The 139,972-nt window shown below is 40.1% G+C and overlaps 10 protein-coding genes and 1 non-coding gene across 17 annotated transcripts; 3 read left to right on the top strand and 8 right to left on the bottom strand.

Moving 5' to 3' along the window:
* Window positions 1-23,842: 23,842 nt before the first annotated feature.
* On the bottom strand, window positions 23,843-27,150 carry LOC104420550 (purple acid phosphatase 2). Its single transcript, XM_010032372.2, has 8 exons — window positions 26,986-27,150; window positions 26,535-26,735; window positions 26,328-26,439; window positions 25,882-26,111; window positions 25,205-25,343; window positions 24,565-24,785; window positions 24,126-24,247; window positions 23,843-24,035 (listed from the first exon to the last, which is right to left on the bottom strand). The coding sequence occupies exons 1-8, from the start codon at window positions 27,040-27,042 to the stop codon at window positions 23,843-23,845; spliced, it is 1,275 nt and encodes a 424-aa protein (XP_010030674.2). The 5' UTR covers window positions 27,043-27,150.
* Window positions 27,151-38,084: 10,934 nt separating this feature from the next.
* LOC120285876 (purple acid phosphatase 2-like) lies at window positions 38,085-41,566 on the bottom strand. Its single transcript, XM_010030326.3, has 8 exons — window positions 41,185-41,566; window positions 40,745-40,945; window positions 40,545-40,656; window positions 40,100-40,329; window positions 39,470-39,608; window positions 38,808-39,028; window positions 38,457-38,578; window positions 38,085-38,363 (listed from the first exon to the last, which is right to left on the bottom strand). Exons 1-8 carry the CDS (start codon window positions 41,461-41,463, stop codon window positions 38,171-38,173), a joined length of 1,497 nt encoding a protein of 498 aa, XP_010028628.2. The 5' UTR covers window positions 41,464-41,566; the 3' UTR covers window positions 38,085-38,170.
* Window positions 41,567-60,892: 19,326 nt separating this feature from the next.
* On the bottom strand, window positions 60,893-65,079 carry LOC104418865 (purple acid phosphatase 2). Its single transcript, XM_010030327.3, has 8 exons — window positions 64,653-65,079; window positions 64,214-64,414; window positions 64,007-64,118; window positions 63,563-63,792; window positions 62,933-63,071; window positions 62,262-62,482; window positions 61,428-61,549; window positions 60,893-61,333 (listed from the first exon to the last, which is right to left on the bottom strand). Exons 1-8 carry the CDS (start codon window positions 64,851-64,853, stop codon window positions 61,141-61,143), a joined length of 1,419 nt encoding a protein of 472 aa, XP_010028629.2. The 5' UTR covers window positions 64,854-65,079; the 3' UTR covers window positions 60,893-61,140.
* A 10,377-nt stretch (window positions 65,080-75,456) lies between these two features.
* LOC104418867 (cysteine protease RD19A) lies at window positions 75,457-79,789 on the top strand. Its single transcript, XM_010030329.3, has 4 exons — window positions 75,457-75,968; window positions 76,250-76,369; window positions 78,795-79,041; window positions 79,180-79,789. Exons 1-4 carry the CDS (start codon window positions 75,510-75,512, stop codon window positions 79,464-79,466), a joined length of 1,113 nt encoding a protein of 370 aa, XP_010028631.2. The 5' UTR covers window positions 75,457-75,509; the 3' UTR covers window positions 79,467-79,789.
* A 1,396-nt stretch (window positions 79,790-81,185) lies between these two features.
* LOC104418866 (V-type proton ATPase subunit a2) lies at window positions 81,186-89,381 on the bottom strand. Its single transcript, XM_010030328.3, is given in 19 exon segments — window positions 81,186-81,680; window positions 82,064-82,123; window positions 82,265-82,461; window positions 82,551-82,634; window positions 82,733-82,916; window positions 83,057-83,263; window positions 83,365-83,525; window positions 84,321-84,474; window positions 84,686-84,834; window positions 84,929-85,036; window positions 85,266-85,373; window positions 85,682-85,819; window positions 86,634-86,807; window positions 86,897-87,007; window positions 87,386-87,493; window positions 87,570-87,614; window positions 87,616-87,693; window positions 87,970-88,014; window positions 88,994-89,381. Coding segments are annotated over 19 exon segments (2,475 nt in total). The 5' UTR covers window positions 89,150-89,381; the 3' UTR covers window positions 81,186-81,472.
* Window positions 89,382-94,704: 5,323 nt separating this feature from the next.
* On the bottom strand, window positions 94,705-96,819 carry LOC104418869 (protein SHI RELATED SEQUENCE 3). 2 transcript variants are annotated; one of them, XM_010030332.3, is made up of 2 exons: window positions 95,572-96,819; window positions 94,705-95,337 (listed from the first exon to the last, which is right to left on the bottom strand). In XM_010030332.3, the coding sequence occupies exons 1-2, from the start codon at window positions 95,864-95,866 to the stop codon at window positions 95,000-95,002; spliced, it is 633 nt and encodes a 210-aa protein (XP_010028634.1). In that variant the 5' UTR covers window positions 95,867-96,819; the 3' UTR covers window positions 94,705-94,999. The 2 variants fall into 2 exon arrangements, with proteins under 2 accessions (XP_010028634.1, XP_010028633.1); XM_010030331.3 differs by having other exon boundaries at window positions 94,705-95,367; window positions 95,572-96,815.
* Window positions 96,820-105,215: 8,396 nt separating this feature from the next.
* LOC104420551 (B-box zinc finger protein 20-like) lies at window positions 105,216-106,561 on the top strand. Its single transcript, XM_010032373.3, has 2 exons — window positions 105,216-105,432; window positions 105,940-106,561. The coding sequence occupies exons 1-2, from the start codon at window positions 105,247-105,249 to the stop codon at window positions 106,339-106,341; spliced, it is 588 nt and encodes a 195-aa protein (XP_010030675.1). The 5' UTR covers window positions 105,216-105,246; the 3' UTR covers window positions 106,342-106,561.
* A 780-nt stretch (window positions 106,562-107,341) lies between these two features.
* LOC104418870 (kinesin-like protein KIN-7D, mitochondrial) lies at window positions 107,342-117,250 on the bottom strand. Of its 2 annotated transcripts, none has more exons than XR_720751.3 (25): window positions 116,544-117,250; window positions 116,323-116,420; window positions 116,039-116,128; window positions 115,839-115,891; window positions 114,959-115,024; window positions 114,474-114,527; window positions 114,306-114,365; window positions 113,822-113,900; window positions 113,656-113,723; window positions 113,055-113,111; window positions 112,862-112,966; window positions 112,493-112,597; window positions 112,151-112,258; window positions 111,923-112,054; window positions 111,658-111,840; window positions 111,151-111,366; window positions 110,678-110,818; window positions 110,064-110,183; window positions 109,915-109,965; window positions 109,698-109,745; window positions 109,442-109,597; window positions 108,474-109,234; window positions 108,184-108,313; window positions 107,986-108,096; window positions 107,342-107,762 (listed from the first exon to the last, which is right to left on the bottom strand). XR_720751.3 is itself a non-coding variant. In XM_010030333.3 (25 exons), exons 1-24 carry the CDS (start codon window positions 116,885-116,887, stop codon window positions 108,011-108,013), a joined length of 3,267 nt encoding a protein of 1,088 aa, XP_010028635.1. In that variant the 5' UTR covers window positions 116,888-117,247; the 3' UTR covers window positions 107,342-107,762; window positions 107,986-108,010. The 2 variants fall into 2 exon arrangements, 1 of the variants encoding a protein (XP_010028635.1); XM_010030333.3 differs by having other exon boundaries at window positions 108,518-109,234; window positions 116,544-117,247.
* A 9,422-nt stretch (window positions 117,251-126,672) lies between these two features.
* On the top strand, window positions 126,673-130,829 carry LOC104418871 (D-ribulose kinase). Of its 4 annotated transcripts, none has more exons than XM_039301438.1 (9): window positions 126,673-126,777; window positions 127,485-127,714; window positions 128,347-128,495; window positions 128,577-128,829; window positions 128,924-129,056; window positions 129,272-129,360; window positions 129,471-129,748; window positions 129,973-130,042; window positions 130,113-130,829. In XM_039301438.1, the coding sequence occupies exons 2-9, from the start codon at window positions 127,562-127,564 to the stop codon at window positions 130,311-130,313; spliced, it is 1,326 nt and encodes a 441-aa protein (XP_039157372.1). In that variant the 5' UTR covers window positions 126,673-126,777; window positions 127,485-127,561; the 3' UTR covers window positions 130,314-130,829. The 4 variants fall into 4 exon arrangements, with proteins under 4 accessions (XP_039157372.1, XP_039157370.1, XP_010028637.2 ...); XM_039301436.1 differs by lacking the exon at window positions 126,673-126,777 and adding an exon at window positions 126,970-127,103; XM_010030335.3 differs by lacking the exon at window positions 126,673-126,777 and adding an exon at window positions 126,970-127,103 and having other exon boundaries at window positions 128,347-128,486.
* Window positions 130,830-131,915: 1,086 nt separating this feature from the next.
* TRNAP-CGG lies at window positions 131,916-131,987 on the bottom strand. Its single transcript has one exon. It is a non-coding gene; the product is annotated as a tRNA-Pro (tRNA).
* A 1,229-nt stretch (window positions 131,988-133,216) lies between these two features.
* LOC104418873 (protein DETOXIFICATION 46, chloroplastic) lies at window positions 133,217-139,813 on the bottom strand. 2 transcript variants are annotated; one of them, XM_010030340.3, is made up of 14 exons: window positions 139,379-139,813; window positions 139,120-139,214; window positions 137,521-137,629; window positions 137,299-137,354; window positions 136,724-136,779; window positions 136,183-136,321; window positions 135,956-136,093; window positions 135,808-135,876; window positions 135,596-135,706; window positions 135,305-135,433; window positions 134,515-134,592; window positions 133,904-133,975; window positions 133,759-133,821; window positions 133,217-133,684 (listed from the first exon to the last, which is right to left on the bottom strand). In XM_010030340.3, exons 1-14 carry the CDS (start codon window positions 139,497-139,499, stop codon window positions 133,598-133,600), a joined length of 1,323 nt encoding a protein of 440 aa, XP_010028642.3. In that variant the 5' UTR covers window positions 139,500-139,813; the 3' UTR covers window positions 133,217-133,597. The 2 variants fall into 2 exon arrangements, with proteins under 2 accessions (XP_010028642.3, XP_039158054.1); XM_039302120.1 differs by lacking the exon at window positions 139,379-139,813 and adding an exon at window positions 137,703-137,759.
* Window positions 139,814-139,972: the final 159 nt, after the last annotated feature.

The following is a 139,972-nucleotide window of genomic DNA, read 5'->3' on the forward strand; positions in this document are numbered from 1 at the left end:
GTCCCCTGTATATTTCTTGTAACATCACAAACTCTGATATTGTAAAGCGTCCATATGTTCTGTGAAGTTACACTAGGTGACGGTTTAAGTTCTACTACCAACGTCTCGCCTTATATAAACCTCCAGAATTAATTTATTTCTTCCTTCAGTAGATGAACAATGCAATATGATCACAAGGAACTTGAATAGAAGTTCTTAGCTACCAAAAGCAGCAAAGGATTGTTTGATCTAACAATCCGTATCAAAGCAAATTACCAATTAATCAGATAGTAGACTTTTTGCTGTAATGAATCAAGACGGAAGTTGATGGATTAAGGCTTATGTGACTCCGAATGCAAATAGATAATTCTTAGTGGAAACATAATTCTAGCACTCACAATTTCAGGAGCGAAGTCAAGTTCGTGATTTCCTGCTGTCAATATCCAGGGTTGATAAGCTACACTTCTTTCAACAAACCTTCCCCATGTATCCCACCTCACATTGTCGTGGTCCAGATAATTTTCCGCGTACGACAAGTCTCCAACATACAATAGTCTGTCCTTTCTGTGGATTCTGTTCGTAATGGGTGAGCGTTCGGTTTGAATCAGAAGCCTGACCAAGATCCCCTACAATGTTCATTGGCGTGCTGAGCATAGAAAGGAGTAGAACCACGGATGCATGTAAATTAACTGCAACTAAATTTGCTGCAACTCACTGATGAACTTAATTATCAAAACTAAATGATTCTGCAAAGACCTATAGAACATACACAGGAATGAGCTTTTGAAGTTACTCTGAGTCATTGACTATGCATGCATGATAATATGATTTACTTACCTATGAGACTGAAAGTGTATGGAACATCAGGGCCAACCTCTGGAGGAGCAATGAACCAAAACTGTCGGACCGTGTGTCCAATTCCAACCTCATAATAGTATTTGGTGTTGTACTGGCAGTAAACGAAACAAACATTAGCTACATTTACCAAATTTAACGGCCCAAGCACCAAAAGATTAAAATTTCTGGAGGAATCAAGAGATTTACCATCGAGTTGTTGAGGGTTCAATGTTGGATGTAACCAGAAGTGTAATTGTAGAACTGATAACGATAAACTTTGCCCTTTGCCGTTTTCTTGTGCTCGCTGTTCTTGCTCCAGTAGAGCACTTCACTGGACCCAGTTTCATCCGGGGTCACCCATGACACGATCACTCCTTTTCCCACATGATCTCCTTGTGTTATATGTACCTATAGACTCACGCCAAACCCAAAACCAAATTAGAAACCACAGAATATGTAAGGAAATTAACAGCAGTAACCTCTAACATTACATCGCATATGATGGCTTTTTAATTAGTGATGGGCCTAAGTTGGCCCGTCCGCCCATGCTGGGCCAAAAAGGCCCGGCCCACGGGAATAGGGCCCGTGGAGGGGGAAGGTATAAAAGGGAGGAGAGAGAGAGAGAAGACACCTTTTGGAATTAGAACGTACGTACGTTCTCTCCCTCGCTCTCTCTCCAACAAAAGAAAAAGGATAGTAAGCACAAGGCCACTGTTTTCTCCCCTTCAAGCGTCATCGGATCGAACAAGGGATAAATTCTCTTCCTCTCTTCGGCATTGGTGTCTAATCTGTGGCTAACAAGGTACGCTTGACTCCGTGGTGTGCTTTACGATCGGTGATACGTGTTTTCCTGGGGTTCGTCTTCTGCATTGATTTAAGGGTTTGATTTAGTGTCGAATCCGGTTTTCGGGGATCCGTTATTCTCAACATTGGTATCAGAGCCCTAGTTCACATTTTCCCGATCGATTTGATGTTTTTTGATTGATTTTTCGCAAAAAATTTTCGGCCGTACGGATCGGGGCGAGAAATCCCGACACCCGAGCGTTGTTCGGCCATTTTTCTGAGTTTTCGTAAGTCGAAATCGTTTTATGAACACATGGGGAGAAAGGCGACATCGAGACGAGTCCGGCGACATGTCGCACGCCGCCGTACGACACCGCACGCTCCCACACGCGCGGCCAGAAGCTGCTGCGCGTGGGCGCGACGCGCCCGAAGCGCTAGCTATGGCCAGCGTGTGCGCCACACGCGCCGGTGACGAACCGGCACGTGCGCGCCGGCGACCGGCGAAACGACACGTGCCGGTCGGCGAACCGACGCGTGCTGACATCACCCGATGACGTCATCGTGACGTCACCCAACGGTCGATAACCGTCGGGATGACGTCATTGATGACGTCAGCGCCGACGACGGTTGGCCGGCGGCGACCCGACCCGACGGCGACCGACCCGACCCGATCAGCCTGGCGCATGCCGCGCACGTGCGGCTGACGTCTGCGTGACGTTAGCATGCTCACGCGCGAGGCACGTTCCGGCCAGCGCATGCGCGCGGCCCGTGCGGTTGGTTCGTCCGACCGGCCCGACCGGTCCTTCGACCCGCGCGCCCGTTGACCGACAGTTGACCCGTTGATCGACCGTTGACGCGTTGACTTTGACCGTTGACCGTTGACCCGAAAAAAAAAAAGAAAAAAAAAAAAGGAATTTGTTTCTTTTTTTTCAATTATGTCTGTGTGGGTTGTAGGTAATCCATTTTTATTCTGCATTTGTTGCATGAATCATGGAAATTTATGTATTTTCCATTTTGTTCATTATGGATTATAAGTGATCCATTTTAGTTCGCATTTGTTGCGGGAACTATGATGCGTTATGCACGGATACCTGCAATCCCAAGAACGAACGAAGGAAGAGCTAGACTGAAAAGGCTGATGAAAGAGTTAGCTGATTATCGGTGGCTTGATGGTGATTTAGTATCACACATGGTCAAGATCAATCATATGATACATGAAATCATCTAGAATGGTTATCTTATGCCGGACTTTGAGAAGGTGCCGGCTTTGATGAACACTCTTCCACCTGAATGGCAAGCAGTGTTAGATCGGCTATGGGAGGTCAACGTGGTCCCGGATTACAGGGGGCTAATGGAAGCTTTTGTAAGAGAGTACTATAGGATTGAATTGGCCAAAACTTCAACCCTTAGATTGAACACCACATGGAGCAGAGTGAATGCGCCTTGGTGGCGACATGAGCTCTCCAAAATTTTTCCATGGTTGTCAAATATACCTTCAGTTTTCTCAGATGTTTTGACTGATAGATTAGAAGGGACATTCCTTAATTATTTCTTAGATTAGTTTGGGATGTTATTGAGTGTGAATATCTTTTTTCTATGTTGATATTTTTCTTTGTATATATTGCTTAGTGTAATGTATAGTTGTATTATGTGAAAGCACTGTTATTTTATTGAATGTTAGATAATATTTGCTTTCATTCACTGCGATTGCTTTGTGGGTAGTTAGCTGTGGGTAGTTATAGAAGTTTTTGTAACTTCATAGAATTGATTTTGCATATGACAATCATATTAATGATAGTTTTAAGTTAGGATTTTTGGAGGATGATTGGAAACATAGTGACCTTTTGATTTTGAAGCCTTACTTGAAATTATTCATTAATATGATGGGTCTATGTAAAAGTGGATGCATAAATGATAGGCATTAATTATTCGTGCATATATGTCTGATGTGTTCAGATCGATGGTTTCAGCAACTAAGAATGTAATTGCTGATATGAACGGCAACAATTGTGAAATATTGAATATGAAGATTCAATATGTTCTGAAAAAGCAAGAAGCACTAGAAGCTCTTGACCATGTTATGGAAGATCTTATAAATGATGTGCGCCACTTTGAGCTAGCTGAGGACCGACTAACAACATTTGAGCAGAAAATAGATATTTGCAATGCTGGTTCTAGCTCAGAAAGGGCTTTGTGCTCTAAGCGCAAGCGTATTGATTCGTTCAATATGTGGGAATGCAAAGGATCAAGTCCTTATTGCAAGAAATCAAGAGTTAACCAACACAAGAGAGGAAAATGTCCTCAAGTAAAGAAAATGTCAAGGGTGAGGTGTTACAATTGTGACAAGAGAGGTCACTATGCTCGCAACTGTTGTGAGCCAAAAAAAAGAAGATAAACACCTCTTGCACATTTGAGAACTTTGCTTATGTGTCGAGTTCTGCATTATTGGCTGAATCCAATCCTTTGTGGACTGTAGATTCAGGAACGACAGACCATGTAAGGAAGGATAGAGGATCCTTCGTGAAATTCCGACGATACCAATTGGAACTATGTGGATCTATGTGGGAAATAATTTCATAGTTGAAGTTAAAGGGATTGGCATCTGCCAATTGAATATGCGTGGTGGACGCACCTTGTTCCTACATGATGTCCTATATGCTCCAGAGATTCATCGAAATTTAAGTGTCTGTTTTGATGTTGGTTAATCTTGATTTTAGTATAAACTTCCATAATAAATGTGTAGATTTGTATTTGGATACAAACTACTATGATTTTGGTCACTTTCTGAATGGTTTTATTGTACTAAATGTTGACTGTGGTGATGTCAATATGTTATTCCCTTGTTTCACGTCTTCTACTTTATATGATAATGATGTGAATATGGTGGCATGCTAGACTTGGTCATATGGGCCAACAACATATGAAAAGACTAGCCAAAGAGGGCTTGTTGGGCAATATTGAAAAAGTCGATTTGCTCATATGTAAGCATTGTCTAGAAGGGAAAACGACAAGGAAACCATTTGAAAAAGATAAAAGAGCTGAATTTCCTCTGCATTTAATCCATTCTGACGTCTGTGGTTCAATGAATGTGAGAGGAAGGCATGGGGCTGTTTATTTCATCACTTTTATAGATGATTATACTCGATTCGGATATGTCTATTTGATTTCTTATAAATCTGAAACATTATGTTGTTTCAAAAGGTTTATGAACTTGGTTGAAAATCAATTAGACAAGAAAATAAAAGTATTTAGATTCGATCGAGGTCGAGAATATTTATCTGATGAGTTCAGAAAATTATTTGATGAAAAAGGAATAGAAAGACAGTTATCTATTCTATATACTCCTCAACAAAATGGTGTTGCAGAGAGAAGAAATAGAACCCTACTGGAAATGGTTAGGTCCATGATGGCGCATGCTAACTTACATATCACTTTTTTGGAGTGATGTATTGTTAACTGCTGCCTATATACTTAATCGGGTGCCTTCCAAATCAGTTAGTTCCACTCCATATGAGTTATGGACAGGTAGAAAACCGGACTTAGGTTTTCTTAAGTCATGGGGTTGTGCTGCCTATAATGAATCCTCTCACAAATTTGGGAAATATGGTCCCAAATGAAAGAAGAGTATTTTCATGAGATACTCCGAACACTCGAAAGGGTATGTGTTCGTAGGTGAGTAGGAAAGTGGGAGTATAACTGAATTTGAATCACGTTTGAATCACGAGATGTCACATTCTTAATGGATGGATTTCTTAAGAAGGGCGAAATAGGAGAAGATTATTCCCTATTTGAAACATTGGATAAAGATAATGATATTAATGGAGTTCGTCCAAGTGGGAGTAATATGAGAAGTGATGAATTGAATTCAACTCATTCTCAATTACAACCACATGATGAGATGATATCGTCATTATCTAATCCGAGTGGGAGCATAATTGGGAACGATGTGCTAAGTGTACAATCTCCCATACGGCGAATAAGTTGCCAAAGTATTCCCCGTCGACGTTTTGATATTGAAGGGGAAACTTTTATGGTTGCTCCACAAGATGAGGATGAGTCAAGAAATATTAATGAGGCTCTGAATTGCCCTAGTAAGGAAAAATTGATTTATGCAATGAAAGAGGAGATGGAGTCAATGAAATCAAACCAAGTTTGGGAACTGGTTGATCTTCCAAAAAGGACGCAGAGCTATTGGGAACAAGTGGGTTCTCAAAATAAAGCAAAAGGTTGATGGCTCGATAGAAAGGCATAAGGCTCGCCTTGTGGCGAAGGGGTTTAATCAATAAAAATGAATTGATTATGAAGATACGTTTTCTCCTATAGTGAGATTTACCTCGATTTGCATTATTCTGGCAAAAGTGGTTAGTATGGATCTTGAGTTACATCAAATGGATGTAAAGACTGCTTCCCTTAATGGAGAATTAGAGAAGTAATGTATATGGAACAATCTGTTGGTTTCATAGTGAAAGGCCAAGAAGAAAATGTATGTCGACTTTGGGGGTCAATATATGGCCTTAAGTAGTCGTCAAGACAATGGTATATATGTTTTTTTCATAATGCCATAATGGCATATGACTTTACAATGATTAATGAGAATCATTGTGTATATATCAAAATATCCAAGGATCAATTTGTGATTATATCATTATATGTTGATGATATACTAATTGCCGGAAGTAATATGGAGTTTGTCAATACTGTCAAAAGTTGGTTGTCTTCCAATTTTGAATTGAAGGATATGTGATTGTAAACCCATAGACACTCATATTGCAAAAGGTGAAGGATTGAGCCATAAACTGTGTCCAAGGACTCCACAAGAAAATGAACAAACGAAATATGTTCCTTATGCTAGTGCTGTTAGAAGCTTGATGTACGCTATGATGTGTACAAGACCTGACATATGTTATGGAGTTGGAATGGTGAGTAGATACTAATCCAATCAAGGTCAAGCACGTTGGAAAGCCGTTAAAAGAATACTATGGTATCTAAAGGGAACTACTGATTATATGCTGAGTTATTAAGGAAAAGATCTGCGACTCAAAGGCTATTTTGATACTGATTGGGAAAGAGATTTAGATGAAAGAAAATCTATCTCTGGGTTTGTTTTCTTACCGAATAATGGCACCATATGTTGGAGCAGTAAGAAACAAAAGTGTATAGCCTTGTTCATGATGTAAGTTGAGTTCGTGGCATTATCAGCAGCAGTATAAGAAGGTGTTTGGCTTAAGAGATTTTTTGGATCATTTAGGTGTTATTGGAAGTGCTGCAGATTCATTGTTGGTTAACTGTGATAGCCAAGCAGCAAAAGTGTACACCAAAGATCCAAAATATCATGGCAAGACCAAACCTATAGATACAAGTATAATTTCATCAAAGATATGGTTGCACGAAAAGATGTGAACTTATAGTACATACTACGCATAGAATGGTAGCAGATCCTATGACAAAGCCAATACCTAGAGATGTGTTTTGTGGCCATATGAAATCTCTAGGACTGCGTAGAGGCTAATGTACTGAATATTATAATTTTCCCTAAGTGTTCACATATGATGAATTTATGTTTTTTCATCATTAATGCCTATGAATCTTTGTTTGATCTTTATGCATCTTAATGCTCAGTGCATTACTTTAAGTTAGGAAAGTATGTCGGACAGATATGAGATTAGCCCACTCACACGGGTAATCGCCTCTATTTACTGTGTGATAAATAGAGATGAGACTGTTTTTAAGCTTATTATCTAGGTGATAATCGAGAGCTCAAGCTTAAAACACGTATGTCGCCTTAACTGGGTGTTAAGATGAAGACATAATACTTACTATGTCCGAGAGTAAAATACCCCACATATTTTACTTTATCTGTCTATGATGCCAGATGTGAGTTCTGATGAATTTAGTGAATGAGTAGATACGTGAACTCAAGTTAGACATTGGGTATGTCTGAACTATCATCTGTACGGTATTGAAAGGTGTAGACATACGCTCCATGGGAAAGGAGTTGATACCGTAATACATATTTCATACTACGTATGCATGAGACGACCAATAAGAGTGGCAAAAGTTTGATCTCAACCTTTTTTATGTCGTGTGAGACTCTTGAAGAAAAGAGTTCATCAATTTTTTAGTCCCCTCATGACTCTTACTTATCCTCAAGATTTCTATTTAGTGTTTGCTATCTTAGGATGTTGCCAATGGTCATGTGTTGATTCGATCTAATGAGGTATTTCTAGAAAAGCAAGCTGAACTGAAATTGAGAGTTTGAAGGAAAGAGGAAGATCGAATTTGGAGAATCATATTGTAGTTTTTGTATTCACCGGTTAACCAATTATGACTGTCTTTGTGATAATCATAATTGTGAATACAATATATATATCATTGTATATATATATATATATCATTGTTTAAATCAAGAGAGATATAAATGTGATCGATCGATCTAGGGTACTGCATACTAAATCTACTCAAAGTGTGACGCCCAATTATGAGCTGCTACATATTCCTAACAGATGTATAGCAACGAGCTCTCAAAGTATGCTGGTCGCACGGATTATTCACCGGTATGAATGTTGAAGAGAGGTAAAGAGAATTCTGTTTGGCCCACCATGTGCGAGTGGGAGATGATGGCTTTTTAATTAGTGATGGGCCTAAGTTGGCCCGTCCGCTCATGCTTTGGCCAAAAGGCCCGGCCCAAGGGAATAGGGCCCGTGGAGGGGGAAGGTATAAAAGGGAGGAAAGAGAGAGAGAAGACACCTTTTGGAATTAGAACGTACGTACGTTCTCTCCCTCGCTCTCTCTCCAACAAAAGAAAAAGGACAGTAAGCACAAGGCCACTGTTTTCTCCCCTTCAAGCGTCATCGGATCGAACAAGGGATAAATTATCTTCCTCTCTTCGGCATTGGTGTCTAATATGTGGCTAACAAGATACGCTCGACTCCATGGTGTGCTTTACGATCGGTGATACGTGTTTTCCTGGGGTTAGTCTTCCGCATTGATTTAAGGGTTTGATTTAGTGTCGAATCCGGTTTTCGGGGATCCGTTATTCTCAACAGCATCGATACAAAACTGAGTTGATTCAAGCTCGTCCCAGAAGTCAACCATTAGACGAGTCACAAAAATACAAAAGGAAAAGCTTGTGCTATACTAAGAGAAATGTTGAGGAAAAATCAATAGATAGGAAAAATAATCATTCAAGATGTTAAAAACCAGAGGAGATGCAGATGTGTGCAGATATGCACAAGAGTAGTGCTAAAATAGAGGAGAACAGAGGAGATATCACAAAAACAGAGGAACCGTCTGTTTTACACCCATACATACATATAAAAAACTAACGCCTTAGCCTTTATATAGGCTTTACAAAAACAAGTAACCACCACAACCCACTAACTTCACACGTACAACAATCAATCCACATAATAGACTATTAACACATAAAAACAAACCAAAAACATTGACTTATTCAACATTCCCTCCCTTAAACTGATGTTGCAAACAATCAGTTTAAAGGACCTTCTTTCAATTTGGAATATCCAACAAACGAACACCAAGGAGCTTTCTCAGCTTCTGAAACATGGACAACTTTAGGGGCTTGGTGAATATATCAGCCACTTGATCTTCACTTCTACAGAAAACTAGCTCAACTACTTCATCCTTTGTAAGATCTCTTAAGAAGTGGTACTTTACATCTATATGCTTGCTCCTCCCATGTAGAACTGGATTTTTGGACAGCTTGATAGCTGAGCTGTTGTCACAATAGATTATAGTTGCTTTTTGCTGTTTGAACTGAAGCTCTTCAAGAATCTTCCGTAACCATATGGCTTGACAAGTGCATGAAGTTGCAGCAACAAATTCTGCTTCAGTTGTTGATAAAGTAACAATTGATTGCTTCTTTGAAGACCATGAAACCGCCCACCAACCAAGCATGAATACATACCCTGAAGTACTTCTTCTATCATCAACATCTCCAGCATAATCGCTATTTGTAAACCCAAACAAATCTGACTTTTCTCCCTTTTTATAGAACAGCCCAAAATTTTTAGTTCCTTGCAAATAGCGAAAAATCATTTTTGCAACTTGTAAATGTAACTCAGTTGGGTGCTCCATATACCTGCTTATAAGGCTCACAGCATGCATGATATTTGGTCTTGTCCCCGTCAAATACATTAGGCTTCCAACAATCTGCTTGTAGAGAGTGCTATCCACCTTGCTTCCATAAGGATCTTTCAAAAGCTTCAATCCAACTTCAGTTGGAGTAGTCACGGGGTTACAATTATTCATTTGAAACCTGTCCAAAATCTCTTGAACATACTTCTTTTGAGACATAAAGATTCCAGCTGCAGATTGAATAACTTCTATGCCCAGAAAATAATGCATCAATCCAAGATCAGTCATCTCAAATTCATCCATCATAGACTCCTTGAATTTATCAAACATGGCACTATCACTCCCAGTAAAAATAAGATCATCCACATATAAGCATACAAGAAGCAACTTTCCACCATCACCAATTTTAATAAAAAGTGTATGCACATATGGACATTTTCTAAAACCTTTCTTCAAGAAATAGACATCAATGCGACTATACCAAGCTCGGGGAGCTTGTTTTAACCCATATAGTGCCTTTTTTAATTTATAAACTTTATGTTCACTACCGAGCTTCACATAACCAGAAGGTTGATCAACAAATACCTTTTCTTGAAGATCACCATGCAAGAATGCTGACTTCACATCCAATTGGAAGATAGGCCATGAATTCTGCTCTGCTAATGCAATTACCAATCTAATTGTGTCAAGTCTTGCTACAGGTGCAAATACTTCTTTGTAATCCACTCCAAATTCCTGCTTGTAGCCTTTCGCCACCAAGCGCGCCTTATACTTATCAACTTCACCATTATTGTTCAATTTTGTCTTGTACACCCACTTGACTCCGATTGTTTTGTCCTTTTGGAAGATCCGTTAACTCCCAAGTGTTATTCCTCTCAATAGCTGCAATTTCTTCATTCATTGCTATCCTCCAATTTTCTTTTTGTATTGCTTCATCAAAAGTTGTTGGATCACAATCTGAAAACAAAGCAAAATGGATAAGTGGATCTTCATATTGATCAACTCCTGTTACTTCATAATCACTCATCCATGCAGGCCTCCGTCGAACACGATGAGGCCGATCTTCAGGTTCCACAGTTGCTGCTGTACTTTGGACACTGCCTGTGGCGATTTGGGTTGTTGTGGATTGCTCCACCAGCCCATTTTCATCTTCAAAATTCGTTGGAATTTGTTCACCCCACGGCCAAGTTTGTTCTTCATCAAATATCACATCACGGCTGATAATGATTTTCTTGGTCATAGGATTATAAAGTTTATAGGCTTTCGATTGATCACTAATGCCAAGAAAAACACATTTGACTCCCCTGTCATCTAGCTTCTTCCTCTTTTGGTCAGGAACATGGGCGTAGGCAATACACCCAAAAATCCTGAAGTGATCTACCGGTCTTTGGCCGCTCCATGCTTCTTCCGGTGTCATATTTTGAACAGCTAGAGTGGGACTTCTATTTAAAATATGAATGCTCCAATTGACTGCTTCAGGCCAGAAAATTTTGGAATTCCACTTCCCCTCAAGAGACTTCGCACCATATTCAGAATGGTACGATTCTTCCTCTCACATATGCCATTTTGCCGTGGTGTATAGGCTGCTGTAAGTTGTCTCTTGATCCCATGCTTCATACAAAAATCTGTAAACTCAAGCGAGTTGTACTCTCCACCACGATCCGTGTGAAGGACCTTTATTTGATTTCCTCCATCCTTTTCAACAAGTGCTTTGAAGTTCTTGAAAGCCGCAAAAGCTTCATATTTTTCTTGCAAAAAATACACCTAAATTTTCCGGCTAAAATCATCGATGAAGGTAATGATATACCATTTACCTCCATTGGAAATTGGAGATATTGGTCCGCAAATATTTGAATGAACTAACGCCAACGGACTTTTTGCTCTCCACGATTTTCTTTGTGGAAATTGAGCACGATGTTGCTTGCTAACAACACAATCTTCACAAATTTCCAAAGGAGCATAGATTTGAGGAAGACCCTCCACCATCTCTTTTTTATATAGTGTTCGCAACCCACCGAAATTAAGATGCCCATAGCGAAAATGCCATAACCAGGCTTACTCCTTCAATCTTGCAGAGAAACATGAATTTGTAGTGTTGTGGAGATACAATGGAAACATCCGATTGCCCGTCATTTTGACTTCAGCAATTAAACCCAACTTCTCATCTTGGATTCTACAAATCCCACCTTTAATAGAGATTTCATATCCCTTCTCTTGCAGCTGACCAGCACTTAACAGATTAGTCTTCAATTCAGGGACATACAATACATTTGAGATAGTTTGTACCGAAGTCCCTTTTGGATGAATTGCCACTGTTCCTTTCCCCATCACCGACACAATGGAATCATCACCAAACTTTACGGTGTTGTTGTACGTTTCGTCTAAATCAAAAAACATTTTCTTGTCTCCACACATGTGATTGCTACAACCAGTGTCGAGATACCACATGTTTGGTTGAGTTTCTTCCTTCTCATGGCACACCATCAAAAGAGATACTTCTTCTTCTTTTTTTAGCAAAGTTAGTTCTTTCAACTCTTTGTTTATTCAAATTAGTTCGACATTCAGATTTGTAATGCCCATACTTGTGGCATCTAAAACACTCCACTTTGGATTTGTCTGTTGACCTTGGCCTAAAATCAATTGAATGTCGTCCTCCACGACCTCTTCCTCTCCCTTGGAAATCACGATAGGAATAGCTTTCAGACTTTTGATCAAAGCTGAAGCCACTGCGATCGTTGTTCTCCCTTCCTCAGCCTCTTCCTTTGTTCACCCTTGTTGCTGATGAAGAATGATCTCTAGTTGAGACCTTCAAAGCTTGCTCTTCCGTCTCTTGTTGTAGGAGTTTTTGTTCATGAACTAACAAGGATCCTTGCAACTAATCAATGGAAAGTTCTTCAATGTCCTTGGCTTCTTCTATGGAACAAACAATAAAGTTGAACTTTGGTGTCAACGATCGAAGAATCTTTTCAACGATGATGACATCCTCCGTCTTGTCATCATGAATCCGCATCTTATTAACTATTGCCATTGTCCGAGAGAAAAAATCTGTGATTGTCTCTCCCGACTTCATTCGTAGCATTTCAAACTCCGAACGAAGCGTTTGAAGCTGCTGCCTCTTTGCTCTTGCTGAGCCTTGATACTTTTTCTTCATGGAATCCCATATTTCCTTAGAGGTATCCTTGCAAAGAATTGTCTCCAAAATGGATCTGTCAATTGCTTGGAAAAGATAATTTTTGGCCTTGAGATCCTTCAATTTTAACGCATCCAAAGCCGTTCTTTGCGCTGCCGTTAACACAACTCCTTCATCGGAGTTCGGCAACTCCCGAAGAAACAACATCCCAATACTCCTTGGACTTGAGAAAATTCTCCATTAGCATGCTCCAATGATCATAATGACCATCAAAGTGTGGAATAGCAAGTTGTACAAATGTTTCTGAGGCCATTACTGCTGCTGCAAAATAGAACCACCACAAAAGCAACCTGCTGCAATACTCTCCCTTGACTGCTGCAAACGAAAGCACTCGCTGCAATAAAAAACTTTCTTTTGGTTCTCACCTTTTTACAGCACTCAAACACACACTTTTCTTCCTAACCTCCGCTCTGATACCAATGTTAAAAACCAGAGGAGATGCAGATGTGCATATATGCACAAGAGCAGCGCTAAAACAGAGGAGAACATAGGAGATATCACAAAAACAGAGGAACAGTCTATTTTACACCCACACATACATATAAAAAACGTGACGCCTTAGCCTTTATACAGGCTTTACAAAAACAAGTAACCACCATAGCCCACTAACTTCACACGTACAACAACCAATCCACATAATAGACTATTAACACATAAAAACAAACCAGAAACATTGACTTATTCAACACAAGATATAACAAAGTCTTGATGATAATACTATATAGAAATTCTAATATTTTTCTAGGATCTCTCAAAAAGAAATAATTGAAAACTATGGTCGTATATTTTTTTTGAAAGAAAACAAAACTAGAAGTTGAAAGTATTGAATCGTCTATATATATATTTAACGCATTCAACTTTCAAATAATATTAAGAAGTTATCTCTGAAGAGACACAATCTTCTAAAGATTCAGGAGTTATGTCCGAATAGACACAACATTCCAAAGGTTGTAAGAGCGCCTAATAACTATTAGACAAATATAAATAATAAAAAAATAACCATAACTCCTTGTACTATTTCAATAGGACACAATGTTATTTTACAATTATAAATTCGAATTTAATTGAATAAAAAAATAATGAAAGTTAATTAATGTCAAATCTTTTTCATGTGTGCACTCACATCTTTTTGATATGGGACAAGGTATCCCATAATTTGTTTTAACTACCAACAAGAAAACATATAAGTTCAGTTGAGACCTGTTGAGGGGCATTACAGCCAGGAGGCACTCGGAAATCATCGCTATCCAAGGCATGTCCGCACTTTCGTCCGCAGCTTTCTCCACTTTACGGACGAAAGTGCTGGTCTTCCCTCCGTTGCACAAATCAGCCCCATCCAAAACCAAAACAAAAACAAGAACAGCTCCAACCACAGCAACTGAACAACAAGAAGAAGATCCCATAACAACCATCTTGGTCTTTATCTGGGATAAGGAAGAGCCTACGTGACAGACCCCCCACGAATTCTCACATCAATCGCACTACCCCTTATATAGGTGAATGTAATACAGAGGAACACGCCCTTCGGGATATAAAATTGCATAAAACACGGGGAATATCCACGGGAATGTCAACTCTTTTGAGCGCTTCAGTTGAAAAGAGGCTTAGCTTTTTTTTAAGGGAATAGCAAATGATTCGGTCTACTTATTTCCTTCCCTTCTTGATGCGGATGATCTTGAATATGCAGTTCACGATAAGACAATGGGGGATTTCCTTATGATAACGGCGAAAGAGCACATTCATTTGACTCTTCCTCTGACAACGACTGCAGTTTCATTCGCGTGCAACTGGTTTGACCAACGATGGATGCAGCACGGCCGCTGCCAAGTTCTGGAAAGAAGTAGAATATTGATAAATGATTTTGAAACTCGAAGAGTGGCGACGTTATTTGGGGGTGACGTTAAGGAATGTGGGATTAGGACTTTGTCCGAAGGAGAATGATTTGGGTCAGTGATCATAGCTTTGATGTGACATAACTGCTTTAGTTGACAATAACACAAAGCATATCCTTTCCGAAAGGAAATTGCTCCAAAAGTCCGAAGGCTCATGTATCTTCTTACATCACGAGGAACTTACGACATGGTTCTTGATCAGATAAAACTTCTTATTAAGCCAAGGGGCAAAATGTTTGTCTTACATGCATTCATTGCACCATGTCCATGTTCTTGTTCTCTACTCAGACAAGTAGCTCATAGGCTCCTCAATTCATATTTAAATGACAAGGTGAAGATTATATGATATGTTTAAAATCTTCCTTATTTATGTTCTTATTTGTGCTTTCATTTTTTTATTATTATTGAATCTTGTTATTTTACACATCGAAATGTTTTGTGTACTCATCTTCTTATTCAATATATGTATTATGTAACAACTTTTTTTTTTTTTGGTAAGGTAAGTATTATAATGATTATAACCAACAAATGTACAAAAATGACAAGACACCAAAAGCTTACACTCATAGAGACCAACATGTTAGTACGAGTGGAAGGGTGCCCAAAAAAGGAGAAAAAACCTCCTCAAAGCTTACAGCAAAGAAAGCGGCAGCAAGGCAAACCGCAGAGACAAGGAAAGAGACAACAGCCCCGAGGGCTAGCAACAAGCCACTACAAGTGACAAGCAAAAACGACAACCAAAGACCAAGATCAAAAGACCGCAGCAACCGAAGAAACCTCCTAGGAACGAGCAGAAAAACCCTCCTACTCTCAGAGAATAAAGAACAGCAAAGTCACTCAAAGATTGAAGGGTGTAATCCCCAGCTTTGTTGTAACCTTCTGTTTCTAGGAGTGTCTGGCACATGATGGAAGGTTAGCGCTTTATCCTTAATGGCTTTATGAAGATAATTCTTCAATGCTGGAAGATAAAGAGATTGGTTGCGGAAGATAATGTTATTCGTTTCTTTCTAGATGATATAACAAACGGCCCCAAAGGAAAAACGAGCCAAGGATTGGTAAAAGCCGTCATCAGCAAAATGATTCATGGTTTTCCAACCACAGTTTGTTTTGCCAAGCAAGGTTGCATTTAGCCACCCAATAACGAGCAAGGCTTCTAGTAATTTGGCAAGCAAAAAACAAGTGGTTAATGGAATCCGGTCGAAGAGAGCAAAATGCACATACCGCATGCTGGATTCCGCCATATGCTAATAAAGAGACTTGGGTAGGCAGGCGGTTCCAAGTAATAAGCCACATAAGAGTTTGATAACGAGGGGGCAAGGATGAGCTCCAAATAAAAGAAGACCAAGGCACCACCCGACCCTTTGGACGGATCAAATTCCAAGCCGACGCAGTAGAGAACTTGCCTAAGGGATGGCCCAACCACTGGAGGCGATCAGAATCAAATGCCGGGTGGGGGGTGGGTTCAAATTTGCCAAGGAAATACAACAGAAGAAACGGGGCTAAGAAGAGTGAGACCAACTTGAACGAGGTAGACCAGAATGATAAATTTTAGCACCAAAAAGAATGGATTCCCAAGGGTCAAACCAATAGGAAACTGACCATTCCCAATCTTCCAACGAAAATGTTGCCGAAATTTATCTCTGAGGAGGAGCAATTTCTTCCAAGCCCACGAGCATATGGGGCCTTTAAAAATTCAAATGAATCCATTTACACCACAACGACTCTTTATCCGTAAAGAGGTTCCATAAATGTTTGAGCATGGAAGCCATATTTCTTTCTCATAAGGTTCGAATCTCAATCCCTATCCCACCTTCATTATGTAACAACTTTAGGTGCTATTGTTTTCTTTAAATTGGGGGATAAAGCTGCATGATGGAATTTGAATCCACTTCAAATAAAAGCTCCACGTAAACTCTAGTTGATAATTTGATTAGTGTGATCTTTCTATATATATATATATATTTGGGTGATAAAATGTCAATACCATCATCTAGAGTAATATAATAAATATAACATCAGTTAGGACAAGAGGCTGGCCTAACGTGCGAAAGTGAGAAAGCGCAACGCTAAGAATCCAATTAACAATAAAAGACCATCTAGCACCTGTTCAATTTGAATCCAGTAGGAGCAGGGATAGGCCCAAGGGACCATTTTTCTTTTAGTAAGGTCAAAAGCCACCAACAGAAGGTCCCCCAAGATTTATTCATCACTAGGAGTGAGCATAGTCTGAATGTGTGATTCCCACCTTAGAACTGAAACTACTCACTAAGTAACAATTTTGGAAAATTGGAACTAGGGACTGTCCATTGGTTCCAAGGATTCATCCGAGAATCAGACAATTAGTCCGGTCTAGTTCCCAGGTTGATCCAATGAACTAGTCCCCAATCCCAACAAATTGTATTCATCAATTAATGTCATGGTAAGTATGATTTTTATGTAGAGCACCAAAGCTTGTTTGGCCTTAAATTCGGGTTGAATTGCAGGCTATTGATTTTAATTAAGGATTGAAAACTATAAGATGGAATGAATAGACAATGCTCATTAGCTAGGGATTTAATATCTTCGAAAGTCATGGGGTTCTTAGGGTTTCCCGACATTGGGAACATGTGAAGAATTAAACTCTACATTAAAATCCTAACCTATAGAAGTTAAAACAATAATCACTTGATCCTTCTTTTTTCAACGTCAACCTAAATTAATCACGGCAATGGTTAAAGAAAGACTTAATTTTGCTCTTAAAACAAGCAATTGGCTCTTAATTTTGTATCATGATGACAAAGCTTATGGACATCTCCAATGGACATCTTCAGTCAATCCTCTCATTCCTCTTCATTTGTTTATTTTGTTTGGGTTGAGGAAGCAAGTAAATTGATTATTAGAATGGAACAAAAAATAGGGGGTTTAATCTTATTACACATTCGAGAGACAAAATTAATCGATAATGTCAATAACTACAAAAAATACACATGTACATATATATTGGTCGAAAAATTACAAAATAATTAAGTAATTGAGCTATAATTTTTTTAAAAAATATATATTAATCCAGTCCGAGTGGGCACGCGGGTGGCTCCGTGCCTAGAATTGGGAACTAGCAATTTTAATAAATTAGAACTGGAAACTAGACTAGTCCCCATGGTAGCCGTCGGTTTTGGGCTTGTCTGATCCTATTCCAAGCGATTCTCGATTCCTTTGTAAACCTCTATTCATCACCGTTCTCATGTCGATCGATATCAAATCATGTGAATCTTATTGACCCAGTCCACTACTAGCTGTTCTAATTCGCATGAGAATCAAAAGTTATTTTCAACTCGTACCATAATTAGAGCACAATTAGAATGTTTGAATGATAAGTAATTTAAGATTGGTTCAAACGTTATTTCTAACTTGTACTAGAATTGGAGCGAAATTAGAATATCCGCATGATAAGCAATTCAAGATTGATTTAAACGTTATCTCTACTAGTGGTACCATTTCTGTTGTTATATTTATTACTTGAGATTCTTCTTGAGTGCGTGTGCATTTATACTCATCACTTATTGTAATAGACACAATTTAGAAATCAAAATATACAATTCTTCTTTGTTCCCTTGTTTTCTTCATCCCTATTTTTCTCTTGGTATTAGAGTATGAAAAGGGAAAGCCCATCGACCCAAATAAGAGTAACTCGAATTCCTTCTCTTCCAAACAAACTACCGATCAACAACACTAGCCTCTCACTACAGATACCACCACATCGACAACTCCTACAGCTACATCTTAGGTTTATTCCACCTCATCAACTTGTAGGGACATTGACCTAGTCTTTGTTAGCTGTTCAGCTCGCACCAGAATCATAGCACAATTAGAATATCCGCATGATAAATAAGCCGAGATTGATTCAAATATTATCTTCACCGATGTTACCATTTCTATTGTCAATATTTGTTACTTGAAATTCTTTCTAAGTATATATAAGTCATCATTCATTGTAATAGAGACACAATTCATAAATCAAAATATAAAATTTTCCTCCATTCTCCATGCATCCCTATTTTTACCTACACTTTTGACACAACATGTCCAATATCTTTAATAAAAAAAGTACTATTTATACTTGTGGGACGATGTTAGCGTCCATAAATTTCCTATGAAAATTTGCGATTCTACATGGGAGGCTGATGTGGATGATAATTTGCAACATTCATAAACTGCGGTGGTTAAGATGATTTATTTGTTAATTTTATATCATTGACATCATGACGATCATTAGTGTGTGATGCTTGTGTCCTTATTTCTCCAAGAAAGAAAGAGGGTGCGAGAAAAATGATTCCGGTCGGGAACACAAACTTTCAAAATGTCAAAAAATAATGTGAAAAGGAAGATCCACTAGATTCTGTACAATCATGATGCACTTCGAATTGTTCACTAATTTATTCAATTTAACTTCACTAATTTATTCAATTTTACTTTATCACATCAATATATTGTTTCCATTCTCTATCGAGAAAGTATGCAAAACAGTAGTAACTCCTCACTCTTGTCCTAACAATAGAAACCAAACGCAGAGGACGTTATGTGTCACGACCCGAACCCCGGGCACATGCACATCCCTCAATGGTCGATTTTAAATTTGCAACATCCCAGGAATTGTTGCCGACCCATTCATTTATTTTGCACATGCGGAAACGTAAACAATCTCCATACAACAAAACAGTGGAATAGAAACGTAGGATATTATTTTTCACAAACCACAACTACAACATTATCATATCTATGTAAATAGACCAGTTTAACACCCCCAAGGTTTGATACAAAAGTGAAGCTATTCGATTAACCACTAACTAAGCTTTTATTTATAAAACTGGGGTTTACTATTACAATACCATACTTCTCAATATCTCGGGGGTGAGCTGTCACCCTACATCCAGTCTTGACGGAAAACCCGTCATCACTTGGAAGGAGATAGCGAGAGTCCTATTCCTCCTTTACTGCGACCGACTGTACACGATCCGGCCTTCCTCCATTTAAGAACCTGAAAAATGTTAGCCCTCTAAGGGGTGAGATCACATCTCAGCGAGTAAATCTCCTAATTCCAGATTATGTGAAGGGTACATCCAGCATGCAATCTAATCACATTTCTTACCACTCTTTTAACACCAGCAAATTCCTGCATATTAGCATCAAATAAAATATTCCTAATAGTGTCAAGTTCACACATCACAGGAATACTTTAACATAAGCATATGCAAGGTGTGAATATCCATATAAGCATACAGGCCATAGTCAATGTAACAGATAACATTCTTCCAGCAAAACCGGGCATCTCATATGTCATAAATGATGTCAATGCTCATATAACAGTCTTCCGGCATAACCGGGCATCGCCTCACACCATTGAGCGCGGCAACGTCTACATCTAGACGGCATTCCAATTAAGGAGCATCGGTCCGGCCTCCACTTTGCGACCGGCATCCGTTGACGTGGGGCATTCCCGAAGGAGCATCGCCCGACCTCAAAGGCTCGTAGCGGAATCTCATGTTGTGAATGCATATGATCAATTTCACATTTCAATAATCAATTATATACAGCATCCACAGCATCAATTGAGCACTTTCATAGCAAGAATTCTTCAAAACAAGTATATATTCTTATTCATCCAAATTGACAGAGAACTGCCCAATAACGCTCTCCCAATTTCGAAGTCAGAAAGTCATCCATACGATCTCGAAAAATTATCAAATTCGGATACGTGCTAGAAAACATATAAAAAAACATTTTTCATGAAGACACCGAGATCCAGATCCCTCTGGATTCGGCCTAGAAATTGTTTCTATCCAGCACAAAAATCGGTCCAGTTCCAGAGAGCCAAACCTATCGAAATCAGTTCGTTTTTGGGTCGATCTGCTTTGTTTGACTTGAAATTTAAGTATGTTAAACTAAAAGTTATAACAAACAACTTTCGTGAAGGAACCAATTGGAAATTCGACCTCTAAAGGTCATTAACAGCCCTCAGAATTATAATAGGTCACGGATTACAAAACTGTCCGATTACTGTTCCGAGGATGACGTCATTAAAATCGTCATCTTTTTAATTTCTAAAAATTAAGAGAAAAATATATGTTATTATTTAAGATGTTCACAACGTTTTTTCAGAACAAAATCCTTTCAAAATCGCAACACAAAGTTGTCTACAAAATTAGCAAAACATACACGTTCTAGAAACTGTTTTAGTAATCAACTACTGTTCTAGTCCGAATCTTCCACCACGACTTTTGTTTTGCTCTCTAAGCCTTATCTAAGCTTTTCTATGTCTATCATAACGTCCCTAACCAACATCTATCCATATATAACGCCATCTACATATTTTTAACTTGTACAAATTCCTAATAGAGGTACTCAACCCTTAGTCCAAATTTAGAAGACAACTCACCTAAACACAGCTAACGGCGGCTCTCGTTGGTGGTTGAACAGCAACACAGAGACCAGCCTTGATCCTCTTGGTGATGGTGTTGAGCCGAAGCCGCAGAAGATTGTGAAGTGGTATGATGGCAACGGCAACACACAAACTTATAAATTTTTCGGTAGAGAAAACTAAGTATGGAGTTTGGTCGTTCAAGAGGGAGCAGAAATGAAAGTTTAACGTTCAAGGAAAGAGAAAGCAACGGTTTGTACGTTGAAAAAGACAAGGAAGAAGAATAAACTAAGAGGAAGAAAGGGAAAGATGGAAACTGCCGTGTAAAATACAGCAGGCAGACTTACAGCAAACAGACTTCTATGCGTAAGAAAAAGGATGGGGAAGGAGAGTGGAAATTGATGGGAAGTTTCATTGAAGTTTCCTTCAGCCTTTTTGCCTAATTTTCCATGGAAACTTTGGCCACCCATCACCCTCATAGGCCCCACCAAGTTTCCAACATTGTTTCTTCTAGAGGAGATGAAAGAAAAGGTTGGAAATCTACGTAAACGGCTGAATCCGAATTTTGAAGTGATTCTCATAGCCTTATCCCATGGAGAATGAGTTCCTTTCCTTATCAAGTGATCCCCTATCTTTTCCAAGTCAATCTCCATTAAATACCAAGGAAATTGAGGTGAAGTTGTAGGAGAGAGGAATTCCTACGAATTTCTTTTTCTTTGAGAAGACTTCTCTTATTTATTTAATTACCAATCTAACATCCCATTCAATAGGGTCAAGTCCTTTAGTAACCAATCATAATACCTCTTAAATTGCTTCACATTAGAGGTCTTAAAATCCTACTTAAAATGTGGCAATTCCCTTGCTCTTCTAATTTGCTGATCTTGCATATTTCGTGAACAATTCCCATCATCCATAAATTTTGAGAAGACGCAACAATGCCCTTGGGATGAATTGTGACACGTGACAATTCTTAATTTCTGTAATCGACATCATTTCCTCGGTTAATTTCAGTCAAAATGTGATTTTTAGCACAACTTAAACTATCGGTTAGTTTTTGGGAACTTTTGGTGCACTGACCCGTGGTCGATTATTCTCGAGCCACGATATATATTTTCGACGCATTGCAACTTTCGATTGTCGTGAAAAATCTCGAGGTTTCAATTACGAGCACAGGGTACCAAAACAACAGAAAAATCGGTTTAGTGCCGATCGACGAGAAGTTTGTAAATTAGTTGGAATCACCCAAGCCTAATTTTATTTCTATCGAATCGACCTATTTCCGATTTCTAATAGATTTTCGACTGTGCCGAACTGATCCTTGTAGACTAACACGGTCAAGCAGTCGATTCCTGGTCGAATTTTCAAGTCTGTTGCATCAAAATTCTTTAATAACTTTCCCGATTAGTCAAGTTATCTCATGAGTGATCAGCTCAGAGAATAGTGCTATAGGCACGTCGACGAAAAGCCCGAATTATTTAATTGAAAACATAAGTGAAAAATCAGACTGTCACATTGCTTGTTAGGTGTCTTAGAAAGAGATTAATCCATGATAATTCTGAATCCATGAGAGAATTGGCCAAACTAATAAAGAAGAGATCTTGAATTCCTCCTCTGATTACGCTTGAGCCCATTTTTGCTCATAAATAGACACCCTGAATGGTCCGATTGATACGAGACTAACACAAGCCATAAGCCAATATTAAGCTAAGTATCAAGTGTCCTATATGCAATATCGTTGCGATCACTACCCTTTTTGCATGACTAGAAAAGACAATTATCCAATTCATATATGCACAAAAAAACACTCCACATGCCTACTTTGTTTTATTCCATACAATTATATTATCTAGTAATAAAATTCACTTGATATGATCAATTAATTAAATTTTCGATAAGACAATGGTATGCGCCGATCAAAATCCTCACGACACAATAAAGTAAAGATCGAGCACTCGCTGATAGACTCCGGACGAGGACTTGCACCAAACGAATGAAGTGGAATTGTCATTGACGATCGTGTGAATGCCTTGAGAGTCGACTGACCCATAACTCTCCAAGCCATCATCGGCGCTCGTAGTAGTCCCCGTCGGTTCTACTTTTTGCGAAAAATAAATAATTTAAAAAATATTTTTCTCCATTTGATATCTTCAATTTTAGTTTTCTTAATCTGAGGTTCTCAATTTGATCTGAAAGTATACACTCCTGCTAAGGACTACCTCACGTCTTTTTCGTTCAGTGAATCATCGGATATCTATTTACATGGCCCGTTCATTCAAAGGAATTTACCCTAAGAATTATTGCATGTTAAATTAAAATTTTTTATTATGATTGTGACCTGAAAAGTTTGTCCTCCCCATGTATCTTTTCAGATATGACAAAAACTCATGAACGCAACATGTTTTACCGAAATTTCTTGTAATTGTATTGAGAAATCAAAATTATAATTCATCCGCAAAAGTTTTACGGTCATGTTCATTAGGAACTTCAGCAAACAAGAATATGTAGTCTACCGAAATTCAAGAATGAATCTTTTATACCAAAAAAAAAAAAAATTCAGCTACAAAAACGTAGTGCAATAAACTTGAACAAGCCTAAATGCAGAACTTTCAATTGCTTGGAAATGCATCGAGGAAATCCGAAGAGAAAACTTGTCCTGTCCGATGATGGCCATCAAATGCTTGTGGAATCATTAGCCGGATGCCAGAATCTATTGAAGAACCACATTGAATCGGCTTCCACTGCATATCCATCTTGATTTCTGTGCCAATTATAATATGCGTGTGTTCGGTTCTTGATATCAAAAATCGCATGCCCAAAGCTGGCTTCACGGTAGGCCGAGTAATTTGGCTGGGGTTCGGTCATGCTGCATAACAAAAACAGATATTTACACGATCCAACGGCTACCCAGAAAAGTCATGAATCAGTTAGTATTTTGTGAGGTAATTCGTCTTACTTGGTGGCCAAACCTTCAAGATTGCCTCCATCACCAATTGTTATGTACACTGGAGCTGATAGATCATGAACAGGGACGCACAAGCCGTTCACAATGTTGTATTCAACGTTGGATACACGTTCCTGTGACATTCATCAATCAGCCAGGGAGTTCTTATGTTCAAACTAGACAAACAAACAAACAAACAGAATTTCTAATTTCCTGCTCATCCCCACAATAATTCGTACATGGAAAATATAAATTGTGTATTTTTATTTTGTTGGACAGAAATCTCTATCGCTGTCAGCGTGTTAATTTTGTCTCCTCAGAAAACATTGAAGTTGATAGTTTGATTGGACTAACTAATCAGAGTTGACTTTATGCATCTTCGTATGGCAAGGCTATAACCAAATAGAGCTGATAGTTTAGATAATAAGGAAAAGGAAACAGTTCGACTTACAGATCGTTCATAGGCATGGACGTGACCTGACAACACCACATCTACTTTGTATTTTACAAACCAGGGTTCGAACATCACTCTCATGGTTTCTCCTTCCATGTAGTGATAGTTGTTGCTATTGTACAACGGAGAGTGCAACATAACAATCAGCCATGGTGTCTCGGACCTGTTAACTTTCGGTAGCTCTTCTTCAAGCCATTTGTACTGGGGAGTATATTTACCTTAGAAGCGAACAGAGGCAAAAGGAAATAAGCAGAAGTGAGCCGCGACATTCAATAAATATTGGCATTCTGAGATGCATGCCTCTATTGTTCTTCTTGGTATAACCGTATCATAATTACTTCATATCAAAATGATGTTAAGGCGTAACAGACTTTCATTTCCATGACTAAATATTTGAGTTCATTGATGAATGTATGCTCCCACTTCTATGTGCAGTCTATTCTTGAAAGAATGGATCTGCTTTCATCCGTAGATATCAGAATAATATTGCATATTGATTCTTCATCTATTTGACCTTGCAGATAAATGAATGTTGTTATTGTGTCCAGTAAATTATCTCATAAACATGAGAGGTTCCGAAGAGTAGCATCTCATTCTCATCTATGTTGACAGGATAGTCAAGGATGTAAGATCATACCGTATGCAGAGTATGATGATAAGACTATGACGTAAGCCGAAGCTCTCTTGATCGAGTACCAAAACGGTGCAGTGCTGTTTGATGCTCTATAAGGAACGTGGTATCTGTTCGTAAAAGGCTTGAAGGGTTTATTTTCTCCCTGCAGAAAAAAATAGAACGAACCACATCATCAGTCGTGTCCTTTATATGAACTCATACATTCTGAAACTTCCATGATAAGAAGATGATGGTCTAGGTAATGAATGGGAAGTGGTGGTGATAGAATCAAAGGGTGAGGACTTCGTCCCCTGCATATTTCCCGTAACATCCTAACAACTGATATTGGAAAGAGTCCTATGTTTTATCGAAACTAGACTGCCTGACGGTCTAAGTTCTATCATCGTCTTGCCTTACATAAACCACAAGAATTGAATTTTTTACTTCCTTCAGTTGCCCAACTTGCCAATGAAGAGAAATAATGCAATGTGATGACATGGAACTTCGATAGGAGTTCTTAGCTACCAAAAGCAGCGAAGGATTGTTTGATCTAACAACCAGTATCAAAGCAAATTACCAATTGATCGGTTAGTAGAGAATTTATGCTGTAATGAATCATCGCAGAAATGAAGGGATTAAGGCTTGGTGACTCTGAATGTGAAATAGACATGTCCTGGGAGAAGTACAATGCTAGCACTCACAATTTCGGGAGCAAAGTCGAGTTCGTGATTTCCTGTTGTCCATATCCAGGGTTGATAAGCTACACTTCTTTCGACAAACCTTGCCCATGCATCCCACCTCGTGTTGTCGTGGTTGGGATAATTATCAGCGTACGACAAGTCTCCAACAAACAATACAGCCTGTCCTTTCTGGGGATTATTTTCGTAATGGATGAGTGTTCGGTTTGAATCATAACTCTGACCAAGATCACCTGCAATGCAATGTTCATCGGTATGCTAAGCATAGAAAGGAGTAGGACCCCAGATGCATGTAAAATAACTGCACAACTTAATTTGCTGCAACTTGCTAATGAACTTGATTATCAAAACCAAATTATTCTGCAAATTTTATGGTCTATAGACAGGAAGGGGCTTTGAAGTTTCCCTGAGTTAATGACTACGCATGCATGAACACATGATTTAATTACCTATGAGACCAAAAGTGTATGGAACATCAGGGCCAACCTCCGGAGGAGTCATGAACCAGAACTGTCGGACTGTATGTCCAATTCCAACCTCATAATAGTATTTGGTGTTGTACTGCCAGCAGACGAAACAAACATCAGCGACGTTTACCGAATTTTACACGCCAAGCACCAAAAAGTTAATATTTCAGGAGGAATTGAAAGCTTTACCATCAAATTGTTGAGGGTGCAATGGTGGATGTAACCAGAAGTGTAATTGTAGTACTTGTAACGATTAACTTTGCCCTTTTTAGTTTTCTTGTGCTCACTGTTTTCACTCCAGTAGCGCACTACACTGGACCCAGGTTCATCAGGAGTCACCCATGACACGATCACCCCTTTTCCCTCATGATCTCCTTGTGTTATGTGTACCTATAGACTCGCGCACCAACAAACCAAATCAGAAACCACAAAGAAAAGAACAAAATCAACAACAGTAACCTCTAACATTAATCACATCATATTCGAAACCGAATTAGCCGATTCAAGCTGGTCCTAGCGTGTCTCAACATGTTGATGTCAACCTCTTCACGAGTCAAAAAGGGTTTTAAAGCCAAAAGGAACAGAAAGAAAAGCTTGCGCTATACTTAGGCAAGAGCGGGAACACAAGCTAAGTTGAGACCTGTTGGGGTGCATTATAGCCAGGAGGCACTCGGAAAACATCGCTATCAATTGGCATGTCCACAGCTTTCTCCTCTTTGCGCACGAAGGTGCTGGTCTTCCCTCCATTGCACACGTCAGCCCCATTTAAAACCAGGACGAGCACAAGAACAGCCCCAACAACAGCTACCGAACAAGAAGAAGAAGATCCCAGAACAGCCATCTCGGTCTTATTCTGGGATACGAAGAGCACAAGAGCCTAAGCGCCACACTCCCCACGAAATCTCACGTCAATCGCACTACCCCTTTTATAGGTGAATGTAGTACCGAGAAACGCGCCCCATCAAAATAGAAAGGAGGAGGGATTTTGCATAGAACTCGGGGAATATCCACGGCACTATGCGCATATACACTATACAGGGTAAATGTTAACTCTTCCGAACGCTAAAATTAGAATGTCGCAGCTCCTCACATATGAAAAGAGGCTTAGCTTTTTTCGAGGGAATACTGAAATATCTGTCTATTTCTTTCTTTCCCTACTTGATGAGGATGCTCCTAGGTATGCAGTTGACGTTGAAACCATGGGGAGATTTCGTAACAATAACGACAGAAAAAGCGCATCATTTGCCTCTTCTTCGGACAAGGAGAAGGAAGGCCATAATGTTCTCGGACAATTGGGCGTCGCCACTACCAGTTTCTTTCGCGTGCAACTGGCTTGGACCATCGATAGATGAGGCAAAGAATTGGCCGCCGCCAAGTTCTGTAAAGAAATTGTAGGAAAGAAGTCGGCAGAAGACGACTTACCTCTTTCTGATGCGCAAACAACAATTTATCCCAGAACAAACGTTGAATTGCAGATGAATACAAACAAAAATACTTCATGTTGGTCTGAATGTAATCACGAGGAAAACATCTTATTTCCATAGCGTAAATGCCAATTGTTCTTATAAAGAAGAAATGGAACGCCTTCTTTTCCTTTTGATGGAAATAGGACAAGAAAATGAGAACTTTTTGTATGTTCTGCCTGTTAAAGCATATAAGTCAAAGTTGAAGATAAATGTTGCTGGTCAAGAGCTAAGCTCGGGTGGAAACTGTGAAAATGAAGTAAAGGAATTCAAGTTGAAGCCAAAGTTAGATATTGACATTCGGGAGTTAAGTTCTGGTGCAAACAGGGGAAGTAAAGCGAGGCAGACTGCTGATTTGGGAAATGCAGTAACAAATGTTGGTGCTAATGATTCAATCAAGGCTGGAAACGACAAATTCAACTCTACTTGTGAGGATAAAGAAAAGCAGAACAAAGAAAGCATGATTTACATCAACAACACGTGCTCATTAAATAACAGATATTCAGTTTTAAGTCAAAACTGAATACCTTCCTTGTTCTGTTATTTTCCCTTGTTCTGTTTTTGACTTCTGTTAATTCAGTTGAACAAGTTTGTTGTTCGCTCACATATAAATACTGAATTGTACGAAGAACTGATAGAAAATACACTTTGTAAATTCCTCTCTCTCTCTCTCTCTCTCTCTCTCTGTGAAAGACTGAAAACAGAAGCTCAAGAGCATTTGTTCGATTCATCATCATTGTCAACTCGTTTCTTCATCTTTTCTGTTTTTCTTTCCTGTTCTTGGCTTCTTCACACTGCCAACCCTTTTAACAGTTGTCTTTAGGTGACTCACACCATTTTAAATGGTGTCTTTCTATTGTAGCATATCAAGACGAAACATTTTCATCTAACCCCATCATGGATGTGCTAATTATGTACAACAGAAATAAAGAACAGCGAGAAATGACTGAAATTCGAAAAAGTGACGACGTGATTTGGTGGTGACATTATGGAATACGGGATTAGGACATGTTTCTCAATCAGTTAAAACCTCTCGTTATGCCAACGGGACAAATGTTTGCTTTACATGCATTAACTGCAGCATGTGTCTATGTTCTATTTCTCTACTCAGACAAGTAGCTTACGAGCTCCTCAATTTTTATTTAATGACAAGGTGAAGACTATATGATATTATTAAAAATTCCCTATATTAGTTCCTATGTGTGCTTTCATGTTTCTTATCAAATCCTATTATTTTATGCGCTTGAAATGTTGTACATACTCATCTTATCATCCAATATATATCGCAATTTTAAGTACTATTGTTCGTTTATTTAGTCAGAAGATGAACTTATGTAAATAAATTTTAAATCCACTTTAAATAAAAAGTCACGTAAACTTTAGCAGATAAATTCCTTACCCAAAAAAAATTTTCCTTAACCAAAAACTTTAGCAGATAAATTGTTTAATGTGAATTTTATATTTCAGTAAAAATTTTGTGAATAAATGTCAATACCATCATCTAGGGTAATATAATAAATACGATAATAGTTTCTACTTGGACAAGAGGCCTGCCAAATGTCGGGAAGGGAGACGAGCGACACGATGGAGAAGCGCCTGTCCCATTCCAATCCAGTCGGTGCACGGGATATCCGCCCGACGGACCAATTTTCTTTTATTAAAGTAAAGCCACCAACGGAAGCTCCCCTCAACATATTGTCACCACCATTTTCTTGTCAATCAGTATGAAATCATGTGAACCCACCTTTTAAATCCCCACTCAGCTATAATTACCAAATGCAAACCACGACAATTTCTCATCCGTGACCATTGTAACCCGGCCCTTAAAATGTTTTAAAGTGGCATAACCTTTTATACTTAAGACAGGTCTAACACGACCTTTTAAACGTTTTAGAAAAATGCAAAACTTTATATTTGTGGAATGATTTTGGAAACCGTTAAATCTTCTGTTAGAATTCGCCATCTGCAGTCCTACGTGGAGGGCGACGGGGATGACAATTTGTGACATGTAATCGTGCCGTGTCATAACTTGTGATTGATTAAAATAATTAAATAACTAATTTATTCAATGCTGAGTATGACGAGAAGACAATGATATATGCCGAAGCTCTCTTTATCAAGTACCAAAAAGGCGCGGTGCTGTTTGATGCTCTATAAGGGACGTGGTATCTGAGCGTAAAGGGCTTGAAGGGTTTATTTTTGCCCTGCAGAAGAAAAGAATGTACAAACTTTCAAAATGTCGAATAATGAAGAAAAGGAAGATCCACTGCATTCTGTATAATGATGATGCACTTCGAACTAGTCACTAATTTTCAATCTAACTTAATCACATTGATATATTGCTTCCACTCTCTATTAAGAAAGTATGCACGACAACAGTAACTCCTCAGTCCTAACGGTATAAACCAACCCCAGAGGAAGTTATGATTGCTTGTTAGGTATCTTAGAAAGAGATTATTCCATGATGATTCAGAATCGATGAGCAAACAAATCAAGAAGAGATTTCTAATTCCACTGATTACGCTTGAGCCCATTTTTGCTTATAAACAGACATCCCAGATAATCACATTGATACAAGATGAACACACAAGTCATAAGCCAGTATCAAGCTAAGTATCGAGTTACAAATACGCAAGAAAGTCGCGATCACTACCCTTTTTGCATGACTAGAAAAGACAATAGTCCATTACATATATACACCTAAAATACTCGACATGCTTCTTTTGTTTTATATAATAAATTATCTTATTTAGTGATAAAAATTCACGTGACACGAACATTTGTTTAAATTTTATGCATATTGACGGAAATCTTCACAAGACAACAAAAACCGAGCATTCGCTGGTAGACTGTGGACGAGGACTTATGATCATCCACGACCAGCCACGAGGAGTCTTGGCACCAAATGAATGGAGTAGAGTTGTCAATGACAATCGTGTGAGTGCCTTGAGAGTTGACCGACCGAAAACTCTCCAAGCCGTCATCAGTGCTCGGAGTAGTCCCCAACTTTCCACTCGGGTCCGCCGTCGATTGAAAACTGATTAAATTGCTGCGGCGGTATTATCACATACGCAGGTTCGTGCAATATTCGGCCGACAGTTAAGAAGGCAGACTCTAACGCTGCCTAAAGCATGGAGACAATGGCATTCCTTAATGCTCCGTTCGTTTCGTGAAAAATAACTTTCAATAAAATATTTTCCGAAATTTCCGATGTTCGGGTGGGCAGAAAATACACTGTCAAAGAAAACATTTTCGATTAACGGAAAAATCCCCTCTTGACATTATGGAAAATGATTTCCTCTTTTGAAAGGAAATCATTTTCCCGGCCTCTTGCGCTATCTCTCGCGTTGCTTTTTCCTTCCTCATTTCTAAACTCTCTCACAAAATCTTAGGGTTTTTGATCTCCTCCTCCTCCTTCGACGCCGAAGATGGGCGAAGCATCCCTCATTCTCCGCCCTCCCCGGCTGCTCCTGCCCGCCTGCTCCGGCCGGGGCGCCGCCGCCGCCGCCGCCGCGCTCCGCTTCCCCGGCGGCTCGAAGCCGCTTGGGAGGATCCAGCTCAAGAGGGAGCACCGCGGCGGCACCAGGAGGCTCGCGGGGAGCTCGCCGTCCAGGCCGCTCGTCGTGCGGTGCGAGACTTCCGATGGACGGGTGATTGCCCCCAATTCCTTTCCTTGGGATTTCTTTTAGCACTCCACGTGCTTGCTCGTGTGTTCGTTCGTTGCTCTGTTTTGGGGATTTGGTTATGCTTGTTTGGGGTGATGCGATGAGGTCACGGATCTAGCGGCGGAGCTTGCAGCTCGTTGGATCTAGTGGCAGAGCTCGGGTTCCCGATCCAAGCGAGCTCAAGCTCTATCGCCAAATCCAGCGAGCTCGGGTGAGATCGGCCAAGCCTCGAGCTCGCCGGATCTGGCCACGGGGTCTTGGTCGGCCACCGGGCAACCGGCCATCGTCGGCGGGAAGGAGGTGGCGGCAGCGAAGGAGGAGGAAGAAGGAGGAGGAAGGAGGCGACGGCGGAGGAAGGAGGAGGAAGAAGGAGGAAAAGAAATAATACATAATAAATAATAAATAATAAAAATTTCGATTTTTAAAATATAAATAATTAAAAAATCATTTTAAAAAAAATATAAATAAATAAAATAATTTTTTTGGTCAATTAAAAATATTAAAATTCAATTTTTATAATTTTTCCCAAACAATTAAATGAGCTAACGAATGGTAAAAATATTTTTCACTCAAATTTTAGATTTTGGCCGAACACCAAAAAATAAAGTCATTTTCCTGGAAAATGACTTCCGAAAATATTTTCCGAAACATGATATTTTTCGCGAAACGAACGGACCTATCTTTTCTAAAATTAGAAAAAGAAAGTGGTCCGCAATTTATGCTACTTTAAACAATCCACGAAAATTCTTACATGAAAATAGAATACGCGGTAAATTGAATCTGAGTCGGTGAACATGATGGGATCGAATTCATTTTATTCGTACATGTATTAGCGGTCCTTTTTCATACCTAAAAATCAGAATTGGCCGTACGTGTCCAGACCCGACTGTATAGTGATACTTTGTATCAGGCTGCAATCGTGTAGATGGATTAAAAAGAAGCTGGCCGCCAAAGCTGGTGTCGCTTCACTACATGCTTCAAACGAAAGTGGCGGAAAAGTGACAAGCTCTAATTAAGCAAAACCCAAAAGAAGCTATTATTCACCTTTAATCTTTTATAGAGTAGTGTCGAATGTAAACAAAAGTGTAGTTGCAGTACTTGCATTAAGTGAGGAAAAAAGTACCAAAAAAGTTTTAAATGTGTTGCATTATTATAAGTTCAGTTTTAAATCTTTTAATTGATCCAATTTAATTTTAAATATTTTCGCATTAGTACCAACTCAATCCATCGGCCAATTTAGGCTGAAAATCACTAATGTGAAAATGTTGTTTTACATGGCACAAAGTGTTCACATGGACATTTTTAAATAATTTTTTAGAATTTTTTTCTTTCCCTTCTCTATCTACCAATGATCAGAGAGAGCTATTGCCTCACCTAGCTAAGGGTCGACCTCACTTGCCACAAGCCAAGGTCGGCCTTGCTAGGCCGCACCAAGGCGAGGGCGAGCGCCAAGGAGATCCCCTCACTAGATATGGCGAGGCCTCACCTAGTTTCGCGATGGGAGGATGCATTGTTGAAGTAGAAGTACATGCCCTCTTCAATGTTCTCACTCTCGTCGTCCATGAGCTCGACTTTCACAAAATCAAACCTCGATCAGTCATTGTATCTTCTCTTACAACAGCTCCCATAATCGAAATCTGTGTCGATCTCTAATTTGTATCGCTTTAATGATGAACTCCTTCCGACGTCTTTCCAATTCACGGAGTTTGATCTCGCATATTGGAGCTCGATTTTGTGTGGAACTAAAGAGATGTCTAATGAGCCTAATAACATCCCAGCACCTCCCACTTTGACCCTTGCTCAAGCAAGGGTCATCCTTGCCAAATCTAGCGAAAGGGCCTTGTGTCGTTGGCCATCAACAAAAAGAGAGGGAAAGAAAAAGGAAAAAAAAAAGGGAATTGAAAAAATTATTTTAAAAAAGAAGAAGAGAGAAATGATTGTGGGACGGTCTTTAATGTATTGTAAAATTAACAGTTAATTATGGATCACAAAAAATCAAATAAAAAATAATTATTAATTGTTGTAGGACTCATTTTTTCAAGAATTTGTGGCTCACAATAAATTATTATTCTCGCAGTACTCAAGGACTGTTATACTAGCAAAGTCCATAAAAAAATGTCCATATTAGCATCAGCAATGCCACATAGGACTACCCGTATCTAAAGCAATTCCTGATCTAAATTGGTCGATAAATTAAATTGATATTAATGTAAAAGGGTTTTTGAGCCAATTAAAAAGTTCATAATTAAATTGGTGTCAATGCAATATGTTTAAGAGTTTTTATGGTACTTTTTCGTGACAACAGTGTCCCCCGATTGCTCCTCCTTTTGGGTTTTTTCGCTCCAGTACTGCGCACAATTGGAGACGGGTTCATCAGGGTCATCCATGACAGAATCACTGCCTTGCCGACACGATCTCCTTGCGTTATGTGAACCTGAAACACATTGCTCGAGGCGAGGTTTAATAACCGATCCTGCAGAACGCGAACCAATTTTCTTTTGTAAAGAGGAAAAGCAGAAAATTGAAACCACCTGTTGCGGCGCAATATATCCGGGAGGTGCAGCAAAGACATCACTGTCGAAAGGCATATCTAGAGATGGCCAATCTTTCCTAACAAAAGGACTCGCGGTTCCTCCATCGCAGAACACAGCCAGGACATATTCAAGAACAAGCACGAACGAGTGCGGACCCATCACTTCTCAGCCTGTGATTTTTAATTAGCTCTCGGTCAAGACTCAAGTGCTCTCATTTATGTGGTAGGTTCACCTCGATTTTGGGGGAATATTCTGACCTTCCCAGGAATTTCAGGGATTATTTAGCTCACCTGAATTTGATCGCTCAGAATCCGGATCGCATGCAAGCAGTGAACTTAACAGGAAATAATTTTTTTTTTTATTGGATCAATCCAAATTTTTCACGTCTTCAATTTGATCTGAAATTACAGGCTCCTGCTCAAATTACCTCACTTGTTTTTGGTTCAATGAATCATCAGATATCTGTTTTTACTGTCTAGGAAAGCATGTCTTTGTCCATTAGAAGGACTTTACTCTAAGAATTATTACATGTTAATCCAGAAAATTGCATTATGATTATGTCCAGAAAAGTATGTCATTCACGTGTATCCTTTTAGATATGACAGCACTCATCACCGCAACATAGGAATTGTGTAGAGAAATCAAAATTTTTATTTATCGTGGCAAGTCTTATAGACATGTTTATTAGGAATTTCAGCAATCAAAATATGTATATATCGAAATTCCAATATGAATATTTCGTTCAAAAGAAAAGAAAGCAACTCTAATACTAAAACATAGTACAATAAACTCAAACAAGCCCAATTGCCGAACTTTTATTTGCTTGCGAATGTATTAAGGAAATTCAAAGAGAACTTTTCCTGTCCTATGACAATCGTTAAATGCTTGTCGAATCGTCAACTGGATGCCAGAATCTATTAAAGAACCATAGAGAATCAGCTTCCACTGCATATCCATCCTCATTTCTGTGCCAACTATAATAGCATGCGTTCGGTTCTTAATATCGAATATCGCATGGCCAAAGCTGGCTTCGCGGTAGGCTGAGTATTTTGGTTGGGGCTCTGTCATTCTGCGTATGAAATCAGATATTTTCACGATCCAATGGCAAACCAGAAGAGTCATAAATAAGTTAGGCAGTGTTTTGTGAGGTAGATCATCTTACTCGGTGGTCAAACCTTCAAGATTGCCTCCATCGCCAATCGTTATGTACACTGGAGCTGATTGATCATGAACAGGGACACACAAGCCGTTCACAATGTTGTATGCAATGTTGGATACACGTTCCTGTGACACTCATCAATCAGCCAGTGAGTTCTTATATTCAAATTAGACAGACAAATAAACAGATTTATGGTTTCCTACTCATCCTCGCAACACCTCGTACATGGAAAAAATAAATTGTGTATATCGATCTCCTTGGACCAAAAACGCTATTGCTGTCAACATGCTAATTTCCATCTCTTCGGAGAACACTGAAATTGATAATTTGATTGGACCAACTCATCAGACTTGGCCTTATGCTAATTTCCCGGAAAACATCGCTGTCTAGAGGCATGTCCACAGTTTTCTCCACCTTACGGACGAAAGTGCTGGTCTTCCCTCCATTGCACAAATCAGCCCTATTCAAAACCAGAACAAGAACAAGAGCAGCCCCAACGACAGCAACTGAATGACAAGAAGAAGAAGATCCCAGAACAGCCATCTTGGTAAATGCGATACCGAGGAATACGCCCCTTCAAGATAGAAAGGAGGGATTTGCATAAAACTAGGGAAATATCCACGGGACCATACACGCATGAACAGGGTAAATGTTAAACTCTTTTGAACGCTAAAAAATAAGAATTTCGCAGCTCCTCACATATGAAAGGAGGCTTAGCTTTCTTTGAGGGAACACGCAAATATCTCTGTCCATTTCTTTCCGTACGCAGTTGACGTTGAAATCGTGGGAGGTTTCGTAATAGTACCGAGTGACTCTTCTTCTGATAAGGACAGGAAGGCAATAATGTTTTGGGCAGCAATTGGGTGTCGCCACTACGGGTGCAACTGGTTTGGACCATCGATAGATGAGGCGAAGAATGGGCCACTGCCAAGAGTGGCGACGTGATTCGGTAGCGGTGACGTTATGGATTCTGGTATTAGGACTTCGTCTGAAGAAGAAAGAGCTGGGTCTGTGATCTTAGCTTTGAAAGCATGTATTCTTCCATCACGAGGATCTTACAACCTGTTTCTTGATCAGATAGAACTTTCTTATTACGCGAAAGGGCAAAGTGTTCGTTTTACATGCATTCATTGCATGATATCAGCTTAGACAAGAGGCCTACATGACACTTTCAATAAAACTTCAGGCAAAATTTGGCAAAAAAGTTCGATTAATTCCAATGTTTATTGTTTTTCTTTTTTCTTTTTATATATTATTATCATTCTTTGTGAAAATTTATCCTCGTGGATTTTGGCCAAACAAATCGAGAAGAGATTTCCAATTCCTCCTTTGATTACACTTGAGCCCATCCTCACTCCTAAACAGACACCCTAAATGATCATATAGATTCAAGATGGACGTACAAGTCATAAGCCAATAACAAGCTAAGAATCGGGTTTCATACGCAATATTGTCGCGATCACTATTCTTTCTGCATGGTTAGAAAAGATAATAATCCAATATATTGTATGCACGCAAAAACACTCAACGTGCCTACTCTGTTTTATTTCATAAATTATGTTACCTAGTGATAAAAATTCATGTGATATGAATAGTCAGTCAAATCTTTATGCGCACCGACTAAAATCGTCACAAGACAACAAAGTAAAGACCGGGAACTCGCTGGTAGACTGTGGACGAGGACTTATGATCATCCATGGTGTGAATGCCTTGAGAGTTGACTGACCGAAAACTCTCCAAGTCATCATCAGTGCTCGTAGGAGTCCCCAACTTTCCACTCGTGTCCGCCGTTCATTGATTAACTGACTAAATTTCTGCAGCGGTATTTAGTACATTGGTAGGTTCGTGCAATGCTCGGCCAACTGACTGTTCAGAAGGCAAATTCTAACGTTGATTAAAGCATGGACCCGACCGCGTTCCTTGACTTTTCTCGAACGAGGAGAAGAAGGTGGTCCACAATTTACGACTACTTTAAACAATCAACGTCGTCCGGAAAAACTTATACTTTGGACATGAAAATAATATATTTTTCAATATTTGATTGAAACTTGAAAATGAACTATAAAATATTTTTCATTCTTTGGTAAATTGAATCGTGTTCCACCAGTTCCTTCTCAGGTGAAAACGATTTTCTAAAAATGATGAGTTGTGTAGTTTACAAAAATGAATTAACGAAAAACATCTTTACATTTCACGAAAATGTTTGAACATAATTTATTCTCAATAATTTTCTAAAATATTTTTAGTTTACAAAAATGAATTAACGACTAATTATTTCAATAATGAAAATATTTTTTACTGACTAATTATTTCAAGAGGTACAAATTATCATTTTCAAGAAAAAAATTTCGGGACCATTCATTTTTCCATGAAATAAACAAAGTAGAAACCATATTGTATTCAAAGAGTGGTGCATTTGTTTTGTGGAAAATAAACAAAATACTCTTATCCTTATCCTAGAGCTTGCCCTGATTTTGTCTTCAATTTAGTTTTTTTAAACCAAGATTCTCGATTTGATCCGAAACTACATGCTGCTGCTTGGGACTACCTAACATGTTTTTCGTTCAGTCAATCATCGGATATTAGATTACATGGTCTAGTAAAGCATATCTCTACCTATTCGAAGGAATTACTCTTAAGAATTATCGCATGTTAATTTAAAGAACTGTATTTTGATTATGACCTGAAAAGTATGTCATTCACACGTATCTTTTTAGATGTGACAAACGCTCATACTCGCAACAAAGTAATTGTATTGAGAAATCAAAATTATTATTTATCAGCAAAAGTTTTACAGACATATTTTTTAGGAACTTCAGCAATCAAAAATATGCAGTCTACTAAAATTCCAGTATGGATCTTTCATTTAAAAAAAAAAAAAAAAATCTCTGTTACAAAAACATAGTACAATAAACTTAAGCAACCCTAATTGATAAACTTTTATTTGCTTGGAAATGCATTGAGGAAATCCAAAGGGAAAACTTGTCCAGTTCTGTGATAACTACTAAATGCTTGTGGAATCGTCAACCGGATGCCAGAATCTATTGAAGAACCACATAGAGTCGGCTTCCACTGCATATCCATCCTGATTTCTGTGCCAATTATAGTATGCATGCGTTCGGTTTTTAATGTCGAACATTGCATGGCCAAAGCTGGCTTCGCGGTAGGCAGAGTATTTTGGCTGGGGTTCTGTCATGCTGCATATAAAATCAGATATTTAGATGATCCAATGGCAACACAAAATAGTCATGAATAAGTTAGGCAGTGTTTTCTGAGGTAATTCATCTTACTTGGTGGCCAAACCTTCAAGATTGCCTCCATCACCAATCGTTATGTACACTGGAGCTGATTGATCATGAACAGGGATGCACAAGCCGTTCACAATGTTGTATGCGATGTTGGATACACGTTCCTGTGATACTCATCAATTAGCCAGCAAGTTCTTACATTCAAACTAGACAAACAAATAAACGGATTTCTAATTTCCCGCTCATCCTCACAACACTTCGTACATGTAAAAATTGACAGTTTGATTGGACTAACTCATCAGAGTTGGCTTCATGCATCTTTCTAGGGAAAGCCTATAGTTGAAATAAAGCTGATAAACTAGATGATGAGGAAAAGGAAATATTTCGACTTACAGATCGTTCATATGCATGGACATGACCTGCAAACACCACATCTACTTTGTATTTCACAAACCACGGCTCGAACATCACTCTCATGGTTTCTCCTTCCATGTAGTGATAGTTGTAGCTATTGTACCAGGGAGAATGCATCATAACAATCAGCCATGGTGTCTCGGTCCTGTCAACTTTTTTTAGCTCTTCTTCAAGCCATTTGTACTGGGGAGTATATTTACCTTAGGAGCGAACAGAGGTAAAAGGAATTAAGCAAAAGTGAGCTACGACATTCAATAGGAATTGGCATTCAGAGAGACATGCTTCTATTGTACATCTTGATATAACCGTACATGTTATAATGACATCGAATCAAAACCATTTTAGCGCCTAACAAACTTTCATTTCCATTACTGGATGTTTTGAGTTAAACGATGAATATTTGCTCCCAACGTCTATCTGCAGTCTATTAAATTAATAAAAATCTTGAAAAAATGGATCTGCTGTCATCCACAGATGTGAAAGTAAAGTTTCATATTGACTCTCCACCTAATTTCGACCTTGCAGATAAATGAACATTATTATTATATCCCAAAATTATCTCATAAACATGGGAGGTGCCGTAGAGTAGCATCTTATTCTCATCTATGTTGGCAGCATAGTCAAGGATGTAGGAATCATACCATATGCAGAGTATGACGATAAGACTATGATGTATGCTGAAGCTCTCTTTATCGAGTACCAAAAAGGTGCGGTGCTGTTTGATTTTCTATAAGGGACATGGTATCTGTTCGTATAGGGCTTGAAGGGTTTATTTTCTCCCTGCAGAAAAAAAAAATGTACAACATGATCAGTCACGTCATTATATGAACTCATACATCCTGATACTTCAGGATACGGATGAAAGGGCGAGGACTTCATCCCCTGCATATTTCCTGTAACATCATAAACACTGATATTGTAAAGCATTCATATGTATTGTGAAATTACACTGGGTGACAGTCTAAGTTCTACTGTCCGCTTGCCTTAATAAACCTCAAGAAATGAATTCATTGCTTCCTTCAGTTCCCAAACTTCCCAGTGAAGATGAACAATGCAATATGATGACTTGGAACTTGGATAGAAGTTCTTAGCTACCAAAAGCAGGGGAGGATTGTTTGATATAATGACCAGTATTAAAGTAAATTACCAATTAATTGGATTGTAGAGACTTTTTGCTGTAATGAATTATCACAGAACTGATGGATTAAGGCTTATGTGACTCTGAATGTGAAATAGATATGTCTTGGTGGAAGAATAATGCTAGCACTCACAAGTTCAGGAGCCAAGTCGAGTTCATGATTTCCTGCTGTCCATATCCAGGGTTGATAAGCTACACTTCTTTCGACAAACCTTCCCCACGTATCCCACCTCACATTGTCGTGGTTGGAATAATTATCTGCATACGACAAGTCTCCAACAAACAATACAGTCTGTCCTTTCTGTGGATTATGTTCGTAATGGGTGAGGGTCACGTTTGAATCAAAACTCTGACCAAGATCCCCTGCAACATTCATCAGCATGCTGAGCATGGAAAGAAGTGTAGAACCACGGATGCATGTAAATTAACTGCTGAACTAAATTTGCTGCAACTCGCTGATGGACTTGACTATCAAAACTAAATGATTCTGCAAAGACCCATATTACATGGGCAGGGATAAGCTTTTGGAGTTACTCTGAGTCATTGACTATCTACGCATGATAATGTGATTTACTTACCTATGAGACCGAAAGTGTATGGAACATCAGGGCCAACCTCCGGAGGAGTAATGAACCAGAACTGTCGGACCGTGTGTCCAATTCCAACCTCATAATAGTATTTGGTGTTGTACTGCCAGTAAACGAAACAAACATCAGCTACATTTACCAAATTTTACGGATCAAGCACCAAAAAATTTAAAATTTCTGGTGGAATATACCATCAAGTTGTTGAGGGTGCAATGGTGGATGTAACCAGAAGTATAATTGTAGAACTTATAACGATTGACTTTGCCCTTTGCCTTTTTCTTGTGCTCGCTGTTTTCGCTCCAGTAAAGCACTACACTAGAGCCAGGTTCATCTGGAGTCACCCATGACATGATCATTCCTTTTCCCACATGATCTCCTTGTGTTATATGTACCTAAAGACTCACGCCAATCCCGAAACCCAGATCAGAAACCACAAAGAATAGAACGAAATTAACAACAGTATCCTCTAACATTAAATCACATTGAATACGAAAATGAGTTAACTTGATTCAAGCTTGTCCCAGCATCTCTCTACATGTAGATGTCAACCATTTCACGAGTCACAAAAGAACAGAAGGAAAAGCTTGTGCTATACTAAGAGAAAGAGCAAGAACACAAGCTCAGTTGAGACCTGTTGAGGGGCATTATAGCCAGGAGGCACTCGGAAAACATCACTATCCAGAGGCATGTCCACAGTTTTCTCCACTTTACGGACGAAAGTGCTGGTCTTCCCACCATTGCACAAATCAGCCCCATTCAAAACCAGAGCAAGAACAAGAACGGCCCCAGCTACAGCAACGGAACAAGAAGAAGAAGAAGAAGAAGATCCCAGGACAGCCATCTTGGTCTTACTCTGGGATAAGGAAGAGCACAAGAACCTACGTGACAGAACCCCCACAAAGTCTAACATCAATCGCACTACCCCTTATATAGGTGAATGTAATACCGAGGAACACGCCCCTTCGAGATAGAAAGGAGGAGAGATCTGCGTAAAACTCGGGGAATATCCACGGGACCATACAGTGCATACAAAGGGTACATGTCAACTAAGCATACAGTTGACGTTGAAACCGCGGGAGACTTCGTAATAATAACGACGGAAAAAGCGCGTCATTTGACTCTTCTGACAAGGAGAAGAAGGCGACAATGCTCTTCTACAATAATAAGGTGTCGCCGCTACCAGTTCTTTCGCGTGCAATTGGTCTGGACCATCGATGGATGCTGCAAAGAATCGAAATCGGCCACTGCCAAGTTCTGTAACGAAGTAGAATAACGAGAAATGACTTTGAAGTTCGAAGAGTGGTGACGTTATGGAATCTGGGATTGGGAGTTCGACTGAAGAAGAAAAGCTGGGTCTGTGACCTAAGCTTTGAAAGCGTATGTTTCCATCATGAGGATCTTACGACCTGTTTCTTGATCAGATGGAACTTTCTTATTACGCCAAAGGGCAAAGTGTTCGTTTCACATGAATTCATTGCATGATATTATAGCCTGAACAAGAGACCTACATGACTCTTCAATAAAACTTCAGGTAAACTTTGGGAAAATAGTTCGATTATTTCGAATGTTTATTTTTTTTCTTTTTGTATATTATTGTAGTTCTTTTTTGAAAATTTATGCCAATAGCATAATCTAGTCCAACGAGCACCAGTCCACTTCCACTCCAGTTGGTGCACGGGATTTGCCCATGGGACCATTTTTCTTTTACGAAAGTCCAAAGCCACCAGTAGAAGTTCCCCTAGATATATGTTCATCGCCATTCTCGAGTCACCAGGTATTCAATTATGTGAACCAAAATTTTTAAATCCCTTTTCAGCTAATTGCCAAATTCAATCAACAACATTTTTATTTCCGTGATACTTTTAACCCGGCCCTGGAAATGTTTTGAAATCGCATAACCTTTTATGCTTAAGACACTTTTAACATGACCCTCCAAATGTCTTAGAAAAAAGGCAGAACTTTATCCTCGTGGGACGATTTTGGTATCTGTTAAATTTTCTGTCAAAACTCGCCGTCTACAGTCCTATGTGGAGGCCGAAATGGATGACAATTTGTGACATATTGTCACTTCGTTCCATAATTTTTCTCAGTAGTTAAGATAATAAAATTACGAATTTTACATCACTGGCATGATGAAAATCAAATAGTCCATGATAGCTTCCTTCATTATTGCTCCAAGAAAGAAGGGGGTGCAAGAAAAATGACTCGAGTGGAATGTCGAAGCATAATGGAGAAAAGGAAGATCAACGAGATTCTGTACAATCATGATTCACTTCCAACTTTTCACTAATATTCAATTTAGCTTAATCACGTTAATATATTGCTTCCACTCTCCATTGAGAAAGTATGCAGAACAACAGTAACTCCTCACCCTTGTCCTAACAATAGAAACCAACCACAGACGAAGTTATAATTACTTGTTAGGTATCTTAGAAAGAGATTATTCCACAATGAAATTGTAGCAATCGCAATTGCTACCCTTTTTTTTACATGACTGAAAAAGACAATACTTCAATACATACATGCATGCAAAAACACTTGATGTGCCTACTTTATTTTATTTCATAAATCTTTTTATCCAGTGATAAAATTCACGTGATGTGATGAATAATTGAATTTTTAGTAAAACAATAATATAAGTACTAATGAAAATTCTCACGAGACAACAAAGTAAAGATCAAGCACATAAGGACCGATGATCATCCACAACCAGCCATGAGGAATCTTGGTATTGAGCGAATGAAGTGGAATTGTCAATGAGAATCCTGTGAATTCCTTACTTGACTGATTTAAAGCTCTCCAAAGCCACCATTGGTGCTCTCAGCACAGCAGTCCCCATCCTTTTGTCACGGGCCTAAAGAGAGTCGACCCGATCGGCCGTGACACTTTCCTCTTTGATTTCTGTCTCTTGCCTTGTCAATATCTCTACTTCTTACAGGCCCAGCTTTTCATTCGTGTCTATCGTTAATACTCACCTAACCATCGAGAAGGAAAAGTCCACTATTTGCCTTAAGCAGCGGCCTTCCTCGACTTTTCTCGTACTAGAAAAAAAGAGAAAGTGGTCCCCAATTTACGTCCATCTTAAATATTCAATGTCATCCCGGAGGTCGGTTTATGAAAGGAGAAGTCTTAGCTAACCGTCCTCCTTCAACTGACGGAGGAACGGTCAGCCAATGACCACACGTTTTTGAGGGAAACCGGTTGACTCCTTTACTTTTAAAAAAAAAAAAATTATCTTTTCCAAAAAAAAAATAATTAGTAAGAAACCTATGAATAAAAAATTACAAGTAAAAAATAAGCGATTAAAGTGATAATATCTTATGTTTGTGCACATAAGACTCAAGGCCATCCTGGTAAAATCCTCCATAATCCCAACACAATCCAATTATCGTTAATTACAAGTACAAAATATAATAAATTACAAGCAAAAAAATATTATCACCTACTAAAAAAATCATTAATGTCATTCTATAGATCTATTAAATTTTTAAAAAAAAAAAAAAAAAACACTTGAAATGTCGGCTTCCTCAACCGATTTCATTTTTACCCTATTTTTCTTCTTCTTTTTTCCCTTGATTTGCATGCTCAAATTGAAAACAAATCAAAGTAATAATATTCACACAATAAAAAATAAATCCTACAATACTATTCAAATAATAAGAAATATATGAAGAATACAGTTGCAACTTTTGAAAAGTGGATATCATTCTCTTGTCAAAGAAAAAGATTGTGTAGATATTGTTTCCAAATAAAAAAACTCAGTAACTCAAAAAATAGGAATGACATTATCTTTTTCTTTTCTTTTCTTTTCTTTTCTTTTTCTTTTTTCAGAATGTGTGATTACCTTGTACACTTAAACATCAATTTGTTGTGTGATTTTGTAATTGAATAAGTCATAAATGTGGAGAAATGTTCGTTAATATTTACTATTCATATTGCAAGAAAGTAAGAGGTATTCATTATTGTTGAATTTTAGCTTGTATCTATATATTTTAGACATATAATTCTTAATTTTTTCTTGACATTTCATTCAGATGGATGGAGTTCGTATTGAAAGCAACTTTGCCAATGAAAATAATAGCGGTGATGAAGATGAGATGAACAATGCAGCCAAAGATGCTAATCATGAAAGCGTCACAATATTAGAGAATGTGAAAATCAAACCTTGCATAGGTATGGAGTTTAATTCTTATGATGAGGCTAATGCATTTTATAACAATTATGCTAAAGAAGTGGAATTTGGCATTAGAGTGTTAAACTCGTACAAAAGAAAAGGCAGCGAGATGCAATACTTTGTTGCAGCCATCAAGCGTACAAGATCGAAAATGAGTCAATTAAGTCAAGACCAAGAAAAAGATGTGGTTGTCCAGCAATGGTTAGAATACATCTAGTTGGGCATCATAAGTGGGAAATAACAAAAGTTGTACTCAATCATAATCATTTTACGACTCCTCTAAGTGCTATATTATTTACATTACACAGGAGTCAATACTCAAAAACAAAAAGAAAAATCGAGTTGCATTGTGATGCAGGGATTAGAACAAATAAATTGTTTCAAGCATTGGTTGTTGAAGAAGGAGGACATGAGAACTTAAATTTTGAAGGAAAAGATGTTAGGAATCATGTTACAAAATACAAAAGGTTGAAACTGCAAAAAGGAGATGGGCAAGTACTTTTCAATTATTTTTCAACCATGCAAATGAAAAATTCCAATTTTTGTTATGTGCTTGATTTGGATGATGAGAAGAGACTGCATAATGTTTTTTGGACAAACACACGATCAGGAGACACGTATGGATATTTTGGAGATGTAGTCACATTTGATACCACTTATTTGACAAATAAATATGATGTGCCTTTTGCTCCATTTGTTGGTGACAACCATCATGATCAGTCAATTTTGTTCGGATCTGTTTTACTTGCAGATGAGACAACAAACTCTTTCATTTGATTGTTTAAGGCTTGGCTTGATTGCCTCTCAAGCTATTATTCCTGACCAATGTGCTTTGCAGAATGAAATTATCACTTTGATCGCTTGCTTTTCACTTGTAATTTTTTATTCACAAGATTCTCACTAATTTTTTTATATTTTGGAAAAGATCAAAATAAAAAATAAAAAATAACGGAGAGAAACAGGTTGACAAAATGTGTGGTCATTAGTTGACCGTTCCTCCACCAGTTGACCAAGGGACGGTCAGCTAAGCTGCTCCCTTTTTGAAATTAGTAGGGGTGATCGGTTCCCGGTTCGGTCCGGTTCCAAGGTGGAACCAGGAACCGGACCGGGAGAATCGGTTCCCAATTTTGGGAACCGTGGACCGGACCGTTGGTCTTAGGACCAAGAACCGGACCGGACCATCGGTTCGGTCCGGTCCGGTCCGGTCCAAAAGAATTGGCACTTTCTTTTTCACTAAAGAATGACTATTCACTAAAGAATAATTATGCTCCGGACCGATCAATCAAATTCGGTTTCCGAGCAATCTAATAAAACTACTCACACGTGAAAATTTTCACGTGCAAAATATTCAAACTTCACTTGTGTGAATATCAATCATAGTTTATGTGTTTCATGTTTAATTTTAAGCATAAAACCCATGAACAACGTGATTAAAGGTTGTGATTGGCTTAGGTTTTATAGACAATCTATCTTATATACTTTGAATGTTTAGTCGATATGAGACTTTTTAAGGCTTGAAGTGCCTTGTCGTTTGCAAGTGAGGGGAGCAAGAGAGAGAGTGTGAGCATGAGGAGAGTTTTTTCTATAAATAAAGAGTAACAACAAGAGTTTTGGTGGTCTCTTGGCCACATAAGAGGTTGTTACCTAAATTGCAATTCCGATTGCAATAAGTTTCATATATTATATGTGTTTATATATTATATGAATATAAATTATATATAAAAAAAATTTGGTCCGGTCGGTCTAGTTCCCACCTTGGAACCGGGAAACGGACCAACCGGCCGCCGGTTCCAAGATTAGGAACCGAGAACCGGACCGCCGACCGTGGGAACCGCCCAAAACCGGCCGGTCCGGTCCCGGTTCGGGCGGTTTCCGTTGCACACCTCTAGAAATTAGTACATGTATTTAATTGAATCCGAACCGTTTATTTTTTTAATGCATATACTAAGTTCTTCGAATAATTTCTTATTGGGCTTCTGTGATCTTAACTCTGGATTATTATAAGAAAAATTTCTCATATTGTCCTCAACTTAGAATGAGTGTAAAAGAACAAGTTTACCAAACATTTGTTTTTCCTAAATCGTAAGAATGCAGATTGCACCAAATAACAACTAAGACAAGCCCGGTGAGAGCAGCTCCATCTTCCTCAATGTCCTCGGTTTCCATCTTCCACAGCTAACTAAAAATCAATCTGGCGGCCCAATATTTCATTCGTTTCGCCGGTTTGGGTGCTCGAATAAGTAGACCAAAATTCTGACTCCTTGAGCACGGAATTTGATAATCAAACTAGTCTGTAGGAAGATGGATCTGCTCGAACCAAAGGGACAAGTACGGCGATAAAACGATGATATGTGCCAAAGCTCTCTTAATGGAGTACCAAAATGGCGTTGCGCTGTTTGCTGCCGTACAAGGAACGCCGATATCTGCACACGTAGGGCTTTGAAGGGTGCGTTCTCACCCTGCAGCAAGAAGTGAACGCTAGAAAATAGAGCTTGTCGACTCTAAGCTGTTGCTGTCATTGTCGATTAGCATGGTAGAATTAGAGGTCGGGTGACTTCAGTCCCAGAGAAATGTGTCCCTGCATCAAGATAAGGTATCGGATTAAGTATTTCGATGCACTCGCCAGTTCAGGAGCGAATTGATTTCTTGATTTCCTGCCGTCCAAATCCAGAGGTGATAAGCTGCGCTTCTTTCAAGAAACGTTCCCCATATATCCCACCCGGCCTCACCGTGCTTGTAACTATCTGCATAAGAGAAGTCTGGAAAGAATGGCACCATCTGTCCTTTCCGCAGATTTCATTCATGATGCGTGTGTCACGTTATCAAAGTTCTGGCCAATATTCCCCAGATGATGGCCACAGCTCTCGAGCCTAGCTGAGAAACATTCCCCATATTCATACGTTGTCAATTTAGTTGTGTTGCCGATCGCTCGCTAGACCCAACTGTGGTCATGAAGATTATACCTTACTTCCTGCCAAACTGAACCCAACAAGAAACCATTGAACAAGAAGCCAAGTCTACAAGAGTACCGACTAACTCAGGAAAAATGCTGTTCTAGCATGTCTATCAAAAGAGGCTGACTCCCAGTTATGAACTCGATGTCAGAACAAGAAAACAACTTTCGCAGCCGTTTGAGGTGAATTATATCGCTGTCTAGAGGGAAGGTCAAGAGCTTTCTCCGCTTTGTGCCATAGCACCCGTTGTACCTCCATCACACACAACCGCTGCATGCAGAAGCAGGAGAATGAATAACAATTTGAATAGAAACAACAATTGAACCAGGAGGGCAAGAAGGCGATCCCTGAATAGCCACCTCCCAACCTACAAACACTCTCCACACAGAATCTAGCATTCCTTGTGCCTCGAATTTTTGTCTCAGAGGAAGTGGACGTCAGACGTCTTTCGTCTCTTCCAGGCTCTTCCAGGCGACTTAGGAAACTGTCGGTCCTATCTATCGATTATTAGGATCGTGTTCCCTTGAGAATCGATAGTTGAAAATGTCGGCATTCTGACGGACATTCTGAAGATGGAGATGTCACCCGCTTATAAATTGATATGCCAGTTTAATGGATTAACCATAAAAATGATGTTCTCGACTGAAGGCTTTATTTGATTTGGGCTTAAGGCCCATCCGCCAAAGTTGGGCCCAGAAAGCCCGGCCCACGGGAATAAGGCCCGTGGAAAGAGGGAGGTATAAAAGGGAAGAGAGAGAGAGAAAGTAATGCACGTTGAATCAGAATTACGTTCTCTCTCCCGCGCGTTTTCTCTCCCAAAAAGGACAGTAGGCATACGGCTTCCAATTTCTTCCCTTCAAGGCTTCATCGGATCGATTCGACCGGATTCTCTTCCTCCATTGGCGTTTGGTGTTTAATCTGTGGCTAACAAGGTACGCTCGAATCCGTGGTGTGCTTTACGATCGGTGATGCGTGGTTTTTTCCCGGGCTTCGTCTTCCGCATTGATTTAGGGGTTCGATTTAGTATCGGATCCGGTATTTCGGGGATCAGTAATTCCCAACATTGGTATCAGAGCCCTAGTTCACGTTTTCCCGATCTGTTTTTGATGTTTTTGATTGATTTTTCGCAAAAATGTTTTCGGCCGTACGGATCGGGCGACAAATCCCGACACCCGAGCGCTCTTCGGCCATTTTTACATGTTTTCGTATGTCAAAATCAAAATCTGATGGCACAGGGAGAAAGGGGGCGTCGAGACGAGTCTGGCGGTATGTCGAGCGCCGCCGGGCGACGCCGCACGCGCCCACACGCGCGGCCGGAAGGCGCTGCGCGTGGGCGCGACGCGCCCGGAGGCGCTGGTTCGCCCGAGCGTGTGGAACACGCGCCGGTGGCGAACCGGCGGCGCGCGCGCGCCGGGCGACGACCGGCACGCGCCGGTCCACGGACCGACGTGTGCGCGTCGCCAAGATGACGTCACCCAACGGCCAAGAACCGGCCGGGCTGACGTCATCGATGACGTCGGTTGGCCGAGCGGCGACCCGACCCGCGAACCGACCCGACCCGACCGCGACGAAGGCACGCGCCCGGCACGTGTCGGATGACGTCTCGTGTGACGTCATTCCCGCACGCGCGAGGCACGTGCGGTCGGTCCGTGCGAGCGGTCCGACCGGCCCGTCCGGTCCGACCGGTTCGACCGTCGCGACCGGTCCGACCCGCGCGACCGTTGACCCGTTGACCGTTGACCGACGACCGTTGACCGTTGACTTGACCGTTGACCGAAAAAAAAAAAAAAAAAAAAAAAAAAAAAAAAAAAAAAAAAAAAGGAATTTGTTTCTTTTTCAGTTATGTCTGTGTGGGTTGTAGGTAATCCATTTTTATTCTGCATTTGTTCCATGAATCATGGAAATTTATGTATTTTCCATTTTGTTTATTATGGATTATAAGTGATCCATTTTAGTTCTGCATTTGTTGCAGAAACTATGATGCGTAATGCACGGATACCTGCAATCCCGAGAACGGACGAAGGAAGAGCTAGACTGAAAAGGCTGATAAAAGAGTTAGCTGATTTTCGGTGGCTTGATGGTGATTTAGTATCACATATGGTCAAGGTCAATCAGATGATACAGAAATCATCAATAATGGTTATCTTATGCCGGATTTTGAGAAGGTGCCGGCTTTGTTGAACACTCTTCCACCTGAATGGCAAGCAGTGTTAGATCGGCTATGGGAGGTCAACGTGGTTCCGGGTTATAGGAGGTTGGTGGAAGCTTTTGTAAGAGAGTACTATAGGATTGAGTTGGCCAAAACTTCAACCCTTAGATTGTGCGCTACGTGGCGCAGAGTGAATGCGCCTTGGTGGCGACATAAGAGCTCTCCAAAAGTTTTTCCATGGTTGGCAAATGTACCTTTAGTTTTCTCAGATGTTTTGGCTGATAGATTAGAAGGGACATTCCCTAATTATTTCTTAGATTAATTATGAGATGTTTTATGGATGTAAATATCTCTTTCCAAGTTGATATTTTTTTCTTTGTATATATTGCTCAGTGTAATGTATAGTTGTATTATGTGAAAGCATTGTTATTATATTAAATGTTAGATAATATTTGATTTACATTCTCGCGATTCTTTGTGGGTAGTTAGTCAGGGTAGTTATAGAAGTTTTTGTAACTTCATAGAATTGATTTTGCATATGACAATCATATTAATGATAGTTTTTAAGTTAGGATTTTTGGAGGATAATTGGAAACGTAGTGACCTTTTGATTCTGAAGCCTTACTTGAAATTATTCATTAATATGATGGGTCTATGCAAATAAAGATGCATAATTGATAGGCATTAATTATTCGTGCAAGTATGTCTGATGTGTTCAGAACAATAGTTCAGCAACTAAGAATGTAATTGCTGATATGAACGGCTACAATTGTGAAATATTGAATATGAAGATTCAATATGTGCTGGAAAAGCAAGAAGCACTAGAAGCTCTTGACCATGTTATGGAAGATCTTGAGAATGCTGTGCGCCACCTTGAGCTGGTAGAGGACCGCTTAATGGCATGTGAGCTGAGAATAGATATTTGCAATGCTGGTTCTAGCTCATAAAGGGTTTTGAGCTCTAAGCGCAAGCGTATTGATTCGTTCAATATGTGGGAATGCAAAGGATCAAGTCTTTATTGCAAGAAATCAAGAGTTAACCAACACAAGAGAGGAAAACGTCCTCAAGTTAAGAAAATGTCAAGGGTGAGGTGTTACAATAGTGACAAGAAATGTCACTATGCTCGCGTCTGTCGTGAGCCAAAGAAAGTAAACACCTCTTGTACATTTGAGAACTTTTGATTATGTGTCAAGTTCTGAATTATTGGCTGAATCCAATCCTTTGTGGACTGTAGATTCAGGAGCAACAGACGATCTAGCGAAGGATAAAGGATCCTTCGTGGAATTCCGACGAATACCAACTGGAACTGAGTTGATCTATGTGGAAAACAACTCCCGAGCTGAAGTTAAATAGGTATTGGCACCTGCCAACCGAACATGTGTGGTGGACGCAACTTGTTCCTACATGATGTTCTAAATGCTCTGGAGATTCGTCGAAATTTAGGTGTCTGTTTTGCTGTTGGTTAAGCTTGGTTTTAATATGAACTTCCATAATAGAGCTGTAGATTTGTATTTGGATACAAACTACTATAATAGTGGTCACTTTCTAGATGGTTTTATTGTACTAAATGTTGACTATGGTGATGTCAATATATGTTATTCCCTTGTTTCACGTCTTCTATCTTATATGATAATGATGTGAATGTGGTGGCATGCTTGACTTGGTCATATTGGCCAACAACATATGAAAAGACTAGCCAAAGAGGGCTTGTTGGGCAATATTGAATAAGTTGATTTGTCCATATGTAAGCATTGCCTAGAAGGGAAAAAACAAAGAAACCATTTGAAAAAGGTAAAAGAGCTAATTCCTCTGCATTTAATCCATTATGACGATTGTGGTTCAATGAATGTGAGAGGAAGGCATGGGACTGTTTACTTCATCACTCTTAATAGATGATTATACTCGATTCGGATGTGTCTATTTGATTTCTTATAAAACTGAAGCATAAGTTGTTTCAAAAGGTTTATGAACTTGGTTGAAAATCAATTAGACAAGAAAATAAAAGTATTGAGATCCGATCGAGGTCGAGAATATTTATCTGATGAGTTCAGAAAATTATGTGATGAAAAAGGAATAGAAAGACAATTGTCTATTCCATATACTCCTCAACAAAATGGTGTTGCAGAGAGAAGAAACAGAACCCTACTAGAAATGGTTAGGTCCATGATGGCGTATGCTAACTTACATATCACTTTTATGGAGTGATGTGTTGTTAACTCTGCCTAAATACTTAACCGGGTGCCTTCCAAATCAATTAGTTTCACTCCATATGAGTTATGGATATGTAGAAACCGGACTTAAGTTTACTTAAGCCATGGGGTTATGCTGTCTATACTCATATGTCCTCTCACAAGTTTGGGAAATTGAGTCCCATATAAAAGTAGAGTATTTTAATGAGATACTCCGAACACTCAAAAGGGTATGTGTTCGTAAGTGAGCAGGAAAGTGGGAGAATAACTGAATTTGAATCACGAGATGTCACATTCTTAGTGGATGAATTTCCTAAGAAGGGCGAAATAGGGAAGATTACTTCCTATTTGAAACCTTGGATTAAGATTATGATATTAATGGAGTTCATCCAAGTGGGAGTAATATAAGATGTGATGAATTGAATTCAACTCATTCTCAATTGCAACCACCTGATGTGACGACATCATCATTACCTAATCCAAGTGGGAGCATAATGGGGAATGATGTGCTAAGTGTACAATCTCCCATACGGTGAACAAGTCACCAAAGTATTCACCGTCGATGTTTTGACATTGAAAGGGAAACTTTTATGGTTGCTCCGCAAGATGAGGATGAGCCAAGAAATATTAATGAGGCTCTAAATTGCCCTAGTAAGGAGAAATGGATTTATGCAATGAAAGAGGAAAATGGAGTCAATGAAATCAAACCAAGTCTGGGAACTGGTTGATCTTCCAAAAGGACGCAAAGCCATTGGGAACAAGTGAGTTCTCAAAGAAAGCGAAAGGCTGATGGCTCGATTGAAAGGCATAAGGCTCGCCTTGTGGCGAAGGGGTATAATCAATAGGAAGGAATTGATTATGAAGATATTTTTTCTCCTATAGTAAGATTTGCCTTGATTCGCATAGTTCTGGCAATAGTGTTTAGTATGGATCTTGAGTTACATCAAATGGATGTAAAGACTGCTTTCCTCAATGGAGAATTAGAGGATGAAATATATATGGAACAACTTGTTGGTTTCATAGTGAAAGGCCAAGAAGAAAAGGTATGTCGACTTTGGGGGTCGATATATGGCCTTAAGCAGTCGTCAAGACAAGGATATATACGTTTTCATAATGCCATAATGGCATATGACTTTACAATGATAGATGAGGATCATTGTGTATATATCAAAAGATCCAAGGATCAATTTGTGATCATATCATTATATGTTGATGATATACTAATTGCCGGAAGCAATATGGAGCTAGTCAATACTGTCAAAAGTTGGTTGTCTTCCAAATTTTTGAATTGAATGATATGGGATTGTAAACCCATTGACGCTCCTATTGCAAAAGGTGAAGGATTGAGCCATAGTGTCCAAGGACTCCACAAGAGAAGGAACAAATGAAACATGTTCCTTATGCTAGTGCTGTTAGAAGCTTGTTGTACGCTATGATGTGTACAAGACCGACATATGTTTTGCAGTTGGAATGGTGAGTAGATACTAATCCAATCCAGGTCAAGCACGTTGGAAAGCCGTTAAGTGAATACTAAGAGGTATCTAAAGTGGACTGCTGATTATATGTTGAGTTATTATAGAAAGGATCTGCGACTCTAAGGCTATTCGATGTTGATTGGGGAGGAGATTTAAATGAAAGGAAATCTACCTCTAGGTTTGTTCTCTTACCGAATAATGACACCATGTGTTGGAGCAAAGTAAGAAACAAAAGTATATAGCCTTGTCCACGATGGAATTGAGTTCGTGGTATTATCAAGAAAGAACAGTATAAGAAGATGTTTGGCTTAAGAGATTATTGGATCATTTAGGTGTTATTGGAAGTGCTGCAGATTTGTTATTAGTTAACTATGATAATCAAGCAGCAAAAGTGTACACTAAAGATCCAAATATCATGGCAAGACCAAACATATAGATACCAAGTATAATTTTGTCATGGATATGATTGCACGAAAAGATGTGAACTTATAGTACATACTACGCATAGAATGGTAGCAGATCCTATGACAAAGCTAGTACTTAGAGATGTGTTTTGTGGCCATGTGAAATCTCTAGGATTGCGTAGAGGATGATGTACTGAATATTGTAATTTCCCTAAGAGTTTACATTTGATGAATTTGTGTTTTCATCATTAATGCCTATGAATCTTTGTTTGATCTTTATGCATCTTAATGCTCAGTGCATTATTTTAAGTTAGAAGAAGTATGTCGGACAGATGAGATTAGCCCACTCACACGGGTAATCGCCTCTATTTACTGTGTGATAAATAGAGATGAGACTGTTTTTAAGCTTATTATCTGGGTGATAATCGAGAGCTCAAGCTTAAAACACGTATGTCGCCTTAACTGGGTGTTAAGATGAGGACATGATACTTACTATGTCCGAAAGTAAAATACCCCACATATTTTACTTTATCTCGTCTATGATGCCGATGTGAGTTCGATGAATTTTGTAAATGAGTAGATACGTGAACTCAAGTTAGACATTGGGTATGTCCGAACTATCATCTGTACGGTATTGAAAGGTGTAGACATACGCTCCATGGGAAAGGAGTTAATACCGTAATACGTATTTCATACTACGTATGCATGAGACGACCAATAAGAGTGGCAAAAGTTTGATCTCAACTTTTTATGTCGTGTGAGACTCTTGAGGAAGAGAGTTCCTCAATTTCTTAGTCCCCTCATGACTCTTACTTATTCTCAAGATTTTTATTTAGTGTTTGCTATCTTAGGATGTTGCCAATGGTCATGAGTTTGATTCGATCTAATGGGGCATTTCTAGAAAAGCAAGCTGGACTGAAATTGAGAGTTTGAAGGAAAGAGGAAGATCGATTTTGGAGAATCACATTATAGTTTTGTATTCACCGGTTAACCAATTATGACTGTCTTTGTGATAATCATAATTGTGAATACAATATATATATCATTGTTTAAAAGAGATCAAGAGAGATATAAATGTGATCGATCGATCTAGGTACTGCATACAAAATCTACTCGAAGTGTGATGCCCATTATGAGCTGCTATGTATTCCTAACGGATGTATGGCAACGAGCTCTCAAAGTATGCTGGTCGCACGGATTATTCACCGGTATGAATGTTGAAGAGAGGAAAAGAGGATTATCTTCGGCCCACCATGTTAAGAGAGAGTCTATGATGGATTATTCTCTGATGGGCCTGAGTAGGGCCTGTCCGCCCATGTTGGTTTTGGACCACCATGTGCGAGTGGGAGATGAAGGCTTTATTTGATTTGGGCTTAAGGCCCATCCGCCAAAGTTGGGCCCAGAAAGCCCGGCCCACGGGAATAAGGCCCGTGGAAAGAGGGAGGTATAAAAGGGAAGAGAGAGAGAGAGAAAGTAATGCACGTTGAATCAGAATTACGTTTTCTCTCCCGCGCGTTTTCTCTCCCAAAAGGACAGTAGGCATACGGCTTCCAATTTCTTCCCTTCAAGGCTTCATCGGATCGATTGCCGGGATTCTCTTCCTCCATTGGCGTTTGGTGTTTAATCTGTGGCTAACAAGGTACGCTCGAATCCGTGGTGTGCTTTACGATCGGTGATGCGTGGTTTTTTCCCGGGCTTCGTCTTCCGCATTGATTTAGGGGTTCGATTTAGTATCGGATCCGGTATTTCGGGGATCAGTAATTCCCAACATCCGTGAGCAATAATCCCCGTAGATATATCGAAATGCTGTCAATGAATCAGTGCAGCTTGTAATTCTCTTTTTTGTTTTATTAACTAAGAATTTTAAGGAAGAAACAATAAGGTGAACATGGGTTTTGGTTTGGCAACGTACATCAAACCTAACCCAACCAATTTGATCCATCAAACCAAACCGGTTTGGTTTAGTTGGGTTTTTAGGTTATTTTGGATTATTTCATAATAAACTTGCGAAGGACCAGGTAACGTCCGATTCCTCATGACCTTTTGGGGAAGAAGGGGCTCTATCTCCTGTGTTGCTTTGGGCCTGCGCACAGGTCTCAGTCCCTGGATCAATTTACATCCTTTTTGTTCCCAATGACCTCTCTTGATGAGAAGTGTCGCAGCACTTATATCAAAAGTCCTTTCGATCATCACGTCCCTCCAATTTGCTCTCACACGACATAAACTCTGTTTGGTGCTGCTTAATTTTATATTTGAACTTTACTTTGATCTTAAGATAAGCATTACCCATCTGTCCAGTGATTCAAAAATCACCGAGGCTATGATTTGAGTCCAAGCACAAATGCATGTGCTCTGGCGGAAATCTTATCTTGATTCCGGGACATGATCGTGTGACTACTCCAAGATGTCAAAATCCTTAATATTATGTATATAGAATATGTTTTCTAGAAAATCATTTTATAGGGAAATTATAATATTTTCTAGTATTCGATTGAATTATAAAAAGACCTGAAATTTTTTTTTTATCGTTTGGAAAGGAAAATCTAATTTGATAAATACACATTCACAATTTGAGCGCTAATGACTTGCTCATGGGCAGTCACAAAACCAAACACAAGCACCAGAATTCCAAATCCATCCTTGATAGATCCCAACCCAGCCACCAAAGACTTGGGCACCATGGTCCCAAGCCCAGCCTCCGAGGACCCAGGTCTAGCCATTGAGGTCCCGAGCCTAGCCTCAATGGACCCTAGCACAAGTATCAAGCTCCCCAGTCCTACCTCGATGGACCATGGCATGAGCACAGTGGTCCTGAACTTGACCTTAATGGACCAAGGCTCAAGCGCAAGGGTACAGGCAATTGGCACTATGGACCGAAGCCCAAGTAGGGACTCTCACAAGGCCCTTGTAAACTCGAGTTAGGGCGTTAGGGACCTGAGCCTAAGTGTCAAGGACTTGGGACTAGGTTTCGGGGATTTGTGCATGGATACAAGGGTCTCATGCTCAGCTTTTTGTGGAGCTGGTCTCAAGTGTTAAGGCATTGGGCACAAGCAATGGGGCCTTAGGCTTGACCTTGGCGGACCCATGTGCAGCATTGGGGACCCGAGCACTGGCATTGTTGTTCGACCTCAACCTTGATGGACTCAGTTCTAGATGTTGGGACTCAAAAACAAGGGTTAAGGCTTTCGTATCCAAGTGCCAATATTTAGTCATATTTTAGAAAATAATTTCCAATTAATTTTTAAAAAATCATTTTTAAAAAGTTTCTATTTCTTAAGTGATTAGAAAATGAGAACATTTTTTTTTTGGGAAAATTCCAAATAAGGGTCTGAAGTGAAACTTGTTTTAAGTAAAAGCTTAAAATGTCATTACTTTCTCAAATAAAGGCTTGAAGTAATTGTGATTGTTTCAAGTAAGAACATCGCCGATCGACAAAATATTCAGACGATTAGGGGAATTATCATCCAAATGCGATTTTAATTTAATTTTTAATTAAATTAAATTTAAAATAAAAAGATAAAAAAATTAAAAATAAAGGTGAAAGGGCTCCCTCCCACTTGTGGTGACCACCCCATCGCCGGTGGGTTAATGGCGATGGCCAATGGGGTCACCAACGCTTGGGCAAGGGTCGCCCGCCCTCACCTAAACACAAGTGATCCTTGCCCCGTTGTTGCCCAGGCGCTGGTGACCCCACCAACCATCGCCGCTACCCCATCGGTAATGGGGCAACAACCATAGGAGGGATGGCTCCCTTGTGTTCTTTTTTTTTTTTTTTTTTTGAAGTTTTAGTTTTTTTTAGTTGTTTATGGAAAAGAGAAAACGAAAAAGGAAAAATTTTAAAAATCAAAAAAATGAAATTGCCTTTCATTAGATAGTGAGTTTAGGCCTTTCTTTGAAACTAATATGGTTACGCAAATCCTTATTGAAATAAAGTCAACTTCATACTCTTTTTTGAGAAAATAAGGGTATTCGGGCCTTTATTTGGAATTTTTCTTTTTTTTTTTTAAATAAATGGAACTTTGGAATTTATAAGAAATTTTATCGATTGGCTACTAAGGCTGCGTTTGGCAATTTGCGAAATAGTAACAATTTCTGTTTTTTTGTTCTCGGGAGTAGATTTAGAACCGAAATTTATTTAGTAAATTTTTATTCTCGATAACAAATTTCTATTCTTTTGTTCTCGAAAGTAGATTTGAAATAGAATCAAGAAGTAAAAAAAAAAAAAAAAAATTGATTCTTTATTCCCGAGAACAATTCCGAATCAAACTAACCCATTTTTTTCTATTTTCACTTCTTTCTTCTTGTTCTTCTTCCCTATCTCTTCTTCTTCAACAGCCACTGCTGCTGCTGCTATCATCCACCGTCACCGGTCACCAACGACCGGTCCAATGAGCTCACCGGAGGCTTGCCAAGCTAGGGCGAGATCCGACGAGCTCGCTGGTGGTTAGGTGAGCCTGCCTCGGTCACCGGCGAGCCTCGCCCAACTACTGGCGAGGCTTAGTCAATGAGGCACGGCTCACCAAGGGCCGACGATGCTCTAGTGAGGTTGTCTCGCCTCGTCTAGCCGATTCTGATCATCCTAAGGCCGGCAACCCTTGAAGAAGAAGAAGAGAAAGAAGAAAAAGTAATTAAATTTATTCAAGAATTAAAAAAAAATTAGAACACTATCAAACGCAATTCTATTTCGAGAATAAAAAATTTGGACAATTACCAAACGGTTTAAAATGCTTAAAAATTATTTTCGAAAATAAAATAAAAAATAATCATTTATTATCAGAAATTATTCTCGAATGCGAGAATGGTTACCAAACGCATCCTAAATAGCATTTTTATAGAAAAAAAAAGGAAAATTTCTCTGGCCAGGCAAACGACGAAAGAGTCGGACAAAGCCGTTCGAAACTAGGAAGCCACCCTCCAATCAGTTCAATTACTCAAAAGCCTTGCCACTTGTCATCTGCTGATTGGCTCTTCCTTTCCCCTCTATCGCAAGTGCAAGCAATCCTCACGCTCTATCGCTTGAAGGCACCAGCTAGCAGCTACTCGTCCTCACGTGTGTATAATAACCCCACCCCTGCTTCTCTCTGTATCACTCCAAATTCTTCCTTCCTATTCTTCTTCGACGCACTCTTCACCAAACATGAATCGCTTCCTCTCTCTCTCCTCGCTCTCTTCTCCCTCGCCCTCATCCTCTTCTTCTTCACACTCTTTCCCGACACGATCTCCTTGCATTATGTGAACTTGAAACACCTATGCTCGAGGTAGACCTGTTAAACGGGTGGATTGGGTCAAGTTTGGGTCGGATCATAAATGGTCCGACCCAAATCGACCCATTTAACCCGTTTATGACCCATTTATTGCAATACAAAATTTTTGACCCATACCCGATGCATTTAACTAAACTTAAGAAAGCTTACTTCTCATATATAGAATGATAATAATAATAATAGTTTTATACAACACAAATTTCATAGACAATTTTTATAATTTTTAAAATAATTATTTTAAAAATCGAATTTTTATTATTTTTATTTTTTAAAATTAATTTTATATTTTAAAAATATTTTTCTTTTTTTTTTTTTTTTTTTTGTTATTTTTCTTCTTTGGCCGGCCGCCGGCCATGACAACAGCCTGCGGCCAGCCACAAGTGAGCCTCGAGCTCGCCCAACTCGCCAACACCAGCGAGCTCAAGGCTCGCCAAATTCGGCGAGGGGCGAGCTCGAGCTCACCCGACGCTAGTGAGTTCAAGTCTCGCCAAATCGGTGAGGCTTGAGCCTCGCCAAATCCGGCGAGCTCAAGGCTCGCCTGGCCAATTGCCGTGCCGACAATCGGAGGAAGAAGAAAGAAAAAAATTTGTAAAGTTAAAGAGAGAAGAGAGAGATTGTGAGGTTTTGGGTAAAAATGGATTTCAAATCCAACCCATTTAAGATCCACTTAAGACCCACCTATCAAAGTCTTTAATTGTTAAACCCATTTAACTACTTTTTGTCAAAAAACAAGTGACCCATATATGACTCATTTATGATTTAAATTGGTCATATATGGGTCTAAGACCCATTTTGCCACCTCTAGCTTGAGGCGAGGTTAAACGTAATCACCGATCCTGTAGAAGGTGAACCATTTTTTTTTTTATACCCAGGGAATCCGTACAACCGGCAGTCGGCGGGTAAATCCTGAAGCGACGCTAGCAGAGGACCCACCACCCCGACGTCGCGCTTAAGATCCCATGCGATCCACGGGATTCGAACTCTTCCATCCTGGGTAGATATCATCGGAGCGTTTATCCAACTGAGCCACCGCAAGTGGTGGTGTGGACCATTTTTCTTTTGTCAAGAGGAAAAGCAGAAAATTGAAATCACACCTTTTGCGGCGCAACATATCCGGGAGGTGCAGCAAAGACATCGCCGTCGAAAGGCGTTATCTACAGATGACCAGTCTTTCCTAACAAAAAGACTTCCGGTTTCTCCATCGCAGAACACAGCAACAATCAGGGCACATTCAAGAACTGCTAGACAATATGTCAAGGCGGACGAGCCAAGCGCAAACGAGTGCGAACCCATCACTTCTCAGCCTGTGATTCTTCATTAACTTTTGGTCAAGACTCAAGTGCTCTCATCTATGTGGTAGGTTCACCTGGATTTTGGGGGACTATTCTGACCTTCCCAGGCATTCCAGGGATAATTTAGTTCACCTGAATTTGATCACTCGGAATCCTGATCGTATGCAAGCAGTGAACTTAACAGGAAAGATCTATTTTTATTGGGTCTATCCAGATTTTTCTCGCGTCCGATTTGATCTGAAACTACACGCTCCTGCTCAGATTACCTCACATGTTTTTGGTTCAGTGAATCATCAAATATCCGTTTTCTCGGTCTGGTAAAGCATGGAATTGCATGTTAATCCAAAAAATTACATTATGATTACGATCTAAAAAAATGTCATTCACATGTATCCTTTTAGATATGACAACACTCATCACCGCAACATAAGAATTATGTTGAGGAATCAAAATTATTATTTATCGTGGCAAAAGTTTTACAGACATGTTTATTAGGAACTTCAGCAATCAAAATATGCATCTACTGAAATTCCAATATGAATCTGTCATTCAAAAATAGAAAAAGAAACACTGATACTAAAACATAGCACAATGAACTCAAACGAGCCTAATTGCAGAACTTTTATTTGCTTGTGAATGTATTGAGCAAATCTGAAGAGAAAACTTGTCATGTAATGTGATAACCGTTAAATGCTTGTCGAATCGTTGATTGGATGCCAAAATCTATTGAAGAACCACATAGAATCGGCTTCCACTGCATACCCATCGTGATTTCTGTGCCAACTATAATATGCGTGCGTTCGGTTCTTAATATCAAACATCGCATGGCCAAAGCTGGCTTCCCGGTAGGCTGAGTATTTTGGCTGGGGTTCCGTCATACTGCATAGGAAAATCAGATATTTACATGATCCAACGGCAACCCAGAATAGTCATAAATAAATTAGGAAGTGTTTTGTAAGGTAAATCATCTTACTTGTTGGCCAAACCTTCAATATTGCCTCCATCGCCAATCGTTATGTACACTGGAGCTGATTGATTGGGAACAGGGGTGCACAAGCCGTTCACGATGTTGTATGCAATGTTGGATACACGTTCCTGTGACACTCATCAATCGGTCAGCAGTTCTTAGAATCAAACTAGACAAACATATAATAGAAGTACATTGATTTCATTGGACAGACATCACCGTTTTTGTCAATGTGCTAATTTCATCTCCACGACGAACATTGAAAATGATAGTTTGATTGGACTAACTCATCAGAGTTGGCTATATACATCTTTCTATGGAAAGGATTTTATCGAAATAAAGCTTAAAAGTTAGATAATAAGGATAATGGTTAATACGCCACAAACTATTTTACCACTAAAAAATCCAAACCAGTATTATCTATAATAAATTTACCTCAAATGACCACAAAAAACCACAAATTACTACACTTGTAATTTGCAAACTAATTTTTTGGCCAACAAAAACCCTTAACTGTATTATATATCATTCGTTAAATTGAATTAATAACACAAAAAATCACAAAATTAGTATAATTGTGACAAACAGAGAGAAATCATAAACTAGTACATCAATTAACTATCAAAATCATCCAACTTGGCAATTTGATAGTCTAATTTAACAGAAAATAATAGATGGTAAATTTATTACAAGTGTACCAATTTGAGGTAAATTTATCAAAAGTGCATCAGTTAAAGTTTTTGATAGTCAAAAAATTAATCTAAGATAAATTCGTCATATGTGTATCGATTTAGGATTTTTCGGATATTAACCCTAAGCAAAAGAAACATTTTGACTTACAGATCGTTCATAGGCATGGACATGCCCTGCAAACACCACATCAACTTTGTATTGCACAAACCACGATTCGAACATCACTCTCATGGTTTCTCCCTCCATGTAGTGATAGTTGTAGCTATTGTACCACGGAGAGTGCACCAAAACAATCAGCCACGGTGTCTCGGTCCTGTTAACTTTCGGCAGCTCTCCTTGAAGCCAGTTGTACTGGGGAGTATATTTACCTTAGAAGCCAACAGAGGCAAAAGGAAATAAGCGAAGTGAGCAGCGACATTCAATAAGAATTGGCATTCTGAGAGATATGCCTCTGTTGTTCTTCTTGGTACAACCGTACGCCATAATAGCATCTAATCACAACGGTTTTAACGCCTAACAAACTTTCATTTCCATTACTGGATGTTTGAGTTTACTGATGAAGTATCTGCACCCCTCCCCTGCATATGAGCAGTCTACTACATCGAACGAAATCTTGAAAGAAGGGGTCCGTTTTCATCCACAGATATCAAAATAGAATTACTTATTGATTCTTCATCTATTTCCACCTCACACACAAATTAGTATTATCATTGTATCAAAAAAAAAAAAAAGAATTCTTGAAAACATGGGAGGTTTCCTGAAGTAGCATCTCATTCTCATCTATGTTGGCAGGATGGTCGAGGATGTAGATATCATACCATATGCAGAGTATGACGATAAGACTATAATGTAAGCCGAAGCCCTCTTGATTGAGTACCAAAAGGGTGCAGTGCTGTTTGATGCTCTATAAGGGACATGGTATCTGTGCGAAAAGGGCTTGAAGGGTTTATTTTCGCCCTGCAGAAAAAAATAACGTACAGCGTCATCAGTCGTGTCATTATATGAACTCATGCATCTGAAACTTCAAGATAAGAATGAACGGGCAAGGACTTCGTCCCCTGCATATTTCCTGTAACATCATAAAAACTGATATTGTAAAGCGTCCATATCTTTTGTGGTATTAGACTGGCTGACAGTCTAAGTTCTACTGCGTCTCGCCTTGTATAAACCTCAAGAATTGAATTTATTGCTTCCTTCGATTCCCCAACTTCCCGGTGAAGAGGAATAATGCAATATGAGAACATGGAACTTGGATAGAAGCCCTTAGCCACCAAAAGCAGCTGAGGATTGTTTGATCTACCAACCAGTATCAAAGCAAATTATCGATTGATCAAATAGTAGAGATTTTATTCTGTAACAAATTAGCACAGAAATGAAGGGATCAAGGCTTAGGTGACTCTGAGTATGAAATAGTTATTTCTTGGTGGAAGTATAACGCTAGCACTCACGAGTTCAGGAGCAAAGTCGATTTCGTGATTGCCTGCTGTCCATATCCAGGGTTGATAAGCTACACTTCTTTCGACAAACCTTCCCCATGTATCCCACTTCACATTGTCGTGGTCGGGATAATCATCCGCGTATGACAAGTCTCCAACATACAATAGAGTCTGTCCTTTTTGCGGATTATGCTCATAATGGGTGAGTGTTCGGTTTGAATCAAAAGTCTGACCAAGATCCCCTGCAATGGTCATCAGCATGCTGAGCATAGAAAGAAGTAGAACCATGGATGCATGTAAATTAACGGCAGAACTAAATTTGCTGCGACTTACTGATGAATTTGATTATCAAAACTAAATGATTCCACAAAGACTTACAGTACATACACAGGAATGAGCTTTTGAAGTTACTCTGAGTCATTGACTATCTATGCATGACAATATGATTTACTTTACCTATGAGACCAAAAGTATACGGAACATCAGGGCCAACCTCTGGAGGAGTATTGAACCAGAATTGTCGGACCGTGTGTCCAATTCCAACCTCATAATAGTATTTGGTGTTGTACTGCAAGTAAACGGAATAAACATCAGCTACATTTACCAAATTTTGCAGACCAGGCACCAATAAATTAATATTTCTGGAGGAATCCAGAAATTTACCATCAAGTTTTTGAGGGTGCAATGGTGGATGTAACCAGAAGTATAATTGTAGAACTTATAATGATTAACTTTGCCCTTTGCCTTTTTCTTGTGCTCGCTGTTTTCACTCCAGTAACGCACTGTACTGGACCCAGGTTCATCCGAAGTCACCCATGACACGATCACCCCTTTTCCCACGTGATCTCCTTGTGTAATATGTACCTAAAGACTCACGCCAAAATCAAAACCAAATCAGAAACCACAAGGAATAGAACGAAATTAACAACAGTGACCTCTAACATTAGTTCACATCGAATCTGAAACCGAATTAATGCGACTCTTGCTCATCCTAGTGTGTCTCTACACATAGATGTCAACCATTTCACAAGTCACAAATGAATAGAAGGAAAAGCTTGTGCTATACTGAGAGGAAAAGCAAGAAGACAAGCTCAGTTGAGACCTGTTGAGGGGCATTATAGCCAGGAGGCACTCGGAAAACATCGCTATTTAGAGGCATGTCCACAGTTTTCTCCACTTTACGGACGAAAGTGCTCGTCTTCCCTCCATTGCACAGATCAGCCCCATTCAAAACCAGAACAAGAACAAGAACAGCCCCAACAACAGCCACTGAACAGCAAGATGAACATCCCAGAACAGCCATCTTGATCTTATTTTGGGATACGGAAGAACCTACGTGACACAACCCCACAAATTCTCACATCAGTGCACTACCCCCTATATAGGTGAGTGTAATACTGAGGAACACGCCTCTTCAAGAAAGAAAGGAGAAGGAATTTGCGCAAAACTCAGGGAATATCCACCGGACTATACGCATATACAGGGTAAATGTCAACCCTTATGAACGCTAAACAAAGAATTTCGCAGCTTCCCAAATATGAAAAGAGGTTCAGCATTTTTCTGAGGGAATACGCAAATGATGGCGTCTAATTCTTTCCTTCCCTTCTCGATGAGGACGATTCTAAGTATGCAGTTGACGCTGAAACCATGGTAGATTTCGTAATGAAAACGACCGCATCATTTAGACTCTTTCTCGGACAAGGAGAAGAAGGCAATAATGTTTTGGACCCTAATTGAGTGTCGCCACCTAGGTTGCACGGACACCCTCCGAGACCCTTCGTGTCGTGTCCAACACTCCGATACATGTCCGACACGTGGTCAACACGTGTTAGAAAATCCGACACGCGAGTCGGAAATTCCGACACGTGACTTCGACACGCACAGGGTTATTTTTACAAATTTCCAAAACTTATGGGGTTTAAATATAAATATATAAAAAATAATAATAAAAGCTAAAACAAATTTCTAATACTCATTTGAAGATGTTAGGTGCTTGAAATTGCAAAATTTTCACTTGATGAGCCGGAGAGTTTTTTTTTTTTTTTTCAGAAGAAGTAGATAATGAGGATGAATGACTTTTTGTTATATTTGATGATGAAATGTTGCTTTTTTTTTTTCTTATTGTTAAATTTTAAATTTAATAATGAAACGTGGATTAAATGTTTTTTCCTCCAAGTTTTATGGATTATTACAATGAAATGTAGTTGAATTTGTCAAATTAAAACAATGAATGATATTAACAAATGTATGATTAATGTTTTTAGTATAGATTAATTCTAGGCTCTTTTTATTATTATTATTTAGTTATTTATGCATTTATATATTAAAATATTTATTTAATATATAACGTGTCGGAACGTGTCGAAATTCTCTACTTTTGAGAAATAATGTGCCAACGTGTCGTGTCGTGTCGTGTGCGTGTCGCGTATCCGTGTCGATGCAACCTAGGTCGCCACTACCGGTTCCTTTCGGGTGCAACTGGTTTTGACCATCGATAGATGCGGCAAAGAGTCGGCCATTGCCGAGTTCTGTAACGAAACAGAAAAATGGAAAATGACTCTGAAATTCGAAAAGTGGCGACGTGATTTGGTAGTGACGTTATGGAATATGGGATTAGGACTTTGTCTGAAGAAGAAAGAGTTGGGTCTATGATCTTAGCTTTGATTTGACTCACTGTCTAGTAAACAATAACACCATTACGCGGCAAGAAAGCATCTTGGCTTCACGTAAGCATTGGCAAAAAGTTTAATTAATACGAAATTTTATTTTTTTCTTTTTTATACTATTATTGTTCTTTTTGAAAATTTATGCCAACACCATCATCTGGAGTAATAAAATAAATATGATATTAGCTAGAACAAGAGGCCGGCCAAATGTGGGGAAGTGAGACAAGCAACACAGTGGACTAACACCTGTCCAGTTCCAATCCAGTTTGTACACGGGATGTGCCCGAGGCACCAATTTTCTCTTATTAAAGTCAGAAACCACCGAGACGAGCGCCCCTAGACATTTTCATTGTTGACCACCATTTTTATGTCAGTATCAAATCATTTAAATTCAATCATTCAATCTCCTTTCAGCTAATCACCAGATAAGAACTCGAAAGCCCGAGCTTTCAAGTGTTTCAAGAAAAGGTACAACCTTACTTTAACACGTCTCGAAGAAAGTACAACCTTTTATAATACTTTTAACACCACATATAAAATATCTTAAGAAAAACCCTATTTTATACTCGTAGGACAATATTGTTATCCATTAAAGTCTACGATACAACATAAGAGCCAACGTGAATGATAATTCGTGACATATTGCCGCATTGTTTCGTAAACTGTGGCAGTTGAGGCCGCGTTTGTTTGTGTTTCTTTTTTTGTTTTTAAACACTTTTTCTGTTTTTTTTTCCTGAAACAAAAAGGAACAAAACGCGTTTGGACGCGTTTGTTCTTTTTTTGTTCTTTTGTTCCCTGTGAACAAAAAAGAAACAGAAACAAGAAACACAAATTTTGTGTTTCTTGTTTCTGAAACACTTTTGAGAAACACTTATTTTTTTTTCTTTTTTCTCTTATTTTCTTGTTCTTTTTTCTTTTGGCCGGTCGCCGGCCTCGGCCATGGCCGGCGACCGGCCGACGAGGGACGGCGGCCTCGCCCAGCCACGGCGAGGCCGAGGCTCGCCGTCCCCCGGCGAGGCCGAGGCTCGCCGTAGCTGGGCGAGGGTCGGCCTCGCCATGGTCGGGCGAGCTCGAGCTCGCCAGATCCCAGGCGAGGCCGACCTCGCCCGAGCGGCCGGCGAGCCTCGGCCTGCCGAGCCACCGCCCGGAGTCACGCCGACTGGCGGTGGCTCGGCGAGGCCGAGGCTCGCCGCCGCTGGGCGAGGTCGGCCTCGCCGGATCCGGGCGAGCTCGAGCTCGCCCCGCCCATGGCGAGGCCGACTCGCGCCGGCCCGGGCGACCTCGATCTCGCCCGATCCGGCGTGGCCGACCTCGCCCGGCGGCCGGCGAGGCCGCGCCGCCGCCCGCCGGGCGAGCTCGGCCTCGCCGGATCAAGGCGAGGCCGACCTCGCGCCGGCCCGGGCGAGCTCAATCTCGCCCGATCCGGCGAGGCCGAGCTCGCCCGGCGGCCGGCGAGGCCGAGCTCGCCCGGCGGCGGCGAGCCTCGGCCTCGCCGGATGCCGGGCGAGTCGGCGGGCTCGCCTAGCTGGTGGCCGGCGAGGCCGCGCCTCGCCCGCCCGCCGGGCGAGCTCGGCCTCTCGGATCAAGGCGAGGCCGACCCTCGCCGGATCAAGGCGAGGCCGACCCTCACCGGCCGGTCGCCGGCCAAAAGAAGAAAAAAATGAAAAAGAAAAAAAGAAAAAAAGGAAAAATAAGAAAAAAATAGAAAAAATAAAAGAAATAAAAAAATTATCCAAATTTACCAAACATGTTTCTGTTTATTTTTTATTTTCGAACAAGTTTACCAAACGCGTTGTTTTGTTCAAAAATTGTTCCCCTAACAAACACTTTTTCTATTTCGTTCCTCGGACAATTTTTAAACAAAACACAACCAAACGCGCCCGAGTCGCTAGCAAGGTTCATGGCCCTCACTAGACCTAGGGGAGGTTGCCTTGCCTAGAGTAAGCTGGGCCAAGAAAGCCCGGGGCGCGGGCCTTTGCAGCCCCACCGGCCGTGAGCTAGGCAGTTTTTGCCCAAATCTACTTGCTAGTAGTCGACAAGGGCTTAAAAATAAAATAAATTGTTAAAATATCATTAAAAATGTTGACATCAACATTGGTTATGCCATCCACGTTCTCGATTTTCGACCTAAATTAGCTGGATACCAAAAATAAAAAAAAAAAAAAATTTAAGATTAAATTGGTCAAATTAAAAGTTTTTTTGACTAAATTAGTATTAATGTAACAGATTTATTACTTTTTTTAATACTTTTTTTGTTATATCTGTGAGTCAACGGTGTCAGCACTATTGTTTTTGTTCATAGCTAAACTATGCTCGCCAAAGACGGCACTATTTTAACAGCACCATACTTAATGATCCCTTAACATCCATGCCAGCACTTTTGCCAAGCCTTCTAATTAAAGGACCACCGTGAAATTAAAGGACTATTATTCAGGGACTTTATTTTAAAAAAAGAAGAAGATAAAGATCACATTAAACATTTGACAAAACTTAAAGATGGTTGATGCCACCCGGCATGTCGGGTGCATGTATTATCCAAAGGAGATGACATCATCGATCCTTATATTAAAAATAAAAAAGCTTGGATAGGATCGCGAATGAATTTGACAGGTTGATTGGATTTCCTATTAGGAATCATAAAATTGCTAATTTTACAATCAAATTGTGTAATACTTATATTGTTTTTTTCTCCCAAGAAAGAAACGGGGTGTGAGAAAAATGATTTGGGTTGGGAGCACAAACTTTTAAAATGTCGAAAAATAATGTAGAAAAGGAGAATCCACTAGATGTTGTATAATCATGATCACTTCATGTTCACTAATATTCAATTTAACTTAATCACATTAATACGTTGCTTCCACTCTCTATAAAGAAAGAATGCAGAGCAACGGTAACTCCTCACCTTCTCCTAACGATAGAGACCACAGAGAAAGTAATGATTACTTGTTAGGTACCTTTGAAAAATTCACTTAAGGATGATGCAGATCGAAGAGAATTGGCCAAACAAAGAAAGAAGCGATTCCGAATTCCTTCTCTACTACGCTTGGGCTCATTTTTGCTCATAAATAGACAACCCAAACGATCACATTGATACAATATGAACACACCAGCCATAAGCCAATATTAAGTTAAATCAGGTTTTCTATATGCTATATTGTAGTGGTTGCGATCGCCACCCTTTTGCATGATTGAAAAGATAATAATCCAATACATATATGCACTCAAAAATACTTGATGGGCCTATTTTTTTTTATTCCATAAATTATCTTATTCAAACGTTCAATTCAAAATAGCTTGGTTAACTCATGCACTCAAAAATACTTGATTAGCTCAATTGGAATGATGAATTACGGACTCATGTTACTCTGTCCCAACTACAAAAAAACCTCGAGGAGCGGAATCAAAATGCTTTTGGAAACATTTTCAGAAGAAAAAAGAATTTGCTAGCCAGATTAGGAGGCATCCAAAAGGCACTCAGGAAAGGTGCAAATCCTTTTTTTAATCGAAACTAAAAGCAAAATTATAAAAAAAAAAAAAAAAATGATGATGTCTTGGGTCCGGAAGAAATACACTGGTATAAAAAAAATCTAGATGTCAATGGATAAAATACGAAGTTCTTTTTATGCTACCACAATCAAAAGGATAATAGTGGAGAATGAGTGTTTGACCAAGAGGAATTAATAGGTATTGTGGTGGATTTTTACACTAACTTTTTTCTTTGAAGATGACCCAACCCCAACCAAGAGTCCACAGTTTAACAGATTTTAGGTCCTGAGTTATTCGCAAGCTTCGAATCTGGCTAAGCTAGCCGACAAAGAATAGGTTCACGGATCATTGTTTGATATTGGACTTTACAAAGCACCCGGACCAGATAGTTTCTAAATAGATCTTACTGGTAGACTATGAACAGGAACTTATAGATCATCCACAACCAACCACAAGGAATCTTGGTACCGAGTGAATGAAGTGGATTGTCAATGAGAATCGTGTGAATGCCATGAGTTGAGTTACCTAAAGCTCTCCAAAGCCACTAGTTAATTCCAAATTGAGTCAATTCGGTTTCTAGTTTGTGGAATTGGGAACCGGCCCAACCAGTCTTGGAACCGGACCATTTAGTCCAGTTCGATTTCAAGATTAATCCCGAAAGCAATATATCTTCTTTTTTATCTTTTTCTTCTATTCTCTATATTTTTAACTCGAAAAATTTGGTATTGTCTTTTGCTTGCATTTGGTGATATTGCTTCCCCATCTATTGAAGCAATTGTACCTGCATTATGTATGATTCAAATGGTTTCACCTCCCATTTTGTTCTTTTCCGCATCAATTTTTGTTGGTTTCTTCCATATGCACCTTCTCGATTAAAGTGCTACAAGCGGAAGTTTCCCAACATTGAAAAAAGAAGTATTATTTTTGTTTTTTATTAAATTAACGTTTACGTGATCGATGCGCTGATTGATAATCAGCTAGTCTTGCATAGAATTTTGTAGTTATTATTATATTACATGGCATCGCATCAACATATGTTATATAATAAAAGAATGTGTATATATTGATAAATAAATTTATAGTCATAACTTTATTTCTACTGAAGGTCATAAAGAAATTAAATTCAAACGTCTCTACCTTTCAAGAGAACAAGAATTATATAAAAGGGGAAAAAAAAAAAAAAAACCTTATCGGTTTAGTAACTAAAAACCAAGAACCGTCAGAACCAGCCGATTCCTGAATTGGAACTAGACTGATGCTCTTCCCTAACCATTAGTGTTCATAGCAATCTCCACCCTTTCATCTTTGGTTTTTTCCTCCTGCCTTGTCATTTATATATACTTTCTTACATCGTTATTTTGTGGCCCAATTTTTTTTATTCGTGGCCAGCGTTAATTGAGTAACTGATTAAATTTATGCAACAGTACTATTATATACAAGAAAACTTACGTAGTACTCGCCTGACTATTGAGAAGGAAAAGTCCAACATTGCCTAAAGCACTGATGCATCACAACGGCGTGCCTCGACTTTTCTCATGCAAGGAAAAGTAAGTGGTCCACAATATACCGCTACTTAAAACAATCTGTGTCATCGGAAAAATCGTTCTTATAAAAATTAGTACGCATGTTCAATTGAATCTGAACTACTGAAAATGGTGGGATCGGATTAATTTTTTCCGTACATGTACTAGGTTCACTTAATAATTTTTTACTGGGCTTTTGCACTCGTAACCCTGAATTATTAGAAGAAAAGTTTCTCGTGATTGTCCTTGACCTAAAATGAGTATTAAAAAAAAAAAAATGAGTCTACCTCACATTTTTTTTCTACATATCCTAAGAATGCAGATTGCATCAGATAACAACTGAGACAAGCCCCGTGAGAGCAGCTCCATATTCTTCAATGTCCTCCTCTTGCGTTTCAACGGTTCTGGTGCTTGAGTAAATAGACCAAGTTCTGATTCCATGAGCATGGAGTTGGTAATCAAACGAGACCGTAGGAAGATGGATCTGCTAGAACCAAAGCGGAAAGTACGACGATAAAACGATGATATGTGCCAAAGCTCTCTCAATTGAGTACAACGGGGCACCACCGTTTGCTGCTCCACAAGGAACGCCGACATCAGCGTGCGTAGGGCTTCGAAGGGTGCGTGTTCTCGCCCTGCAGCAAGAAGCGGACGCTAGAAAATAGAGCTTGCCTCACTCTAAGTTATGGGAAAATTGTCCAAAAAATTCTAAATCTATTGCACTTTTATCAATTCAGTCATAAACTTCTCAATTATGCGAATATAATCACAAACATTCTCACTTTTTGTCAATTAAGTCCATTTAACCAATTTTAACTGGAATTCACTGATGTGGACGATGGTCGTTCTATGTGGCACGGCCGGTGCTAATGTAAATAAAATTTATTATTTTATAAAAACAAAAAACAAAAATCTTTACTTTTCTTTTCTTTTTCCCTCTATCTCTTCTTCCTCTCTACCAATCACTCAACCTCCGATGACCGGCTAGAGGCTGCAACCTCACCTAAGGCCGATGAGGCTGACCCTCACTAGCTTCTGGCAAGGGTGACCTTGCTCGAGGCCAACAAGGCCACCCCTTATCAGTCACAGCCTCTAGCTAGTCGCCAAAGGTTGGGTGACTGGTAAAAAGGAAGAAGAAAGAGAAAGGGGAAAAAAAGGATGAGAAAAAAAATTCAAAAATTCAAAAAATGTTTAAAAAATAATAAATTTTGTCCAAGTTAACATTAGCAAATTTCAGTCAAAATTGGCTAGATTGACTCAATTGGTAAAAAGTGAAAAAATTTAGGACTCAATTAGTAAAATTAAAAGATTTAAAACCAAATTGATAAATAACAATAAGTTTAGGACTTTTTATATAATTTTCCCTCCAAGTTGTTGCCATTGTCGATTCGGTCCCCGAGAAATGCGTCCCCGCATCAAGATAAGGTTTCGGATTAAGCATTCTGATGCACTCGCCAGTTCAGGAGCGAAGTGATTTCTTGATTTCCTGCCGTCCAAATCCAGAGGCGATAAGCTGCGCTTCTTTCAAGAAAACCTTCCCCATATATCCCACCTCGCGTCACCGTGGCAGTAACCATCTGCATAAGACGAGTCTGGAATGAATGGCACCGTCTGTCCTTTCCCCGCAGATTTCATTCACGATGCTTGTGTCGCGTTATCGAAACTCTGGCCAAGATCCCCTAGATTATGTCCACAAATCTCGAGCCAAGCTAGGAAACATTCCCCATATTCCGACGTTGTCAATTTAGTTGTGTTGCCGATGGCTCGCTAGACGAAACCGTGGTCTTGAAGATTATACCTTAATTCCTGCCAAACTGAACCTAACAAGAAACCATTACCTACTACACTCAGGAAAAAAGCTCTTCTAGCATTTATCAAAAGAGGCTGACGCCAAGTTACGAACCTGTCAGAACAAGGAGAACAACTTTCGCAGCCGTTTTGAGGTGTATTCCAATATTTTCTCGTATTATATCGCTGTCTAGAGGGAGGTCAGGAGCTTTCGTTGTACCTCCATTACACACAACTGCTGCATGCAGAAGCAGGAGAACGAATAACAATTCGAATAAGAATAACAACTGAACTAGAAGAGCAAGAAGGGATCCCTGAATATCCATCTCCCAACCTACAAACACTCCCCCTTCAGAATCTAACATTCGTTGCACCTCGAATCTTCGTCTCGGAGGGAAGTGGACATCAGACGTCTTTAGTCTCTTCCAGGCGACTTAGAAAAGTGTTAGAAAAGTGTCGGTCCTATCTATCGATTATTAGGATTGTGTTACCTCGAGAACCGATAGTCGAATATGTTAGCGTTCTGACGGACATTTTGAAGATGGAGATTCCACCTGGTTATAAATTGATATGCCAGTTCAAGGGATTAAACATAAAAAGGATGTTCTCCACGGTGATATATCGGCATGCTATGAATGAATCAGTGCAGCTTGTAACTCTCTTTTCTTCATTAACTAGGAAGTTTAAGGAAGAAATAATTAGTAAGGGTAACATGGTTTTGGTTTGGCAGCGTACATCAAAGCAAAAGCAACCAATTTGATCTATCAAGTCAGACCGGTCTGGTTTGGTTTATGGGTCATTTTGGTTTGTTGCATAAGAAACTTGCGAAGGACCAGGGAAGGTCCGACTCCTCATGGCCTCTTTCGGATAAGAAGGAGTTCTATCTCCTGCGTTGCTTTTTGGGCCTCTGCGCATTGATCTCAGTCCCCGCTTCAACTTGCATCATTTTTTTCGTTTTCAATGACCTCTCTTGATGAGCAATGCTGCAAAACTTATATCAAAAGTCCTTTCGATCATCACGTCCCTCCATTTTGCTCTCACACGACATAAACTCTGTTTGGAGCTGCTTAATTTTAGATTTGAACTTTAAATGATCTTAAGACAAGCATGACCCATCTGTCCTATGATTCGAACATGGCCGACGCTATGATTTATGTCCAAGCACAAATGCATGTGCTCCGGCAAAGACTTGATCATGATTTTGGGATATGATCATGCGACTATTCCAAAATGTCAAAGTCATTAATATTATTTGTTTTGAATATACTTTTTAAAAAGTCATTTTCTAAATTAAAAAAATGATAATATTTCTAATATTTGGTTGAAATATAAAAAGAACTAGAAAATTATTTCAATCATTTGAAAAGGAAAATCTTATTTGATTTTCTTAAATGACTTGCTCACCGGTAGTCAAAGAAATAGGCATGACACTAAGTTTCAAGGTCCAACCTCAATGGACCCTAATCCAAGCACTAGGGACTTGGGCATAAGGATCTTGGGCCTAACCTCTATGGACCCAAGTCCAGCATTTGAGGTCTTGAGCCTAGCCTCGATAGACCCAAGAGCAGGTGTCGGGGTCCCTAGCCCTACCTTAATGGACTCGGGCATGAGCATAGGGGTCCTGGGCCCAACCTTGATGGAGCTAGGCTCAAGCATAAGTGTATGGCTACCAGCATTATGGACCCAAGGTTGAGTAGGGACTCAAGGACAACCTTTGTGAACCCAAGTTAGGGTGTCGGGGACCTAAGCTTGAGTGCCACAAACCCGAGATTAGGTGTCGAGGATTTGGACATGGATACGAGGGTCTCATGCTCGGCTTTTATGGACCCAGGCTCAAGTGCCAAGGCATCAAGCATAGGTTCCGAGGCCTTAGACCTAGCCTTGATAGACCCATGGACCCAAGCACAGGCACCACGGTCCAACCCCGACCTTAATGGACTAGGTCCTAGATGTTGGGACCCAGAAATGAGTGTTAATGTTTATGTGCCCAAGCATAGAATTTATGGTTAAAGTATTAACCTAATTATATCTTTTAAATGATTTTCGATTTTAAAAAAATATTTTTTTTGAAATTTTTTTATTTGTTAAGCAATTGAGAAAAGAGGAAAATATGTTTTTTTCGAAATAAATGGAACTTAAGATTTATAAGTTAGTTCATTAATTAGCTAGCAAACAGGCTTTCCATAGAAAAAGAAAAATAAAAAGAAAAATTACGACGAGTGACGACGATTCTGTGGCCAGGCAAACGACATGAGAGTAGGACAAAGACGCTCAAAACTAGGAAGCAACCCCAATCAAAACCAATACTCAAAAGCCTTGCCACCTGTCATCCGCTGATTGGATCTCCCTTTCCCCCTCGCTGCAAGCTATCCCCACTCTCTCTCGCTTGAAGTTACCATCCACACGCCCACACGTGTATATATAACCCCACCCCCTGCTTCTCTCTCCATCACTCCATATTCTTCCTTCTCTTCTTCTGCGCACTCTTCACCAACCATGAATCGCTTCCTCTCTCTCCTCGCTCTCTTCTCCCTCGCCATCGTCTCGGCCTACGCCTCCTCGGAGGTCGACGGCGATGCGCTGATCCGGCAGGTCGTGGACGGCGCCGCCGCCGACGGCGACCTCTCGACCGAGGACCACCGCCACTTCTCGCTCTTCAAGACGCGTTTCGGCAAGTCGTACGCCTCCCAGGAGGAGCACGATCACCGATTCGCGGTGTTCAGGGCGAACCTGCGCCGCGCGAGGAGGCACCAGGAGCTCGATCCCTCGGCGGTCCACGGCGTCACGCGGTTCTCCGACCTGACGCCCTCCGAGTTCAGGAGGAGTCATTTGGGGATCAGAGGCGGGCTCCGGTTGCCGAAGGACGCGAATGAGGCCCCGCTCCTGCCGACCGACGACCTGCCCGAGGATTTCGATTGGAGAGATCACGGAGCTGTCACCGGTGTCAAAAATCAAGTGAGTTTTCTTCCCGGATTTGTTCGACGGTCGGCGTCAGTCGTACTTATGATACGGATTTGTTGTTTGTTCGTAACTCGTAAGAGCAGTGCATCTGGATAGGTTTTTTGAGAAGTAACCCTAAGCAGTGCAATTCGATCGCTGTCTTCATTTTGTTTAATTGATTAGGTATTCTGGATTGCTTCATTCTCCGTATCCCTCAATGAATTACCTTAGAATATTCTTTCATTGGTTTTCCTCTTGTAAAGTGCCGACTCTGCTGTTTATGTTGCTGAGATCAGGGCTCGTGTGGGTCATGCTGGAGTTTCAGCGCGACAGGAGCACTGGAAGGCGCGCATTACCTTGCTACTGGAGAACTAGTTAGCCTCAGCGAGCAACAACTTGTGGATTGTGATCATGAGGTAATGTCGTTGTGTCTTCTTTTGGTTGCTTCGTTTGCATGGGGTATTGCTGTCTGTTAATCTTCTTTCATCAATGAGAAGGATTAAAAAAGTTATATGGAAAGCTTTGCTTTGAATAATTTGTTAAGTAGGAAATAACGAGGTATGTTAGGGCACAATCTTGTATGATTAAAAGAGGATGGGCGTCCCTTCACTCATGGAAGGGGATGAGCATTTTGCAGAATTCTGTTCCAATGCAAAAAGTGGGGCCAGGCACGGGAATGTGAGAGTGGGAGCTGGAGCCGGATTTTGTTTTAATCTATTCCTAACATGGCATCATCTGTATTCCAAATGATCATGTGGAGAGATGCTTTAATTCATGGAGTTATTTTCCAGATAGTCAATTATATTCTTCCATTAAGCCAGAAGTCCTATTTGCTACATATCTCACCACTCAGATTCTTTGCAATTCATTGTGCTTGTGTTTAGAATATGAACACTAAATTTTTGTGACTTTAAGTTATTACTGGGGGCAAATAGCAGCAAGTTAGATTCCTTGGAAACCTTAATTGACGCACTATACTTTCCCAAATAGTAAGGCAACTCTTCACATCATACATTAGTTAGCTGGAATAGACTGGTGGGGACCCATGTTAGTTATTTTCAATGCTTCCTAGGCAGGTATTGCTTTTTCCCCCCTTAAATTTTACCACCAAGATTCTCAGTTATGCATAGCATTATTTTGTGAGCCCTGACAATATAGTGTAGCATCCGTGGTAAATGAGTTTGGTTAACAGACGATTCAGATCTTGTGGGTATCAATGTAGAGGCATGGTAGACCTAGGATTCAGAGGGAGCGGCGAGCATTTCTTTTCAGAGATAATTAAACAATTTGAATGGAAAAATTGGACTTTACTGAATAATCAAAAGCTTACAAGTACGTGCATACTAAATATATTTTTTTAAGATAATATTTTGTAAATGTTTTTGTTAATCAATCCTAATGTAAATCGAGTATTGCTGAAAATCCAATGGAACAACTATTGCACCAACTACTATGAAATATTTACATGATGAGTCGCTTGTTCTTTTTTTGGCCGTTGCTGAACTATTTACTTATTTGGAAAGTAAATATCCTTATGAACAAAAGAAAATTTCTCTTGGATGGTAAGATTAATCTCTTCTGCGATGGAGCTATTAGGTTAGGAAAAGGCCATTGATTTTGTTTAACCATCACCAAGCAGCTGATAATCAATTAGGAGGGTATTCAACTTGAGTCACACAATTCATTACTTGAGGTTGTTCAATTCAATTATGCAATAAGTTTGACCTCATATCACCTCAACTTGATTACCAGAACTTGTTATCAAAATGTTAAAAGAACCATACACTAATAAATTATTTGTATGTATAGTGTGTTTAGTTTGATGTATGAAAATGCACAATGAAACGCATCAACATTTTATTACTCAATATACATGTGAACTATTTGAGTCAAGTGTTGTTTTAAGGTTGAATCAATTAGGGTCAACCTATACTTGAATTAATCTGGCTTGACTTAAATTTTAGAAGACATTGAGGCTAACTTGAGTAGTCTTCCAGCTTGAATGGTGCATAAGATGCTTGAGTTGTTTGCAACCATACATGCTATTTCCCATATCCTCTGGACAGAAAAAAATTTTAATGAATTAGTGAACTAAGGAGTATCTAAATAAATTCCCAATCTGTGAAAGTTACTTGAATAATAGCAAGTGAAAGAATCATCAATTTCTAATATCATACCGCTAGGAAAGAAGTGACTTGTCGATCGCAAAACCAGCCAAATCATGTGGGAAATAGGAATGCAGTCAAGCTTCCACAAATGAGAAACTTGAAGTTTCATCAGTAGGATATAAAGCTAGCAGAGGGTGAGGAAAAGTGAAACTGGCAATAAAGTTTCCTAAAGTGAACCAAGGATTAGAGGTTTTGTCCTATTCCATTTCCATGTTTCTCTACAAGTATTTCTTTTGTGAGAAGAGTTTTCTCTGCAAATGTGAAGAGCAATAGATCTTTCGCCATCCCTAAGAGCAATAGATCTCTCACCACCATCCTCTATGTTGGCCGTTGGAGTAGTATGTAGTTGCGTGTTGTGTGCTGTCTCTCTTCACACCTTATTGGATTGTATGAAACTGAAAATTGACAAAATATGTGCGGTGAGTTATGAAACCTCTCTAATAGCACTAGTAATATGATTCTTACATGAAAGCTGAAAATATATGATGCTTACTCATATTAATTCGGTTCTTCTCTAACCTATTATATTTCCCTCAAAAGAGTACATTATTCTTCCTTAGCATCGAAAGGCCTAATATTCTGTTCAGTGTGCATGCCTTGTTAAATAACTCGTCAATTTTCCTTATGTCTAACTTATGTAAATATACCAAATAGAGGTTCTACTTTTGTGCAGTGTGATCCAGATGAACCCGGTTCATGTGACTCTGGATGCAATGGTGGATTGATGAACAGTGCTTTTGAGTACACTCTTAAAGCAGGTGGGCTTATGCGAGAGGGTGACTACCCCTACACTGGCACTGATCGCGGAACTTGCAAATTTGACAAGTCCAAGATTGCTGCATCAGTGTCCAACTTCAGCGTTGTTTCCCTTAATGAAGATCAAATTGCAGCAAATCTTGTGAAGAATGGGCCTCTTGCTGGTACATGACACGACCCCAGTCTAGAATTTATTTATTTTTATTATTATTTGTTCCTTTTCATTTTTTTACTCACATCATGTGCATGCTGCTTATATTATGGTAATGGTAATTGACGTAACTCTTCCTTGCTCAAAACAGTGGCCATCAATGCCGTGTTCATGCAGACCTACATCGGAGGGGTTTCATGCCCGTACATATGCTCCAAGAGATTGGACCATGGAGTGTTGTTGGTTGGGTATGGTTCTGCAGGTTATGCTCCCATTAGGATGAAGGATAAGCCTTACTGGATCATAAAGAACTCATGGGGAGAGACCTGGGGAGAGAATGGATACTATAAAATCTGCAGGGGTCGCAATATCTGTGGCGTAGACTCAATGGTCTCTACCGTGGCTGCTGCTGTTCACACCACCCCTGGCTCCCACTAGGCTCTGAGCTGAGAGAGGTAATTGTCCTGTATATAAGGGGTTGGCAAATTACCACATTTGTCAAGCTGCTGTAGTTTCTAAGTACAGTGTGCCAATCTGTTGTCGTCTGTGAAAAAGAAAATATTACTTATGCTCCTAGGGTTGGTCTTATCTGAAGTTCTGAATGTGTGAGTGTCAAAATGTTGTATAATTTAGCTCTATGACCTGCTCTACCAAATTTCTATCGGGGATTGGATACCTCCCTCGCATCATTCGGTGTGGTTCGATTGCGTACCTTTGGTATTGTTGTTTTATAATTTAAAGCAAGCTTGGAATTACAAAGATTTTAATTTCAATTGCTGAACTGGAGAAATTTAAGAAACCCTCCTTGAATCTCACCGTAAATCAGTTAAAGATAAGCACGCAAATGGGCCCACTTGGGGAAACGCAAATATGGGAAAAGAAACAATGAAAACAGGATTATTGACGTCGACACTTAAATGCGTGAAATCTTCAACAAAAATTGCCTGGGACTTTGTGGCAAAAGATGTGGAAGGGTCCTGGGCCTTTGGGCCTTCGACTCACTTAATAGGTCGTAGTTTGGGCCTGTCCGGCTCATCTAAGGCCTTTTGGGGCAAAATGCTGGAAGTTTTGGGCCTATGTAATGACCGCACGTAGCCCTAGGTAATGCCGAGCTGAGTGCTGGGCCTCAAAAGTGCTGGGCCTGCATAAATGGGCCAAGATTGACCTCTGGGTCCAACAAATGGGCCGAACTTTTTGTGCCAATGGACCTTAATAGACAGGCCTTCGGGCCCGTTGGGCCTGGAAATGGGCCATGATTTGGGCTGGGCCTACATAAATGGGCCTTGATGGCACATTTGGGCCCATTTAATGGGCCCAGTATGGGCCGAATTAATAGGCCCGTGATGGGCCACGGTTTGGGCTAATTGAGTTCGGGCTCGTTGGGCCTTAAAATTGGCTGTAACTAGGGCTCTATGGACCCAATTCAGCCTCAAAGGGGCCGTACTTTGATCCAGGGCTGGATTTGACCAGTTGGGCCTTGTGAGGGGCCACCGTTTGGGCTAATAGAGTTGGGCCCCTTGGCCCTTGAAATGGGCTGTACGTTGGCCACATGGGCCCAGATTCGACCTCAAATGGCCCATACTTTGGGCCTGGAGCGGATTTGACCTGTTAGGCCTTGTGGCGCCACGGTTTGGGCAGAACTTCGAGCCTGTTGGGCTTTGAAGTGGTCTATACGACGCCTATATGGGCCCATAATCGGCCTAGGAAGCCCTGTTTGTGCTGGGCCTGCATTTGGACATTTTGTGCGCCCGATGCTGGGCCGGACGTTGGGCCTCTATAAAGCGCCCAGTTGGACCTGACGCGCACCGGCCTTAGATGATGAGCCATAGTTGGGCCTCCACCAACATTATTGGCGTTATTCGGTCTCTTCGGCCCAAAAAAATAAAGGCCCGGCTTCGGTCTGCTCACCAGCAGGGGCTTTTTGTAACCACGAGGCCCCGCCAGGTGGGAATATCAAGCCGATAGATTGACATACATGCTGTTAAGCCTACCGATGGGTCTGTCGAGCCACATGTCCAGACTTCATTGGGGCCAGCCATTAGGCTGCGCCGAATATATGGCTGGCCCTGGATATTCGTTCCAGCCGTCTGCATTAAATAATCTAAACGAGCTCCACCACTACTCACCTGCCTGATGGAAGCTAATACTACACGACAGTTTACCAAACACATTCCACCTTTTCTGAGTATCTAAAATAAATACATACATCAATAATTTACCGATGGTGATGACATTCATCATTACACTCATTAGCCCAATCATAATTTATTTCTCTAATAACATATGAACCGAGAAGGGAAGGCTCTGCCATGGAGGAGGTTCCAGGTGAAACTCATCAATGGCCTTCTATCACTTCCAATAAAAGAATCGATGCAGACCCAACCGAACATGCAGAATGCATGTGACACACCAGTCCATTTATATTGGGTAAATACAGTCAGGAATCAGAAATCATCCTCATCACCGGCCAATGCGAAGGAGAATGGATAGAACTTATAACCATCTCCCTCGTAAAATTTGTTTTGGAACTCCACCCAGTGAAGTCTCAGGGCATGCAGGAAGGCACTGAGAGTCTCCATCACCAGCAACACACCAACAGTTGCAAAGATAAAGATGATGATGCCAACAATAAGAATGATCACGTTGTTGAACCTGTAACACATCGTATCAGCTTCCAAAGATTATAAAATCTCATCCAATAACTAAACAGAAATTCTTCATTCAAACATATTACTATTTCAGCTACAGCTCATGCTTTCATTGCATGTAGCACGTTATCCCCTTGTGTTCCAGGGGGCATGGAAAGTATGCTTCCAGTGTCATTATGCCCGCAAGATCTTAAATACCATGTGTAGAATTTACCAGCAAAAAACTATCTTAAAAGACCAGTGCAGAAAATCAAATGGTCAGGAACAAGTCAACAAGCAGCATAAACCCATGTCACTTTCCCATCTATTCTATAAAAATCCTGAGTAAACCTCATGACAAACTATAACTAGCAAGATGAGAAGTCAAAACGAATGAGCAAAGCTTACCCCCAAGCAAGCAGCAGAACCTTCTCATAGAACACACTTGACAACTCCGAGTGGGCGAGACTGAACAAATGTGTAGATAAATTGAGAGGTCAAATTAGATACTATTTTGTCTGCAAGAAAATATACATACTATGACAGAACACAGAGGCTCAGAATATTGCTAGACGGAGAATGAAAATGACACAGGTCCAGGCGGCATACCTAAGAGCCCACAAACGAAGATATGAAGCTGTATTGGAGACTGCCCCAAGTACAAATTCAATGGTATGTATAAGCTGGTGGACAAAGACTTCACTAAATTCAAATTCTTCATGATCCCCATGGGCATCATGGTTTGTGTCCAACTGAAAGCTGTTGTCTGTGGTCTCCAGTGGCATGTACGAATTGCCTCGGTGCCTCTGCAAAATGTATATTGGGACCGATTAAAAATATGTGCAGAGTCCCAAAAATCTAAAATTAGTTGGCTACGGTAAAAAGGAAAACAGACCTCTTCATGTTGCTTCTTCAGAAGAAAGGGCTTCGGAAGCAGCATCCATGGCACAGAAACAAGTGCCAGCAATAGTAGCACGATCTGGCAATAAACCAGTATAAATGAGGATATTCACATATGATATATTGTATAGGTCAATTATTGTGAAATGAAAGGTGCTGGCCGGAACAAAAGATTACCTGCACCATTTTCTGGCCAGGGAAAAGAGCATTCTCACCCAGTTCATCAGTGGGGCTAAGGAACATGTAAATCATTATGTGGTATAGATCAGCTTTTGAACCAGTGCACCATTTCACAATGATTAGGAGGGAGAGGTATCCAAACAAACTATTTAGAAATATCAGCTGGGGAATAAATTGGAACCTGAGACAATGCATTAACAAAGCATCAACACATGTACACCCAAAACTTTAAAAAGAAATATGTATCAGAGCTAAAATAACTTAAAAGATTTTAAAAAGATATCAAGTTTGAAGCTTGCAAATATCAAAGACTACAATTACCAGATATTCACGCAATTGCCAAAGAATTTGGCATTAAAAAAGCTCAATATAATTTCAAGATTCATTTGAGCCACACCAAGCAGAATCGACATTTTCATCTTCAAAGAATTAAGAAATGGCAGCTCGCTTCTTGTGCCATGCCAGACAGGATCCACACCAAATGGGTATGTCTCACGAACTTTAATTAAGCCCACTGTTGTAGCATCCCTGTGAAACAACACTAGATGTGAAAAAACAAATATGCACCAAAAAGTAGAAGCAAGACGATCAATTTATGATATAACTGGGTGTCAAAAGAATCCACAAACCTGCAAGACAAATCACGGCATGCATATGCCGAGAGACCAAATAGTTCAAACGGAACTGAAAAGAACTCATTGTAGATCAAACCGGTGTAGATTGAGAAGAGTGCCATCATCAGAATAACGTAACGGCCACCAAAGGTCATCTCTGTGATGTCTCCGAGTTTCTGTTATTGCCATTATGAGTAAAATTATTAACTATCATGCAATTCAATTAAGGACAACTATCAATCGGAACACGAAAGTACCACTACAGCGGCTTTGTCACAAGTTTAATGGCGTCCTAGATGGCCAAACGAATGAAGGCTTTATTTGATATGAAATACATCTCCTTTCAACATGGTATTTTTATAGAAAGCATGATGTTTGTGCTTTTTTGGGATATTTGGCGAAAATAGACGAAGACGAGAAAAATATCATTTGATTTTGTTCTGAGATTTTCCCAACACCAATTAAAGTAAATTCCCTGAACATACAACACCTCTTTCCAAAAGGCATCAAAGCAGATGGATAAACATCTCTGAGTTAAGCTTTAAAAACTTGTGGTATTTAGTATAGAGGATACCAAGTCCATTAAAAAAAAAAAATTCAATATCCTATTGGTTTGGCTCATCCTTAACATGTCTAGTCTCCAAATCTGAAAATTTTGATTGTATGTTCCATTACATGCAAAACAGTTAACATAAGAGCATTTATCCCAGGTCACATGAACACAATATGCTCACTACAGGACAATTTAACCAAACAAACAGTCCTCGAGCAAATATAAATTATCAGACAATCAAGCTTAAGGATCTTATCTCAAATTTAATGAAGCTGCCAATAAAGGAAATTAAAGAAGCTTCAACAAGTTTCCACACAAGAGAAATGTTTCTATGATTCTCCAAAGAAGCAAAGAAGAGGATTATTTTGAAGATTTGTTGCAACTAAGATACAAGATATAATTTGAATTAGAATACTACCTGACCAGAAAGCTTCTTTTCCTTAAATATGTACACTAATGTTGCAAGTAACAGGCATATTCCATGTCCCCAATCACCAAACATGACAGCAAATAGGAAAGGGAATGTAACTATTGTGAATACTCCAGGATTTACTTCCTGATATCTAGCCACCCTGCATAATCAAGAGAAGGAGCAATCTTATCGGCATGTGACTTAACTTCACAAAGCATAATAGACAGATGGAGAGACACAAGACTTCAACTAGCAAAATAAATAAATAACACGAGAATACTATCACACAATTCTATAACTCAGATAACATTTCCAACTTCAGAAATGCCATAAGTTAAACCCTGTGTAGTTCCAAGTTTTTGAAAACTCACCCATATGCATCAACAATTTCCTGGAATGCTGAAGTAAATTTGTTTGTGCGGAAGTATGTCGGCGGCAACTCCTTCGTATGTACAACCTGGAAAATGGCTCCAACTTGAGCATTGGAGTCAGATGCAGCTCGCTGCAATGCATCCTGAATCTGCAAACAAGTCCAAGGTTTGCCCAGAACCAACATTCAGACAATTACCTTGGTTTATCACCCACTAATAGACATAATAGAGTGCCACAAAGACCTGTTTCGATGCAAATACAGGACACCAACCCTCTGCAACAAGACATTTCTTTGTCACATCAAGGCTAAGCATGTTCAATGTATGATAGATAGCCTTCTCCTTCCGCACCTTCAGGATTAAAAGGAAATATTAGGCAATGTACACATTTGTCCATCCTAAAGAACAAAAGTTCTCTTGAAATATTTGTGCTAATGTAAAATTGGGGAGACAAATAAAAAAAAAAAAATCTTCGGTCAGTAAACTGTGGCCGACTTATAACAAGATACTTCTGATACAATACTATTAAGGTTTCTAATTACATAATTAAGCATATCATTGTAATAACAATTACGCCTACCAAGCGGCTCCATTGCTCATATTGATCTCCAATGGTCTCCAACAAGTTGCCACGATGTGCAAGTCCAGCATCGATAGTGGTTTTCAGTTCTGAAAGTCTCCCCATAACCTAATCAAGATCACACTTATTTGTGAGCAATCGTATGCTTGGAGATATTGCTCCAGAAGAACATGATGTTTCAATCACTCAACAAATAGGGAATTGAACCACGATCTTACAAAGCCATATTTACAACACAATCAATCAACAGATGCATTCTCATAAACAGAAAAATTATCACTAGCAAGATGGATGTCATCCTGGCAATGGCACTGTAGTAAATTGACCATAAATAGCAGTGCAGAGAATAGGACAGAATGGAGGAAAGTGGGATTCTAAGTGATAAACATATAAAACAATATGAGCACTCAGAATACCTCTGAAATCATTTTAGCTTGTTTTCCCAAGTCCTCATTGAAAGGGTAGCGATTAGCTCCAAAAGCCTCACAAATTTTCAGGATCTTATTCTTCGCTCTTTCTCCAGAATAGAAAACCAAAAAAACATTCTTCTCGACCTGAAAATTGATGTCTCAAGTCAGGGAAAGATACGCCATCGAACCAGAACATATGCCCAGAAAGACACCACTTAAATTATCCATTGATCAAATATAACACAGCGACTGCATCATGCAAAAGTATAAAATAAAATCCTGCCCAAACACCGTAAAAACTAAGTTTGAAACAGAAGCCTGTGATATATGCCAAAAGATACAGAAACATCTACCCAGTCCACAGTCAGGGAAAGATACAAACCAGAACATATGCAACACCAAAATTATCCAAAAATTAATGTTCATCATGCAAAGATAAAATGTTCAGAGATTGATTTATCCAACTGATCAACTAGTAAACCAATCGCTTCAAAACACAATCAAATATTTACAGTAAATCGGAATTAAAAGCATGCCATTACCCTCCTCAAGCAAACAATGGTTTTCCCTTCTTAAAGATATATTGTAAATGACCACCCATAATTTGGACATAAGAATATAGAGACTAAAACACAATAGCACTAGATACCTTAATGTCTGATTAATGCTATGTTTGGGAAATTGGAAAATGGGACAATTAAAATTTGATAGGAAAATTATATAAATTTTAAAAATTTTGCCGGAAAGGCGTGGAGGGAAATTTTAAATTTATAGGCATTTTCTTCATTTTTATCTCCTAGGCATCTTCCAAACATAGCCTGAAGGTTCTATGAATCACTCAGTTTATGACCAGCTTCTGCAAATTCCAGAATCCTATTATTGTAGCACAAATCACAACCTCACCTTTTCACCAGATCAAAAGAATTGAAAGCAAGGAGTCAACCAATCATAACCTCACCTTTTCACCTGAAGCAGGATCAATAACAGGCTCTTCAACAAGTGCCTGCTTCAAGAACACATTACCCCTGGTAGCACGAAATAAGATCCTCTCAAATGCCATGGATTTTTCTCGAGGGACAAGTCCACAGAGAAAGCCCAACTTCATTTGCTTCGATGCATCAGTCGCCATTTCCTACAAAGTAGTTTTAACGAAATAACAAAGGAAGAGTAAGTTTAATCATTAAGATGGCTCCAAGAACTCCCTAACTGAGCTTTATATACCTGATCACGTAATAAAGGTGTGTCTATGGATTCTTCACCAGCATGCTGTGATTCTATCTCTCTATGCTGTGCTGTGGCACTGCTTTGAGCTAAGTGAAAAAATTCACCAACCTGGAAGAAATAGAATCACAACTCCTGTGATTTAAGATATTTTTATATGCACATGTCAAAAAATAGACCCTAATATCATTGAAGAGTCAAGGAAGGATCTACAGTAACGAAAAAAAAAATTGACACCGTATTTATGTCTGGGCAAGCATGCTTGTCATGCAGGCAGCTTTAAAAATCAATACGCAAGCAATCCCTCCTAATAGAAGTAAGGACAGGTTCACGGTTTCTCCTCCAAACACATCAATAAGGAACACTAAATAATACAAGAAGTAATCAATACATCTACACAGTTCGAACCTTCTCTTACAAGGGAAAATTCAAATTTCACAGGTAGCAGCACAAACACAGTCAGCATTTCATAGTAGGACGAAGCAATACCTTCTGCAGGACAAGCTTATACTCCACCATCTCACTATAAGAACGTTGCAGCTTTTCACCATTTGCATTAATTTCAACCAGCTCTGCCTCGAGTTCTCCAAGTTTTGTCTGTGGCAAACAAACTACCATTATGAGTAACAGTGGAAGATTCATAGTTCACCAGACCAATGATAATCCAATATACCTCCAGGTCATCCACATCGATATCATCATCGGGTAATAGATTTGAAAGAAGGCGCCAGACCTGCCTTTGACATTTGCTCCTTGAAAAAGCGTAATTTGCGCGCCATCTCTCCACATTTTTTAATCTTCATGGATGGAAACAATTAGATTAATTTATCTATTTATCTAAAGAACTAGAGAATACTTTGTGAACAACAGATAACTTTCTGTGAGAGAGAAAGGAAAATACACCAATCTTTGACAAAAGTTAACACGTAGTGTCAGAGTCTTAGACCAAAGTTCTAACAACTTATTCTGGAACTTCTAAATTTAACGGACAGCAATTGCTCAAAATAAGAAGATGAAGTGAAGGAAACCAAAGTACACAATATATTTAGCTGTAAATGATGAAGCTTCTATACCTGAGCAGCATAAGTCCTTTGGAAGGGGCTTTTGTCTGCATTGAGCTGAAAAGGACAATTTTATCAAAATAATCAGCTAGAGATGAATAATTATCAGAAAGCATATATCTGAAAGTTTCAGATAGAACATCAAGAAGAGAGATCATATGTCTCCAATTAACACTGAGGTAACATTTGCTTGTCTGGCACTTAATAACCAAAAGAATCACAGATAACAACAGTTGGTACATAACTTGTATAATATAAGCTCGATGATTGAAATCATCTAAGAAGTAAAGGAAATAATCCTCCTGCAGAATTCTCGCTCCAAATGAGATTCCATTTTCCTAAATTCAGAGCAATATAATATTAAAAAAAAAAAAAACTAAGACATCATGATTTAAAGTTATTCTGTACCCATAAACATCAATGGACTTGGAAATGGATATACCAGAGCTCACATCCGATATCCCCATCGTTCATTGCTTCATATCATCATCACAGAATCACATGTGAATGATGTACCGACTTCTCTAACTTCTATTTGTTCTCTTTGTTCTGAAGTAATTACCAGATACCCGTCCCTATATCAAGTAGTGCGCTATCCAGAAACTCTTTACACATCTAAGACACCGGTACTCACACTTTACTCCAATGGTTTCTCCGATCACGACTCGATTACTACCAAACATAGGGATTCCTAGAGCGGCTCAATGAAACGGCCTCAGCCACACAAGAGGATACCGCAGCGAACGAACTAGCAATTCCATTGCAGCAAATCAAGCGCCTCAATTCGACTCCAAACAAACGATCATCAATCCTAAAGCGTCCAGAAGCCTAAAATTCACGTCGAAACCCAGCGAGTCCACAAACAACGGAAGGCGACAGTAAAAACCCTCGCCGATCGCTGAAACGACAATCGGCAGCGAGAACGGGCGGAAAAGCAAATCGAATCCAAATGGCGAGGCGAGACAGAGCGAGCGAGCAATCCGCGAAGAGAAACAAACAATCCGAATCGGAGACAGAGGAAAAGAGGAGTACGGACGTCCTTGAATTGGAGGAGGCCGAGGTCGCCTAGGTAGGAGACGGTGAGGTGAGCGGATTCCATCGGGATGATGACCTGGACCAACTGCATCGGCTCCGACCGGAGCAGATCCATCGGCGGACAGCATCCGCCGCCGCCGCCGCGCCGCCCTGCCATTGCCGCGAATCCTCAACCCCTGGAGAGGTTCTTCTTCGCGATTCCTCCTCTCTCGAACGACTCAAATCCACGGCTCGCTACGAACACCGTCCCGTACGAAACGAGCAGGCAGAGAGAAAGAGGATGAGAGAGAAGGGGGGATCGATCTCAGTGTCACGAGGAACTGAGACGGCTTGGAGTCTTGCGCCACACCACGTTTCGTCGCTGGCTCCCTCCCTCCCCGTCCTTCGATCAATATCTTTTATTATTAATTTATTTCTCGTTTTGTTTTCGCCATTTACGTGTTGTTTTTCTCTTTCGGTCTCCGGAGTGGGCCGAGGCCGAGACGTGCGTCCCCATGGCATGGGGCTCTGGTGAATTCGCGTCCCCATTGTCGTCATCATATGGTCGTCGTGTTGGCATCCAAGGTGATTACAAGAATGTTTTCAGTCTCGGTCGAGTCTATATAGAAATTAAGCTATGATTATTTCGTGCCATTCTTGTTGCAACATGAATGAGTTTTTCTTAACATGGGCGTTTTATGTACCAAAATATAAATTTGCTTTGTTAATTAATGTAAAATTAGGATTAATGTCAAATACACAGCTCGTGTAATCTTTATTTATGTAACTCACGTCTAGACTAATCAAACGGGTAATTAAAATAGAAAATAGCCCAGTCCAAATTGACCAATTAAATCCATTTTGCCATTTTCATGTAATAGAGATATGGTAACTCAAGCCCGACCCAATACACAGTCAACATATACTCAACCCGATTTATATTATCAAAACAATTCCATATTCAAAAAGAAAATTCATACCTAAATTGAGGTGAGGGCAGGGAGCAGTGATTGTGAAATCAAGTGAAACAAGAAAGAACAAAGAAAGAGTCATAGAGGTAAATTGAGCCTAAATAAATCAAACTCATTTAACATGTGTATTATTTTAAGTTTTATCATTGTAAATTTATTTATAACCCACTTACTAAATATGACTAACCCATCAAACAACCTAACCTATCAAAAATGGGTTCATGACCCATTTTGAAAGATTTACGCTACATCTATCCATGACATATAATTGCCTAGCGCAAATCCCCTATCATCATTCTTATAGGTGGCGAATTCTTGTTATTACAAGGCTAAGTAGAAAAGTACAAAGAAAGTCATAATTTTATTATATTGGTACAAATCTAATCATAAATCTTTCAATTGAATCAATTTAATCTTAAACTTTTTTTATATTTGTATTAATTGAATCCATCCAATCAATTTATGCTGGAAATTGTTAACATAGACGCAAATAGTCCTACGTGGCGGGACCAACGCTAATACATTTTAATATAATTTATTATTTTTTTTATTAAAAAATTTTTTTTCCTTTTTTTTTTTTTTTTTTCTTCTTTTATTTTCCTCCACTTGCCTCTAGCTAGTGAGGGCGACGGCCAAGATTCCCTCACTTGCCACAAGTGAGACCAACCCTCATCGACCTTTGATGAGAGTTGACGAGGGTTTGGCGAGGCTGCCCCTTGCCAAATCTAGCAAGGCCTAGCGAATGCTTAGAAGCCCTCACCGACCTACCTTGTCTAGATAAGGCCCCTCACCAATGCCAAAGGCTGATGAGGGCTAGCAATGAGACCCCTCACCATTGAGGCGAGGCCACCCTTGCTGCTAGGTCCCCTCCCCAAATCTAGTAAGGGATGGCCTCGCCAACCTCTACCGTTGGCAAGGGGCCTCATCCAAGTGAGACCAACAAAGGCATCCCTTGTCAACAACTATGACCACCACCAACCATCACGAAGGTTAGCATATGAAAATAAGGACTACAAAAAAAAAAAAAGAAAAAGGAAAAATTAAAAAATTTAAAAAATCAGAAAAATAATTACAACTTATATAAAAATGTCTACATCGATGCGCGATCACGCCGTAAAGACGACTAACGTCAATATCAGGAATTTCCAGTATAAATTAACGAAATGAACTCAATTGATATAAATGTAAAAATGTTTATGATTAAATTGGTATAATTAAAAGGTTTATAATTGAATTTGTACCAACACAATATATTTAGAACTTTTTTGATGTTTTTCTCCAAAGCTAAGCATGGTAAGAAAAAGGGCTCATAACCTAATAAATTCATGGAAAATGTCCTCAAGTCGAGGCACCTTACTTTGCAAGGAGCAAAAGAACTTTAATCGTTCGTAATAATTCAGAATTTAGATAAAGTTGTTGTTTTATATACTGATATGCACTTTCTAGGAAAACAAAATTTGCTTTCGTGTCATGGTAAAATATATAGAAATGCGAAAAAGAGAAAAAAAATTATTGGAATTACGGAATTGTTACAAAAGATGTTTAGAATACGACGCCACGTGGCTTGTGAGAAATCCATCTATTTTATATTGAATAAAAAATTAACTAAAGAGGATGGATCCGTGGGGGCTGTCTCTGCAAATTTGATTGTCCACATAGAATTAAGGTCACGCATTGAGATCATTAAAAAGTGGCACCGCCCTTATCCTCCCGTGGACAAAGCGAAGCGGCTGGAAACTTCACATGACGAAGACGTCTCGGGAAAATGAATGGCCTCTAGGAAAAGGCCACGCGCATCTCCTGTTTTCTTTCTGTACCCTTTTTGTTTTTCCTCATAAAGTTATTTACCTCTCCTTCCGAGACTCTTATAACAATGCAATACCAATTTGGCAGGAAGCTTCAAGTTCATCCGTTTCACGAGAAAACAAATGATTCAATAAACATATCTCTAAAAATATCTACTCTATCGCTTGAAATAATCAATTAATAAAAAATATTTTTATCATTAATAATAATCAGTTGGATGGTGACCATTAAAAAGGTAAGACCACAGTCAATTCACTAAATTATCGCACCGAGCTTGTGAATTTATCATGCATTGTCAGTTTTTCTATTGGCCTAAAACAAAAGCCCATTCATTAATGCAATAAAAATAAGATCAAAATCTACTCATTGCGGCCACAATGGTTACGACTCGCCAGCCTTTTTCACTCTAGTCAAAGCTCTTGAAACCATAAAATTAAAGAATGGATTGAAAAAATGTAAAGGGTCTTATTAACGAGCTCTCAAATAAATTGATGAAAAGCTCACTATAAAAAAAAATCTGTATTCAATACATTTATTACACATCCCACCAGGTTAATATATTGGTAATTATAACATTTCCCTGATTATTCACTAAACAAGTGTCCCTCCTACAGGTACCCTTGGGCCCTGGGGCACTAGTTAACAAATGGCATCTTACCCGCCTTGCGTACTCTTTCTTGCACATAGCCCATGTTTTTGACCGTTTAAATGGATGGTCGGTCGATATTTCAAAATATAACTGCCCAATTGATGGTAATAAGTTATTATATGGACTAAAAAGTATCGGTTGTGTACTGAAAAGAATACGCAGACCGTATACTGCACAGAAGTCTGAAAGAATACGATGGAGTTAGTTTGAGAAACAGTGATAGTATTGCATGAGCATGCAGAGATGCAAATGCATAGCATCTTTTCACGATACTGGCTAATCAGCAAATATTATGTTCGGATTACTTGCGCGTCCTAGTAATGAGAACAATCATCTCTGTCAAGCTCCCCAGCTCCAAAACAGCGTCGGTCCCAAATGTTACAGCAAGAGTAAGTAGATATGATTATTATTAGATATATTTTAGGGGAATAAGAAATTTAAGAGACCGAAAACTCAGTTATTGGCCCAAAAAAAAGAGGAGAAAAAAATATGCAAAAACACAAGGATCAATATAATGCCTATTAGGCTTTACCAAAAAAAAAATATATAATGCCTATTAGGGCCTGGCCCTTCGGTGCCGTTCGGGTACGGAGGCCCGTAGTGGAGTCCTCGGTTATAAAATATATATATATTGCCTATTAGACTGCATCAAAAAAGCCCCTAGCATCTGAATATAGTGCGGTTAAGTTTAACTGATTTTAAGCTTCAACAGCACTTGCACGTTCTAGTTTGGACTCTATAAATCTAGTCGAACTGTGATGGACACATCGCTAACTACTTAAAAACATTAAGTTTCCAAACACTTTTAGCACTGTAATTGACACTATCCAACACGAGTGGATTGAGTCCACCTAATAGATTTTCAGGCCACTTAAACAAATTAGTATCTTATTGAGAAGTCCCTTTTTTCTGCTTAAATATCCAAATGATGCCCTAATAATTCAGTTTGCATCTAGAATGGAAAAGTCATTAATTCAGGCCTAATTCCCTAAAAAAAAAACTCAACTTTAGGTACAATCACAATTTTGTCCCAAACTTTTCTTTTATTTAAGAAAAAATCATTTCACACTTGTCCCAAATTTATCCACATCGACCCTTCATCCAAAAAATCATTATTGGTTTATTCAAAATTATTAACGTTAGGCACCCTTTAAGGTTCATTATTAGAACCTCACGTCTTCATCAGTACCCTCATCTTCGTATGAAACAATGGTGGCCTCTTGATGTTGATAATTTTTAATATAGCAATGATGAATTTTGGATGGAGGGATAACTGAGACAAATTTAGAAATAAAGTAAAGTTGGCTGACCTTTTTTTTTTTTAGACAAATACAAGTTCAGGGAAGAAATGAGATTGAGCCTAAAGTTAGTGGTTTTTTTAGTCTATTAGGCCCGTCAGTTTATTGCATGGATTTCTCAAGGGGCAACCCCTTTCCCACTACATGTAGCAGAAGAATAGAACCACTGCAAACAATGGCTTTTGTACTTGGTATATTTCTTTCGAGTACAGAGGTATATATTCCAGCTGATTTTATTTTCATATTTGGGGCATCTATCTTTTTCTATTTTAGCATGCACGTCCCTTTAACACAAAAGGGACTCGAAAACTATATATTATACGCAGTAGCTTTTCGTTTAATGTCATTATCATGCGAAAATCCCCTAGATGCCCCCCCACCTAATGTTCTCTCTCTAGTCCAATTAAACTAATCAGGTTTAGGGTTTTAGCTTCTGCTTTATAGTCGTAGGGTGATTCCCCTCGGCTTCATAACACCCTAATAAACTATCATGGTATAGTTCTATCAACACTAATGTACCTGCTAAAAGATGCGAAAAGAGAAGCTTTGCATTTGCATGAGAAGAAAGTGTGTCACATAGACAGTATAATAAGCAAACAAAACCGTTTTCCCCTTTTCTCTAATTCGCGACTGCAAAGTGGCTAATTTGAATCTTTGTCGTGTTTAGACAAAGTTCATATCCTGGAAATCGATGCACTGAAAGGGGCAAGGGCAACTTGGTGACAAGCAAAGATCTCCATGTATTGTCAACCTTGAACAATGGGGTTTTGTCTCTGTGACAACGTGGGAGAGACAACGTAGCTATAGTTGCCTACAGATGCAACCCTGAGATGTCCATGTTGGGTAAGTTTATGATTAAACTAATTTACCTTTTTTAATGTCCGAGCAGGCAGAGAAGCGGATTACAGGGAACAAAGCAGCTTCGAAGTTCATAAACAAAAAGAACTTAGAAGCGAACTTGAACTTAATCTCACAAGACAGATCATTGAACTATGGCCAATGGGACAAATTGTGGAACTTATCCAAAACCTGCGCCGCATCTAAATAAATACATGTGTATCAGAACAACAAATGAATTGATCAAAGAGAAGTAGAGATTTTTCTTTCGAAAGAGGTTAGCACACGAAAAAGATTTACAAATTACGCCCTGTCTGCAACGAGGATGCACACGAGTGACATCAAGGGATGTTCTACTGACCTCCTTTAAAGATTCTCCAATGAAAATCATCCAACCGTGAGCGCATTGATCACGGCTGTTCCTTCTAAGTCCGCTCTTCCTTTCAGAGAATTTGACTGCACGAGTGCTATGATTTCGGGAAAATGTAGTGCGTCCCGGAGATGGAAGCACTTAGAGGAAACGGATATGAGCAAGGATAGATCGATTCCTCCGGAGCTGAAGCCGAAGCCAAAGTGCATATGGCGGGATTATTATCATCATTATTACTAGGTAAGGCGGTGGGATCACCTGAAGAGCTCTCGCCAGCAGCGGTGCCATAGCAGGTGTCGGGACCTTGATCATAGAGAATGCCTTTGAAAGCATGCCCTCCGATGTTCACGGATGTCTGATACGCATAATGCTCAGCTGCATCATCGTCTTCAATGCTCACCCGAACGCACCGGAATGTAGCTGTTGAGCTCACTTCTGCAGGAAGATTCCCTTCAGTGCCCAACCCTAGATTTTCGAAAGATGAAAATCTCCAAAAATTAATAACAAAATCAAATGAAATGCTATTTTCTCCCCCAATAATAAGTAAAAGCTGCTAGGTTACAATGAGAAAAAAAACGTTCATCACACGCAAACGATTTGTTCACCGGGTGAAGCTAAGATCTTGAACAGTGCTTTGAATTGTACTCGCCAAGAAAAGAGAGATTCTACCTGGAAATGTGGAAGTGTCTCTGTGCCTTTTAGGGTTTTGGGGTTGGATTGAGCGCTGTTGGTGAACAGGAACGCTGTTTAGGAGATGTTGATGTTGCTGTTCCTGTTGATGTCTCTGGTGTCTCCTATAGGCAGGAACCCAAGTGCTTTTGACGTGAGTTTGGCAGTGAAAGCCTTTGCTTTTGCAGCAAGTCCTGCACCTCCTGTACTCACAGTCCCTCTTGGCTTGGTTCCCACAGTCTTGACACCTTGATGAGCTCGTGCTCATCCCAGATTGCCCTCTCATCATCATCATCTTCTCCCACCCAGAAACGAGATCAAGTGCGATATATAATTAGAAAGAGGAAGAAGATACTAGAGTAGAACCACCATACACAAAACTCTCTTGATGTGTTCTTGTTCCTGCTCTTCTTGGGTTCAGATCGCGGTTGTTGCGGATGGAGAAGAATCAAGATTCCCTGAGTCGGGTACCAGAAAAACGAAAACGAAAGCCGAGTACAAGGGGAAGAAAGTATATATGATAAGAGAGTGATGAGGTGTGTGTTAAGGATACAAAGCTAGCTTTTAAAAGGCCAAGGCTTTAAGGGGGATGATCTGCTTGTTATGGTAAACTCCATTATTGGGGCGGTGCTATATTAATTTTTCTTTCCTCAAAGAAAGGTTCTCCTCTCTCTTCTCTCCCAGCTTTTTCTTTCTTTTGTTTTTTCTTCTCCCAGAGGATCGTGAGGCACCTGAGACAAGCGGAGATCTTTTTCTATTCCGATCATGCTGGGGATCATAGCAGCATTTCGTTGGAGAGTCTGATCGCCATCTTGCATAACAATTAAGGTGCTCCTCTCAGGCGAAAGAACGCTGCCCAGAATCCAACATGGATTTCATAACGGTAATTCGCACTCCTCTTGCGTTTATTCATCAACTCCGCGACCCCACCAAGCTTGGCGATAGCTTAGGGCAAATTGCATCGATGGGCAAATCAGCTTGTTTATGACAGAATTTGAGAATTTAGAGGTTATGTAGTGATAGTAGAGCTGTAGTAGAGAAGCCGAACGGCTTGAAAAGAAGAAAAAAAGATGGAGAGAGAGAGAGAAGAAAAGGAGGAAATAAGGTCAGTATTTCACTTCAAAGCCCTCACGCAGCGGAAATTTTACAGCGAAGCCTGGAAATGCGTTCTGACAAGCTTTTCTTTATTCGTCCTTGTGCCGAAAGACCCGCGTTCCTTCTCCCTTATTTCTTTCGGACGTCGAGTGGAATTGTGGGATCATTAACCGCGTATTCTGTCTTTTCTTTAATGATTTTGAAACACTGCACTTTGGCTCCTTGCGGAATAAAATTCCAATCGCTGCCGTAAAGCTCACTCGACGAAGTAGTGGGTTATCAAAGCTTTCTTGACCGCCTCTGGTCCATTCATACAAGTCATGTCCTGTTCTACTGAGCACGTCTTGAATTTTTTCTTCTAAGTAATTTAGATAGGGACGTGACAAATTTCACGTGAACGTGTTTCATTTGCTTAGTTATCAATTGAGATGCTTGTAACGTCATTTCTTAAATTAATGTAAATAAATGTTTATTTGCACTTGTGTAATTACCAGTATGTTTTTTTTTTTTTTTTTTTTGGACGAAAGCTTGGTTAAGTACCTTGAAGAAGGCCACTCTTTAAACAACATACACAAGTCGATTGATATTAGGACTGATCGATTCTCGGTCCAATCCAATCCAATTATGAGGTGGAATCGGGAATCGGATTGGGAGGACCAATTTCCAGATTCTGTGACTGGGAACTGGACTAACCCATCTTAGAACCGAAAATTGGACCGATCGAATGGTCTGATCCAATCCAATCTGGTCTAGTAGAACAGGTAATTTGCAGTTGAAGTAGAAAAGGCAAATTGAAGCGATGAGCTGAATGATGGAGTCGAAGAGGAGGAAAGTGCGGTTGAAGGCAAGCCCCCTGGCTTTCCAGTATGGTGCAAGCAACCCATCCAACACTTAGAACCACTGCAATCAATCAGTCGATTTGTTTGTTATCTTCGTTTTTGGGTTTTGATCTTTGTCTCTTTTTGTATGGAGGGGAAGCTGAAGAGGAGGAGAAGGGAGAGGGACCTGAATGACGTGGTTCTTGAAGCTGACATTCTCTTTCTCCTTCCTGGTTCTGAGGTACGTGATCCAACTTCCCAAGAGGCCATAGAAGATTTGCAAGATGATCCCCATAGCGCGAGGTTTAACAGGAAACTAGAAGGAATTAATGCTTATTTCTTAAGAAATCCAAAATATATTATATATATAATCAACCGATTCGGTAGATTTGATTCATACCTTGAAACCAGAAAGTGGATTGACTAGCCATTGATTTCAAGAATGAAAATTGGGAACTAGTCATCTGATCCAATCTGAGCGGTTCCCGTTGCACATCGTAATTGATACGAATCTCATATTTTAGCTACTATTCTCAATGTGATGATTGTTACATGAGACCTTCCGGTACCAAACAGAATTGGTGCATCCAATCATGGCGCGGCTACCGTGAAGTGGACAAACCAGAAAATAAGTACTAAAAAAATCGATATAATTTTATTCCAAAATGGAAAATCTCTGTGTAATTGCAGACAATCATAAATGTATTAGAGACTTCACTATCAAGTAGTAAGCTTTTCCGCTGACTGTGTAGAGTTTAGCTTTTCCGATGACCATGTGGAGTCTTATATGCACCCTCAAAATGGGATGCTTCAATTGATTTAGACGGATTGCACATGGCAGATCGTAGCCCGGTTCACGAACTTGCGTCCACATACTTGTGCATCAAACTTTCTGACTCTGAGGATAATTCCAACAGGGTCATCTGGATTTGTACTCGTTCAGCCCAGACACGTGAAGTTATCCAATCTCAAGCCTTTAGACGAGAGGAAGGAAAAAGAAAATGTGGTGGATTTCATCGGATGGCGATCATACGACATATAAAGAATCGAAACTTGAAAAGTTCCTCTAGGAAAAGATGGAGCAACCCCCTTCAACCAAATGAGATAAGCTTCGCAACATAACTCCCGGAAGGAACTCGTCAGTTGTCCTTTAGAAGATACGGGAGCTAAAATTATGTACTTAAAAGCAAAGTCTTGCACCATCAATCACCAAATTATAGTTATGTTCAGAAATCTGCGAACCAGAAGTATCTAAAACCCTAAATCTTTGCAACAAGTGAGTGGCCGATACTGTCATCAATTAATTTTAATGGTAATTCACAAAGCATCCAAACAACTTTTTGCTCTACGACTGCTAAATCCAGAAGTTAGCTAAAGAAGCATCACTTGGAACAAGGAAGCAGATACTATTCCGTACTCGAAGTCCGAGTAAAAGCTTCAGGCTAGATGCACACATAGATGTGCAAGATACAGATCTGAGAAGTAACTAGAGATGTGGCTATCGTCAGCGAATATGATTATCTATATACATATATATACATATAGAGAGAGAGAGAGAGAGAGAGAGATGATGACCAAATTGAGGCTGTTGAAAATCCAAATCAGCATCAAGAAATCCCAGGTTTTGAGAAAGATAAGGTAGCAAGCAGAAAAACCAGCTCCCTTCTCAATCCCCACAGGAGAGCAGACCATACAACACCAGTTTTGCATGTCTATCGAACTATCAAACAATATAGAAGGACAACCACATATATATCCACTCTAATCGCACTTACCATCAAGTGGCAAAAGTAAGGCGATGTTTTATAACCCTCCTCCATATTGACCAAGTTGTAAATTCCATTCAGGTAATGTTTACGAAACCAATACTGCCACAACTGATGTTCAAGTCATCTAAATAACCGACAATCAATCCATTCTTTAAAAGTTTGCAATACAGGGAAAAACTCAAAACAATGACAGAAGACAAGATCAAATCAATCTATCCAGAAAGCCCCTATAGCGAACATTTCTTTCAATCTTTTATCAACATTTTCAGTTGAAAACAAGATTTCGTCTGCAACCAGGAAACTTCATCAGCTTAAAAGGCCTCTGTCAACAGAAAGAGCTCTGTGACCAAGTGATTTCGCTTCTTAAAAGCCAACACCAGATGCAAATTGCAAAGGGAGGCACAGTGATCGACCCGTTTCATTCTAATGATCCCATTCCTACATTGTGCACCATTCACCCCACTTCCAAAAGCAGCCAGACTCGAATTAGTATGGCCACAAATCAAGATCAATCAAAAATCTAACCTCCTCGATGGAAGATTTCTTGTTTTTCCATTAGCCAGTTGGGACAATTAATGATTCTTCAATGGATATCAGCCCAAGAAAAATTTGGAATGTAAAGAAAATGCAACCACACAATTTCATCGAAAACAATTAAAATGGCAATTGGGATATCGAAAAGGAAAAACCAAAGTAGGGACAGGCAAGAGAAAGATCAAAGAAACGAACTACGTCAGCATTGAAAGATCTATTAACATGATATCAACAAGTCAAACTAGCCCCAATCTACTATCACCGGAGCGCCAAACCAACCCTGATCAATCAAAGTACTTACATCAAACCGGCCACCACTTTAGATCTCCCCCAACTTTACCTCGAATCAAAGACTGTGCTTTAACCCCAACCCGTGCTTCCCGTGCAGGCACCCAGGCTTCACGAAAAGATGAGGCGACCGCTTCGAGGAATTCATCTTCGAGCAGACCCTCTTCCCCAACTTCCTTATCCTCTGCCTCCCGAACTTGCCGCTCAGGTGACGCGGCACGAGCTCGTCGTCCAGGCCGTCGTCCTCGACATCGTCGTCGTCGTCACTTTCTTCCTCTTCATCACCGTCCTCCTCGTCATCCTCCCGATCGTCTCCGCGCCAATGGCCCACGACGCTCGCCTTCACGACGTAATCGCCCGCGCGCAGTTCTAGGGTTTCGGGGAGGCGAACCGGACAAGAAACGCGGGGGTCGCCATTTGGGCGCGAGCCCCGCGCGTCGACATCGCCGACGCGCGCGACCCCGCTTCGGAGGCCAAGATTATGCACCGGCCCGTCATCGAAGACGGCGGCGGCGCCGGGGCTGTCGGGAGCGTCGGAATCGGAGCGATCCTCCGAGACGGCGTCGAAGGCGTCGACGAGCTCCCACTGGGCGGAGATGGCGTCCTCGGCGTCCGCCTCGACGTGGAAGAAGCCGAAGTCGAGCTCCTCGTCGACGAACGAAAGCGATTCCATCTTCATCTGCATGATCAAGCCGATTCGAATTTTCTCTCTTTTTCTCTCTCGCTCGCTCGCTCGATGTGCGTTTCGCAGAGAAACTCTTGTCGTCGTCGTTGTTGCTGCAGTTCGGATTGGGTTTGGGGGTGGGTTACGGGAAATGGGAATGATCGCGATGCGTGTCGCTCAAGAAGGCGTTTGCTCCACGTAATTGCCCCAATCGGCTCTCGACACGTCGGCGTTTGGCTCTCTCTCTCTCTCTCTCTCTCTCTCTCACGCCTTTGATGCGTGCGATTCGCTTTTTCACTTTTCCCCTTTTCTTGCCTTTTCCCATTTTTAGGTTTTGGGATGTAGATGAGGAGCGAGAATCCTGGCCGTTCAGTTCAAGATAATTGGGATTCATACCCTATCTCCCAAATTTTCGAAATTCAAAAAATTCATAACAGTAGTTACTTTTGTCAACTAACAAAGAAAATATTAGATTAACTGTATAAAATATAGCTTATAAATCCACTAATTAGGTATTCGACATTTGGAAGACCCAGGTCTAAAAGCTAATTCCAAAAACATATCACTTATCCGATAGCTATCATATAATTACTTTTTTACATTACCGATGGACTCAATAATAACTTATTTAAAATATGTTTAGATCAATAAATATTATGATTACTATGACAAGGCCTTATTATGGTAGACTAGTATGAGAATATCATATAAAATTTTGTCAATTAAATTCATAACTCTAGTGTATTTTTTATTTTTATTTTTTTGGCTAGAAAGTTTGTAACTCTTGTTGCAACACAATGAACTTGCAAAAGTGGAAAGGGACTTACTTAGCTTTGAAGGTTGGTAGCTCTCTCCTAAGTCCAAAGGCTTCTTCTTTCAGAAGTACCTCTCTTATACCTGGTGTAAAAAATCCATCTCGAGGCTACCCTCATTTGATGGCATCTGTAAATTTTAACATGTTATTTGATCTAAATATAATCCCACAATTAATTAAAGATTATATGACACTAATTTTCTACGAAATTAACCGATAAAATATGAAACTATCGAGAATCGCACTTGAATTTAAATTTTGGATTTTTTTTTTACAAGGATTATCATCATATTGATTTCATTTTGAACAATATATCTATTCATTTTGGTTGAGTCACACTTTTTTTAGCAAATGATCAAAAAAATATCCATCAATACATCCTTTCACATTTCTCTGTCCAACGATTTTCTCTATTCCCTCCACCAACTCAATCGTCCTACCAAATCTCCGGCGTCTTTATTCCTCAAGGTAGTCCAAATCAATGCTTCCTAAAGAAGGAAATGACCACAAGCCATTACCCTCTGCGTGAAGCTTCGTCTAATCTCTCCTTTTTTTCTCTTTGCCCGTTGAAGCTCCGATTTAACATCATCCGCCGTTGGTTTCTTTCTCCCTTTTCATCTGAGATTGCATTAGAGGAGGTGGCTTCACTATGATATTAGTCGATTGACCGGATAAGGATGATAGCTCGAAAATAAGTGGTTCAAGTTTAGAAGGTTCAAGCGAAAAATTATTCACGAAATCATGTACTTATTATAATTTTGTTAATTCAATCATAACTATTTAAATCATTTCACATTATGCTAATCAAGTCAATTTGACTAATTTTACGAGAAAATCGTTGACGCCAATGTTAAGTACTAACGTGAAAATAATGATATGTTAATATTTTTTCAAAAGTTTTTATTTTACTTTCTATTTTTCCTTTTCTCTTTATCTCTCTTTTTCTTTTTCCTCTTTCCCTTCACTAGACATCACCAGACCTCGTCAATGGTCAACGGAGGTTGCTGGCCACTATTGAGGGTCCCCTCACTTGTCCTCACAGTCAACCCCAATAGATCCTGCATTTAAGGCTAGCGACCTTTGTTGACCATTGCCAAGGGCCTTGGTTTTCCAAAAAATTAAAATAGACTCGAGTGCAAAATGTGAAAAGATTTATTATTCAATTATCACAAATTAAAATGTTTATAATTAAATAGACAAAAATGCAATAAATTTGTGACTTTTTGAATAATTTTTCCGGACTTTGCAAGGACGTATTATTGGATGGGAAACAAAAGCGAACAATCGAACGGTGAAACGAGAGAATTGAGAGGTTAAAGATGCGAGGCTGAAAATTCCATTCATACGTCATATCATGTGCAAAAAAGGCCCCTCACCGCCCAAAATGAGTCATAAAGATGAAGGTACCATTATAATTTTCTTACGAGGAGTATTCCATGGGCCGGTTTCTGGCCCTTTATATTGGAGTTCAGGCCTGACCAATGGTCGGAGCTAGTCATGAAACAGAGACGGACACGGCCTTTGCATTAGGCCACGTGTATTCACGGTGACCCCATCAATAGACGGTGACCATACTTACGAGCCCGGCCCCGGAATACAGTCATCAGTCATCAGTCTTAGGTTTCGGTAACGTTGACCTCCCTCGTGTCTTCGTTTTCTGTCTTTTCTCTCAGGCGATAATGTTGAAGACATCGTCCACGGTCGTGACCGAACCCACACCTGGAAAAAAGCGAAAGCTTCTCGGGTAGCACAATTTCCGGCTTGGATTCTACCGGCTAAGATTTCTCGATTTCCCATTTTGCCGGGGAGAGCCTCCATGTCGACACATGGAACTCGGGACGATGTTCAAACTCGAATCGTCTAATCCTTACTCGATTGTTTGGTTCACGCTGTTTCATGTTTCGAAATCGCATGAGAAACATGGATAAGATGCATTAGTATTAAGCCGTTTTTTTCCTAAACAACATCAGATTTGCCTTATAATCCACCATTACTCACTTGTATCATCATATGCCATGGCAGCATAAAATTGGTGATGGCTTTGGAGCGACAAACCTGAAAAGAATCGATTGCTTAAATGTTTTCCAAAGTTTAAGCACAGTTAAGCATATTTTACTAGAGAAATGGCTGGCTTTACACAATCAAATCATATAGAAATCCCCATTTAATAATTAACCTTCGCAATTTCTTACTAAAATCTAGAAGCTAAAGGTACTTCTGAATTATCAATCCACGTTCTAAGTTTTGACTATTTGTATCTTGCACATCAATTTTGACTCATTTTGCAATGTGGTCATACTTAGTCTCTCTCCTAATGTCCAAGAAGAATTTGGTTAATTACCATAGACCCCAAGAGCATACTATTAACGCAACATGCAACCTGCGATTTCTATATAGCAACCGGTGCAAATTTTCAGTACTATTGTACTTAATCTTTGATTAATAGGCGGTGGAGGCTATTTCATCCCTTTAATTGCTCATGCACTATAAGATAATCATACTCATACTTTAAGGATTCTCCATCACTCTCCCTTTGCATTTCGATCCATGGAGAGGACATGATGAAAGATGAAGATTCATAAGATCATTGTTGGTTACACCACATATGGTAAACCGAATTATAATCTACTCTAACTTTTATTTTATTTTGCTAGAGATACTGCATTGAAGTACAAGATTGCATTAACCAAACCAACATTGGTCTAAAATTAGTGTCTTTGCATATTCATGTATTTTCTCACCTACAATCTAAAAGCATTGCACAGAGGACAAGCAAACCAACGTGGTGACACCATGAAAATGTTAGCAAAATCCAATGCACGTTGTCGCCACCTATGACACGTGAAAGTTAAAAAAAAAAATATAAAAAGGGTTTGTCGAGTTGAGCTGCAATATCATGTCGACATGATCGAAATTGCTCGATGAAACTTTAATGCAGACCTTGAGAATACGTGAATCACGCTTTCCACGGACGCCCGGATCACGGGTTCTGTAAACATTGTAAAGATTCCACTTCGCGCATTTCTTTGGGCGGCGGCGCCGAGGACGGAGCGAGTTGCCTGTCAAAGAAAGCCAAAAATAGTGCGGCCGAAAGTTTAGCTCTGTCCCGTAGCGCTTCCCGTCAACTCTCTCTATTATTTTCTGGAGACCAGTCGTCTCACTCTTAACACCGCCCTATCTCGAAAGCCAAAGCATTCCAAGAAATGCCAGTTCGGCTTTGAAACCTATTCCTCAAACACACCGTCCTAACGTGCGAGTCTATTTCGCCAAATCTCTGTCTCTCTCTCTCTCGCCGCAATTTGTATTGGCAGGTGCATAATATATGGAAAGGCAAAGAAAGCATGGACTGTAAATGGTCAATATAAAAAGCTTCCCACGCCCCTTGTTCACGACAAGACTCGAAGCTTTGACAGCAATCCTAGAGCCAACTCTCTCTCTCTCTCAGAAAGCTCTCTCGATAAGTACCGAGAGAAGCCATCACATGTCTAGACCCATTTAGCTGTTCGACCCTTCGAACCATATCGAGCTCATTTCCTCTCCGCCGTCCGCCCACCGCTCTGCATAGCAAGTCCTCAAACCCAAGAAACATTCTCTTCGAACCCGTCGTTTGTAATTCCAGAGTCCAAGAGTTTTGCAAGTGCTCGACCCATTTGGAAGAAATTTTCTGTGTGCAAGAGTTCAGTGAGTTTAACCATGAAGATCCAATGTGATGTGTGCAACAAGGAGGAGGCCGCTGTATTTTGCTCAGCAGATGAAGCTGCCCTCTGTGATGGTTGCGATCGGTACGTCCATCACGCGAACAAGCTCGTCAGCCAGCACAAGCGTCACTCGCTTATTCGCCACAACTTCCAAGAATTTCCTCTGTGCGATATTTGCCAGGTGCTCACTGCAATCCCTTTATTCCTCGCAGAAACCTCCTTGACCAATAATTGGTTAAAATGATAATGGAATATGGTGGCTCTCTTGTTTGTCTGAGGTAGCAGTTGAGTACATTTGTAACTTAACGATACCAATGATTTCCACAATCCGTTGCTAATATCTGAACACTTCGTGCCTAAGAAGAAGATAATACCTGAAAGTTTCATTACTTCTGCACAATTTTCTGCAACACAGGTTGGCTCAATCTTTTTGCTTACTCGTCTTTTGTTACGGAAAGGGTCAACTGTGTATTATCACCAAACAGCTGGGAGTTGTCTGGATATGTTTATCGAAGTTCTAATGATGGCAAACGTTTTCAACTTAAGTTGTGTAATACTTTGTCTGATTGACTTTAATGGCGCATTATGAGAAAAGTCAGATAATTGGTAGGACCAAAAAGTTCACCAAACTCGTCCAATGTCATCCTTTCGATTTTGCTGACTTTTTTTTTTGGTTTTGAATGTGTAGGAGCAGCGTGGTTTGATTTTCTGCAAAGAAGATAGAGCAATTCTTTGCACGGAGTGCGACCCTCCCATACACGAGTCCAATGAGCACACGCAGAAGCACAGCAGGTTCCTTTTCACCGGAGTCAAAATCTCCGGTTTTTCCTCGCCGTGCCGCACCTCCTCCTCGTCATTGACTAACCTTGACACATCCATCAGTACCCGAACTAAGGAATCACAGTCTTCATATGAAAATGGACGATCGATGGAGTTTTTAAATTCTTCCCATGCTGACCAAGACGATGATCATATGATCGACACCAGCTCATTCTCAACAAGCAGCATATCAGAGTACTTCACCAAGATGCTGCCTGGTTGGCGAGTAGATGATTTCCTCGATTCTCCATCAGCTCCCATTAATGGTTAAAGGGCCGCAGAACACAGTAAATTTTCTACCCACGGACGTACACTCAAATCTCACGAATGTCCGTTGATATTTCTGCATGGTTTATTTATTTTTATTATTATTACTTTGGCGGACAGAGGATAGTGATCACGTAAATATTACTAGCGTAGACTCACATCGGACACTCTGTTTCAGCTCAGTCTGCTCACCTTCCTCTTTCCCAATCTGAGTGTGATTTACTCAATGGCACGTATGTGTCCGAGAACAACGACGACAACACAAAATCATAGGACAGGGAGTGGAGTTTATACAGTTGTAGATCCCAGTTCTAAACCTCGCAAGAAGTCCCGGCATGATTGTTATGACTTTTGGATATTCTAATTTGATTGCTCGAGATTTCTCATGTACCTTGACAAAGAAATGCTTTTTCTCCCTTGGCCTTCACCACAATTTCATTCTTCAAGTATTCACAAAGTGCCAAAGACATAATTACGTTCTCCATTAATTCCATGTCATCCTAAAAATACATCTTTACTCGGTTTCATACCATGTTATCACAGTACGTTCTCATGGTCTGCTATGCATGTGAAATCCCAACCAAGGACATGCGATCAAGAGCAAAATCGGATGCATCGATAAGCCATTAATCAGAAATATAGTCGACCTGCCAGAGATTAGACCAGGCATACTCCACTTCAGCATGCACAGGCCGTCATATGATAGAGACCATCCGATCCTAAGTAAAGGCCATTGACACTTAGAATTGCGTCAAGTTACATGGGCAAAGGATATGCTATCATTTTCTTGCATAGGCTGAGATATCCCATCAAACTTAGCTGAGAAGAATGGCAGAAGGTACAAGGTTGGTCATTCTTAGACACTTTTCCTTGCATCCTTTAAGCCTACATAGGACCAAGGTAGGAAGGTTCCGAGCTTTCAATGACTCAAGCACAAAAACAGTGAAGTTTTTTGTTGAACGTGCTTGAGAACATGGCTAGTGATCAGAATCTCAACTTTATACTTCTGATCAACGAACCAGTGATAGTTCATAATGCATTTGCAGATGATCAAGGCACAAGTAGCCACTTTGTTTTCAGAATAGAAAATACATTTGGAAGGGTGGAATTCTTTTTACAGAGGCTTACACCATTTGTATATGTAACCCAACTCCACAGAAGTTTCAGAACTTCGAACATGTCATGACATTCTGCCACATGTTCAATGACAGAGCAACAAATTGCCCCAGAAACTTGAAATTGTATAATTCTCTTGACATGTTTCGCTTCTTTTTTCTGAACTTTTCCTGATTATTTTACATCTCTTTGGGAAAGGTACAGAAAATAATCGGCTGAAATATCGTTTCAGGAGCTACGTACAGGAGAAAGTAATAAAAGAATGCACACGCCATTGGAAGCAAAATAGCTACCAATAGTAAGAAAACCCTGCAAATGAAGCAGACAAATGTATAAGACCATGTGAGCACTCCCCAAAATCATGTCGCATTACTAGCAAAGTCCAATAGATATATAGACAGCCTCCATGTAGAGTCTCTTGTTCTCACTTAGCTAGGCTCTCTCACAGGTTATGTCTTAAAACAACCAGTTGATGGTCCAGCAAGCATGTACTTAAGAAGAAAAGTATGTAGATGGAGACAAAGTCACATACCTTTAGGAGGAAATAAACGGCAGAGTCAAGAAGTAAATGCAAACAGCCTATCTCCAATTTTTGTACGACATATAGGACACTCAGAACATGCTAGAGAACAGGATTTACACACTGCAAAAGAGATGGGAAGTACAGTAATTATTCAAAAAAGATCAGCAGAAATATGGAATTTCCAGTGGCAAATCTTCAATTACTTACAACAAAAATGCCTGCAGGGTAGAAGGATAGCTGCAGTTGGTGATTCAAAACAAACTTTACACATATGCGAGTTTCCATCTCCGTTCCCGGCAGATTTGAGTTCCTTTTCTCTCATTTCTTGCATTCGCGCCTGAAGAATTAAACAACTCAAACACAGATATATTTCAAACTATAGTGAGCAATAACTTGAGAAAAGAAAACATTTCTGACTCAATTGGGTAACTCAATGGATCCCAAGTATACTTTGGAGAGATATTCAGTAGAACCATTAGTTTCTCAAATAAACTTACAAAAGTACATGCATGGATGCTGAAAGAACATCCACAGGCACTACCTTCAAGCGAACAACAAGAGGTTCCTCCTTGACAAGTTCCTCAGTTGGTTTTGAGACATCAGGATTTTGCCTCTCTTTTAGAACGCCGTTGCTATCACTGTCAGTAGGCTTCAATTCATCAATGTTGTTAGCTTCAGAAGATCTGTCATCCGAGTTCAGCTCAGTTATGCCTCCCCCATCTTTCTTCAATTTAGCAACAAGGACCCACATATTGGCCAAGTCATTTTCTAAAGCTTCCTCCCTCTTCTTTGCCTCATCAACTTTTTTCCTGTATTCATCCTCTAGAAACTCCTTTTCAGCTAATGCAGCTTCAAGAGCCACTTCACGTTGCTTTCTTGCCTGTAGTTCCATTTTCAAATCATCTGGATCAAGACTCCAGGCATCAAACTCATCAGAGGCAGATCCCATATCATGGGAACGACCAGATAGACGACCTTTTCTAGCTGCCCTTACACCATCACTGAACTTTCGGTTTAAACCATTAGCTCTGGAATGTGCCAATTCTCGTGCAGCCAACAGTTCTTTTTCTAGCTTGGAGTTCTGCAGGGAAATCTTAGTAACTTCCCCAGCCAAATTCTTCAGCTCAACAGCAGCAGCAGAGGCAAGCTCTTTCGCATATGAAGCTTCCTCTGCCAGTTTCTGATTTTGGACACGCAAGCCACTGTTTTCTTCCGAAAGCTGGACATGTTCTAGCTTCAATTTCTCGTTCTCAATCTCCTGTCGACAAGGCACGGAGCAATCTTATAAAGTGAAGAACATTGCAAAATATATGTACATAACAAACGCACTTGACCATCTCAAATCCGTTGCTGTACATGACATTTCTCCTTATGCGATTTCAGTTTTTACTCATCTAGTACAAGGTTTAACTCCATGCTTCTTGTCTATACTTTCAAAAGAATGAAAGAAAGAACAAGAAACTACCTGAGTTTGAATCTTCCTTTTCAGCTCATTGCTATTGCCTTCAGAAATATTCAGTTCAGAGGAGACTGATGTCTTAATAGTCTTATCACCATTAATTGAAGTCAATTGCTGCTCCAACACATTCACTCTTTCCAGTAGTTCCCTGTTCTCTGCACACTGCCAGGCACGACAAAAAAACGTGTAAGCATATAGAACTAAGCAGGTGCAAACAAACATTGTCCAACAAAAGTTATATATAGTAAAATGAGGTCCGTACTTTATTCTGCAACTGTTCCTGCAAGATCCGATTGTCTGCTGATTTTATCTGCATTTATAATGAATAATATATCAACCCATAAGAACATTACTGTCATCTACATAAGGATGGCAGGATAAATGGACAGGCAAATCAATAGTGCTAATTCAAGTTGCAGGAAACAAGAATACGAAATCATCATCATCCTTTTGATTAATCTAGCACTCAGGAAACTCACCTCCAACTCAAAACCTTTCTCGTTGCATTGCGCCATCAATCTCATGACCGTCTGTTACAATATATTAATGGAGTCAAAAATCTATCGTGATATGGCACGTGATGGATATGACTTTTTGTTTTGTGGGGGGGGGGAGGGGGACAGAGTACCTGCTGCATTTCAACTAGGGATGCATTAGCAATAGAAGCTTCACCACTTTCAGTAATGTGCTGTTCTAGTGCCCTCATCTGCCTCCTCTTATCTTGAATCTCACGTTCCAAATTCTCAATCTGTCAGGAAAAACATAATTACAACTTGATAAGTGAATATTCATTAGAAAATCTTGTGCACTAGAAGACATGTTGGTAAACTAAGTTATTAAAGCTGCAATGCGGTCGCCCCATCTTCAATTTCGTAGTCCACACACAAATATGTTGGAAGGCGTATGTGGATAACAAGCACATAAATATGCAGACTGTACCCAAGAATTAATATTTCTTGATCTTATCATGCTACATGCAGAATCCCATTATCCACTGGTTAATCCAAAACAAGAATTAAGATTTGTGGTTAAGCAGGCTGGCATTATCTCCATTCTCTCACATGGTGCAAACATACCCTTCTCAAGGAGCACATTCTGCTCATGATCAATTTCTTTAATTGTGCAAACAATTTTGACTATTTATTTGCACTCGCAGACAACATCTTCCTTACTATAAATTAGAACACTTTGGAACATCATAATAAACGGAAAGGGAAATGAGCATAAAACAGCAAAATATACCTGAGTTTTTGAACTCTCAGGGTCATCCACAGACTGGTCTACCAAGCGCTTCAGAGTACTTGTGCTGAACGCAATCTCCCCAGCAAGCATCTTTACTTGCTCAACAAGAAGATCCATCTGATCTGACATTGATATCCCACCCTAATCCCAAGATAAAAGGATGAGATAAATCAAATTGGGACTAAAAAATACCGAGCAGAAGTCAGATTTAAGCACTCATATAGTTTATGTATGCACTTCATATGTGATGATCAACTAAGGATCTTAAGATACAAATAGTTTATCCATGCACACCTCATCTTTGATTAACATAAAATTTCAACATATACATCCTATATTAAAATGTACAAAAGAAGAACTCCAGTCTGTCATGGCAAACACTGACCAAAAGAATATTACTGCTATTTACACATTGTGCAATACACATTGATAATGCATTTTCAAGCAGATCATGAGTTGGCGGAATTACGCACCATTGTCAATTTGTTTGCACTTATGAGTTCACCACCCTGAGTTATTTCTGTAACTGCACTGCCAGCAGGTGAGAATTCATCACTCCATTTGCTACCAGATCTTTTATGCGTGGGATAATAAGACGGATCGGACATAGTAACAGAGGCAGAACATAGCAGATCCTTCTGATTCTCTCCATCACTAAGCAGAGAACAATCTCGCGGCCCATCTGATTTCTGACAAAGATGAGGACAAATCAAATTGTCACTTGCAATATTATTATGAAGAGGTTTTGACTAGAAGATGTCCTGGCAAATTCTTTAAGAATGTCAGTATTCTTCCATGGTGGCAATTAGTTTGGCAGGTGACATGTAGACGAAGATGAAGGAAAATTGCAAAGAAGACTTAAACGTAGAGATGGTTTACTGAAATGCTTGAACGATGGCCCCAGAGGGGAGAAAAGGAAATGTGCATAATAACAGAGGCCATGATAGTTGCTACAGGACCATAGCAGAAAGGAAGCTTGCCTCATCTTCACCAAAAGAATGGCTCTTATGGTGATTTGGAATATCGCCCAAACATCCTGGAATTGTATTTTTTGAAGAGACAAGAATGAGTTTTGTCAATCTCTGAATTCTGCTCATGAGAGCAGCCTTGGCTTCTTCCTCCTCCTCCAATCTCGACTGCATTTTCACTTGGCCTTCCTCTAACTATCAAATAAAACATCTATTTATTGTCACCATGTCAAAGTAAATAAAAGCAGACCTTAAATAAACTGTCCATCAAAAGAACCTTCTGCTTCAAGCTCAAGATCTCCTCATGGCTCACACCCACCAGCATCCCCCTCCTTAATTGATCAAGTTCTTCCTTCAGAACAGAAATTTCTCGCTGATACTTCTTAATCAAAGATTTTTCATCGATAATCTGAAAGAGAGGCAAGCAGAGATGCACAATCAGAAAATTCAATATCATGTTACTTTCTTACAATTCCCCAGAAAATTGCCTCGTGGTATGACAGACCTTATTCCGTGAGGCATATATCTCCACTCTTTTAGCCCGACTTGCAAATTTCAATGTGTTATGGGTTTCCTCCATGTTACTAGATGCTGGAGTAACAGTACATATAAGCTGTCAAAAGCACATCAAAGTCAAGAAGCAAAGAGATTATATTAGCTGCAACACATGCAAAAGAATTCACATTACAAAAATTACTCTGGATTATAAAAACTTGAATTGTTTAGTGATAAACTGGCTCAATCAGAGCAACAACAGAAGATGATTTCAGAAAGTTTCCATATGGAAGGAAAGGTTAGCAGAGGCTCATTATACAATTTCACAAGGCTTACCAAAGATAGAACTTACCGAAACATGTCCATGCCCACCCAGTGAAGACTGGAGAAGGCGAGTGAGTTTAGAATCACGATATGGAACATGAGAAGCTTTCCCTTCACTCAGTTTGCCAATCACCTATACAAAGCAGGCAGATCATCAAATTATAAGCACAAGACCTCTTTCGGACGCACTTCAAACTCTGGATTATAAAGGAACAACCATCTTTAAGTATAATTTAGCTTGCACTATTATTGTCACTCCATGTTGGTTTTCTGCTAAATTCCTTGCATTTGGTTTTGTTAGATCAGTACTTCTATTTCTAACAGACAAAGCTGATTGATCACCCTAAGGCACAAGGAAAGAAATTGGGAATTTTATCACCGTAAAGAAGGAACCTACAGTTCCAAGAGTAAGAAGACTTTTATTTATGTAAGATCCTTCCTTTCTCCGCAGTCCAGTTGTTTCAGTCTTGGAGCTTTCAGATCCAGCCAGGTCAATCAAATTCTAGGAGAGAATCCAAATCAAAATTAGAAATGTGTACCAGCAGAAACATGATTAATTAGTTAAATAATAAATCTAATTCTATCAATACCAACTGAGAGAAGATCACTCCATCATATTCATCACCATGGGCACTACTCTCAATCATCTGCAGGAAAACCAGTAGTCATGAATGGCATCAGAAGAATACAGAAAAAATGACTGTCAGAAGTTTATTTGCAAAGGAAAGCTTGACTAAAGATAGCACTAGGCTTTCTAAGATATTTCCTACCATAGGCAATGATAATCGGCACAAAGGCTACTCCAGCCATGCCAATGCGAACGCAAAAATTGAAAACAATTTCCCCCAGAAGAAATTGTTGAACTTTCCCATACGAGAATGACAAGGTGTAGAGCTTGCCTCCATTAATCCGATTGTAGTTGCTTGCAGATTAACAATAAAGTGAATGCCAAGATCTACAGAACTACTTAAAAAGGACTTAACACCCAGAATGCCCTAAATGAATGTACTAAAGAGCTGCAATAAGATAATCTAATAAAAAGAAAAATCTTAGGAATCTAAAGGAATTAAAAACAAGAAACAATGGTATCAAGTTACATTGTGAAAAAATTCTGTGAATGACATGAAAAATCACTTCTTTTGAATATTAGAGAATTATGGGTCTTTCTAAGTCATATTGTTAGATGCTTACCAGAGTAAAAATTGTGTGACTTCGGCTGCTCAAAAGATTGAAGTTATTGGATCCAACGTGACGATGCTCTGCCAAACCAACATTAATACAAGTTAGACATTTCACCAGGATATCTTTCAGAAGTACCCTCGAGAAAACAGAGAAATAGAGGCAGAGACTAGAATACCTTCCCCAGCCGCAATGAATGACAAAGCATGCCCAGGAGACAACACAACTTCTTCTTTTATGCCCTCGACGTAAGTTCCCTAAGAAGAAGTTTTATTATTGACACAGCTGAAGTGTCGCAAAAAATTTATTGTCATAGATATTTCTGAAAATTAGCAAGTGGACGGTTGGAGAATCAATGGAGAATATAGACTATAATCATGCAGCAACAGGAATAAGAACAAAGAATCATAAAAATCAGGAGACGCCATCACCTTTTTAATGGGGAAAAATGAAATATGTACAGAACTCCGTAAAAAAGCGATTGAACTTTCATCGCTTACAGGGATTGCCCATATGACAGAATAAGAAAGCAAACAGAATCCAAACAAAAGTGAAAGCTGACAGAATTCAAACATAAGTGAAAGCTGAGATGCGAAGATGAAACATGTTCTGATATGAAAATGTCAAGAAGAACGGCCTATAATTAGCATAGAAGAGAAAACCTGTGCATCTTCCCTAACACGCAGATTTTGACCAGTTGGATCAAGCAAGTCATTGATCACCTGGTGTAATAAACATAAGTGGCAATGCAGATCAGATAACTTCCACAATAGTCAAACAGGGAATGCCAAAAACATGAATCGGCTAAGATGAATTCCAATGCTACTGACCTCGTTATAAATTTCAAGATATGACACACGGAGCAAAAACTCTCTGCCTGGAGTCTGTGACAACAAACCATGGATAAATGACAGTATGGAAGTAAACAGCATACGTATAACATGGAAATAAGAGTACACTGCAATTGTCGCTTGACGACAAAAAGGTCGATACACAAATGAAACTAGAAAACATCTCGCTTGTCTCTGGAAAGCTGAATACATGAGTGTAATTTTTCGACAATGAGTTTTGACGGTTAAATTCATAGTTTCAAGACTCATACCCTCGGAGCCTTGAACTACCTCTATGACCTTCATTGTCGAACAAGACAGATGTTGAACCAGTCCCCAATATACTCATGCCATCTTGATCTCAAACTAGACCTCCTAATTTAGTACTCCCACATTGCAGAAATCAAACTAGTTTCATCAAACAAAAGAGAACCTACGTGAACATGCGATGCCTTAAAGATGCGCTAAACTTTAAAGTCACTTACATCTTGGATCATACTAAAAACATCCTTGATAGCCAGCGGTATGACACCAGGAGAATTTTGATCACCCTGAAGATTTATAATGACAGACAATTTAACGTTAGGTAAAGGCAGCAACTAACTCAAAAAGCTCTGGAACAATATCCTATGAGCAGACAACAAGAATAAGCATAGAGGATGCAACTTAAAAAACGTATAGCAGAGGCTGAGACTGGAGAAGTTCAGCCTTCCCCAAGTCTTCTTACAAGATGATATGCTTACTAGAAAACAAGCATGACATAACCATCAGCTGAATGGAATTAGCAAAATAAACTAGATAATTTTGATCAAACATAAGTATACATAACCCAGAGCATCAAGTTCAAAAGACTAGGGTTAACCACAAATCCCTTAAGGACTCACTAATCAAACATGAGTGGAGGGAGTCTCAAATGTAACAATAGCCTACATTCCCAATTGAATGTCTAATTGCGTCAATAACCATTTCTAGTGTCCATCCATCTGGAACTCTGCTATGCAAATTGAGGAACTCTACTCAGAATAAAGTGATAATTTGAATTGACACGGTGATGTGCCCCAGATTATGCCAAAACTCTCTAAGTTCCTGCCCCCTATATTGACATCACTTGGCCATACAACTGCTTGTGTTTTGAATAGGTAAATCTATGAGATGGAAAGGCAAGAAATACTTAAGTCAATGAAAACCCTCTGGGACATTGGGTTCCTCAGAACAATCGGACACTATTCGGTCAGAATGAATGCTCGTGAGTAGAATAGTTCCCATCCCCAGGTTGCAGCATGAAATACTCTAAGAGAGAGAGAGAGAGAGAGAGAGAGAGAGAGAGAGAGAGAGAGATCTATCAGAGTTAGCAGCCAAACTTACATGCATAGTGTGTGTCTTCCCACTACTCGTAACGCCATATGCAAAAACAGTTCCTGCATTCGGTCAAGCAGAGTCCAATCAACCAATAACAGAGCTTCACACCACTCGACAAGCAAATCGTCATTGCAACTGCAATACTACTCTTCCAAAACTTCTTCCATTTGACACAAACCAAAACTCAAAGTGCAGCAGAAACTCACCATTAACACCTTCCATCGCAGCCTTGACCACCGGCTTTGCTGCCACTTCATATACATCCTGCGAGGTAGTATGCGGCCCGAAAACTTTATCTGCCATTACAAACCATCAAATCAATCCAAAATATACCTAATAACTTAACTTTAGCAAGTCACTTCGATCGTAATCTATCTACATCTACTCAAACGGAAAACAGTGGCCAAATTTCAGTTCAGCAGTTCCTTCCGTCTCGTATCCAACAACATGAGTTGACATTGCAATAAGCAAACTAGAGGTTGCACCATACCGAATGCATAAAAGGTAGCTGGATTGTACTCGTTCCTGACAATCTTATCCCCATCGGCATACCACGCTATCTCGTCTCCTCTCTGATACTCTCTCTCGCTGCAGAATCCACAGCATTTAATCACGCACGCAGAAAAGGCAACAATGGAAACCGTATCAGTAAACTCTCGCCGACTCGAATCCCCCTTAGATCTGATCCGGTGACGACAGATCTATCGTTACCTCAACGGCCGAAACCGAATGGTCACCGAGATGCTATCCGCCGAGCGCGGCGGCTCCAGAGGCTCGCCCATCAGCTCGTCGGACGGGAACCCCACCGGAGAGCGAGTACCGCACGCGGGCGGGCCGCCGCAGTACACCGAATCGGACCGGGACCGGCTCGGCGTCATCGATCGCGAGCCGAGCCCGCCGGCCGGGTTGTAGTACGACGTGGCGGAGGAGGAGCAGGAGCGGGGCAGGAGCCGCGGGTTGGAGAGCGAGGAGGAGGAGGAAGTGGAGGAGTACGGGCTGGCCGGCTTGCGGTACGAGAACGGGGAGCTGCTCCTTGCCCGGGACGAGGAGGCCATGGGCGGCGCCGGAGCGGGAGCCGGTCAACTCGGGGCCGAGTCAGTGAGTCAATGACTCGGGGAGGCCAGAATGGCGAAGGAGAAGGATACAAAAAAAAAGGGGGAAGTGGAGGAAAGAAAAGGTGAAGAAGAAGAAGAAGAGAATATGTCAGTGAGCTCACATGGCTAGGAGGACAAAGGCAGAGACCAAGCACATTTCGGTTCTTTTTTTTTTCTGGAAATTTTATGTATAAATTTTTTTTTTTTTAATAAATTTCGCTCTGCAACGCTTTTCGCTACCTTGTCCGAGGGACTGAACGGTGCTGCATTTCTTCTTCTTTAAGACAAAGACTCGCAGAGCGATGCTCGAAGGGGAGGAATAGAGAGAGAGAGAGAGAGGGAGGAGGGGCCTGTTTTGCAATTACAGGTGAGAGAGAGAGAGAGAGAGGGACAGGGACAGAGAGCGATGGAGGATTTGCCGAATTTCGTTGTCCTTTTCTGCCAAAAAAAAGGAGAAATTACGCATTAACTCGATTTTGAATTTGAATTATCGGACTTTGTTGCAGCCTTGCAGCAGGTGGTAGGAGATTTTGAAATATTAAAAAAATATGGAAAAAAATGAGGGCAAAGTTCACTGTTGTAGTAAGGTGACGTGGCGCTTTCGCGTTTCGGGTTTTAAACGAGGGACCAAATAATCGCGCCGCGCGCACTCAGGCGGTGGCCTCTCTATTTTAAAATGGAAATAAACCGCTCACATGAGCGGGAATTACAGTGGCGCCGCCTGGGAAGGCTTGAAAAAACAGCAATACTTTTCAAACATCTCCGCGAGACACAGAGAGAGAGAGGGCAGATCTCCTCCACTCGCGCGCGTGAGCTCGAAGGCGGCACTCGCGTTGACGTGGCAGGCATGTGCTTCGAGACGCAGTAATTGGAGGGGTTAGGCATCGCGATTAGTAAGTGGGATTAAAGGTGGGGAGAAAGCGCGTGCGAGTGGTTGGCGTAATTGTCAATGAAGAGACTGTGCCCCGCAGGTGTGTTGGGAAGGCGACGAAAAGGTAGTAACTAGTAACTGCCCGAGCGCGTGCGGAGCGCGAGTTTGCGTCGCTGGACGGAGGGTTTTTGTCCACTAACTTTGCTATCCATTGGTATATTTTTCTTCCGAAACTCACTCCCCTATGAATGTTTGCTAGAACAGTTGGATTAGGTTCTTAAACTTGTAATGTAGTTAGAGTTTAATCGAATCTTTGAAGTATTAAAATAGTGTGATCGAGTCTATTCATTGATTTCGTATATGTCAAATCAAATAGTGCTTTTCATATTTATGACAATGAATATATTATGGATTTGATATTACGTCGATAACCGAGTTAAATCTCTCTCTATAATAGAGTTCGGCTCTGTAGGCACAAGTTCAACCGAGTGCCAAGCTTCTTGTGAATACTTATTGAAATCCCACAATAAATGAGTAGACAATTACCTAATTTCAAATATGTTGTGTTGGATTGAGGTTTCCGTCACTTTCACTTGACCCTAATATATCAAAACAAGTTGTGGATTTTAAGATAGATCAGAAACCTTATTTACAAATTCCTTTATTGGGAAAGTATTTGTGATTTACTCAAGAGACGAGTGGAAACTAGTATCATAACAGGGCTCTTATAAAAGCATCCTCACTCCCTATCAAAGAACTCATGATTATCTATATCGTTTGATAAGCCTAACTGTAAAATTCATTATAACAATATGATATTTTGCAAAATCTATAATTTCAAGCCTGATTTCTATTTAGGTTAGTTACTTTAAATTTTTATGTTTGCCTCGTTTTAAACTTCAAGGACTTTGCGTGTCTTGGCTATAATTGTTTAATTGCAAGGGCAATGCATAAGTTTGAGGAAATTGCTGTGATTGTACATTTGGGGTGAACAAAAAAAGATGAACAGATGCGGAAACTACACATGAGCTCCCTAAATAGACGCTCAGTCGGAACAAATGCTTGTTCCAATGTGGGTTTTGATGAAGTAAATTCAAAATGAAGGGAAATTGACCACATGTCTCAATTTCAAGTAATAAAATTTTCGACTAGTTAATCAAATGGTAATCATCTACCAAAAAGTACATTCGAATTTTAAATATTTCAATCGGTTTGATTACTTCCTAAATTTTTATTGAAAAATACAATTAGATCACAAAATTCACAATTAAAGTTGCATTTTAAGAATACCATGTACAGTAATATTTGAGTCATACGTTAATATGATCTTATAAGTTAAGGGATTGATTGATAGAGAGAATGCACTAATTCGTGTAAATATACAGATCACATGTACAAATCAAGTGTATCGTGCTACGTAAAATACATATTATCTCTTTATAATTCATATATTATCCAATCCGACGTCGTCGACACTAGTCCATGGCCATCGAGACGGGTTTAGGGAGGCCAGTCAACCTCTCCAACTTCGTCCGGCCTTCATTCCGGAGCGTGAAAACCCACGCGCGGGCCGAAGCATCGGAGACACACAAATGGAGGCGGAGGTGTAAATTGGACGGTGGGAGGGGAGAGGGGAAGGTACTCTCCCATGTGATGGAGCGTTTCTACCTGTCCTTGTTTCCCACGTAGGAGGATTCGTGGACCGCGACGTGACAAGCGCGAGGCCACTGATGTGGCCATGATTGTCCTTTCGCATCCTCCTCGGTGACATCATTCCCTGCGCCGGCTCTCGTACCCTGCGACGCGAGCCTAACTAAGCGAAACTCCGCGGGGTTCTTCTTCTCTTCTGTGCGGTGGTTTTTTCTACCAACAGACAAATTTCCGAATCTTTTTAGAAATTTAAAACGACGCTGTTGCCTACGTGCTTCTTCCGCAGCAAGATTTAAACGAATTTTTCAGTTGCCTTCGACGGGGCGAGCACGCGACGACGTGGACAAAAGGGAGAAACTTCCAAGAGAAATATCAAAATCTCAACATCTGATCACTCCAAAATAATCAGAACGGAATAGAAATATAACGATGTCGACATTGATACCAGACGATGTCACCTTCCTCCTCACATAAGCTGAAAATCTCCCGAAGCAAATTTTTAATTTCACTCCCATATTCAAACTTGAAGCGAGGAAAAATGCTCGTAGAAGACTTTCGCTGAATGGTAAATGTGAAACTTCAATCTCTTGTCATGGGAACCACGTTAGAAATTGGCGAAAAACCATCTATAATTGTTGAGAATTTCAAGTATGATGAAAACAGCATTTGGTTCAGTTTTCCTAATAAGTTTTGGGCTCCGAAGCCCTTTGAGAAAAATGAGAGTGTTTAGCAAATTCTTTTAGGACCCCTTTGGTCGAATGTTGACCTTCGCATACCTAAAAGTAGTAGATAAGTCTTTGAGCATTTATGGAAGGCCATTTTCTAAGATTAACATAAATAAAAAATTCCACAACAACCCTCACTATTTTTTCATTTTTCAATCTTACCCTTGTAAGTAACTACTCATCTGCACAATGAAGCTTTGTTGAGAGTTGTGGAGGTTGGCCAGCAACCTTAGCTTGGGAAAATTTGGGTTGTGCGACCTCGGCGGCTCTAAGCTGAAGTCGCGTGACCCTCGCTCGAGGCTATGTGATCATAGATGCTGCTACTGAAGGTAGATCCTACTCATGGATAGTATGAGCTCTTCACCGAAGTTAAAGAAGGGTTTGAGAAAAAGAAATTAATACAAAATTTTGAAAATCCTTTGCAAAATGAAATTTTCAAGCACTATTCTATCAAAATCTGCTTTGCGAAAGACAGTAAATTACAACTTAACAAACACACTTTGCATTTGTCCTTGTGCAAGAGTTTTCGGGGAAGCAGGGGGCACAGAAATTGATTTGTATTATCATGTGGACAAGGATAGGACGTGAGGGGTTGATAGACGGATCAACCAACCAACGAATCTTTTGCGTTTCTTAACTATTTATTCGCGGCGACTTACAGAGTTTTCCCCATGCCCGCGGTTGCTTGTCATGTAAGGAACCGCACGATGTCACGTCCGTGGCTCGCCACATTTCCGATTGTTCCCATAGTTCCAAACGAAGAAGAGGGCGGAATCGAATCACGGCATCGCTAGAAAGAGCAAAGAATGTCATGGGTATAATTCGGAGCGTTCGGCTTGATTACTTGCATGGATTCTCGACCGAATGTACTCGTTGCCCCAAATTCGTCTTCTTGATGCCTAAGTCGATGCATACTCCTGAAATTTTGATTAATTAGTCAAAAGTAGGGTTCATTTGATAGTCCGCGTGTTCCGCACTACTTCAACTGATCAACTAAAATGTTTCTTTGACCAAAAAAGAAAAGAAAAAACTTAAATGTTTCAGACGTGAGGTGACTTAAATAACTGGTGAAGTCCACATTAAACATTACAAAAAGGAAAACAGGTGTTTTGGTTCATAAGATTGCAATATCTTTAGTAAGATTTTGTGAAATTTGGGAACCACTTAGATGAAGATATTATTTATTATTTGAAATATTCTAATGCTCCTCTCATGCTTATTCTAGTCTTTTTGACTAGTACTAAGCGTGGAAATATTAACCGGGGAGATAAATAAAGTCTATAAATATTCAAATTAAGGACATCTAACTTTGACACTAAGTAAGATTTTATGAAATTTGTTGAGACCATTATCAATTGTCCTAAAAACTTTAAATTGTTAGATGGAAGCGTTTATTATTTAAAATATTCTAACATCTTTTCACGAGCCATATGCATAACTAAACGTTAGGATGGACACTCCTTTGCAATGCTTCCTTGCCTAATTGCATAATAATCATAGATGTCGGGTGGCTATTTTGCCAATTTATTTGCAAATTTGCGTTTGATTAATGGAGTATAAGACAAATGAAAGGGAATCAACAAACTTTCCCACGCTCCTGTTGACTCCCGACAATGAAATTATGTCGTTTCTTAATTACATTCTTTATAAATAGTCAAATTATGCTGATGATGTTCCTATATATAGCAATAATTACGACCTAATTTTGTCACTTATCTCGCTATTTTACAAATTAAGGGCGGCTCCGGGAGGAATCCTGTATTTGCCGACAGACATGTTGTGGTGTTAGCTCTCGCTGAAGAATGTTCGGATGGGACCGTTTGGGGATTGACAATAGCAGGAGAACTAGCAGAGAGCAAGAGCGCCGAGTTTAATTGACCGAGGACAAATGCGAATAAGAGGACAAATCAAAGGACCGGATCACGATCCAAAATGAGAAGGAAAGCCCTTTGCATTCGATGTTTTCATAAGGCTGGATTCAATTGAACCCAACTCGTGGCCAGCAAGGGCATCATGACCCTTGTCTAGACCTAAACCAGGCAAGGGCACAGAGGCCCTAATCCATGGCCGGCGAGAGTGGTTGGCTACCTCATCGTGTGAAAAAAAGAAAGAAAGAAAAGAAATTAAAAAATTTATTTATATCAACATCCATCATATTACATAGAATGGTCGGTATTCATATTAATGATTTTCAATCAAAATTGGTCGGATGGATTATATTGACAAATCATCAAAAGGTTATTGATTAGATTGATACAACTAAAATATTTGTGATTGAATTGACGTAATAGATTCATAACTTTTTGAAAACTTTTCCCCTCCTTTTTCCCCTCTCAAGCCTATGAAGTTTATCCATTATAAAGATCCAATGATGAAGATCAAGAACCATGAATCGAAAAAGCGAAAAAAAATAAAAAGAAGAAATCGAAAAGGTGAGAAGTAAAGTGGCACTTAAGTTAACGCAACTCTCCTACGCAATGGGTCTACCAAGGCCACCAACCGGGACCGAGTGAAACATCTCACATTCAGTGGAGGGAAAGCAGATGACAAAAAGAAAAAAAAAAACAGACGTGATAAAGGTTTTACACATAAGCAGCGTCGAACCTTGTCTTGTTGTCCTTTTTGGTTGGGATGGCTCCTTCCCATGCACACCGCGAGCCCTCTAAAACCGGGGAGGAGAGGAGGAGTGCAAGCAAAGAATAATAGATGCGCGGAGTCCATCGCAATTTAGCTCCACTCCCTTTTTCTTGTGGGGGTCGACATGCACATGCGAAAAGGTGTCCGACCTTGCTTCTCGGTCTTCTCCCCCATTCGAGTGGGCGATAGAGATCACACAGCCAATTGCCCAGAAGAATCTCAAAGAATAAAAAAAAGCAAAAAGAAAAGTATTTACCTTCATTTTGTGGGTAATGCAAGAGACAAATTCAATTAAAGTGCTATATTGACAATTTTGCCGTTTCTGCATAAGCCATGGATATTTTTGTCTAGTATGACGTTGTAAGAGCTCGGCTAACATACACTTTGTTGGTCCTTTTTTTTTTCCTTAGCCTGTCGAGCAAACAATGATCTAATGAGACCCCATATGTTAATTCATTGTTAATGAGTGTTTCTTATATGCGAAGATTAAGCACACGGTACATATTTGATTTTCATGATATTGAGTATAAATAATTTTCATATTTAATCTGTCTACCTAAACGGTGATTAACTCTCAAAGAGATTAACGATATGCATTCAATGCAAAGGGGTCCATGGTTTATATCAACTACGGACAAAAATCTGGCGATTTTTCGTATGAATTCCTAAGTTAAGGAATTGGGGGGGGATGACCAGCAGAAGCAGCAGGAGCAAAAGCTAAGAAATAGCTGTCACCTTTCCACTTTTTTCAGTGCGGGCAAGTGGGTCACGTGCGACGATCATCTGTGCTGGCGCTCATGCGATGTTCCCTTCCATCTCCGCTTTTCGTTGGGGGGACGGGCGGGGCTCCCACATGCATTAAGATTCTATTTCACTAGCAGCAACCGCACACCTCGAGCTCGATCCACGATCTGCATCACATTTCTTCAGGAAAGAGCGATCAGGTGCTAGTTGATTGGGTGGTTGTGAGTATGGTGCGGGCTTCATATCCTCCGGTCAATTCGTTCCAATTCGGTCCTTGTTATAAATAATAAGGGGTTTTGGCAGATTAGAGTTTGGTAACTTTAGGGGCCAAGCACATGCTACTTTGGTGGTATAAGAGCGGGGCCGTGATCGGTTTGGGTGGATAAAATGGTTACTCTTTGGTCCACCGCTCGCTGTAGACAGCATTTCTTTACAAGTTATTTACCCCGATGTTGGCAAATGATTCCACGCCTTTCTTTGATCCAGCAATTGACACGGTGCTTTAGTCGTGGATGTCCAGTTAAGTGCTGCGCCTCGATGCATTTGGGTTTTGCAGGTCAGTGTTATTGAAAAGGGCCGGATCTCACCTTAGACTGATTGGTCGAGTAGGCCCAATTTTTCTGGAGGAGAGATGGGTGGGCCTGTTTCGCTAACGAATAGTTCAATCCAATAACCTGGCAATGCGTCCACTTCCAAAATAAGCATTTCTTCTTCTTTTTTTGCGTGGGTAGGAGAAGCAGAGGTTTGTCATGGTATATCCATACTTTGGATAAAGTTTACAGTCTTCTATTAAGGGCTGTCAACAGTTTGAGTCGGGTTTTTAGCTGACTCAACTCGACCTGAATTGTGAAGCATGCGTCTTCGTAATGACCTGACCCAATTAGAAACCCGAATAGCATGCAAATTGAAATCACGGGTTGGGTCAGGCCGGACTGAGCTGGGCTTTCGGGCATTTGTTTATTTAGAAATACGATTTGCATGGCACGCAGGCTTTCCCTCCTCGACTATCTCTTTCATTAGGTAATGCTTTTTTATTTGATTTGGGCCGAACCAAACCAGAACAAGTACACTACCTGCTTTATAATCACTTACCCGAACAGAGATCTGAAAAATTCGGCTCAAGTTGGGTCAGTCATGTTTCAATTCGAGTATGGGATTCGATTTTGACCCCCTACTACCATAGCCCCGTTTGGTTCGACTTTCTCAAAGGACTTTGGGGAATTTTTTTGTGTTTGGCAAATGTTTTTGAAAGCTCATTTGTCAAATGTGAGCATTTTCAATGCTGAATGCTGGGGAGGAGGTGCTTTGAGCATTAGGCATTTTGGAAATGCAATTGCGTCATTGTTCATCGTCTCTTCCCCCTTTGTCTTCTTCTCTTCCCTGTCCATCTTCTTCCCTATTCATCTTATTCTTTCCCACCCATTGGGCTTCTTCGACAGCCACCATCACCACTTGAGGGTCGCACGTCTCCGATGACCACTGCCTGGGGGGACGACTAGATCTTACCTCTGCGACCTTAGACAACCAAATCATATCTGGTTGCCACTACGACCTCAAGCGCCTGAGGTTGCGCCTCTAGGCGTGTTGCCTGAGGTCATGACCTCAGGCGCTAGATCCGCCCATCCGGCGGTTGGTCGGCGGTTAGCGGACCATCGGATTTGATTTTTAGATTTAATGCTCCGTTCGTTTCACGGAAAATATTATGTTTCCGGAAAACACTTTCCTGAAGTCATTTTCCAGGGAAAATAACTCTATTTGTGTTCGGCCAAAATCTAAAATTTGAGTGGAAAATATTTTCCACATTCGTTAACTCAAACATTTTCTTGAAAAAAATTATCAAAAATTGAATTTTAATATTTTTAATTGACCAAAAAAATTATTTTATTTTATTTATATTTTTTTTAAAAAATGATTTTTTAATTATTTATATTTTTAAAAATAGAAATTTTTATTATTTATTATTTCTTTTTTTTTCCTTCCTCCTTCCTCCTCATTCTTCCTCTCGAGCGGCTTCGTCCCCGTCGCCTCCTTCCGCCGCCGCCACCTCCTTCCCTTGGCGATGGCCGGGCCGCCCAACGCCACCAAGACCGGTGGCCGATCCGTGAGCTCGAGGCTCGGCCGATCTCACTCGAGCTCACCGGATCGCGACGAGCTCGAGCTCGCTTGGATCGGGAGCCCAAGCTCTGCCGCTAGATCCGGTGAGCCGCGAGCTCGCCCATCCGACGAGCTCATGGCTCGTGGCCGCATGACGAGCGGCTGGATGGCGGGCTCCCCAGCGAGCCTCTCGCGCCGCGGTGCTCCCTCTTGAGCCGGATCCTCCCGAGCGGCTTCGAGCCGCCGGGAAGCGGAGTGCGGCGACGGCGCGGCGCCGGGCTGAGCAAAGCGGGCGGAAGCGGCCGGGGATGGCGAGGCGATCCGGAGAAGGATGTTGTCGAAGCCATTGCGGCGGGGAGAGCAAGAAAAGAGAGAGAGAACAAGAACTGCGTGAAGGAAGGAGAAAGTAGCGGGAGCGCGAGAGCTCGTGCAAGAGGTGCGGAAAATGATTTCCTCTTTTGTATTTTCCGCCATCCGAACACCGGAAATTTCGAAAAATATTTTCCTGGAAGTTATTTTCCGCGAAACGAACGGAGCTTAAATAAAAATAAAAATAAAAGTAAAAGCCTATTACAAATATTAGTTTTGCCAAATAGTATTTATGCTAAAGTGATATTTCAATGTTATCTGAGACTACAATTTATCAAACGGTGTAACCAAAGGCATTTTTCCAAAACCGAATCAAATGGGCCCTATGTCAATGATCTATTGGTGCAACAATCACATCTTAAACTTTGAAGATTTGATCTCCTTTCAAAGTCAAAACTCAAATTTCTTTTGGGTAATGAAATTGATGGTTCCCTCAATGGGAGTTAGATCAAGATGAATTTCCATATTTTGATTGATTAGATGATGATTAGTATCCATCAACTCTAGATAAAAAAGAAACTCGCTGATTGTAGAGAGAACTCGTGTATAAGTAATCCTTTAATTATTGCCAAATCGGGTAATTTCTTTTTGGGAAGCAATGCGACTCATGTATAAATATAAACCATCGACTTTGTGCCATAATTAAAAAATCTCTTCTTAACTTTCTCAAGCGTCTCTCTTCTGCGCCATTATCTGGTGAGCTCTGTTTCGTTCTGATTCCCCGTGTTTTTATGAGAAGATAACCTGCCAACCTTTGCCTGGTAACTCTTCTTCGTTCCCTTAACCTCTTATCCTTGGATAATCCTTTCATTTATTGTCTGCTTCCTGCTTGTGCTGCCTTAATTTTTCTATACGTTGTTGTCTTCCCTGTTAATGATGTACTGTTTTTCTCTTCATTTCTCCTCTATTTTGTTTTCTTTTGGGTAATGAAAATGATGGGTCCGTTTATAGGACTGTCATCCATTTCTGTGGTGTCATTTGGCCTTTATCCTTGTAGTGGTCACTGCAGGAGCGAGGTTCACGATGTCCTACTCCCTCCCCTGTCCTCCATGCTCTTCCTCTACCCTGCGATCACCCTCAGTTCATGGTCTCTCTCTAGCAATCAACTGCCGATGCTTGCGAATTTCGCCATGTCAAACATACTGATCATTTGCACTGTTTCGCGGGGGAGAAATGCGTGCCCTACACTGAAATGACCAGTGTGCAAATTGTTTCCTGTTGCGTTCACTTCGTGTCTGTCTAATGCGCCTCTAGTTTTCAACCTGCTCCCGTCTTTGCCATTGTCAGTGCCCCCATTAGTTTCTTTCTCTCTGTATAGATTGGAGATTAGTGCATGGGTATGTGTGTTGAGAATTATGGGGTTGCCGAATAAACAGTCTCAAATCAATGAATCCACCATGTTGGGATCAATTTACATTCAAGCGGCTTGATATAGTATAATTTCTAGCGTTTGTTCTTTGCTTATTAGGCGTTTGTTGGCCAAAGACGCTGGTTTCAAGAAATGGGTTGTTCGACTCTGCAACTAAAACTAAACCAAGAAGAGCTATGACTGCACGCGTAAGCAGTGGAATGAACCCAGAAATTGGTGAAAGGCTGTATCTTGGGATGGATTTTGGTACTTCAGGAGCCAGATTTGCTCTTATAGACAAGCAAGGCAATATCCATGCTGAAGGAAAAAGGGAGTATCCTGAATACATGGTTCGGCTTCTGCTACTGTAACTCAGTTTTCATTCTGTTTCTTTAGGGTTGCCAGGACATTCAACTGGAATGTGAGTCATTGCACCCTCACATTTTGTTTATCAGTTCCATAACAATTATGTATTTCGTTATCCTATTTAGCCAATGCTCTTAAAAGATTGTCCATTGTCAGTCGTGCTGCATGGACTATTTAGCCGATGTACTCACCAAATTGTTTCCCCTCTTGCTTGGAGAATGATGACTACAAAAGGGAACTATACAGTGGTTTATGGTGACTGAGCAATATGAGTATTGAGAATGCAGAGCTTGCTTGTACAAAATTTATAATACTTGTGCCTGCGAAATGGTGTTTTTTCTGGGATATAACATGCAGAATGAATGAATACAGTGAAATGTCATCCGAACATTGTCAGTTGTACTTCTAATATCATCAAGCAAGAAAGGCATGAGGGCCTCTTATTGCAAATTTACACAATTTATTGATGAGCGTCTCCCTTTGCATGTCCAGTGATGTCAGAGATAACGTGTCTGAAAAGTTTGTAGATTATGCCCCGGTGAACTGCTAGTTTTTCCAAATCTGAAACCTTCCATTCCCTAACGTACTGAGAAGTTCGTTTGTTTTGTCTAGAAAGAGTGGAGACACAAGGGATTGGGTTTCCTCATGGAAAGTTACTCTTTTCTCTCTCCTGGAAGACATTCCAGTTCATCTACGTTCACTGATTGCTTCTATGTCGGTCGATGGAACTTCTGCAACCACTATGATACTTGACAGGTCAATCTTGTACGACTCAACGAGAGAGAATTTTTTCTAATGTTCCTTTTAGAGGAACTACTAAGCGAGGCTTCTTATATGTTGCTGCAGCAAGTCTGGAGAGACACTTGGAAGACCTTTCCTTTATAATGAAAGCTGTCCGGATGCTTTACCAATAGTGAAGTCCATTGCTCCAGAAAACCACACAGTCTGCTCGGGTTCCTCTACTCTGTGCAAGCTAGTGTCATGGTGGAACTCCAGCGATACTGATAAAGGATCTGTGGTTCTAATGCATCAGGCAGATTGGTTATTGTGGCTTCTGCATGGCAAGCTGGGAATTTCCGACTATAATAATGCATTGAAAGTACTATTTGTTTGAGTTGCGTGTTTTTGGTTTTTTTGAATTATTTTTCTCTGTATCAATAGATATAGTTGGTTTTGCTCATGTTGTGCTACAGGTTGGTTATGATCCAGAACTTGAGTCCTATCCTTCTTGGCTGCTGTCTCAGCCATATTCTAATGCTCTTCCTTCTGTTATAGCTCCAGGAAAACCAATTGGTCATTTGAAAGAGGACATTACTCAAAAGCACGGTATGCTTCCCTTCTCTTAGCTAGCCAGAAACTTCTATTTTGTGCAGGTGATCTTTCCTACCTGTTGATTTATGAATTGTTTGGATTTTTGTGTTGGGAATGTACTGGACATGAGTTCCTGCTGAATTTTTTTTCGCTAAATTGAGCTCCTGCTGAACTGGTAGGCTTGAAGTTCAATATCGAGATTGATGCTCACTGATGACATATATTGGCAGGTTTTTCAAATGACTGCGTAGTGTGTACAGGGACTACTGATAGTATAGCTGCATTTCTTGCTGCAAGGGCAACACAACCTGGAAAAGCTGTGAGATTTCTGGGCATGAATTGATAGTTTCTAAGACATTCTGTTTATACTGTATGCAAAATTTTCTATTTCTAGATGCTATAGATTTTGTTCTTACACTTGGCGTTTAGGTAACTTCATTGGGTTCAACACTGGCTATCAAATTGTTGAGCACCCGGAGGATTGAGGATGCACGGTATGGTGTTTATAGCCATCGCCTTGATGATAAATGGCTTGTTGGAGGTGCTTCAAATACTGGCGGAGCTGTTCTGAGGCAAATCTTTACTGATGAACAATTAGAGAAATTGAGTAAGCAGATAGATCCATCGGAAGCATCACCTTTAGATTATTACCCTCTTCAAACTGCTGGCGAAAGGTTTCCTGTTGCCGATCCTAATATGATGCCCAGGTATTGATGTTAAGACATCTGCAGATTTCTGCCTTGGTTTGATATCTTGATCGTGGATGCCATTATTATAACTCCAGGATCATTGGCCCACCAAAATTTGAAATAGGGGCAGCAATGAGAAAAGGCTAAACCTGATAGCGAAGCTTGCTTTATCCGATAACCATTCGAGAATAGTTATTGAACACCTTGTATGGGATTTCTGATCATAGTCATGGTTAACGCAGGTTACTTCCACGCCCTGAAAGCGATGTTCAATACTTGCATGGCATTCTTGAATCTATTGCCCGTATCGAGGTACAAGCATTTGGTCATGTACCCTGCCTTTCTAATTGTTGACACATGATGTCAAATTACACGTGTGCAGGGAAAGGCGTATAGCTTGCTGAAGGGTATGGGGGCGACTCCAGTGGAAGAAGTGTTCACAGCAGGAGGTGGCTCGAAAAATGAGAAATGGATAAAGATACGTGAGAGAGTGCTTGGCGTACCCGTGAGCCGGGCCATCCAGACGGAGGCTGCGTACGGCGCTGCCTTATTGGCTTTGAAGGGTATGGAGGGAAACATTTAGCCTAGTGTCAAAAAACTTGAAATCACCTGTAAAGCTCGCTTTCGTGAGTGAATTTGATTGTTGCGGTTAGGACGTTGAAAGTTTGCAAATATCATAGAGGCTTCAAATACAGTACGAGTACTGAAAGGTAAAACGGTGGTGATCCCAGGATGTTGGCTTATTCTCTAGATTTCGTCTTCCACGGTGGATGGACCGCAGTGTTTTTAGCCTTTGGTGTGTGAAATGGATGAGAATGCATTCAGAGCAGATGGCAAAAGTTGAGGTGAATTCCCCTTCACCGCGAAAGTCAAACTTGCCCTTTTCTGTGTCCCAAATGCGATTCTCACATAGAGGTGATTGGTTCCCCGTCTCGTCCGGTTCCACCCAAGAATTAGGAACCAGACCGGGAGGGTTGGTTCTCAGTTTTTGGGATTGTGAATTGGACCGAACCAACTGGTCGGGTCCTCCAATGACCAAATCACTTGTTTTCATTACATTGAACAAAAATAATATATATGTCCCCTAATCTTGTTATTTGTTCGATTAGTGGTGTTAGCTACTTGGAACGCTGTTGGCTTTTCTTGTTTCTTTAATATTAATCAAGGTTCAAAGCTCGCCGGATGATTCGAACCAGAACTTCATTATGCTTCAGCCCTTCTTGTAATACCAAAAGCAAGCAAAATGGGGACAAAGAGAAGCATTGATGGCAACACTTATTTAATTATCGTGGTTTCCTGATTCAATGACCTTGAGCGCTGGAGTAGTTTCCTGCTTTGTGCTTATCCGTAGAAGAAGCTTGTTCAGGCATATCTTTTATCTCCTTGTTGTAACCTCCTCCCAAACAGGGTGAAGATTATGATCTGGTTTAATGTAAACTCTCAAGACAAATTATCGTGCTTTAAGGAAGAGAGAATTGGAGTTTAGAAGGGTAAGTAGTGAGAATTGAGAAACTAGTAGAATTAGATAGATTAGGGTTGTTTAGAAATTCAGAAAGAAAATAAAAAAATTATAAATGGTTGGTCTGGTTCCTACCTTGGAACCTGGAACTGATTCCAAAATTAGGAATTTGGGACCGGACCGGGATCCCCTAGAACTGCCTAGAATAGGCCTATTTAGTTCGGTTTGGGCGGTTCCTGTTGCACACCCTTATTCTCATGTGATGGATTTGGAAAGAGAGGCCCACTCATCCGCAACTTCCCTAAAAGAAAAACAAGGTTGAGGACCAACCGGCTAAAGCTTTTATGGGAATGAAAGGGAAAAAGATAAAAAGAGGAAGGTTTTTACTGAAACGAGAAAGTACGGAAGAGCTAAACAAATGGGCAGAAGAGGAACCTAGGACCGGGACCCCCTAGAACCCTTTAGAACTAGCCTATTCGGTTCAGTTTGGGCGGTTCCCGTTGCACACCCCTATTCTTACATGATGGAGTAGGAAATAGAGGTCTACTCATCCACAACTTTCCTTAGAAAGAAAAACAAGTGGACTTTCTCTAGAAAGAAAAACAAGTGGAGGGCCAACGGGCTAAAGCTCTTACGGGAATGAAAGGCAAAAAGATAAGAAGATGAAGGTTTTCACGGAAACGAGAAAGTAGGGGAGAGCCAAAACAATGGGCAAAAGAACGAGTAGGGGTGTTGCGAGAATCGAACTCGCGACCTCTCGCACCCGAAGCGAGAATCATACCACTAGACCAAACACCCGTTGACGGGAATCATGGCGAAACTAATTTATAAAAATAAACGCATCAAAATTCCATCGACCAGCCCTTCCTTTGTATTTTGGAGTCGCCATCGTATACCAAGCCAGGAGGCGGACCGACGTGGATTCTTGTGCAAAAGAAGACAAAAGCTCTGGGATGCGTTGTTGCATTGCATCCACTTCTACATCTGCGACAGCGGACTATAAAGTATGAATGTTGGAGCATTCTTGTACTACCGACATGTTTTTGTGGATCCAACTCACACGTCTATAGGGCAAAAAAGAAGAAGTACGTCAGCCTTACGACTTTTGTCATCATAGGTGATCCATATAACACGGTCAATTATTTTCAATTTTTTTTCTCATATACCCATGACCAATCTACAAGATTAACCGAAGAATCTATGGTGAAGAGTAGCCATAATGATTGTTAAGTTACCTAGGATGCATTTGGGAACTGCTTTCCCAAAGTCCTTGAGCCAAATAAAATATGCATGCAAGTCTTGGAAGGCTGAAATGTCAAGGTAATTTAGGGGCTTTTTAGGTATGCTGAGCCTTGAATTAGTAAAAAATAACCTTTTATTTTTTCCGATTTTGCCCTCGATAATTCTTCTTCTTCTTCTTCTTCTTGTCGGCTTGCATGATTTGGGTCACAAAGACCCTCGTCGGACTACTTGCCTTTCATCGGACCGCTTGCCCTTGGCCAACCAGCATTTTTTTTTTTGTTTTCAATAACAAAAATCTGCCGTGAATAGAATTTTTTCAAACATTATTTTGCTCAAAGTATTTCACAATAGATTTTTATAATATAATTTACTAAATACAATTTGCATTTTGAAAAAGTCCTTTAACTCATCGACCTTTGTATTTCCCCTAAGACTTTTCCCAAAAACCTTCCTAAACGCACAATATGTTACCTTGAGTATAATTTGAAATTTTTGATGGCTATTTGCCTTTTATTAATTGAGCGCTAAAAATCGCAATACCCTCAACTTCTTTGAACTTGTTGACAAGTGCAAACTTAAACGGGTGCTTTGTGCTTTTCTGCTAAATTTTAGCGATTGCTGTGCAGCTTTCGAGAATAATGATTTGGAAAATGCTCTATGTTCTTTGAATGCCCGGTACTAAACCCAGAAACGAGCAACACAGATGGAGCAACTAGTGTCGATTACATTACTAAAGTATAGGTTTCAGCGAACGATAAGCTGGAAATAAGTAATCACACTCACAGTATCAAGAATGGAGCCCCATTTGAATAGATAGCTTTTACAATTAAAAGAGGAGTAACCTCAGTCGTATCACCTCCAAGAGGATAATCCTATTGTCTATTCTATTATGATACAGTTACATTAAGACGCAGCTGACCCCGTCTTTCTGTAGAAGAAGCAAAAGCTTTAAGAACTGCCTTGCTTAATGCTCTCGGCCTCTTTGAGGCACAAAGAATGGAATAACCCTAACCTAATGTGAGGAAACAGATTAACTACGCATCATGCATGTGGTATGGCTGAGAAGCACGAGAAGTTACTTGATGGCACCTTATCAAGACGATCAGTAAAGTACTAATACCGAGCACATGCCTTATCGAGTGATTTATAAGCTAAGTAGCTTTTAGCTATTGCACTTTAAAACGGCTCAGATCTTCTGTGTACAGTACACTGTTGGCAGAAGTAAGGCGCCGTAGAGCGAGAAAGAACCGAGCCTGAAATTTTTTTCTTCAAGTGAGATGTGGCTTGGACAAAATGCATGAAAATGAGCGGGAGTGTCAAGTCTTACCCATTGAAATCCCGAGAGTGCATACCAACATCCTGCCAAACCCAACCCTTTACTGCTCACGAGCTGGTAACAAAAAGGATAGTTTAGTCAATTCATCAAATGACCTAGTTCTGTAATGACGTATGGAAAAGAAAAATGAGCTTACCAACAGCAGAAGAGAGCCCAGAGTAAAGCATCCACTCATGGATGCACTGATAAATCTAAGATCTCGTCCCGCCTGGCATACAAGTGGTATTATTACATTTTGATGAGAGTGATAGATACATGCATACACATGCAATGCTATTCTATGTTGTTCAGGTATGAGGCTTTAAGCAAAATGAACATGGGTAAAGCAGAGAGACATGCACAGTAACCGGAGCACATAATAACCACATAATCAAGGTCCCCATAGCTAGACATGTTCAAATAGCCCATGAATTGCAGGGGCATGGAGATGAATGGCCAGTCTACGCCTATACCCTATCCAGAAACTGGCACCATCTCTAGAAAGCAGAAACTACACTTCTGTAGATCCTAGTGAGTATAATTAAACTACAGCTCAATTACAGGAAGGTGAGAGAAGATTATGTCTGCCAAAGAGTCTTATTCTTTGCCTTTTTAACTGATAAGACACCACAAGCCTGACAAGGTCTGAATAACCCATGAGTCGAAACATAAGGCCAACATGAATCTTACAGTAACCTGCATTGATCTCTGATTCACTGCAAAAGGAGCAAGAGATCTCGTAGAAATACATAATGATAACATTCTCACCAGCAATGTACCCTCAAGGCTGAGTGTGGGGGTTGTGATGACTAATGCCATGAAGTATGGAATTAGCACCTTGTGCATCTGAACATAAACAAGCAATTCAACGAAAATCAGATACTTTGGTATCCAGAAGAGATGGGGAATTTATGATTTGTTCATCCACAAATTTTCCTGGAGCAATTTTTGGCAACCGTCATTAACCTAAAAAGCAATTCTATTTGGATACACGAAGCTGCACCATAAACAGAACAAACTTTCTAGCCTCCAGTTAATAACGTGCATATGATCGTCTGAATATAAGCAAATGTGTGGAAATAAATCTGGCCATTGAGTCAATTTAAAATCTTATGTGCTTGTTATAGCTCTAAGGAAACAACAGTGCCAGTCCAACTGCTCTAGACGTCGTTTTAAAATTCGACTGTAAGAAAGGGTTGTAAAACCGAATTAAGGCTTCCGCAGCAGCACAGTTTGGCGAAACTATACGGGCCATGCCCTGCCACAATTTATATAGAATAACATACATGACTTCCCTATTCACAATTTACCATAATCACTTACCATAGTGTAAATAATCTGTTATTGAGAACTAAACCTTAAACCCTAAATTATTTAAGGTGGAGCCAAACAATTTCGATACTAACAAGCATCTTTTAATAATAGAATATCATTGACTATACCAGGCAGGCTGCTTCTCCTGATGCTGTTCGCATTCAACTAACGAATGCTAACATACTAAAACAGCAGATTCCTGTGAAACCTACGTATTCAGACTCCCGAAAGTTTGCAAGCTAACCTCTTGTATAACATTTTGATCAGGTGTAAAGATGTTAGGAAACTTCCAAGGCACAAATGTTCCAATGCTTCCCAAAATGATCCCAACTATGCAGCCAATGATCACAAGAGACTTCAGCAACGTTCGCGCCTGTTTTGACACCAAGACATCTTGAGAATAGTTCAACTAAAAAAGGCAAAATATTAGCTCATAGGGGCAGAGTAGGATCGACTAAGATTGAACGTGAATCATATCTTTCCACTAGAGCGAATGAAATGACACAAAAATCATAGTAAGATAGCCATCAGTTACCTTTTCCAAACTCCGATTGACTCCATATATTAGCCCAGGCATAAATGATTGTGCAGTTTGAGATAAAGGCTCACTCCATACCGTACACATGCAAAATGTTTGAACCATTACCTGAATTGAGTACAATTAGTTAAAGTAAGAAACACTCGGTTTCTCACTAATGAGCAGCTAAACTTGAGAAAATAACAATTGTCATTGCCAACAGAATAAACCTGATGAGCAGCCACAGTAATTGTGCCCATAGATGTAGCAAAGTATGTAAGCAGTGCATAAAAGGCCACCTGAAAAGGTAACTTCTCTTATATGCACTGAAGTAGTCATGTGAAAACCAGAAAAGCCACAAATAGTGCAAGACAAAACCTTCGAGATCATTGTTACGAACACTGGAGCAGCAAGCACGAGTATTGACAAAAGTTCATCGGCAGATGGTACAGAGATTGTAAAGGCGTTGTATCCTTTCTTGTTTAGAGCAGCCATCATCATATAACCTGCAACAACCTAGAAAGTATTCTGATTAGGAAAGATCACACAGATGAGACTATATTCCCAAACTTTGGAAAGGCATATTATTTCGAAATTTAACATACTTGTGAAGCCATTGTTGCCCATGCGGCACCAGCAATGCCATAACCTAACACGCTGCAGAGGACAATATCACCAATTCCATTTATGGCACTGGCGACGGCCAGAGCCTTCAGGGGTCCCCATGAATCTTTCATGCCAAGGCTGAGAAGTTATGGAGAGCTTCAGGAAAAGAAAAGCTACCCTAAAAGTATGTCTACAATATATAAAGATAGTGCAAAAACTATGCATAACCCAGGGAATATGAGGCTAAGCCTCAGTAGTCCAATTGCTCAGTTACTGCATTTACTTTAATATGAGTCCCACACAGCATCAACTCAAACTTGTGTACGAACTATAAGGTCCACCAAACTACTGCATAATTCGACCAAAAAAAAATAAAAAAAATACTGCATAAACTTCTTGAGTAGATTTAACCAAAAGCATAGTCCTATCAAAGACACTATGTACTAGCAGGTCAGGGACTTAAATGTGAATTGAAAGAGAGACCAATTAAGAAGAGCTGATCCAATAGATAGATACATGGAGGGACAAAACTATTTGCACCTTGCGCTTTGAGCAACCCAACCAATGAGAAGTGCTGGCCATGCTAAGCCTCGAATCTACCAATTCAAACAATTCTGTTCAGTTAAAATGAGATAGAAAACATATTCATCAAACTAATATACCACGATAGTCAAGTATAGCAAATTTGAAAATCAACAAGGCAAATAATTAACATGATGTACCTAGCATGATTGAGAGAAACTTGTGAGGTTGACTTGACCAAGCAGGATAAATCATTTTGGGATTGCAAAAACTAAGCTGGTCTCACTTAGCAATCTTCATCTAACAGATATTGATAGATTCAGTAGTTGTTTTGTCAAATAATATGTACTTTTCAAAGTTCTCAAGGTTTCCATTAACGTATACTGCTAAACGTCCAACAATTCATGACTGTCAAATGATTGCTAACAAGAAGGCAGACATTTAAAGTAAGACTGCCTCTCAAGTTCTACTTTCAGGTTATGATTTTGTGATAGGTTAGAAGAACAAAGTGCATTGGAATTTATTAACTTGAAACGATAGCCATTCCATACCAGAGTCAGGATAGGGGGTGCAAAAAAAAAAAGTAAGAGAACCTGAACATAAGTATTTGCGGCAGGGACAATATGCATATTCTTCGGCCCAGCAAAAGCTGCAAACATGGAAAATGTTTAATGAGTCAACTAGTTGTCTCTTCTTGGCCTGCTTTAATCTTCTAATTAGCAACACATCATATGAAATGGTATGATAAACAAAAGAAGTGACAGATAAAAAGATAAACTATAACAGAATTTACGGGACAAAGCACTCTCAAGTACCAGTTAATGCCCATGAACCAAAGAATTTCGTGAAGAAGAGCATCAAGAAGCCACAAGTCAATCCAAGAAAGAGCAAGATCGATATTTGATGCTGCACCCCATCTTTATCCTGCATGACATACTATTGGCTTTGAGTATTTTGCATAATGAAAGCTTTCATGTCTCCTTGAAAGGCATCTGACCCGATAATGTGCATGTGCTTGCCAAAAGATTCAAAACTGGGGAATATGCTTTTGTTCCTGCATTTCACAGCAAAACAAGTTAAACATTTTGAAAGCCAGACAGGGTCAATTCAAACTCACCCCAGATACATAGAAAATAGAGCTGGCAAAATGGGTCATAAACCCATATTATTACCCATTTTTAGTTAAATGGGTCATATATGGGTCAAGTCAAAGTTAAATATGGGTCGAAAATGAGTCGAGAAAGTAAAGTTAAAAAAAAAAAAAAAAAAAAAAGGGGTTTAAATGGGTTACTTTGAAGTTTGAAGCCATGGCCTTCTCTAACTTTATAATTTTTTTAATAAAAAATCAATTTATAATTATTTTTCATATTTCAATTTTTTTTTTCTTTCTTTCTTAGCCGACGGCTGATTGCTGGCGGCGACAAGCGAGGCGAGGCTTGAGCTCACGGGCAGGTCGCTGACGGCTAGTGAGGCTTGAGCTCGCTAGTGTCGGGTGGGGCCTTGGCCTCGCTAGATCGGTGAGATCGAGCCTCGCCAGATTTGGCAAGGCTCGAGCCTCGTCGACGACTGGCGAGAATCAAGCTCTCCTGTGGCTGGTTGCCGGCCATTGTCGTGGTCAACGGCCGCCAAAGAAGAAGAAAAAGAAAAGAGAAACTAGAAAAAGAAAAAATAGTTATTAAAAATAAAAAATTATATTTAAAAAATAAAAATTCGATTTTTAAAAAATATTTTAAAATTAATTATAAAAGATTTCCATTAAATTTGTATTGCATAAAAATTGTTAAAAAATTTGTATTGCATAAAAGTGTTTTAACAATACTCTTTTTTAATAAAAAAAATATAAAAGTGAGCTTTTTTATGTTTAGTTAATTTTTTTTCACGTTACAGTCTTTAGTCATTCAATGGTATGTTCACTTCAAATAAGAAAAGCATGTGCATAGTCTAATTCTTTATAAATATTTTAATTTAAAGGTTTTTTTAACTTTTTTATTATTTTATTTACTATTTTTAATTTAATTTGAAGTTTTAATCCAATTAGCATATAGTAAAAGTGGATTTTCCTAGAATATTAATAGGTTTTAGAAATACAGATCGGATATGGGTCGGTGTAGGTTAGGTCGGGTATGGGTCACTTGATTTACACTACATGAATATGAGTCAAAACAGGTTAAATAATTCAAATATGGGTCGACCCATTTTCAACCCGATCCACCCATTTGACGGGTCTAATAGAAAACAATGTTTTGATATCTGAAACCGATAACCGTCAAGCATGCGGCTAGAAACAAACTGACGCTCCAGCAAATGCAATTTTTTTTTTTTTTTGAATGACAGCAAATGCAATTTGCGTGGCTACAAATAACCAATTATCAGTAACGCTACGACAAGTACTATTCATTCAAGGAAAATATTACCTGTCTCGCCAGAGAAGTAGCTACCATATTCGAGGTAGCAATTGAGAGGAACATAAACACGTAGCTCATATGATCGCAAAGAACCGTTCCAGGACCTGCAGTTGAAAGCGCAGCATTGAGTAACTGCCTGCAGTTACGAAAAACCAGAAAGAATCCTCTCTCTCGGTTCAGAGCAAAAAGGACGAAGCTCAGGAGGTCGCCTAAGTCCTTCCTTCCAGCAAACAACTCGCAATGAAAAAGTAGAGAGTTCACTGATCACCTAGCGCAGCGAGCTGAATCGAGCTTCCCTGACCGATGACGACTGTGTCAATGAGACTCATCAACGGCCCACAAATCCACAAACCAGTCGCCGGTCCCGCGAACACCATGATCTCCTTCATTTGACCCCACAAGCTCTGGTCCGATAACCCACTCCTCTCCGCCGCCTCCTCACCGAACGACGGCGGCGACGGCGGCGCCAGGGAGCATCGTCGTCACTAGCCGCCGCCACCGTCGTCTCGACTTCGTCCTCGGCAATCTCGTGGCTAGGGCTAACGCAAGCCGCGACGAACCGATCCGGAGCGCGCCTCGCCTCCAGGAAGCGCCAGCTCGACGGGACTCGAGCCGTCGGGAAGCGTGGGGGCGGAGGGAGGGGAGCGAGCGATCGGAGAAGCGCCGGGGACGGGGCCGTGGAGGGGAATGCCAGGGGAGTGAATCTGCATTGTCTTTGAAGTTAGGTCGGCGTTGGCGTCAGCGGTGGCTGACCGGGAACGGAGCCGGCGGATGAAGCGGAGAACAGAGAAGGGGGTCGGTGGCGTTGAGTCCCTTCTTCACTGGAACCACAAGAAAGAAAGAAAGGACGAAGACAACGTTT

This window comes from Eucalyptus grandis, chromosome 9, assembly GCF_016545825.1.
Source record: "Eucalyptus grandis isolate ANBG69807.140 chromosome 9, ASM1654582v1, whole genome shotgun sequence".
NCBI classification, from domain to species: domain Eukaryota; kingdom Viridiplantae; phylum Streptophyta; class Magnoliopsida; order Myrtales; family Myrtaceae; genus Eucalyptus; species Eucalyptus grandis.

Coding starts and splice junctions, on each gene's coding strand:
- LOC104420550 (XM_010032372.2), bottom strand. CDS start 27,042: ATGCCAATTGATAGCGATGTTTTCCGAGTGCCTCCTGGCTATAATGCA. Junction 24,786..25,204: donor ATCATCATACTCTGCATACG/GTATGATCTTAC, acceptor TTCGCTTCTAAG/GTAAATATACTCCCCAGTAC. Junction 24,248..24,564: donor TCCATGCCTATGAACGATCT/GTAAGTCGAACT, acceptor TGAATGTCACAG/GAACGTGTATCCAACGTTGA.
- LOC120285876 (XM_010030326.3), bottom strand. CDS start 41,463: ATGTTAGACTTTGTGGGGGTTCTGTCACGTAGGTTCTTGTGCTCTTCC. Junction 40,330..40,544: donor ATACACTTTCGGTCTCATAG/GTAAGTAAATCA, acceptor TGAATGTTGCAG/GGGATCTTGGTCAGAGTTTT. Junction 39,609..40,099: donor TCGACTTGGCTCCTGAACTT/GTGAGTGCTAGC, acceptor TTTTTTCTGCAG/GGAGAAAATAAACCCTTCAA.
- LOC104418865 (XM_010030327.3), bottom strand. CDS start 64,853: ATGGCTGTTCTGGGATGTTCATCTTGCTGTTCAGTGGCTGTTGTTGGG. Junction 63,072..63,562: donor TCGACTTTGCTCCTGAACTC/GTGAGTGCTAGC, acceptor TTTTTTCTGCAG/GGCGAAAATAAACCCTTCAA. Junction 62,483..62,932: donor ATCGTCATACTCTGCATATG/GTATGATATCTA, acceptor TTGGCTTCTAAG/GTAAATATACTCCCCAGTAC.
- LOC104418867 (XM_010030329.3), top strand. CDS start 75,510: ATGAATCGCTTCCTCTCTCTCCTCGCTCTCTTCTCCCTCGCCATCGTC. Junction 75,969..76,249: donor TCACCGGTGTCAAAAATCAA/GTGAGTTTTCTT, acceptor TGCTGAGATCAG/GGCTCGTGTGGGTCATGCTG. Junction 76,370..78,794: donor TTGTGGATTGTGATCATGAG/GTAATGTCGTTG, acceptor ACTTTTGTGCAG/TGTGATCCAGATGAACCCGG.
- LOC104418869 (XM_010030331.3), bottom strand. CDS start 95,866: ATGATGATGATGAGAGGGCAATCTGGGATGAGCACGAGCTCATCAAGG. Junction 95,368..95,571: donor AGACACTTCCACATTTCCAG/GTAGAATCTCTC, acceptor TCGAAAATCTAG/GGTTGGGCACTGAAGGGAAT.
- LOC104420551 (XM_010032373.3), top strand. CDS start 105,247: ATGAAGATCCAATGTGATGTGTGCAACAAGGAGGAGGCCGCTGTATTT. Junction 105,433..105,939: donor CTCTGTGCGATATTTGCCAG/GTGCTCACTGCA, acceptor TTGAATGTGTAG/GAGCAGCGTGGTTTGATTTT.
- LOC104418870 (XM_010030333.3), bottom strand. CDS start 116,887: ATGGCCTCCTCGTCCCGGGCAAGGAGCAGCTCCCCGTTCTCGTACCGC. Junction 114,528..114,958: donor TTTTTAGTATGATCCAAGAT/GTAAGTGACTTT, acceptor TTGTTGTCACAG/ACTCCAGGCAGAGAGTTTTT. Junction 112,259..112,492: donor GTGGGCATGGACATGTTTCG/GTAAGTTCTATC, acceptor TGCTTTTGACAG/CTTATATGTACTGTTACTCC.
- LOC104418871 (XM_039301436.1), top strand. CDS start 127,040: ATGTCCTACTCCCTCCCCTGTCCTCCATGCTCTTCCTCTACCCTGCGA. Junction 127,104..127,484: donor GCGATCACCCTCAGTTCATG/GTCTCTCTCTAG, acceptor TTTGCTTATTAG/GCGTTTGTTGGCCAAAGACG. Junction 130,043..130,112: donor AATCTATTGCCCGTATCGAG/GTACAAGCATTT, acceptor ACACGTGTGCAG/GGAAAGGCGTATAGCTTGCT.
- LOC104418873 (XM_010030340.3), bottom strand. CDS start 139,499: ATGAAGGAGATCATGGTGTTCGCGGGACCGGCGACTGGTTTGTGGATT. Junction 137,630..139,119: donor CTACTTCTCTGGCGAGACAG/GTAATATTTTCC, acceptor TATGTCATGCAG/GATAAAGATGGGGTGCAGCA. Junction 135,434..135,595: donor TCAATCGGAGTTTGGAAAAG/GTAACTGATGGC, acceptor GTGTCAAAACAG/GCGCGAACGTTGCTGAAGTC.